The sequence below is a fragment of the Vanessa cardui genome, chromosome 21, assembly GCF_905220365.1.
Source record: "Vanessa cardui chromosome 21, ilVanCard2.1, whole genome shotgun sequence".
Taxonomy (NCBI): domain Eukaryota; kingdom Metazoa; phylum Arthropoda; class Insecta; order Lepidoptera; family Nymphalidae; genus Vanessa; species Vanessa cardui.
The window spans coordinates 5,702,388-5,824,283 of record NC_061143.1 but is presented as its reverse complement, the minus strand read 5'-3'; the positions used below and the strand labels follow the sequence as shown (position 1 = coordinate 5,824,283).

At 32.7% G+C, this 121,896-nt stretch overlaps 5 protein-coding genes and 1 non-coding gene across 9 annotated transcripts; 3 read left to right on the top strand and 3 right to left on the bottom strand.

Annotated features, from left to right (window-relative positions):
- Window positions 1–366: 366 nt before the first annotated feature.
- On the top strand, window positions 367–13,067 carry LOC124539119 (probable DNA mismatch repair protein Msh6). Its single transcript, XM_047116448.1, has 19 exons — window positions 367–684; window positions 949–1,115; window positions 1,400–1,523; window positions 1,599–1,785; window positions 2,095–2,229; window positions 2,360–2,492; window positions 3,074–3,216; window positions 3,381–3,515; window positions 4,109–4,298; window positions 5,092–5,398; window positions 6,285–6,440; window positions 6,853–7,099; window positions 7,658–7,813; window positions 9,313–9,447; window positions 10,133–10,354; window positions 10,768–10,941; window positions 11,547–11,724; window positions 12,193–12,344; window positions 12,667–13,067. Exons 1-19 carry the CDS (start codon window positions 524–526, stop codon window positions 12,955–12,957), a joined length of 3,393 nt encoding a protein of 1,130 aa, XP_046972404.1. The 5' UTR covers window positions 367–523; the 3' UTR covers window positions 12,958–13,067.
- Window positions 8,349–8,421, bottom strand: Trnar-ccu. The gene has a single exon. It is a non-coding gene; the product is annotated as a tRNA-Arg (tRNA).
- Window positions 13,068–15,680: 2,613 nt separating the features above from the next.
- LOC124539118 (palmitoyltransferase ZDHHC2) lies at window positions 15,681–28,981 on the bottom strand. 4 transcript variants are annotated; one of them, XM_047116444.1, is made up of 8 exons: window positions 28,735–28,981; window positions 28,538–28,659; window positions 27,498–27,604; window positions 26,093–26,330; window positions 23,616–23,754; window positions 20,557–20,683; window positions 19,222–19,329; window positions 15,681–16,182 (listed from the first exon to the last, which is right to left on the bottom strand). In XM_047116444.1, the coding sequence occupies exons 1-8, from the start codon at window positions 28,898–28,900 to the stop codon at window positions 16,041–16,043; spliced, it is 1,149 nt and encodes a 382-aa protein (XP_046972400.1). In that variant the 5' UTR covers window positions 28,901–28,981; the 3' UTR covers window positions 15,681–16,040. The 4 variants fall into 4 exon arrangements, with proteins under 4 accessions (XP_046972400.1, XP_046972402.1, XP_046972401.1 ...); XM_047116445.1 differs by lacking the exon at window positions 15,681–16,182 and adding an exon at window positions 16,992–17,152 and having other exon boundaries at window positions 28,735–28,980; XM_047116446.1 differs by lacking the exon at window positions 19,222–19,329 and having other exon boundaries at window positions 28,735–28,980.
- A 388-nt stretch (window positions 28,982–29,369) lies between these two features.
- Window positions 29,370–30,800, top strand: LOC124538975 (dynein light chain Tctex-type). Its single transcript, XM_047116267.1, has 3 exons — window positions 29,370–29,543; window positions 29,626–29,791; window positions 30,031–30,800. Exons 1-3 carry the CDS (start codon window positions 29,508–29,510, stop codon window positions 30,177–30,179), a joined length of 351 nt encoding a protein of 116 aa, XP_046972223.1. The 5' UTR covers window positions 29,370–29,507; the 3' UTR covers window positions 30,180–30,800.
- Window positions 30,801–32,111: 1,311 nt separating this feature from the next.
- On the top strand, window positions 32,112–64,678 carry LOC124538912 (protein capicua homolog). Its single transcript, XM_047116173.1, has 30 exons — window positions 32,112–32,545; window positions 40,006–40,150; window positions 41,254–41,964; window positions 42,461–42,622; window positions 44,296–44,467; window positions 44,920–45,019; window positions 45,782–46,012; window positions 46,882–47,021; window positions 47,787–47,925; window positions 48,425–48,521; window positions 48,601–49,266; window positions 49,351–49,440; window positions 49,559–49,646; window positions 50,140–50,349; window positions 50,698–50,831; window positions 51,546–51,725; window positions 52,251–52,352; window positions 52,613–52,735; window positions 53,215–53,375; window positions 53,505–53,614; window positions 53,891–54,214; window positions 54,862–54,993; window positions 55,209–55,323; window positions 55,736–55,833; window positions 56,289–56,466; window positions 57,111–57,250; window positions 57,720–57,875; window positions 58,141–58,319; window positions 59,361–59,481; window positions 60,653–64,678. Exons 2-30 carry the CDS (start codon window positions 40,049–40,051, stop codon window positions 60,706–60,708), a joined length of 5,217 nt encoding a protein of 1,738 aa, XP_046972129.1. The 5' UTR covers window positions 32,112–32,545; window positions 40,006–40,048; the 3' UTR covers window positions 60,709–64,678.
- Window positions 64,679–64,854: 176 nt separating this feature from the next.
- Window positions 64,855–66,334, bottom strand: LOC124538911 (distal membrane-arm assembly complex protein 2). The gene is made up of 2 exons (XM_047116172.1): window positions 65,834–66,334; window positions 64,855–65,352 (listed from the first exon to the last, which is right to left on the bottom strand). Exons 1-2 carry the CDS (start codon window positions 66,232–66,234, stop codon window positions 64,902–64,904), a joined length of 852 nt encoding a protein of 283 aa, XP_046972128.1. The 5' UTR covers window positions 66,235–66,334; the 3' UTR covers window positions 64,855–64,901.
- Window positions 66,335–121,896: the final 55,562 nt, after the last annotated feature.

The following is a 121,896-nucleotide window of genomic DNA, read 5'->3' as shown; positions in this document are numbered from 1 at the left end:
AATTCGTCGACGTTCAAAATGCCATTTTTTCGAAAACCTACAGTAAAAATAATAGATTAATCAAGCTCTCCAATGATATCGAGGTCAATTTTAATGAAATTTTGTTTATTTGACTTTTCTTCTGTTATGCTAGATTTATAAATAAATCTAACATTATAGTTATGATAGAGACTGGGGAACGTTTGGAAAATTCCTTTATATGTTTATATATTGCAACAAGGCGATGAAAAGTTTACAACCTGCTTAGTAGCTCGAAATCAAATTTATCAATCATTATTATCAATACTTATCTGTTCAAAATTTTTAAACATATCAAATCTGTCGTTACCTTAGACATTGACAAATGTCATAAAAAAATTGACATATGTCTGTTCGTATTTGCTATTGTGATTTTGCGCCAAAACCGGCAAAGTATAGGAAATTGCAAAATCTCATTTCTCGATTAGCTTTGTGTAATTAAAATCTCTGTAAATTAAATTATACGGGTATTAAAGTTTCTTCAATGACCTTTAATTGACCAAATATGTCTAAGCGGAATAGTTCTACAGCTTCGAATACATTGTTCAATTACTTTGCTAAAACACCGCCGAGTACGAAAAAACCTAAACAGATCAGCAATGAAGGCAGTATAAATAAGTTAAATTCTCCTTTGAATGGTAAAGATGATGTTAAAGTTGAAAGTAAGTATTTATAAGTTAATACCTTGAAAGGCTACATACATTGATATAATGATCTAAAGTATTAATATATGCTCTATAATCCTATGTGTACATTCGCAAGTAATAAAACCTTAATATAATTTGCAGAAAATTGTGTATATTTCCATTTATGTTAAGTCTATTACTTTAAGTAAATAAGTAATAAAAATTAATGAATTTTGATTTGCTTTGCTTTCTGACTCTCTATACACTTGTACTAATCTTAAGTATTTAGTAAATTCATTTGCAGAGTTTCTGTATTTACAGATAAGAAACGAGAGAGGATACCAACTCCATCACCAGAACCGAATAAGGAAGCCAGTGATAGTGATGAGGAAGTGGTCATTTCCAACAAAAAAAGGAAGCGGATTAGATTAAATCCTATAGATTCTGATGATTCAGATATTGAAAATAAAGGTAAAGGTTATAGAAATAATGTATAGATATTAGAATAGTTGTTGCCTCTGGAATTGTTAGTGTTTTAAGAGACAGTGAGATTAAAACATATGAAAATTTTATCAATCCAAGTTCAGTTTTTTGGCTGTAAAATTGTGACAGACTGACTTACTTTGATATTAACTATATTAGTATATATATTTTAATAACATATTTTCATTTCCGCAGTTATAGATTTCTATATTGTATTTACTTGCTAATTTGAATTAACTTATCAACTAACATTAAATATCAAAATATTTCAGCAGATAATAAAGTTATAAACCCTAAAGATGAAGTGTCTATGAAGCAAAGATTACAAGATAGTTTCAAATATGAACCTGGCGAATCCCCTAAAACTGATAAAACCAGACGAGTTATCCCAAATGTGTAAGCTTAAATATTTTTTAATTTATCGAAATAAATATTACTTATCTGTGACACTTATTTTTTTTTAATTTTCAGTTCACAATCAAAAATAGAATCACAAGAAAGTCCAATCATAGCGGACGAGGATAACTGGACTCATTGCAAGCTGGATTGGTTGAAACCAGATAAAATACTAGATGCTAAGAAGCGTAAACCAGACCATCCAGAATATGACCCTAGTACAGTCTATGTACCAATGGAATTTATTAAAAAGCAAACACCTGTGTGTATTATTGTATTTGTATAGTAATTAAGAAGGAATTTTAAATAACTGTAATACTTTATAATGAAATTTTTTAAAGTCAATAACTCATGATAAATAGTCCTTGTAGCTAAATGTATTGCATAATAATTTTAAGTGATTTACAAAAAATTAATAAAAACAGCTTTTAAAGAATATATAAAATATTTGTTTAATATGTAGTACAGTTCTCTTCTGATATTTGCATATACATACATATATATATAATATAGGTAGTTAGTGGTTTAAAGGAATCTATATCCGTTTGTTTAAAAATGTATTTCTTTACAGGCTCACAAACAGTGGTGGGAAATAAAATCAAAACACTTTGATAGTGTATTGTTTTTCAAAGTTGGTAAATTCTATGAGCTTTATCATATGGATGCAGCTGTAGGAGTGAATGAACTTGGCTTTTCCTATATGAAGGTATATTACTGAACACTCAAGTTCATCATGATTATAATTAAAAAAAAATAAAAATAATAAAACCTACTTGGAATATCTTTAATATAGTATAAATTAAAGTGAGAGAGAAATTTTGATTTTTATATTTAAGGGTGAATTCGCACATTCTGGTTTCCCCGAAAGTGCATATTCTCGAATGGCTTCCACTTTGGTCTCCAAAGGGTACAAGGTAGTGCGCGTCGAACAAACTGAAACTCCTGACATGATGCAGGAGAGATGTAAAAGTAAGTATATTAAAAGTAAGCTTGTTCATTTTGAAGGTAACATATCAGAAGATATCTTGACAATTTTTCATAATGTTCTATGTGTTATATAAATAACTAGCTGTGCCAGCGACTTTGTACGCGTTTGAATTTAACTTAAAAATATATTGTAGCTTAAGTTACTCTTTATTATATCATTTATCTGCCCGTGAAAGTCCCGTCTAAATTAGTCCACCCGTATTTTCATTTACTCATTCATATTAAATAGATAGATAAAGAGCTGAGATGGCCCAATGCTTAGAACGCGTGCATTTTATCCGATAATTGCGGGTTCAAACCCAGGCAAGCATTACTATTATATATATGTGCCTAATCTATGTTTAAATTTCATCTCGTGCTCGGCGGTGAAGGATCGTCGTGAGGAAACCTGCATGTGTCTATTTTCATCGAAATTCTGTCACATGTGCATTCCACCAACGCGCATTGGAACAGCGTGGTGGAACATGTTCCAAACCCTCTCCTTAATGGAAGAGGAGGCCCTATCTCAGCAGTGGGAAATGTACAGGCTGTAACTATACTTTACTAATATTAAATGGTTTTAGGTAGTGGTCTGTCGAGTAAGAGCGATAAAGTGGTCCGGCGTGAGGTGTGCCAAGTGAGCGTGCGCGGCGCCCGAGCGCTCGGTCTGCAGGACTCCGCCCCCGTGCATCCCACCGCTGAACACATGCTGGCCGTCGCCGAGGAGGTACTTTGGGGGGGGGGGGGGGTGCTTGCTCAATGCCCACTTCGATAACTGGATACAGTCCTCGTATAGTAGACATCTACTTAAAGAATGCATAAGAAACAAGATACGGTTGTCTTTAATTTATATGTGTAGAATTACCAATTATTATTATTGTTTTTTTTTAGGAAAACAATGGTTGCAGCACATATGGAGTCTGCTTTATAGACACGACTATAGGCCAGTTCCACATGGGACAATTCACAGACGACAAGCATTCGTCAAGGCTACTAACTACCCTCGCCCACTATCCACCAGCGTTGGTAAGATATTATCTTGGTATTTAACATGTTAATAATAGCTAACTTAGGGGATGTCATTATAACTATTGCAGTCCATTTTAAAATGCAAGTGAACCGAAAACACCAGTTTCGTTTGTTCCATCGTTTTTGCTGACATCATTTAAAATATTTAGACGACATTCTTTGCTGTCGTTACTCTTTGTCTTCTCATGCACCCAAGACGATCCTCACTACGAGTCGAGATGGCCCAGTGGTAAGAACGCGCGCATCTTAACCGATGATTGCGGGTTCAAACCCAGGCAAGCACCGCTGATTCTTGTGCTTAATTTGTCTTTATAATTCATCTCGTGCTCAGCGGTGAAGGAAAACATCGTGAGGAAACCTGCATGTGACAAATTACATAGAAATTCTGCCACATGTGTCAACCAACCCGCATTAGAACAGCGTGGTGGAATATGTTCCAGACCTTCTCCTCAAAGGGAGAGGAGGTCTTTAGCCCAGCAGTGGGAATTTACAGGCTGTTGTTGTTGTTGTTGAGTAAATAGATCTATAAATAAGTGTCAGTAATAACTTGGACAAAAGAGGTTCATCAAAAGTATGTTTGAATTTTCTAGATAATCTACGACCGAAAAACAACTACATCACGTACAACTAAACTCCTAGCCACACATTGTCATTCAGCGAGACGGGAGCCCACTGCTATGTGGCCACCGGAAAAAACGTTAAAAATACTAGCTGTGAAGTATTATAGGACCAATGTTGACGGAGACTGGCCGGAGGGAATTAAACCATTCCTACACGAAGGTAAGACTTGCTTATAGCCCTGAATGTGACCTCTTATATGGCTATACGAGATATATATATCCACATTACTCGTGGCTACATATAGTACGACACAACTTAGATGTCGCATCGGCAAAATTCGTAAAACCGATCACATCCGAATTGAGTACGCTATCCCAAATTATCAATATTTATTTCTCATGCGAATATGATCTTTGCACAATCGTAATAACTTGTAATATCATATGACCTAATATATTTGTCAATTTGACACGTCGATTTACATGCACTTGCTTTCTCTGACGCGTGAATCTATAGCGACGAATAGCGTCGAATGGCGCGATAGGGAGCTATTTCTATTGGTCGTGTAAATCGGCAGTAATCGATTTTATTTTCATTCCATTGCATTTTCCGATGCTATATCTAATTTGTGTTGTACTATACTTTGTTCAATATATACAAAAAGTATATTGTACTTATGCAAGACTGGACAGGTCGCTATTATTACTTTTAAAAAATGTACATTAGTTAAATGTTTGTATATGTATAAGGTTCCTGACATCAATAAACAGTCGACATTATTTATATGGGAAACTTATAGAGGTATTAAGTCGTATACGAGATGGAGCAATTAGGCCTTATCTTCTAAGTAGATCTTTGGAAGATCATTTGGGATCAACTGTACCAGCAGTGCCTCAATTAATTCGAGGCTATTTCTTTCTTACTGACATACTGAACTTTTTTTATCATTTAAGTATTATGTAATAAAACAACAGAAATTAATTTAAAGTTGATTTAAAATATTTTATTTTAGGTGACGCCCTCGGACTCACGCCAGCGGCTCACTGTTACTTGGCAGTCAAAGCATTAGGAGGCTGCGTAGCTTACCTTACAGATTGTCTACTTGACATACAGATCCTCGGTATGTCACAATTTGAAGAATACGCACCTCCTGATGTTCTAAATAGCACCATATTGCCAAGCGTGAAGGTCGAAAATGAATGGACAGGAGGGAATACAATGATATTGGATGCAATCACTTTGAGAAACTTGAGAATAGTCCAAGATGAAGGCTGCTTATATGATAAGCTAAACTTTTGTACCACGCCTATGGGGAAGAGGTTAGTTTTCACAAACTATTATAATTTGGAGATATACAGTAAACAGACAATTGGCAATCAATAAATGGAAATTGAAATCCAAATGATTGCTACAATTTTTAAGTAATAATTTCAATTGCTTAGAAAATGTTCTTTTACTCTGGTCTTAAATCACAAATTGATAGTATTTTGTTTAAATAAAAATTTACATTAAAAATAACGTCATAGCCATAGTCTTAATATTAGAGATGTAGATATTCGGCCGGCCATATAGCCGCATATCTAGCTATCCGGAAAGAAAAATCGAAACACTTTTTTCGGAATAAAAAAAGCCATATTTATGATGAAAAACGCAACTGCCTGCTACCTCTCAATGCAAAGAAATTATTATTAATTCACCATAATTTTCCCTTCGTGCAGTATGAGTACTATTTCATGCATTTTCTTTGAGTTACATCAATTTAGGAACTATTGTGTGATTAAAAATTTAAAACGAAAACTATTTTAGTCAAGTGATACTATAACTAACTAAATAAAGCCAATAATTACTCAAAAATATGTTTCTTTTATCCAGAATTTCCTATTTAATTCGTTTAGTAGCTATCCAGTATTCGGCCGGATAGTATTTTAGCGGCCAGATAGGCCAGATGCCGGATATCCGTTTCATCTCTAGTAAATATCCCAATGCTACTACTATTTTCATCCAATGGCTCATCCAATAAACCCATGGTTACATATGTTGAGCTTAATCTGGTAAATCCAGATTCTTCTCATGATTTCCACATAGTCTTGAGTGACGAACATTTCGTGTTAAGAACATAATTTGTTATAACTCAATGTTAGACATATGTATGTTTTAAAATAAAATATTTAGAATAATTAATTTCATAATACATTCATTTATCAGGTTACTTTACCAATGGGTTTGCTCTCCAAGCTGCAATCTGACCGTCATCAAGGAAAGGCAAGAGGCAGTCAAAGCTTTGTTCGAGAACCAGGAACTGTGCCAGGATGCAAAGAATATATTGACAACTTTGCCTGATTTAGAAAGGCTCTTAGCAAAGTTAGTATTAAATTTTATAATAGCACAAACATTTACGTAAATATTTTGATATCATAAGTATCAATTTTATTTTTATGTACAGAATCACTTAACATTCTTTGTTTTTATTGAAATGTTATCCAAATAAATATAATTTCTGTATGACTAATACATATTAAACTTAGATACTAAGTAGATAGTCTTTTAATGACTTTTCTGCAAATATTTATAAGACATGTTCTTTAGTTCAGCTTTTTTATTGATATGTCTTTACTCCGTCACATTAAAACTATAGCTTTTTATTATGAAAGAGTTTTAAATAGGAGAAATAGTACTAAACTGGATAGGAATCTGCCTATAATCATATACTATTAAAATCATTAGCTTAAAATTATTATATAACAATAATTAACAATATAAACTTCTATTACAGAATTCACGCTTTGGGTAACTTAAAGAAATCACAAGACCATCCTGACTCTCGAGCTATATTTTACGAAGAAAAAACCTATTCCAAGAGAAAAGTATTGGACTTCATATCAGTATTGAACGGTTTTACCGCCGTTCTGAAATTGACAGAACTATTCTCTGATGTCGAATCTGTACTGTTGAAGCATATAACACAATTCAGTCCACAAGGCAAATTTCCCGACTATCGAGACACATTAAAGTTTTTTAAGGTATTTTATTTTAGATAAACTTAAGCAGCTACTATTTTGTTTGAATATATAGAACATTTTAGTATTTGAAACTGCCATATGTGAAATCACCAAAAAAAAATCAAAAATCAAAATAAATTTTATTCAAGTAGGCTTTTACAAGCACTTTTGAATCGTCATTTAACAATTAAGTTAAGCTACCGCCGGTTCGGAGAGTAGATTTTACCGAGAAGAACCAGCAAGAAACTCAGTAGTTACTCTTTTTCAACATTTAAAAAAATACAGTCATGTTAGTTAATACAGTTATTTAAATAAATATATCCTGCGTGGAATTCAACATTTATTAATTGCACGCCTTTTTATCATTTACAAAATCTTGTATCGAATAATACGCCTTTTTTACCAATGTATTATAACCAATTCGCATTAGAGCAGTGTGGTGGAATATGCTCTTAACCTTCTCCTTAAAGGGAGAGAAGGCCTTAGTCCATCAGTGGCTAATTTTCAAACTGTTACTATATATAAGAATATTTTTTACAAAACATAAAATGAAGTAATTTTAATTTTGTTCACACGCAGGAAGCATTTAATCAACAAGATGCAGAGAAAGAAGGTCGTATATTACCCGGAGCGGGTGTCGATAAGGAATATGACCATATACTACAAGTTATTGAGGAATTGGAAGATGAGCTAAAGCAGTATTTAACGAAACAGGAAAAATATTTTAAATGCAGGGTAAGTACATACAGAATGATCAAAAAGAATCCAATAATAAAATTATGCAAACCCCGCAAAATAAAAATAAAATAAAAAATTCGCGATTTGATACGGTGAGTTTCGTCTGCAAAACACGGGATCGAGTGTCGAGTGTACATAAAATAAATTCAACTAATGACAATGGTTGGGGTGATAGTGACAATAGTAGTGGTGACCGGTGTTTACGTAGCAAACGTACAAGAAAGGAGGTAGTTCGATACGGACACCTCTAACATTATCAGCATCTACCCGCACACTTCAGTCTCGTGAACAAGACATTCGTAGACAATGTCGAAATATCGAGCTCCACCGAACAAAAATAAAAAACATGGTAAATATCCCGAAATTAATAACTTTAATAATAAAAATAACCATGTTAATTTAAAATCCTATATAGATCAAAAAGAAGATGAAATGTTTAATGAAAGAAGATTTTTTTCTTTTAAAATATAACTAAAAATAAAATATCCGGGTTTATCTTTGTCGAAACAAAAAACAAAATTTTGTTATGCATTACCCCTGGTGGGACTCGAACCCACAATCCCCGGCTTAGGAGGCCGATGCCTTATCCATTAGGCCACAGGGGCTGTGAGAGGATCTGTCAAATATTGTATCATATGTCGATTTACAATATATTTTAAAATTTTATATTTTTTACGAGTCGGAATTTCAAAGCAACAACATTAAAAATGTTTCGAAGACACATATGTATACATTGTGACTTATAAAAACATATATAAAGGCTTGTTGGTTCACATCATACAACCTTATATAGTAAATATAAGTTAGGCATTTCAAGATAGAGAAATCTTAGCGAAATTAATGGAACCGTGAAAGACTATTTATATATTATTTTTCGGAAATGATCAATTTCAGATTTATTGATCTGAAATGGTCAATCATCATAAATACTTGATGCGAATATATTCGATACACAGCATGCCTTCACAGTTCATCCGATTTTGAGATACTTAAACCCACTTAAGAGTTAAGAGCTATATTTAAGATTTCAACACCTAAATTGTTAGGTATTTTCTTATTTATTTTATGAAAACAACAGCATATATACAAAATAAAAACCTGGTGGTGGTGGGGGTGCTGTTACACTGTTATTTCGTGCGTTTATATATTGTTTTATGTTCTAAATAATTAAAATAATAATATTAATTATACCTTTTTCAAACCCAGGCAAGCACCACTATATACATATATGTGCTTAATTTGTGTTTATAATTCATCTCGTGCTCGGCGGTGAAGGAAAACATCGTGAGGAAACCTGCATATGTCTAATTTCATCGAAATTCTGCCACATGTGTATTCCACCAACCCACATTGGGATAACGTGGTGGAATATATCCCAAGCTCTCTTCTTAATGGTAGAAGAGGCCTTGACCCAGCCTAGGGAAATTTATAGCCTATACTTTACTTTATACCTTTTTGTTAACAGTGTTTTATAGTATGTTTGTTAATTATTTCAGGTAACATATGTAGGCACGGACAAGAAACGTTATCAGTTAGAAGTGGCCCAGGGGGCCGCAGCTAAAGCCGGACCAGAATACCATCTAGAAAGTACAAGAAAAGGGTTCAAAAAATTTTCGACTGCCGAGACTAAGGTACGTGTTATATATATATATTGTTTTTTAATAAAAAAAAAATAATATTTATTCAGAATCGTTTTGATAACACCAGAATTGTATAAGTTTAATATCTTCTTAAGTTGATTTATTTCCTATTCGAAGATTATTATTTGATCAGAAACGGGTTGTTTAGACAATATTTTATCCCGGGTTCTGTAGTATTCTTTTTTTTGGTATAAACGTTTTAATATATATATTTTTAGCTAACAGTATCGCTAATGCTATCGTATTCAATTCATCGATAAATTTGCTAATAATTTTGCTATTAAAAATGTTTTTTCATAAATTTAGTGTGTACACAAATGTGTGTGTGGGATAATTAATAAATTAATATTTTTACTACTTATCTTATTACGACAAGTGTGATTATAATCGGAATAGTTAATAAATAAAACAAAGATGATCATCCCATTGGCATGTATCCGGTCTGTTGAAAATATGACCTTAACTAATAAGAATAAATAAATCTGATTATCTCAATGAACTTGTGTTATGTTTATTATTATTATAAGTAACGATGTACCACAAACACCCAGACGCAAGACAGCATAAAAATCTAATGAAGTTTCTACATCGACTCGGCCGGGAATCGAACCCGGGATCGCGGAGTGGCGTACCCATGAATTCTCCGTGAATTAGATAAAAATAATGCTCTTTACAGGAGTTCCTCGCGAGAATGATAGCCGCAGAGGAGCAGAAAAGTAATATATTAAAAGATCTAAGTCGTCGTATCTTCGAGAAGTTTTCCTCGAGTTATAATCAATGGGAGATGGCCACTAAGTGCTTAGCAATGTTGGATATACTGCTGGCATTCGCAGAGTTTGCGAGGCAGCAGCACGGAGATATATGTTTGCCAGACATTACGTTTGATGGTAACCAAGAGGTGAGAGGCTTCATCAATTTTATTAATAACATATATGTGGTTTAACCCTGATTGATTTCATTACATAGTATGAAACAAAGTCGCTTACCACTGTCTGTCCCTATAAGCTTACGTCTTTAAAATGATATAAGATTTTGATGCGGTTTTTTTTAATAGATAGATTAATTTATATATAGTAGCGAAATACTATTTATTGTAGGTTTCTGAAGTGACGACGTAATTAAACTCATTTTTTGCTCTAATTACATTAGATAGATACAATTACAAAATATTGCTGAACCCTCTGAGATGGATCAAAATATTAGGTTATGTATTTTTTATCAGCGTTGCACCAGTGCGAAGCCGGGCGGCGTAATCGTTAGTCTAGAATAAAGATTAGTTTAGTTTAATATAACTCTATTATCTCCTTCCAGCCCTACGTCGATATAAAGGAAGGTCGGCACCCGTGCATCCCCGTCGCTCACGAGTTCATCCCCAACGACACGTCGCTGCGGACGGCCCGGCTGCTGCTGCTGACGGGGCCCAACATGGGCGGCAAGTCCACGCTCATGCGCCAGCTGGGACTCATTGCGGTGCTGGCGCATCTGGTGAGATCATATAATATTTATATACAGGCAATCCTCGACTTACGTCGTTTCGACTTGCGTCGTTTCAAGTTACGCCCAACAATGTTTTGACACTATTCCTCGATCATACGTCAATTGTTTCGATTTCCGGCATAGGAGAGATGGAGATTCACTTGTCGCGAGGTCAAAGTGTCATAGCAAGAAGAAAGAAACGAAGCAATCTAATATGTCTCGACTTACGTCGTTTCGATTTACGTCGCTTATTACTAGAACCTAACATGCCGTAAGTACGAGGACTGCCTGTACTTACAAGATTGATACAAGCTTTAGAAAAGACATTAGGATGACACAATATATTAAAAATAAGTGAGTCTCATTAAGACGTTACCTGGTTGTTTCTTCCCCGTTCGGATCATTGTAAGTCTGCATTTTCTGTACATAATAATAAATATATTAAATAGTGATTTATTATCCCATCCTTTATTTAGGCTATGAACTCTTAATCTTTGTATTAAGTAAATTTAAGTTTTTCTGTGAGCGTTACAAAAAAAAATTTGGAACATATTTTCGATCAATTCACATACGCGGTGTAAAAAATATTCACAAAAATGTTGTTTTTCTTTAAGGGTTGCTACGTGCCAGCTCAAGAATGCAGCATGAGTCTAATAGACAGAATCTTCACCCGCCTGGGCGCCTCTGATGACATCCTTTCCGGGCAGTCCACCTTCCTCGTGGAGATGAACGAAACGGCGGCCATAGTCAAGCACGCGACCATACACTCGCTCGTACTGCTGGACGAGTTAGGTGAGCAATAGTCGAGATCATCTTACAAAAACTATTGGTAGTCGTATAATGTGATATATAAGGTGTTGGAAGCCTAAAAAATTATGTCCTATTGGATTCGCGACATTTGCTGCAGTTTTTCCTATTTAAAAATGCTGTTAAACGAATAAAAAAATTGCTTTTTGGGTAGTCGAAATATTACGATATAGAGGTAAATTTAGACACATAAATATATTTTTTTATTTATTTATTTTATTTTATTTTATTTTTTTTTATGGTATAGGTTGGCGGACGAGCATATGGGCCACCTGATGGTAAGTGGTCACCATCACCCATAGAAAATGACACTGTGAGAAATATTAACTATTCCTTACATCGTCACTGCGCCACCAACCTTGGGAACTAAGATGTTATGTCCCTTGTGCCTGTAGTTACACTGGCTCACTCTTCATTCATTTCTTAGAACAGAAGGAACTTTTAACGTTCCAGGTCGCGGCACGTCGACGTACGACGGCACGGCCATCGCGTCGGCCGTGTGCGCGGAGCTGGCGGGCCGCGGCTGTCGTGCCGTGTTCTCTACGCACTACCACTCGCTCGTTCAACACCTTGCGCACCACCCGGGCTTGCAGCTGGGACACATGGTCAGTTATCGATATCACTCGTCATCGCTCGTCATCGCTCTTATTCGATGCATGGCATTCGGTATGCAACGACGCCGGCCTTCTATCTGATGTCGAAACGAAGCGAATCTTGGACAGTCGACAACAGGTCCAATTCACTAGAGCGATCGCTGCGGTGTTTACTCTTGTATTCTTAAAATGTAAATTTAAACTCGAGCTGAATGGATGATAATTCGACTTTGATTAATCTCGTAAATGGCCGTTCGTACTGACGCATAGTAATCGACGAGTGTCCAGCAAGTCGCATCTGTACCTCTGTAATTAATTTCGAATGCATCACCAGGCGTGCATGGTGGAAACGGACGAGGCAGCGGCGGAGGGCGCCGACGACATCCCGGAGGAGACGATAACGTTCCTGTACAAGCTGTCGGCGGGCGCGTGCCCCAAGTCGTACGGGTTCAACGCGGCGCGGCTGGCCGGCGTGCCGCGTGACGTCACGGCGCGTGCGCAGCGCATTGCGCGCCGACTCGAGACCGAAGCTGCGCATGCGCGCGCCGCCCGGGACGTATTGCGCGCCGCCCGCGCCGCGCACCCCGCCCCCCTGCGCGCGCTTTTGGCCGCTCTCACCGTCTGAGTACGCGCCGCTTGTCCCGCTTACCCTGTGCGTTATAGGCCAGACAACGACTAGCGCTGTTTTATGTTACGTGTTTTGTATTGTTGTAATGTTCGTCGCGATAAGTTGCTACCGGCTCCGCTTACCCTGTGCATTATAGGCCAGACAACGACTAGCGCTGTTTATGTTACGTATTTTGTATTGTTGCTATTGTAATACTCGTCGCGGTAAGTTACTACTGGCTCGATACTACTCCGATGATTATCTACCTAAGTTCTTAACATGTTATAAGATTAAAATACAAACCCCACCTGCCATTAGAATTTTGGTGAGACCGAAGCTGTGATTGTAGTCCTTAATTTTTGCATATGTTCGTACATAGGGCGTAGCTATTGCTGGAGGAATGTATAATAAACTTTGTGGACAGTCTGGCATGTGATTAAAAATATTAAATCAGCATGGTTTCTGCTAATTTCATTAGAAAAACTCATAAAATGTTTCTAATAAAATATTGATGATAAAAGTATGATTAAAATGAGGTAGGAATTAGAACCGACAGTTACCTCATATCCCTAAAAATAGAACACCTTTATAATAACTGTAATTATTTTCAACGTATATGTTATTGTTTATTTAATACAAAAACTTGTATGTACGGAAAATTTTCATTCCTATAATTTTCAATATTGCTATAAGCTGGATTTTTGATAAATTTTGATATTTCCTCCCCTCTCCCTCGACTGTGATTGTACTTTTTTAAAGAATAAAATTCATTGTTATTCTTCTCTCAGATACCTGTGATGATTATGTTATAGTTATAAACGCCCACCATTTTATTCAATAAATATTTTTTACATTATACATTTGTTTAATTTATACAAAGTTAGTAAATAATACACTTTTACGTTTTAAATTCATTTATTATTTCTAAATCACAAAATTTCATACATTTGTTCATTGAAAACCCTATTATTCATAATTATCAAAACTATTATATAAATATAGAAAATCAAATTAACGTCACCTAATTACTCATTATCATTAAGTCTCGTCGCCTTTTACACAATTCAATACAAGTAACAAAACATACTCAATTCAGATAAAAAGAACAAAAAGAAAAAAACATTTAAAATGCGTAGATATATTTTATAAAACTTATAAAAGTACTTAATTAAATTGTAAAATTTATGTATTTTGTATCAAATATTGACTAGGTTTCATATTACACCGATAGATTCTATAGATTATCATTATTTAAAGTATCAATTAAAATACTAATTAATAGAAATATTCATTGAGCTCATTGGGGAACAAACGGATCATCTTTAATTAAAAAAAAAATATTTTATTTTATTGTCTCAATGATGTAAACATTAAGAACAAACCAACTACATAGACACGAAAAAAATAAGCGTAGAATTTCTTTCAAGGAAGTTTACGTCAATTGTTTAAATTAAATGGCAAATTACTTTTTGCTATCACCGAAAATGTTTGTGATATTTAGTTAGACGCGACATCAACTCGCATCATAGAAAATAAATTAATCCTAAAACGATATTTTATTTTTTATTGCACCTACTTCATTTTAGCAAAATACAAATTTGTAAGGCACCAAATATCAATTGGACTTTTAATACCTAAAAAAAAAACAACCAAAATAAGATGAAATATTACTTTACCGTCAATTATAATTTTTATACTTGTAACATTTTTACTTGTCAATTGTTTATATCTAAGGTCATTTCAACGATTGAGGGTCACCATAGACTATAAAATATTAAATTGAATTTGAACTTATCGCATTGCATCATTACACATTCAATATAAAAAAAAAATTATGACCGATAATGATTATTTACGACTATAACTACTTATTAAAAAGTCTGTAGTCCTTAAGTCAAATTAGCTATAGCAGGCACACTTGAAAGGTACTTACTGGTACTAGTGTTTGTAATAAAATACTTCTGGTACCGACATTCAAAACATAAAATATAGATACACATATTATATAAAGGTCATAACTACTTTATAACTTTTTTCCTTTAACAAATATCGTTAGCAGTCTTATTACAAAATCGTAAGCAATTTATATTTACAAGCAAGAATAAATAAGAGTTAAATCATTATTTTTATTATGATTTCCTTATCTTTATTAAACTTTAAAAAAAAAGAATCGTCAGTTTACTTTCAAATAAAATTTATGAAACTATTAAATAATATTTTATCTGTTTTTTCTAATCTGAGGTACTTCAAATCGATTTCTTTGTCATATTACTTCTTAAAAGCTCTCTAAGTTTTTTAATTATCTACATAAAAATTAAACGAATTCAAGCAATTAATTTAGAAATACTGCTTAATCGGCATCATTATTGTAATATTATATGCTGTCAAATTTTCATATTATTACTATTTTGCCGTTTTCTTTCAGTAATCCTGTCGTCTAATTAATCTATTATCTAAACAATTATATCCTATACAAATACTACAGCACCAATTAACCTAATATTTTAATCTATGTCGTTCATCAGACGATAGGTTTCACTAATGGCCACATATTTACAATGCAGGCTTGTCACATTAATCTAGAATTACTCATCAATTGGAATGCTATTAGCGATTTTTAATATAAACACAATTAAAATCTATAGATCCGCGTAGACAAACAATTTACAAATACATATACACCTTAATAAATACACTCAAATACACAATAATCATGTACCAAAGTCCGAAACACATTTAAATAATCATCTGTTATCTCGAGTACTTATATTAACACATTCAAATTGAATGCAGCAAACAGATATTGAAGTTTAGTGTTCTATGACTGGCCAGCCATGGTAAGAATCAGGGTTTACAAATACGAAAGGGAATCAACTATAAAATGCACACATTTCTATATTGTTACCTTGACATATAAATAAACTGTTATTTCAATGTTTAAAACAATTCCCCTTTTAATCTCTGGCATGTAAGTACATTATAAAGCTATTATGTCATACAATTACAACAGACGAAAGCAAGGTGCAGTTGAAAGTCGAAATAGTCCGGTTGGCTGTAGGTCAGAGTACGCAAAGCCTGCACCAACACGTGGCCGCCTACACTCATAGCTCGTCGAACGACGAACTCTCCCGTTCGTCGAAGGGTCGAGCTCTCTCTCCCCAACGGTCCCATCTCTCCGAACTGAGTAATGACTCCGTGTCTTCGTCTTGCTGAGGTAGCGGGTACACGATGCCATCACCGAAGCTACACGTTTCATATTATTATAAAAATATATCTGTTTGTCATATCATACAACATACATATATACACAAAATACTTTCTATACAAACGATAAGTATTGAAATGAAACTTCATTTATTTATGAGAAATATACAATTAATTATCTATGAAATTATATAAAGTTTTTCTAATTATTATAATTTCGCATTCTATTAAACAAAAAATAATATATATTATAAGACTATAAATAATCACATAGTCATTGCACATTATGGAAATCGTTCTAATTTATTTTCATCTTGATCACTAAATCTGACCTTATTGAAGAAAATGTATTCGTACACAAAAATAAATATATTAAAAATGCTATGAAAAACTATTATGATAAACCGATTACTTTTATTAAATTCAATGACAAATAATATACTATGAAGTATCAGTTTGAATATGAGAATACATGAAACTACATAACTGCAATTGATATTCTTGAAATGAACAAATGAATGCAATAAGTTCTACATGTGTGAATACTTTAAGCTGGTGTCTACTTTATCTAAATTACACTATTAACAATGCGTGCAAATCCAATTATGTAATAAACTAGGCATGGTTTTTAAACGAGGAATAATTTGGTCACTTAATAATGCTTAATTTGCACGCATTCATAGTCAATTACAAGCTAACTGCTATGAACGCAACGCTAAACAAAATTAGCATGCAAAAGGACACAAATCTTAATTTTTAACAATTCTCAACTGAGTACGATAAAAGAAGTGAATGACGTCATCAAAAATTTTGTCTCGGGCTCGGTGTTGCCATGAATGAAAAGCATGTTATCGTTCGAATGGTTTTATTTTAAATATACTGTAATAAAAATATTGTGAATTAGAAGATTAATAATTATGAAATGCGTTTTCCTTATACTATTTGCGGGACGGTCCGGCCCCTTCTGGGGCAAAGTCTCCATCTCTCAGTCTCGTGTGCCATCTCCACGCTAAAATATTAAAAAGCTCATTCGATATTGGTCTTTATTGTCGATGTGCATAAGGTAATAGTTGAGTTAAAGAAATTTTGAAAATAAGTGTATCTTACGGTGCTTTAAAGGATATCACAATGGACGTGTATTAAAAAAAAACCATTTGTAAATTTAAATGATCCAAATAAAAAGCACCGTTAGACGATGATAAGGATGAGAGAAGAAAAAAGACTGAGAGAGAATGAAGAAGAGGAATACAAAATAATTTTGGTATGGTTATTAAAAATAAGTGTTCTGAATCGGCCGCCATACTAAGCAAAAAAAAAGTGTTAGCAATTTCCGATGGCTGTCGATTATAAATATTATGAAGCTTTAAAATATAACCCTAAAGCCTGTAAACAAAAAAAAATCCATAACAGTGTCTACAAAACGAAATAAAATATTATTATTGTTAACAATAACAATACAAATTTAGTTATATCATATTATACAAAATAATTATAACCATATATGTTTATTTGAAATAATTAACTCAGCAGCCAATTGAGAGCAACATATACATAAAATCATTTAACTGCCAATACATCACACAGACGTAAAAAAAAACGTATCCATTTGCTTGCTAATTCGTGTGCGTTGTCTATATTGTCATCTACGTGACCTTGGACAGTGAAAATAAAAAAAAATAATAATAAAAAATAAAAGAAACAAAATTTAACAATGGAATAAGTTTATTGTGCACAAAACATACTTAAAAATACGAACAGAATTCACTATAGCTTTATCAGTCTTGTGTGTTGTATGTAGCTCGCAAAATATAAATGCTTTAAAAACTAATTGCGTTATTATATTATATATTAATGTAAAATTTAATTATAAAATTCATCCATTATATTTTGTCGATGTCAACCCACCTCGCGCACATATCTTGAGCACTATTTTAATAGTATTTATATGTAAATAACATGTTGCTAACTCTGTCGATATACAATCTCTAAACTAGACTATATTAACAGGAAAATAGTGCCATCTCTTTTCCATGTGTGAGGTTAATAAGGACATCTACATAATATGTATATGCTTATCTACATCTATTATAATGTTATAAGTAATAAAGGCCCGCTAAATTGGTTCAATTTAGAGATTGTACACAACAGAATGACCACAACTTACTCGAAGATCCTTTAAGGCTAATACAACTGGACGTAAGTATGATTTTTTAATTTTATTACATTAGATAAGTGGAAGAATATTTGTTACAAATGTATAACAAATATTTTAAGGCACATTAATTATATCAATCTTTACTAAACATAAAATACATCTAGAAAAAATTAAATCACCTAAAATTTTATCAAAAACAATAAATTATATTCGAAGAAAATTAATTTGGCACATTTCTGGCAAGATCAGCGAAACGTCTATAGACTAGCGTTTGGCAGAAGAGGAAGTATGTTCCGAGTGATCGATTACAGCTTAAGTCACAGTAAAGAGTTTAAGTGACCATTATTTATAATGGTTGTCATGTAAAAAAAAAAAAAAATAAACATCAAAAGAAATAATAATGTAAACTTTATTAAAGCTATATCTTCGTTCAAAACTACACCATTCAATACTAATATTCGATATAAGTTTAAATTTAATTAAATACATGCACCAGAGTCGCCAGTATCGATACAAAAATTTTAGACTTCGTAAAAAATAATCTGATCTGGCAACACCAACGGACCACATTTCAATTTGAAAGCACGCACTCCCATTGGGTACACAGCGAATAAATAATAATAAATACATATGAGACATCACATACATTACTCTGATCCCAATGTAAGTAGCTGAAGCACTTGTGTTATGGAAATCAGAAGTAACGACGGTACCACAAACACCCAGACCCAAGACAACATAGAAAACTAATGGTAATCTACATCGACTCGGCCGGGAATCGAACCCGGGACCTCAGAGTGGCGTACCCATGAAAACCGGTGTACACACCACTCGACCATGGAGGTCGTCGAGCGAAGGGCTTAATGTTCGGAATGTGTCAAGGTATGTGCGCGGAGACGGGCGAGTCTCCACCGTGCTCTGACCTGGAGCGCGTGATGCCCATAGAGTCGTAGCCGAGCGCGTCTTGCGGCGCGCTGAACGTCTGCAGCTGATGCTCGCGCCGCACCGGGTACTCGCAACCGTCCCCGAGGCTGACAACACGAGTACTGGTGAGAGGGGCCGACCGCCGAGTGGCGCGGAATCTATCTCCTTTCACGACTTAACCGCCAACGAAACTATTCCATTTTCAAAAAAAATCCTTTACGAATTAATCACCGTGCTCGGTATTAGACAATTTTTTTTTAACTATTCCATTTTTAAAAATAATCCTTTTACGAATTAATCAACGTGCTCGGGATTTGACAATTTTTTTTTTTTTTTATTTATATTTTAATTCCGCGCCACCCTGTATGCGTAATTCAAAAAAAGTTGGGGAGTTCTATATTCGAAACGAGTGACGATATAAATGTTACATATATAAATATTCTTGCATATAATAATTATTATATAGTGATAATGAAGATGTATTAACAGTGATGAGGAGCGTGTGCTGTTAATCCGATACGTGACGTTATTTAATGACAAAGTGAATCATTGCGTGGTTATGAGCATGATCTAATGAAACATGAGGTAATGATGATACATTCAAATGTAACTAGCGTATTTACAATAATCAAACACGACATTTTAGACCTGATACTTAGTAACTAAACATTTAAATTTCCAAAAACACATATAGTGTTAGTACCGTCGATTTCTGAAACCGTATAAAAATCACTAAAATCTCTCTAAGACTACACACTGTTAGGATGTCATTCACTTCTTTTTTTAAAGACATTAAACATGCACATGTTAACCACACATCGAGTAACACACACAAAGTTACGGTTAAAACACATGCATGTCACGCATTCCGGTTAAATCTAGTTTATTGTTAGGTTCGATAAAAATTTCAGCGGTATGTATACATTGATAAAATATTTCGCATAATTTCTGAAGATTACCAGAACGATATGACTGGTTATTATCCAATAATCAACCAATTTAACAAAACGTGTACAATTTAATCACAGCATTTTTGACAATACTTTTCGAATGACAAATATTACTCCAACTCATTTATCCAATATTGAAGCATTACTTATTGATAGTCAAATTAAACAGTACCACCGGTTCGGAAAAGGAGACATCTGACCTGGGGAGAATCGGCGAAAGACACTCAGCGGGTCTCATTTTTGTCATACTATTAAATTAGTATTGATTTATTGAATTTGAATAGAAATAGCCAAATAAGACACGTGGCTGTCATAACGTTGGACAATTTAATAAACATTGTAGTGAATATGTGCTATGCGGTAAATATAAAGAAAAATGTTTACCTTGTAAAGACCGGCACCACCCACTTATTCGGACTGTTGCCGAAAACCTCCTTAAAGTTATTGTAAGCTCCCATTGAAAAGCCATTCTTGTCCGCACCTCCCCGGAACATCGGCGCTCGGAACGCTTCTGTTTTACCAAGAAAACAAAAGAGTAAATAAGTACAAAATTGAATTAATCTCTTGCCAGTATCGACTGGGGTTGAACTTAACAAAAATGTTTTTCAAGCCTTGGAAGAGTCAGAGAATGATTCAAAAATAAAACAAAGTCGCTTCCTGACCTCTATACCCTTAGATCTTTTAAACCACGCAACATATTATAATATGTATTTCAACAGTATAGTGATTCGAGATTTTTTGTTTTTATGTTTAACCCAAAATTTGTATATATTATTTTACCACGAGCAATCGGGTTGGGTAACTAGTATTATATGAAGTCTGATTAAATGCATCACGAAACAATACTACCCCAAATATTGTTTCTTAAATATTATTTTTTGATTTTGAAGAACAAAATATATTTATTTACTAAATAAGTGATTTAAGATGAACAATATTATAGCCCTAAAATATACCTCACTATTCGAATACACAAAAATATTGATAATCTATACTGCATAAGACATTAGGATACTTGAAAAAATATTGAAAATAAAATTCAAACATAATTGAATAAAAATTAAAACAAATGACTTCGAATAATCTAAGAACAAAACATCTGCAAATTACCGTTATGCTGAAACAATAGTGACATATATTATATAATATGTCTATAACATACATTTGATGATATCAATCAATATAAATATTCTAAGACCTCAAACGATAAATCTATTATAAAAAAATGGTAATTTGATAGGCAATTCAATAAACGAACTTTCTAAATCTTTTAATAATAATTATGCAGATCTGCTATCATAGACGAATATATATGAAGTAGATAAAACAACTAATGACCTACAATCTAGTAGTAAGACTGTGATAATATAGAAGTTTTTCAATAGTGTTTAGAATTTTGGTTGTAAGCCCTTTGAAAATTTATTTCGATTAATACGCTTCGACTGGGAGTAAAGAGATAGTCTACTGGTAAGACTTTAATTACAGAACAATACTGGTTCTGACGTAAACGTCTAAAATCCTGAAATACCTAACACTACCATAAGAATACAGAACTTTTAACTTGAATATAAAAAACACATTTGACAACGTATCTTTATGTTCTTAGAAACACAATTACAATAAATAAATAAATTACATTTTTAATTATTAATTAACTCATTAATTTGAAGATTTATTTAGAAGATATGTAGACGGAGAATTTGTGACCCCCGTATTCCCATTAAACTTAAGGGGAAGATCTATAAGACCATGATCTGACCTGCTGTTCTATATGGATCAGAGTGTTGGGCTACAAAAGGGATGACTGAAAGACAATTGCATGTTGCGAAGATGAGAATGCTGAGAGGAATGTGTGGTGTTACGTGAATGGATAGAGAAAGGAATGAGTACATAAGAGGAAGTTTGAAAGTGACACCGATAGCCGAGAAGTTATGTGGAAGGCGGCTATTAGCATAGAATGGGCATGTAATGCGGAGGAATGAGGGACATATTGTGAGGAAGGCCTTGAGCATGGATGTGGATGGATATAGAGGTAGAGGACGACCAAGGAAACGATGGATGGATTGTGTGAATGATGATATGGTTAGAAATAATGTTTCTTGTGAGATGACGTCTGACAGAGATGTATGGAAAGAGAATACATGCTGCGCCGACCCCAAATAAAATTGGGATAAGGGCAGGAGGATGATGATGTAGACGGGGAATCGGTCGCCACCTATAAACATCACTGAAAGAAATATTTACCAACCTTTTCATCGCCAAAGAACTACCAACCTTAAGAACTAAGATATAATGTCTCTTATGCCTGTAATAACACTGGCTTATTCATCCTTAAAACCAAGACACAATAATACTAAACTGTTTGGCGGCAAAATATCTGATGTAGTAACTACGGACTATGTCTAAGTATACTTTTGTCGTCCCTCAGGGAAGTTTTATTAGACCAATACTTTTCCTTGCACACCAAAATGACTTTTTGACAACAGTAACACTAATAATATTTATGAATATCGTAAAATAAATTTATGTACTTGAAACTAAACGTCATATAGCAGGAAACAACGTTGTATCGACCAATGATAGTAAATACACTTTTGGTAAACTATTGAACGATTATGATAAATTAATGAAATTAGAATAAATTATAATTAGCTAATCTAAATAAGAAACAAAACCTAGAATTGAAGGTACGATACGGTAAACCTAATCTTAAGTATACGTTTTTACTGCAAAATGATTTATTTAAAAAAAAATCAACTAATTCAAAACTATTTATAATGTTATCGATCTACATTAAAGAGACTGCAGTACCATTAAGTATGTTTTTAAGCATAGCGTTTATTATCTGACCGGTCGGACTGCCGAAGCGGCGGTACGTAACAAGCATATCTGAAAAACATTAATATATGAACTATTATTACAGTTATAACAAAAATTTTATATGCGAATGGTTATTGCAGTCACTTTAAGTATTTCAAAAATATTTATATATATCATAATAATGGGTAGAATGTCCCTATGGATAGAAATAATATAAGACAAAAAAAATATACTTAAAAAATGGGTTATTCGTTTTCTATTTCCAAGCCCAAATATACTTTATTCAAGTAGGCTTTTACAAGTACTTTTGAATCGTCATTTAACAACTATATCCAGTGAAGCTACCACCAGGTAGGAAAGTAGATTCTAACAAGAAGAACCGGCAAGAGTTCAACTGATGCATTGCGGCCCTAAATAAATATTCCCCTAGCGGTCTTACATATGAAAACTACCCACCATTTTTAAATGTGAATATAGCCCTTGGAGGCCAACTTATATAGTTTCCTACTTTATTGTCAATTTAAGTTAATTAAACTGAATGTGTCACTCTAATTGTACAGACCAAGAAGAGGGTTACAAATGGATCTGAAAAATAATATCATATAATTATAATATGTCCATACCTAAAGTAGTTCTGTTGTGGGCGACGAGATAGCAGTGGTATCCGAATAGGGACCCGAGCGAGATAGCAAACATGAGTGCAACGAAAAACGCAAACACTATATGATACCGCCCTGCGCTGCCTGACATGCCGAAATCACCCTGTATAACAAAAAAAAACATAATCGTTTTAATTATAAATACAAGGTATAAATCACATAAAACACTTTAAAATATTGACATTTATTACATACGTAGTGATGTATAATTTTCATTGCTTTGGTGTAATTTTCAAATGTTTTGATCGATTTTTAAAAAAATGTTTTGTTTTTATTTTCACGCAGAATCAAAATTAAAAATTTTAAGTTAAAAATGATTTATAAATTTTCATTTAATTAAGCAACATCAAAATAATAAATATCACATTCTAAACAATTAGTATTTCAAATGCTGTTTAATAAATACTAAAGTTCTTAATAATATGATTCGATAAATATTTTAAAAATACAATAAATTATAAAACAAAATGGACAACCAAAAATTTTTTTTATCTTACTTCTAATTACTAATAAACATAGTAGTACTACTGCCTTCTCATATATCAAACAGATATTTTGATTGATAGATTACATGTATGGAATGGTAATGAATGAAAGATTATAAAAAATATGTAAAAAAAAAAATACGTTCCACAGTGTTTGAACTTTATAACAAATTGATATATAGAAAAAAAAAAACATTCCCACTGCGATATCGACATTATTTCAAACAGTGTGGAATATATGACTGTTTAAAAACGCCAAACTATTGAATCATGTTACTACAATCCATGAGAGATCGATCCTCTGAATACACAATGTTATCAATCTATTTGACAAGTCTATATAATTAAGCAATGTTTGTATGGTAATGCTTCTTTATATCAGAATTTACACTGACACTAGTCAATCTATGAGACAAGCTTCTCAACCTTCATAATCTAAAAATATATAAAACTTTGATAAAATCGTGAAGTCTTTTTTTTATTTGGAAAGCAAAAAGGTTGAGAAACACTGAACTAGAAATTGATACTATAATTTCGTACTTTGGACTACAATAATCTAATCAATCCAACGCTTTGAAATGCGACCTATTGAACTGCATTACATACTATCGTGTGAAATGAACACTAAGCGTGAATATAAACAAATAGTTCATAAAAAAGGAGGTTACATTCAAAATATCCATGCACTGTTTAGAAAATGTGCCGTTGTCGAACAAATTATCGCAGTGGGCATGCTTGTATTCCTGATACATCTGCAAGGACAGTGTTACCATTTCAAATTAAATAATATATCAGTGTTGACAGCTTGTTAATGTCACCACGAAACAATGATTTCCACTTCGCTTTTGGAGAAAAGCAGGTCAAATGGGATTTTTTTCTATTGGATTGGATTATAGTATATGCAGAATTCCTCGCAAGGTTTTTCTTCACTGTCGAGCATGATATGAATTGTAAACATAAATTACACATCAACGCTCAGTTTACTTCTATATAAACACTTATATAATATATAAACCGTCAACACCATTGGGCAAGCTCAACTCATCTTTTAACGAAATAACTTTATGCTGATTTTTTCTAGTACATATTATTGTATCTAAAGGTATATTCGTTTGGTGATTCATTTACAACTGTGATATATTACTCTATTAAATCAATATAACGGTGTCCTATTTGATTTAAAAAAAAATCTTAATGCAAGATTATATATTAAATCAAGTTCCTTTTTATACACTAATTTAGGAAATATTTATATAGATATATTAACACATACATACATAGAGATGTAATAAATAAACACATTATATCGAAAATATCGATGTAGGTTCATAGTGTACATTGCAGTGTTTCGAAAGAGGATTTATATTAAAAAAAAGGTGGACATGCTTGTCTACTTTTTTTTTTATTGAAAATATTGACAGTTTTATTTTAATGGTGAATGACTTTAAAAATGTTTTTAAGATGCAGATTTAAAGTCGATATATCGATTAGTGCAATATTAAGATCTATTAAAACCTTATTTGTTGTTACATACACACAATCACTCAGGATCTTAAAACATGGATAAATCTATGTTAAAATGTTTGTTTTATAATGGGTAGTGGGACGGGCAAAGTACCATCTGATGATGAGTGGTCACCACCTCCCATCGTCATTGGTGTCATAAAGTATATTAACCTAAAAATACATTACTGGCATTGCCCATGCAACCTTGGTAACTTGAGGATATGGCTCTCATTCCTGTACTACATACATATATATTTACACTTGTTCAATATACAACCTTATAAGTACTTTTTGCATTAATATCATATTTTAATTATGATATTTAAACAAAGCCTACCAATTAAAATATTTAAAAAAAAAAAATTCTATTCTAACAAACTAGACAAGACCAGACATGCATGGATAAATTTAAATTACTAAGAGAGATCTAGATAAACAAAAAGAATCTACCTTCCAAAATCTAATGAAGTAAGGTAGACACGTCGACATGATGAACAGACAGTACAAGAGTGCATAGCCGAGGAAAAGCATGAAGAACTTGTAATTGTGGAAGCAGACACAATTGTTGACCCAAGGGCAGTGGTGGTCCATCTTGAGCACGCATCTCGAACAGATGCTGCAGTGGTGAGCTCGGTCTGGCTTCACTAGCACACAGCGATTGCAGTACCGGACAGAACCTGACATTGTTCTAGAAATAAAAGAAATATGCATGTTATACTCATTCATTTCTAAGAAACTAATAAAAGGTATTTTATTATACAAATCAGATGGGTCTTATCTCTTTAAGTTTTCATTAAATAGACAAAAAACTTTAAGCTGTTATATTCCTAATAATGATAGATAGCAAAACATGGATACATAATGATATAAAGATGCAGTGATTGATTAGTTATATGTGGGCTAGTTCTAAAAAGGCTTACGACAATTATCCTACTTTTTAACAGGCATTTGTGCACAAAATGCCATTTGCGAAATATTGTTGATATTAATAAGCTAATGACATTTAAGTTTTTTATTTTTCTATAAATGGCATCATGTGGCATTTTGCCTTTGTTTGTTTCAAAAATGTACTTTCGCCCTTTAAGCACTAGACTACGGAATTATATTCATTTGTATTTGTAATTATACTTTAAATAATAAGTATAAATTAATAGTGTTTTGGTTGGAAAATTTTACATATAAGAAAAAATATTTCAGTAAATATTAGTCAATAAGTTTCTCAATTCTAGCTAATTATTAAAATCATTAATACATTAGCAAACCTGGTCAAAACTGGGATAGAATTAGCAAATCGTTCTAAAATTTCTTTTTTGCTGTCCATCTTAAAGAAACGCTGACTGTACTTTCTAATTGCTAATCTGAGTCTAGGATTGAGAAATTTAAACATGAATTAAAAACGGAACGGAAAAACAAATACTAGAAAAAATAAAAATACTTATTTAAATAATTAATAAAATATATGACAGAAAATTTCAAGATGTATGTTCTAACGTAAAAATATTCATTAATACTTAAATCTTGCTATTTTTAATTTTATGCACATTACTTAGTAAACATGGTGATATGGTGTAATCAGTTTTACTTTAGATAATTTTTATTGATCGCTTGAAATTTATTTAGGTGATTGTAAATTTGATTAAAAACATATATATTGAGGCTTAATATTTCCAATCATAACGTAAATGTTTTTAACAATATCTACAATATATAGTTTAACCACTGAAAATTTACAAAATTAATAAAAAATATTCAGAACTATTATATGCCTTGCTTCTTTATAATTAATGATTGAATGTTAATAACTACAAAAAAGATTTGAATATACTTAAGATAACAAATAAATATAAAAAAATACCTGGTGACGATGGGGAGATCTTTAGCAAAGTTCTCTAAAATTGTCCTCTGTGCATCCTCCGTTTCTGCACTAAGCAATTTTTCCAATTCTGCTTCTGGTAATTTATACTGAAAAAAATAATATATAATATAAAATAATAAATAACGGTACATCTATTATCTCAATAGAGAGATTATAATCAAAAGATGAAAAATATTATATCAATATTACTATTCAACAAATTTGTGACATGCCATTCTTTTCAATTATTCCTTGGCCTTGTGCTAAAAGGGCAATAACTCTTCCATTCATAATAACAACAGAAACAATGAACAGATATTTTTTATTAGTATTATTAATAAAACTATGCCTATAATATTTATTACTATAATTAATGCTTAGTCCACATAAGTGTAATATTGATGTATCACAATCAAATTTTTGTTACGGTCAATGATTTGAGGCATTACAGAATGTAGTTTAAATTCTCTTTTAGTACTAGGTTACAAAATTATAATATTTCAAACATTTGACCTCTTTTTAGACTTAAACTTTCTCAATAGAGGTCACCAATTGTCTAAACACAATGGTGTTACTTTCTATTTCTAATATGGGAAGTACATCCTCTATTACTTAAGTCAAGTCATAGATATGTTGAAGATTTAAGCCTTAACACTGATTTGTCTATTTTTTTTAGGGCAATCAAAAAAATGTAACCAAAACATACTTTTAGGTAAAGACATATATATAATGCTTAGCCCAGTGTACATAAAAGTGTATTTCAAATATTATTAATTTATAAATTATAGTGTATCTTAAAAGTTAGAATTTCCTTAATAATAAATATTTTCTCTGTAAATGTTGATACATTGACAATAAACAATTATAATAATTAGAAAGACAAATATAATCAGTTTTACTGTGCTTATATTCTTCTTATAATGTTACCAATAAGACTATAATAAGAAAAACAGTTATTTCGAGCTGAAGTAATTGGTACTAGTATTTACATAATGTTAACTTCACCGCATTATACAAAGTTCTCAACAGTTTTTGCATACCTTTTCAGGAATTGGTTTGATATCAGCAAAAATTGTCCGCCAATAGGACCACGCAAACATTATCAGCAAAATATGATAAAGTACGAGGTATATACATTGTTGCACTGTACTCTCAATAGTAACTGAAAAATTAGGGGATTAATTTATTTTAAGATGTAATTAACATCACTGAGTTAAGTCCATGGTTAGTTACTTACAAATGCACAACTGTATAACGTAGGCATAATAAGACCATGTCACGATCGACACTATTAACAACACTGGAAGCCATTTAAAAGCTCTCCAGCACCACATGTTGCACGTTCTGCAACATACGCAGTAACCCGGAGGCGAAACTCTATTATTTTGCATTGACGAAGCCATTAATGACAATATAATAAGAAAATATCCATCCTCAACTTGAAATAAAATGACAGCCCAAAATGAAAGTTTAAATTCGATTTGCTATATCAAAAAATTACTTTAAAGTGTTGCTAAAATCAAATTATAATCTTTATTCTTATTTATTATATTGTATTCTGGATTGTTACTTTATATTATTGAAAATTATAAAGAAAAATAATATTATTACAGCCTTTTTTCATAGGATGTCACTGTTTGCAAAAGAATATTCAATTAAGGTATGGGTCTTTTTTTATAAAAGGTCTTCAATAGTAGGTAGGTATAAAATTCAAAAAATACTCATGTATTTTATTTGGCTCTACCTAATGAAATTAATTGATGAAAAATTACATTTAAATGCAATATTATTACAATACGATTTCATAAAATATTTTTATTTTTCATCCAAATACAGGTAATAAATTATATTTTATACCCATTCGCGAAGGGATTGTACTATGACTAACTATTGACTTTTGTAACTGTCATTTAATTTGCGAGTTTCAGATCTTACCGTAGCGTCAAATTTTATTGTTTTGATATTTTCTGTAATCCTAAAAAAAACTGTAAGGCTGCTTTATTTTTAATCATGGAAGTTAAAGAATGCAACGATCTCACTGAAGAAGTAAGATTTAACTAACAGGGATATGTTTAATAAGAAGTTGTTATTGATTGTTATTTCGTTTAACTGACATGACGTGTTTCAGAATCAATTTATTGTAGACGATGTGAGTAAAATTATAAAAGAAGCAATTGAAAACTCTATCGGAGGTACGGCTTATCAACATAACAAAGTTAACCAGTGGACCTCTGCTGTTGTGGAGTCTTGCTTAAGTCAACTAACAAAACTACAAAAACCTTATAAATATATAGGTAAGTTGTCAAATTCATTTATTTGAAATAAAAAACAAAACGATACTTAAACTATCGTAAACTATCCACAATTATTTAGTTTAAAGTATTTTTTTGCATAAATAACATAAAAGATGACCTTTCTAGAAGTGTAAAGTTACAATTTGTGTGCTTGTTTTTCAATTTAACATGTGAATAAAAAAAGAAAGTTCTATGTGCTACTTGTATTTTATTGAAATAAAAATATTATTTTTTTACAGTAACTTGCACAATCATGCAGAAGAATGGAGCTGGCTTACATACAGCATCATCATGCTTTTGGGATAACAATACTGATGGCTCATGCACAGTGCGTTGGGAGAACAAGACTATGTATTGTATTGTTTCAGTTTTCGGCCTCGGAATATAATATTAATAAAAAATAACAAATGTTGATCTATTAACACACTGTCTAAGCACATATATTATGCAAATTACTAAAGTTGAAAATGAAAGTCCTGCTTCAGAATAGAGTATTATGTTACTTCTTTACTAAATAATAGGTATATTATTTTTTGCACCCAAGTAAAGAACCTATATAGATTATATAAGGTTTTCTCACTGTGGCTCGATTGTACTTTAAATTCTTCTTGAAAAAACTTGGATAAAAATTGAGAAATCATACAAATATTGCTCTACTGCTTATTCTTAAATAAAATTAGAATCTTGCTTCAACAATGGAAATTAAGTATAATAGTCATTACTTAATTTTAAGTAAGTAGGATATATTTTCTTACATAATAAATATTATTGGAAAAATGGGTTAGTTTCATTAAAATCAAAAAACAATTAACTCTTCTTTAATTTCTCGAAATAGATAAACATAAAAATGTATCTTTGTTTAATTTAGTGCAACAATGTATTATCGATAGATTAGTACTTAGTACTTAAAGGTAATATGTTCCTGCACCTAGAAAAATAATGCTTACAATATGTTTTGTGATTATCATTAACTTCTCTTTGACATATTAAAATAAAATAATTAACCACACTTACCCTTGTTTTATTTCAATTGGAACTATAAAAATGTTAAAAGTTGTTCCTTAAAACTTAATACTTTTTTTTGGTGTAGGTCAATAGTGGTTAAATTTAGAAAATATATACTTGCGCTAGGTATAGTAGCATTTTACCATAACAACTAGCAGCAAGTGTAGATCCTACCTTAAAAACCTCAACCTTCAAATATGCCTCTGCAGTCTTAATGGATTATTGAGATTGATGTGAGAGTGCAATATTTAAACAATATTTCATACAACAAGCAACGTGGCACGCTCTGGGGGAGGTCTATGTCCAGCAGTGGACAGCAGTAGGCTGATGAATTTTCATACAAATATGGCTTATTTGAAAGTGGTTATCTATAACCAAGGAAGTCAGTTATATTTGTATAACTTATAATTATAACTATCTGGAACTAAACAGACTGTTATGCTTTAACTACAGATATTTGTAAAAAGTTCAGGAGCAGTAGGCATTAATGACAATGAATGTGCTTAATATAATTAAATGTTATGAAGTAAAATATTGTGAATCTAAGGGCATCCAGCAAACAAGGATTATTTAGAACACTGTGGTAGAGGAAGCTTCAAACCTCAAAACTGAATGTCTGTTGAGTTTTGAGGTTTGAAGCTTACTCTACCGCTGGACAAATACAGAGGCCTTTGTCTAGCCGTGGGATGTTACGTACGTTTTTTTTGTTTTGATGCTTAACAGCATATACATCAGCATATGACTAAATATAAAGATAAAATTATACATTTGGTAATTTAATTTCCCTAACATTAAAATTCAGTTACAGCAAAATATACACTATTAACAAATAAAATGAAAACTTAATAAGGTCTTCTTACTTATTATAGTCTCCATACCTACACTTTTATTATAGCAATTTACTTACAACATTTAATATCTTAGCAGCTATAATTATATTCAGAACCAAAATAATGCAATACATTGTTAAATACTGTATAAATAAGAAGTGATTAAATATTTATAGCTCGCATAAAATTTTTTAGACAACTCTTCTTTTTCAAACAAGTACCTAAAATCCAGACATAACATTATTCGTTCCTTTCTTATACATAAGAGGCTATTTTCAAAGTTTCGCGGGCGTACAAGTGCCGCGAGATATATTTATATCACGTGATCGTCATCGATCCAATGGTTGAGCGCGTCTCGGGTCCATTCAACTCGGTTTCGGGCAGAGCCGGGGAGGGACACTTCACAACACCGATTCTATTCATACATAGGAAATATTTATATATTTCTATCCCTCTCACTCGTATTGAGAAATAATTAAATGAATGGTGAACGAGCGAAATGGGAATACGTTCGAGTGGAAATTATTATGGGCCAGGCCAGGCCAGTCGTCATGTAGAATTTTTTGGTGTGGGTGTTTTGTCTCGGTTTGTCAAACGCTTCAATGATTATTATTTTCAAGTGGACTTAAAAATTTGTGCAAATCTCTATTTATCTATCTAAAACGTGGTGTTTGCGTGTATAGGTGAACATATTTCTTTGTGATTGTGAACAATATTTGTGCAGTGAAGGCAGATAATAAATTGGTGGGGGGCTGCTAAAATACTACGATAGGATAGTAACAACGTTTTACAACTGGTGTCGTTCGGGCGCTCATAAAATTTCTCATCTCAGTGCGGACGAGTCGGACATCCATTTTGTTTTATTATGTGGTTTGGTTGTTTACACTGTGCGTCGTGCTCTCGACAATGGAAAGCGACGGTGAGTTGAGCAGTCGGTGGGAGCGTAGCACATAACGAAACGTTGTCTGCGCATGTAGGCCGCACACGACAATAATCTTGCATCAGTGAATAAGTAATGGTATTCGATTTTGTGCATCGTGTGGCGCAGCCGTGGTGGCGGTTCCGTATACACGACACGTTCATCATTAGTCATAATAGCCAAAGCGAGTTCCACGCGCCGTGTAATATAAGTGCGGGCTAATTGATTTCGGTTCGAATCTAAGCATGCGCCTGCCGTATGCAACCTGCCTACGTACGTCGCTCGCGTCTATATCGCGCTTATCAGCTGATTACACTATTTAAATGCACTAGCAGCCTTGCACCATGAATGTTTATAAATAATCATAAACTACCATGGAGTAGACTGACACTCCTATAGCAAATTCAGTAAGTTGTGCACATTTTATTACTTTAGTGTTGTCCTATCATTGCATTTTATAGCAATGATTACTGTTGTTTAAAAATTGTTAATTTTGCAAATAATACCTTAATATATTTTGAAAAGAGCTAATTAAAACCTCAATACCAATTAAAAATTATGATTTGAAATAAAATGCTACACCCAAACTTGCCATTTACTTTAATGAGTGATAAATCTAAATTGTTTACAAAGATAGGTTAGTATGATGATATTCATTTTATTAAAATACCAACCATATACCCCAACTACTTGTTTTATCATTAATATTACATATAATAAGTATTTGATATAAGACATTCTTAAGTGAACTCCGATAATAATTGATATAAAAACTATTTTGTTCTTTTAATTGCTCCCTCGTGGTAAAGGCAAAGGTATTGCATTCTTTATTAAAACTTGTGTCAGTAATATAAAATATAATCAATACCATGAACTATAAAAAGGAATCTAATTGTAACTAATTTGACTATATTATTTAGAATATTCATAGTCCTACACCATTATTGAGACTATATGTCTAGAATTACTTTTCTAAACGTGTTAGGACATGTTATGATACACATGGTGGCTTATGATGGCTGAGTATGTAATGAATTTTGATATGGTTTTTTTTCATTAATAACTATGGTTAGCACATAAAAAATATCAATACATATTAAGACGGCAAAAAAATACAAGATTTTAGGTTTTCACTAAAATATGTAGTTTCAATGGACATCCTTTTCGGTTATACTATAAATAAGATTAAACAATATAAGACAACTCATATTAGCAATTTTTTGGCATCATCATAATTTTGATTGGAATTTTTATTATAGTTTTTGTTTGTTGTGGTTTGCAAGCTCTGTGGTAAATTATGGTCACTGTAATGACAAAATTAAAGTTTGAAAAATTTAATTATAATTTCTGAATAAAAATATAAATATAAAAATTAAAAATGTATCACATTGTATATAAGTACATGATAGAGTATTGATCAATTTTTTTTTCATATTGTCCACTGTGCTGTAATACCTCCTTTATTGTGAATCTGATAAGAGAATTTTAGATAAGTCTTTTATCTTTAAATTAATATAAATTTTACTAAAGGTTAATTGTTTAGTAACAAAACAGAGTATTTCATTGTTTTTACTACACTGTTGAGTGTAGAGTTACGACTGACGGCAGTTTTAAACTAAGACTAGAATTTACGACCTGCGTTCACAACGGTGCAACGAAATTGGCATTATGTCACCTTATGCATGTTTAATGAGGATTTATGACGGTAACCGATGTTACTATTAAAAAATAACGGCTTTACATACAAATTTTGTATTATTGTTTTGTTGGATTGGTTAAACAATACTGTGTTCATTCTTTCGAATGACAAAACGGTAGAAGTGTTAAGATTCAATAATTAACGCTTACAAACAAGGTTGTTACTTGTTCAACTTTAATTATCTAGATTGTAACGGTAAATCATTTTACCAACCTGTAAATGAGCATCACTTAATGCGAAGTGTGATCAGTGAATCGGCGTAGGGATGCCAACTGGCCGCGGTTCATATTTCCCGGATTTCTGCTTAATTTTAAGTCACCTGCAGCCGTTTTTGTTCACATTCAATTTTTTTTGATAACGATATCGACAAAATTTTTGATTAATTTCCCAGGTTATACTTGCGTGACTAATAAGATATATTTTAGATTAAATGTACGTATATACTACGATTAGAATAATAACATATATTCCATATTAAGCTAATAATCTGTTCATAATTAAACTATTAATTATTAAAGTATTATTGAATGATCTTCGTATGTTGATATTTAATTAGTTACAATAATGAAGTCATGATTTGTAATAGCAAATCAGTAGGGTCGTCAATTTAGGAAAACAGTATATCGATTTTTAATAAATTTTTAGTTTTCGCTTAAATAATAATAAAACAAAATAAATGTGATCGTGTCACGAATTTATATTACGATATTTTCATCGTATCTATATAATTATCATAATTATATTCCGATTAAAATCAAGTCAAAATGAAATGCCTACCAAATTCAGAGAGTATTTATTTAGTTAATTTTGTGTTATTTATAGAAAAAGTTTTTATCGCTTGGTTGTGGTGTTTATTTTTATAATAATATAAAACGGATATTCCGACAGCCCTAAACTGTATGTCCATGGTTTAGTTATCTTTCAAATTATAATATGTTCAATTATTCAATAAAGCTTAGTCAGAAGTCATAACTATAATACGCTTCCACATTACCAAGGTCGTTCTAACGTTATAATGGACATGTCGCAACTTGCTTTAGACCATTTTGTGAATAAAAAATATTTATATCAGGTAGGTTACTAAGATAGGTTAATTTTTACATACAAAAATATAATCGTTTTAGTTTTTGTTTTAATGCAACACAAGCAAAAAGTTGACTGACTCATAACAAAGGAATTGCAAGATTTTCCGTTTGTTTTTTTTTTTCAGTTCAGGTCTAAGAATAAGAAAAACAAATATCGATTTTGTATAAATATTCCACATATATTTTTGTCAATAGCAACACCGGAGCCGTTGTCTTCACGGACTAATCTTTGTTCAATTGCTGTGTTTATCCTTTAGACAAAGTAAAAAAAAATAATGAGAATGTTTTTCGGTATTGAAATAAAAAAAAAAGTGATAGCATCCGTATTATCATACATAATTGATATATGATAATACGGATGCTATCACTTCCGGTACTTCCGTACAATGTATATGTTGGATTTGAGATTCAGAATAGCTTTCGTCTAAGCGTTCGTACGGGAGTCAAAATAAGCGTTGCGTAAAAAGCGTTCGGAGCCTTTTTTACCGCTACAATCCCACGCTGTTTAAACAAGCGCTTAAATAACCACTTTGTGCCATTACATTGCTTGATGCGGACTATGCATTCAGCTAAACTTGCAGAAGTAGTATTTCAATTTTAAGAATAATAAAATAGAAAGCCATCATTAGGCTCATTATTTTGAGACAGGCTAATTTTCCAAAATTGTTTGGAGCATTCTTAAATTCTAAGTTTTTCAAGGATATCAATAAAAATTAGATGAATTACCAGATTTTTGTCGCCAACGTCGCTACGTCTGTTGCCTAAACTGTTGTTGAAACTGATTCGGACGGATTCGGAGCTTTAAACGGCCCTTTAAACAGCTCTTCTAAAACCTAAATGTCTATGCATATGTATCCCTATGATGCACATTTTTGGGTTCATTTCACTAGATGTTTAAATAGAGCGTGGACTGATACCAAAACTCGGACTGTAAAAACTCTTCCATTAGAAGATACACAAGACAAATCATAAGATCGATTTAAATAGTTTAAAAACAATAAGTTTTCAAACTGCGAAGTAGTACTCGTCTCGAGATCAGTCTGTTTATATATTAATATTGCTTTTCTTTATCAAATGTTTAGTGTAGCCCCAATCATATCCAGTCATGGAGTTAAAATATTGCAATAGCAGTGTAATACTGTCTGTCAAACTGTACTGTACTGACCCAACTAAGTGTGGACGGTTGAAGTAAATATTTGCCATTATCTGCCATCTTCTTTGGTATTCGTTGTAAACCTGTCAAGTAAATTGAAATTGGAAAAACAATATACATATTTGCCAAATTTGTGCAAATCAAACAAGTATACCTTAATAATTTTTACTCTTATCGAGATTGGAAAATTAAATGCGCAAATACGATACCCCGTATGACATGCCATTACTTTATTACTCAATATAATATTTTATTATAAGAAAGGAGGTTACAAACATAATATTATTTTTTTGTTGATTTTGCTGATGTTTTAAGCATATTTAAATGGTACCCATTAGGATCACTAAGTAATTAATGTAGTAATATGCCCAAAAAATATTTCTATTTCTACTCTTAAAAGCATTGGTTCTTATGATTTTTAACAGGATTTTCAATATTAATAAATCAGAACTACAAAAAGTGTAAAAGCGTTGTTAGCCACACATCCCGTCTCTCAAAAAAAGAGTTGTTTTTTGTATGAGGTTTTTTTAATGCATCAAAAAACTTGAACTTTCAAACTTAACTCGTAAGCATATCGTTTTTTACGTTAAGACACCATTGCTTACATGTATTATATTAGAACTATTATTCGATTCATTTAGATGTTCTGTATTTATTAAGTCACATGTTTATAGTTTGTATCCTTAAAAAGTTTATTGCAAATAAATCTAAAGGCACAAGACAGTAACATTAAAATAATCTTTCCCACATAAAAATGCCTTTCATTTTTAATACGTTTAATAGATTGTTAGTTAAAGTTAGTTCATGGTTATATTAGTAATGTTGTAAGATATTACAGAATAGTTTAAAGATATTAGTGTTAGAGACGCTGGGGTACCCAACGCCTACTAATATAGCTTTTGGTCATAAAAGTTGAAACCAAGCTCTGATGGATGGTGTGGACAAAAATATTAAAACATATTATTTTAATATTTTTATGTTTAAGATTTAATTTTGATTAAGCATTAATTTTAAATACGTAAACACTTATACTCTTAACTTGAGTTTCTTGCCGGTTCTTCTCGGTAGAATCTACATTCCTCACCGGTAGCATTTTTAAAGATAGTTTTGTAAAATGACAAATTTTCTTTTGAAAAGAGAAAGCCAAAGAGAAGTCCAGCTAGAGGACACCACTGGACCAGTCTTAAACCCATTACGTAACACCGCATTAGATGATAAAGAAGTCTTCTACTTATTACAAAATCTCAAACAGATACATCTATTTAAATCAAGAATACATCAGTAATAATGAATCTATTCAAAAATATGTAGTGCACATTTTCGTCGTGCTCGTTACAGTTTATCGCCGTATGAATAAATCTGCAAGGAATTTATTATGTATACAATCTATTGTAAGTGACTTAGAATGAGATCCTGCTGTAAAAGGGACATCCGCTTAAACCCAGGTTATTGATCCAAGCTAAATCTATTTCGAATTTAACTGAAATAGCGAACAGTTACTGTGACTATATTTACCATCTATTACAAGAGAATTTAAATTTAGAATTTGTAGATTAAAAAGAAACAATTAATGGACTATGAACGAATACGCTAAACCATATTTAGATTTTTTTTAATTGTTTCAAAAACAGTTTTAATTAGATATAATATCTTGTACAGATTTTTTTTATTAAAAAAAAAATGTATGTTTTTTCTAAAGTTTTAATTTTTTCCAGTTTCTGTTTATATTGTTGGCTTCAGATTTAAATAGAGCCACTCCTCAAACCATATATATAGTGTCGTAAGAGCCGATTAAGATAAATAATAAAGATTTTGTCGAATGTTGGTGCAGGAAAATCCGAAGAATTCTTCCCTGGGCACCATCACTAATAGATGGTCTAAGGCCATGCGATATAAGAGTTATGATGATGTTCAAATACTTCACTGATCTTATTATACTTGTTAGTCTTGGATACATAAAAATGCATTGCCCGAGTATCTTCTATTAGTTGCATTCCTGAGTTTGGGAATTGGCAGTTTATTCTGTGTACCTGAACTCTTCAGATTATTTGAGTGAGGAAATAAAGAGTGCACCTGTGCTATAGTGCACTGTGATATTTCTGGTGTATTTTATTTATTTGGCTCGTCATCTTTATGGCCATCGTGCCCATAAACTGTTCTACACGACGTCATACTGTAATTAGATTTAATTAACTATACCCGTTACATAATGTGTACATAAATAAATAAAATGTTACTTATCAAAGAATAAATGTAACATGGACTTATTATTAATAATATTCTCTCTTTTTTGTCGAACATTGTCAGAATTATTGCAAATCAAGTCAACCTGTGACGCACACAGCAGGCTTAGAAGAACTGCGTCAGTTGGCATTTAATACGTGTTTAATAGAGGTGTAACTTACACGATTGTTATTTTTTTTTCCTAGAATTGAGTCATATCTATCTATATTTTAATGTAAGTTGTCGAAATAATATTACTCATTGGTTTTTTTCATTGACTAGGACGTACAGTGCGTAAATTTATCGTGATTAATGTGTGTTAGTGTGAAAGAGACAGTCTATATGTGAGAGAGAAATCTTCTATCTATACTTAAGTAATGCATATATAGGTAATATCTTTTTTCCTTGTGCGTCAATAACCTGAAAATTACTGAACGTATCGGTACGGGGCTATGGCCTATGACCAATCGACGCGTTCGTAGTTATAGGCTGTTAAATTTTTTGAATTCGTTTTATCCTTTCTTCCTTTTTATTCAATGTCCAGCGAAGCGGTCGGGAACATCTACGATTTTTTTCTAAGAATAATATGCTTTTTTTTTTATAATTGGCTTAATGTTAAAAATCGATATACTGTGATATTAACTTATTTTATGTGATGAGTTTGAAATGTAATAAAATTTGTATAAAATTTGAGCTTCAGATATAATTTTTGTGTTGGCATTTATTTGAATCCATCTAATCATAACGTGTCTTATACGATCAAATGTTGAACTACGTTTTTAGGTTATTTAAGTATAAAGAATTTATGAACGATATAATTGTTGAGAATAATAGCGAAGAATTTGTTTTTTCTTTTTTTTTAATTAGACTTATTTATACCAAAGTATAGACTGTAGACAGAAAAGAAGTACTCGTACTATATATTTATTAGTTCTACTGATTTTGCCTGTTATTGAAATATGTGTTACATATACAATAATGTTGTTCGCCAGTAAGAATACGCGATCGCGCTAAAAATGTTTAATGATTCAATTTATCTATCTATACAAGTTATCTATATCAGCATAGATACGGTCTAGCGTGTCAAGCGAGGCAGGAGTGAGTCGCAAAAAGGGCAAAAAAACTAGGATTTATTACACCGTCGAAAATGATCAAACTTGTTTTAAACATTTTATTACTTTGTCATATTAATTATAAGATATTATTTCTATTATGAGTATGCGTTCGATTGAATTTAAATATAAAAGTTTTGAATTTTATATTTAGTTTGGAAACTTTGATTTTTTTTGTTATTTTACAGGCGTACGGTGGCAATGAGTGATCCGTGGTAGCGGCAGGCGGTGATGCAGCGGGCCCACGCGGGCGGCGCCTCGCAGCCGCAGCCCTACGCCCCGCGGCCGCACTACCGCACGCAGTCCCACGCCTACCCAGACATTGATGACCAGGTGACCTATCATCATTTAACAGCTTAAACCTTTTATATTATCCACTGTTCCAGACTTAGTTTTTCCCCGATATAGTATAAGTAGTATTATCAGAAAATTAAGCGTCTGAATAACTGCTGTTTGCTCGGATTTGAGCAAACAGTAATCTTCTAAGGTTCGCATGTTCTGACCATCGTGTAATATCGGCTATAACGCACTATATTACGTAAGGAGATAAATATCACTCGAATTGTAACTGTAGTAGTTTAACGTAATTAGCAATGACTAAGTAAATTATTAAAGGAGATAGTACATAATAAATGATACGTTTTATTATATAATATTTGTTGTACAATTTGATTAGGTATTATAATGTATTGGTAAGCGAAAAAACCGCATTCAGCTATATTTAACATGCTCCATGATATTGAATGAGGTAAATAGCTGCGGCTATTTCGCTTTTCCTTTAAATATTTGACAAAATTGTCCCATATAAAACTATACGTTAGTATTGCTAGGTATTGCGGCAACATCAATGCTAAGTAGTGCATCGATTTTGATTAATTATTAATGATAAACCTTGCCGAGGACTCTTTTCTTATCGATTTCGCGGACGAACAAGTGTTCTCGATACGATTGTGTTGCATTTATTAGTCGTTTGGCAGAGCTCGAATAGCGTCGCGTGTATATTTAATAGCTCATCAGTTTAAAAATGTTGCTAGAGTATTCCATTTTTAAAATTTGATTTATTGTTTTATAAATATTAACGTTTTTAGTTTTTGATTAAGGATGCCTGTGCTCATTGTTAGTTATTTCGTAACAGTGATCACAAGCCGATTTCATAAAACGAGGCAATTGTATAATGAACAGTAGCGGCCCAAAACAAAGACCCAGTCGATTTCGTATCGAAGAGAAACATAATGTATGTTAAATATTTATCACATGGTCAACAATTAAATAATTTAAAGGAAAGCTTGAAATCGATTCGTCATTTTTTTGTATTCATTATATATATCCATCTTGATTAAATTTTTTACTTAATTTATGTCATTATTATTCTAAACCGCGCTCAGACCTCTTTCTATATTATGTTGTTAATGAGTTGAAAATGTTTGTGTCACCAGATACCAGCATCTGTGATCAGCAGTGTCGGGACTGTGAGTTTGTCTCAATCAACGACAAATCCAACACCGAATATAACAATGGCAAATCCAACGAATCTAGGAACCGCAAGCAGCAATACCCAAACGCCGGCTCAACAAACGCCCACTCAGGCACCCGTAAGGAATCTGCCTAAGAAACGTAAGTTCGATCCTTCCGAGTTGGAGGAAATAGAGCGGAACTGTATGAATAGTATGCAGGAGAGGAACTGTATCAACGTTTCGGTCGCCGCTCCTCTACCGGTCGAATACACGCCGCCAACTTACCAGCCCCCAGTGCTGCAGCCATCTCCGATCGTCCAACGTTCGTCGCCGCACGATCTGAAGCCGTTCAATATTCACTACCCGAATATCGATTTGTCGGAGTGGCGCGGTCATAGAGTGTTGGCCAAACAGCGCGGCCTCTACATACCAGGGGTGATACGCCAAGCGGATGGGTGCAAAGTGATTGTGGAATTAGATGGACAGGAAAATGAACCGATCGAGTACAGTGATATATTTGGTGTTAACAAGTACGATGTGATCAGTGACGCGAGTCCTCAACTCAGCCATTTGTTGATTGAGTCGGCGTGCGTTGTCAGGACTACTGACCCGAGCCGGGAGAGTGTGCAAAATGTGTTCGTTGAGGGGCTCGTGTTCGAAGTGCTAAATTCGCCAATTAGGATTCGCGTCAAGGTAAGGATATATTCAAATATGGCATTTATTCGGACAATTTAGTTAAAGTAAAATATGATATAGAATCATTTAAATATCATAGTAAGTTGTTACTAATTATAGTACTGAAATAATTTTTTCGAAGGCTTTTTGATTGTCAATGTAATTTTTGAACCTGAAGTGAAAGTGAACTGAAGTGTGTCCTAGCACTTAAGCATCTATAATATATAGTGTAATACAACGCACTCGCCTTGTGTACGTTTAAATGTTTAAAACTATGGATTTTAACGCAGCTTTCATCAATAAACAAAGTGATTCAAGATTAAGCTAATGTATATAATTTATGCATATTATAGTAGATAAAAACCGAGAATTTCAACTTATCTAGCTTGAAAAACCAAGAATTTTCTTTTTATGTTTGATCATAATTCTAAGAGTTGTATATATTGTAGTATTTGCGTCGTAAAATCGTATATATCGTAATACAAGCTAATTGACATAATGTTTCTCCGCTAAGGTGACTGACGGCGAGAATATCTGCAAGGAGATGGTGGAGGTGAAGCGGGCAGACATCCGGCTGCTGCAGCCGCCCTGGGCGGACGAGCTGGAGGACGCCGGATCGCACGCGTCGCCCGCGCTGCTGCCGCAACACATGCGCGTGCACCACGTCTCCGTGCCCGTGAGTATATATGCACCTCGCGAATTACTCTCACAAGCTAATACTATTCAAATCAATTTTTTTTTTATGATAAGGTTGGCGGACGAGCCTGTGAGCCACCTGATGTTAAGTGGTAATCATCACATAATCAGAAATATTAACTTTACATCGTCAATTCGCCACCAACTTTGGGAACTAAGATGCTATGTCTCTTGTGCCTGTAGTTACACTATCTCACTCACCCTTCAAACCGGAACACAACAATACTGTTATTAGGCGGTAGAATATCTGATGAGTGAGTGGTACCTATCCAGGCGGGCTTGCACAAAGCCCTACCACCAAGAATCAATTTTATTCAAGTTAACTTTACAATGAAGCGTTCTTGAATCATCGATTTCGGAAAGCAGCCTCTAGCAACAAACTCGCGTAGTTGCTCTTTTCAAATAACCAGATTTACAATGCTTATCTATACGATAAGTAGAGTCCTGTGGTGACCGAGCCTATCCAGGCGATTTTTTAAAAAGTACTCTTATATAGAATAATCGGATTTGTTTATTAATTTAGTCTTAGAAATTCGATACTTAATCTCACCGTTCGTTTGTCACCTCACTAAGATTAAAACTTAGAACTCAATAGGAAATAAGCATATATAGTTAGTCTGCATCAAGACGCAGACGTATAATATGCAGGAAAAACGCAGGGAATAACAATTTCTATATTAATGTATAACTAGATTGAACTTCTTTATAATCATAACTTTAAAACTTAGTAGGGATTAATAATAATAATGTCTTCCACGCAGACGAAAATTAAATACAGACTATAGTTAGTAAAATAAAATAAAGTATTCGAGTGTGGTCGTTTACTGTTTTTATTATCTTATCAATACACAATATTATTAAACTCTCGACAGTGTTGTTTTTGTACATGACTGTGCGTTAGTTTTGAGAAGATTTAAGTAGGTTATGTTATCGATACAGATCCCAAATATGTTTTTTTGGCATTTGTCTTCAATTTCAATTTATTTTAATGAAACAGGCATTATTTTGGTATATAGAAACTCAAAAGTTCAATTTTCACGAAAGCTCTCATTTCTCACTAATAGTACATAAACGAAAGCGCCAAATATAACGATTGTTATATTCAAAATTAATTATCATTATACAATTTAATATAACCAAACATCAATAACTTGAATCTTTAAATATGCTGAACTTATGGTAACATAAGTCTTTCGATCTTACCTGTTAAAATTAATTCAGGAATACGAGAAGCAAATATAAGCTTATGTAACTTCAAGTTTTCGGCCGTTTAAAGTCAATAAATATTTCTTGCAATAAAATTCCTCAGATATTTCTAATTGCCAATCAATAAATTTAATTATTTAAGAAAAAAAAAATACATCAATATATATGTATTTAAGCATATATTAATCTATGTAAGATATATATAATAATATGATTAAAAATCGTGTAGTTAGTAATTGTTGATTTTCAGGCAGGATATATATTTCATTTAATATGATAAAATTTATAGTTTTGTTATGTAATTGTTGTAAACGTGTATGTACTGAGTTAATATTTAATATATCCTGTTAAATGACGATTCATGAGTGCTTGCAAAATCCATAAAACTCGAAAATTAATAACTATAATAAATATAATTCTAAATCGAATCTGACATATTGTTTGCAGTACTCAATGGGCAACGACCACTTTGTGACATCGTCCCCGATGCCCGGAGCTGGTCAGGTGGTGACCGTCGGCGCGCTGTCCAACGGCTCGCGACCGTTCGACGACTACGGCGAGAGCGATGACGATCTCCCCAGTGAAAACATTATGTTTCCGACGGACGCGTCTCATATGGGTTAGAGAATAACGCATTTATTTATATTATTAATAAGGATGTGACGCTGTTTAACAATAAATAAAAAGTTCTACTCAAATTGAGTATACAAGAATATGTACACAAGAAAAACTAGAATCATATTTTATCTATAAATAAATAAATATATGAATATGAGACAACATCACATACATTACTCTGATCCCAATGTAAGTATCTAAAGCACTTGTGTTATGGAATCTGCTATGAAACGCATCCTGTATAGCGTCATTGCAGCAAAAATCTTGGGGACAAATATGTTTACTACTTCCCTTGTGTATGTAGTTACACTAAACTACTACACAAACACGCAATAATAATTTATATTGTATTTTGCTGACCCATACATACAATAAATCCATTAGATTTTGATTCAGGTGATATTTTGGTTGGTAGTTATATAAAATAAATTAATTAATGTCTTCGTTATTCAGATTGCAACAATAGTAAACGTAGCAGCCTCCAGAGCCGAGGCAGTACGTCCAGTCTCATCGAAGGCAGTCTCACACCAAGATCTCAAGCCCCTACTCCCAGGTTCGTAACAGCCTGTAAATTTCCCACTGCTGAGATAAGACCTCCTCTTCCATTAAGGAGAGAGATTGGAACATATTCCACCACGCTGTTCCAATGCGGGTTGGTGGAATGCACATGTGTCAGAATTTCGATGAAATTAGACACATGCAGGTTTCCTCACGATGTTTTCCTTCACCGCCGAGCACGAGATGAATTATAAACACAATTAAGCACATATATATTATATAGTGGTGCTTACCTGGGTTTGAACCCGCAATCATCGGTTAAGATGCACGCGTTCTAACCACTGGGCCATCTCAGCTCAACTCTACTACTCCCAGGTTCGTAACTAGTTGAAAATAAGCCTCTACTCCCACCTGGGAGTAATGGCTTATTTTATATACTATAGGAATGTTTAAATTAGAGTAAATTTTTCTGAATTTGTTTTAATCAATTACTTCAATTGGCTTTAAAATATCTGTTTTATATGGGAATAGACTGCGTAACTATTCCCTTGCTTGATTAATCACAAAATCTTTATGGCGTATGGTCGACGCAGTTTATCATAAACGCACTCATTATGAGACAGATAAGGGTTATTGGGTTGGTTAACGGCGACCAAACTGTCTTTGAGGTCGTTTCAGTACGTTTCACAAAAAGCTCTATGCTACATAACCATTTTAGACCTGGTATTGCAATTTCCAAGCCTGATATATTTATAATAATTTTATGTCATAGAAGAGTTATATCAATTTATTTTCTTAAACGCTGTCAACTTTGTAGATCTCAAGCGGCAACACCGCACAAATACAAGAAAGGCGACGTCGTGTCGACGCCTACCGGTATAAGGAAGAAGTTCAACGGTAAACAGTGGAGACGACTTTGCTCCAAGGACGGCTGTACCAAAGAGAGCCAGAGGCGCGGCTTTTGTTCGAGGCACCTCTCGTTGAGAGGAGTCACGAGGTCGTCCAACACGCCTCTCGCTCAAGGCTCTGCCCATACACCTCAGCAGAGGTGAGACATATTCATATAGTTTTATAAATCAACTATGATACATTAAACATATGCAGGGCCGGATTTAGGGGAGGGCAACCGGGGCAACTGCCCTGGGGCCTCCACATGAGAGGGGGCCACAGTTTTCAGCAAGTTAACAAATACTGAGATATAGTCAAATTATAATAATGTTACTATTTAATATTTTAAAAGTTATCGATACAAATACGAAACAATTCATAGCTTACTGATTGAAATAATAAAAAAAAAACTAATTAATTCATAATAATATAATTATTAGGGTGTTCACGCTTCTGTTTGTCTAGGGCCCTCACTGCTTTGTGGCCCCGGGGCCTCCACACCTTTAAATCCGACTCTGAACATATGTACCTATATACATATGTGTTGTCATTGATATAAAATGTTATTCTTATTATCTGCGTAATAGAAATTTAAATAATTAATGTTTTTTAATTCAATAGTATCTAGAATATATGATTTAAATATTATATAGAGTAAATAAGGTGGTTGTAGTCTTTCCCGCATCATTTTTTAAATGACATTTATTACATACATCTATATAATATAATATAATATATATATATATATATATATATATATAATATATATAAAATAATAGGCTATTTGACAATGCGAAAAATAAATTGTGAATTATTGTAATCAGTGTATATTATGAGTTTAAAAATGGTTATTTTCTAACGAAACTTGAAAATAATACTTAATTTATTCAAAAAACAATAAATAAAAATGCATTTTTTCAAAAGTTTGTCACGTGACACAAAATAATAATAATATAATAATTTGCATTTACGTGGCTCGTGACACGTGTACCGTTGATCTTGAGACTTAACGATACCGGTTCGTTCCAGAAGCAGCAGCAAGTCTCTGTCGTCGAGCGGTACGGGCGTGGAGGGAGATGAGACCTCGCGCGAGTCGGACACCACGCCGCCCAACTACCGCGTCACGGGCCGCTTCGACCCCGATGAGACAGAGGCCGCCAATATGCTGGGTAGGACTTGAGACTTACGGCTTTTCATCAATGCATTCAATCTTTAAGATATCATGGTTACCCCGTTACCTATTGGATCTAGGATGTTCGCTCTTGAACATCAAACGGGAATACGACAATACAAAGTACTGCTATTAGGCTTTCTTTTAATACAAAGGATTGTTATAATTGTTTGTGAAATCTTCATGACTATGGGAAGATCTTAGATAGTATTTGAAAATAATCCACTCTGACTTTGTATACACTTATTATTCTTTTGTTTGTAAGTCTGCAATAGATAATATGACTATGTTTTTAAATTTTAATCTCATAACACTATATACATTAATAGGCAAAGACGAAACACTTCAGTACATTCGCCGCATATCAACCGATTTTCTTTATTTTTGTTTGTCAACTAACTAAGCTTTGGTTATTAGTAATAAACGTTCAAAACGTGCATATACGTAAATTTAGGTTTTCCTCAAATTAACAAATATATGGTCACCATAATGTCCGAAAGTTACTGTAACGCTTGGTCACCACATTCAAAACGTGCATATACATAAATTTATGTTTTCCTCGAATTAACAAATATATGGTCACCATAATGTCCGAAAGTTACTGTAACGCTTGGTCACCACATTCAAAACGTGCATATACATAAATTGACGTTTTCCTCGAATTAACAAATATATGGTCACCATAATGTCCGAAAGTTACTGTAACGCTTGGTCACCAAGTGGCATAAGGGCGTGTCCCCCATAACGCGTGCGCGGTCCGCAGTGTCGCTGGGCAGTTCGCGCTCGGGCAGCCCGGGGGCGTCCCCGGTCGGCGGCTCGCCCGTGCTGCGTGGTAACGTGTTCGTGCCCATCTCGTCGCCGCAGCCTCCACACGCGCCCGTCTACCACCACCACCTCATCAGGTACCACACCCCTCTTAGACATCATACAACTAATTTAACCTTATTGTTTTATATATATGTTACTGCTGGGAGAGTCGAGATGGCCCAGTTAGAACGCGTGCATCTTAACCGATGATTTCAGGTTCAAACCGAGGCAAGCACCGCAGATTCATGTGCTTAATTTGTCTTTATAATTCATCTCGTGCTCAGCGCTGAAGGAAAACATCGTGAGGAAACCTGCATGTGACAAATTTCATCGAAATTCTGCCACATGTGTATTCCACCAACCCGCATTGGAACAGCGTGGTGGAATATGTTCCAAACCTTCTCCTCAAAGGGAGAGGAGGCCTTTAGCCCAGCAGTGGGAATTTACAGGCTGTTGTTGTTGTTGTTGTATATACGTTACAGTAGTATTCAGACAAACCTTATTTATTTTCGGCTATACTTTGGTTTGTGCATTAATAACTTTAATTTTAATGCATTCCTCCTTTTAATAACATTGTTAAAACTATTCCCATAGACCCGAGTTAGTACGACCGGGTAGAGTCAGCTCACCAGTGGGTGGAGTCGCCACCAGCGTTATAAGAGTATCTCCAGCGCCTACTTATCATTACCAGGTATTTATTTAAACAAAGCATTGTCGAATTATAAAGTATAAAGTACAGAGTAAATAAGAAGTAAACTTTTAATTTTCAGGTAGACAATCGCAACGGTCAATCTAGCCTTCAATCGAGTCAATCCAACGTCATTGGACTCCAATCCTCGAGCCTCAACATACAGAGCAACATCCAGTCAAATATGAACACGGCTACAACGATGCAATCGTCACTCAACTTGCCTTCAAGCATTTCCATAATAAACAACATGAATAGCCAAGGCTTACAAACGAGTATCGCCAATTCCATCCGTAGCACTAAGGCCGATGAAGTGCCGCACAATTTGGTCGTACACCGCATGCCGCCCAACGGCAATGACCTCGACCACATCTACAGAACGCAACCATTACGCAGGAATGGTATACAAGAGCAGTACAGACGAGAGAATGAAGTATCCCCGCCATTGAATAACCATGAAAATTTTGGCAATAGAAGGGTCTCGGAGTATGAGGACGAGGACCATTCGGTGCCTCAAACTGACCACATGAGTCGCGGTAACATCGACCCACGACCTTTAGAGCTCTCCGAGGCTCGCTTAATGGAAGACAACAAGAGGATTGTGAAACCCGCTCCTTTGCAAGCTCGTTTGGTTTCGTTAGTTGACACGGATATGAAGGAGGCTGTGAAACGATTCTACGTCATACCGCAGAATTCGTTGGAGAAGAAAATCGTTTTGATAAAAAACGAACCGTCTGATGCTGTTCAAGTAAGTTAACATTATTAAAAGCAATAGAGGTATATTCAAGAGAACTATTATTAGATTTTAATTTTTTCCTTTCTTATGTTGCAGTTAGAGCATAAACAGCATCAGATGGCGCAACAGATAAATAATAATAATGAACTGGAATCTGAACATCGTATGATGGATAATGGTGACCATGTGAGTTATGCCCCATTTTATTTAGGCATTTTTAAAGCAAGTTTAGTTTAGGTAGCTTAATAATGTACCTCTTCATATTTATATGTTTGAAATAACTAAAAATGATGTTTCATTTTAGATAAATAACATAAACAACAGCGCAGTGATCGTACATCCTAATCAATTGCTGCCGGTGCTACCGCCGCCGACATCGCATACTATAATAGGTGAGATTATTAATTTTTCTATCCCATATAAAGCAAAATATTTAAAGCATGTAATACATATGTAAATTAATTTACACATTAACCAATGATATTCTAATAAACAGATATGTTATATCCGTACCAAACAACAGAAAAAAGTGTGCCGCGCCGTGGAACGTTTATTTTAGTTTATTTTTACATTTCGTTAAAAGTAAAATTGATAGCTTGATAAAAAACAATAAGTAAAAGGGATAACTAGATGTTTTAATTACGCAAAACGTATTACTACGTAATTATGATTTATTATAACGTATTACTACGTAAAACAACTAAAGGAAAATGTCCCAATTAGGACGTTTTCTATTCATTTTTTGCGCGTTAATAACATATCTGTTTACTACAACATCATTGACATTAACATAGTATACTAAGTAAGTTCGTGTTTTGTGTAAGTTTACTACAACATCATTGACATTAACATAGTGTACTAAGTAAGTTCGTGTTTTGTGTTAAGTGTCGACAAGCGGCGGGCCCAACGCTGTGTTCCCGTGGCAGTCGCTGGTGCCGCTGCTGCGCGCCGCGTCGCCGCCCGCCGCCGCGCCGCCCGCGCCGCCCTCCCCGCGCACACCGCGCACGCCGCACACGCCGCACACTCCGCACACTCCGCACACGCCGCACACGCCGCACATCAAGACCGAGGAGCAAATCAAGACTGAGGGCAGCGGTGAGTAGAGTAGAGAGAAGTAATGATAAGGGTAGAAGATATTTGGTATATCAAGTATAATTTATTTTTTGAACATGAATACGTTAAATTTAACCTAAAGGTAGTAAAATTGGCTACTTTTGTGTAAAAATCTGATCTTGAGTTTTCGTTGTATCAAGGATTGTACGTTGCCTAAAACAAAGTATATTTTGTTTTTTTGGAAATGGGTATATGTTGAATGATTTGCACTTCAAAAGCAAATTTTAAATTGTTTACTTACAATATCAAATTTGATTCTAATAATCATATTTCGAACGAGACTCTTATGATCCATGTATAAAATGATGAGTTATTTATAATGTTGTGTAGATGGAGTTACATCAATGTGTACGGACGAAGATGACGAGGTGTTCGAATGTGAGGACAGCGGCACCGGGGACGGCAACAATCGACGGTCGCAGAGCCTTTCGTCACTAAACCAGCCTTTCACAGGGCAGGAGAAAGTATGTTATTCATGTTATAATGCGACTTAATCAAATCAATTCAAATTACTCTTTATTATACACCAGTAAATAAATCACATATACACGGTTAGATGAAAGATGTACAAGAGGCGGCCTTATCGCTAACACAGCGATCTCTTCCAGGCAACCTTAAGGTAGAGGAAAACAGATATAGAAAGAGGTAGGGGTGTACAGAGCAGATATAAACATAATAAATAAATACAGTGTAATATTAATATATTAAAAAAAATATATAAAATAATGTACAGTACCTGATATCTAAAATGCATACATATATGTATCTATCTAATTAAATTCAAATTATAATGTACAAAAATTAAATTAATGTCTCGCGAAAAAATAAAACAAGAAAATAAGTAAATAATTCTATTAAGTACAGCAGTTAAAGTGCAAGATAGTATTGTCTCAAGGAATTTTTAAATGAAGCAAGTGATTGTGCACATCTTACTTCAACAGGAAGAGAGTTCCACAGACGAATAGCCTGAACAGTAAAGGAGTTTGTATAGAATGAGGTCGAATGAGGAGGGATCTTTAAAAGTAAATTACAAATATAGACTTAATACATTAATTTATAATAATCGTCATTTCAATTATTGCAATATGGACATCATCATCGCCTTGAAATCTTATATATGGCATCTTATATTGAAATGAATTGAGAAAAACTTAATATTGGTTTTATATATTTTTCAGAAGGAACGTCGCATAAGACGTCCAATGAACGCCTTCATGATATTCTCGAAGCGTCACCGACAGATGGTACATCAGCTCCATCCGAACCAAGACAACCGTACCGTCAGCAAGATTTTGGGAGAGTGGTGGTATTCTCTTAAACCCGAACAGAAACAAAAGTACAACGAGCTAGCCAGTGAGGTGAGATTATATCATTATGAACAATTATTAGGTTTAGTATTACATGGAGGTTCAAAACTCCGTCATTATATTATTATTATTAGAAAACAAAATTATTTGAACATACTCCGACCTCCGTGATCGAGTGGTGGGTACGCCACTCTGAGGTCCCGGGTTCGATTCCCGGCCGAGTCGATGTAGATTATCATTAGTTTTCTATGTTGTCTTGGGCCTGGGTGTTTGTGGTACCGTCGTTACTTCTGATTTTCCATAACACAAGTGCTTCAGCTACTTACATTGGCATCAGAGTAATGTATGTGATGTTGTCTCATATTTATACATATTATACATACTGATACCATTTATAATAAGGCTCAGCTCAGGCAAGTGAGTATGAGGTTTTTACTTTTCTGATAATATTTATAGTAGTAGGGTAATACTTAAATTTTTATATATTTTGTATAAGAATCTGGATACATGTTTATCAATTCCCGGCCTTGGTATGTTCTTCGATTATTTAATAAAAAATATTATAATTATTTAAAGGTTAAGGAAGCACACTTCAAAGCTCACCCGGAATGGAAATGGTGTAATAAAGACCGACGCAAGTCATCCAGTAGTCGGGATCCAACAGGCTCTATGCCACAGGTAAAATATATTTTTTAGTATACTTGACTGTTATTTGTACCTACAAAAATTGAAAAAAACATACTCTTTATAAATTTATTTATTTATTTATTCAATTTATTGCACAACTATTTAACAAAAAATAAATTGAGCAAAAGGCGGGCTTAAAGCTATATAGCCTTATCTACCAGCCAACCTTAGCACGTGCAAGAAAGACCGTACAGTAGATGCATAAATATCTTTGTAATTTTCTGTGTACATTCATTTCCTGTGTATTTCAGAGCCCTCGAACTCCCTCTGAAGGGCCTAATCCCGGCGTTCCTACTAGTGGAACGGAAATGTCAATTAATGCTCAACCTTACAACCACGTTGGATCTCCTCAGCTCAGCGATGATGAACCTATGGTATTTATTATTAAAATGAATTATATACAGCTTAATTTTGAATAAAAAAATTCAAGTGGGCTTTTTCAAGCACTTTTGAATCGTGATATAACAATTAAGTGAAGCTACCACCGGTTCGGAAAGTAGATTCTACCGAGAAGAACCGGCAAGAAACTGAGTAGTTACTCTTTTTCAACATTTAAAAAAAAAGTACAGTCATGTTAGTTAATGCAATTATTTAAATTAACATATTCTGCCTGGAAGTCAACAGGTATTAATTCCACGCTGATCTTTATGCAATTATTTTTTTCGCGGTTGTATACTTTTAAATTCAGAATCAGTAGTTCTACATTTAATTTAATCCTTTAACATGACGATTCAAAAGAGCTATATATATATATATATATTTAAATTTAATTAATATAAAATACTTTCCTCATGAATTATGTTGCGATTATTGAATTGACTAAATAATAATATAAAATATAATAAATCAGCAGATTAGTCAGACAATCGAAGAACCGCCGGTACCGCCGCAGAGCATCGAGATAGATCTGAAGTGTGGCGAGAAAGTGACTGATTCGGATTCGGAGGGCATCGACACACGAGACTACTTGCCTCATCACGACCACACTAGGCGACCCAAAGCTATCAAAGCAAGGTAAAATAGAGTTCATAGAATCATTCTTCCTAACCTTTAAAGACAATAAAAAGTGCTTTATAAGGCATTAGAGACTATAATTTTCATTTATATATATATATATATATATATATTCTTTTTTTATTACAGAGCTGGGTCGTCCGATAACCTGTTGGGTGGTATAACTGCCTCGAGCCCTGGTGGGTCTAAAGTTTTCCAACCTACTGGCGGAGCTTTCAAATCAACGCACGCAGACACCGGTAAGAGAAAATATAAATAATAAAACAATTATGTTTTGGATGTCGTCTGTTGTAACTCTGCTGTTACATTCAAGTATTAAGTTTTTATACCGAAAGTTTAAACACAGAAATAATAAGCGTTCTAGCACTCGTTCTACCACAGTGCATAGAAACGTTATTGTCGGAAACATATTTTTCAAAAATGACACAGAAATATTGTAATGAAATCTGTACTTTTTATCTCTTATCTACCCTGAGGATGTTTCACATTAAAAACTATTTCTTTTTTAATTTCAGGTGAAAACCACAGACAATGGACGGCGTTCACGTCAGTAAACAAACCCATGAACACTCCGTCGTCCAGTCCGCACCCGTCGCTCACGAACACGCAGAGCCTTACGAGCAGTGTGCAGGGCATCTCGCTGAGCGCTCCCAACCTGACCACGCAGGCGGCCCTGGACAACGCCATCGCCTCCATCATCAGCCCCACTCCAGCCGCTGGCGTGCAGGTCATCTCCAGCGGGATCGCCATGCCCCAGGTGCAGCAGCAGCCGACGACTACATCCTCCTTGCTAAAGAGCGTGACGCTGGTGAAGAGGAATATTGGGGATACTGCTACAGGTGAATTTTTATATTACACTACAAATCAATTTTATTCAAGTAAACTTCACAATGAAGCGTTTTTGAATCGTAAATAATCAAATACTACCACCGTTTCGGAAAGCAGCTTCTAGCGAGAAAAAACGGCAAGAAACTCGCATCAAACTCTTTTCAAATAAACACATTTGCAATGCTGTTATTGACAGTAATTAGCGTCCTATGATGGAACCCGAGCCTAACTCCAGGCGTTTCTCTACCATATAAACAATGAAGTATAGTACGACACAACTTAGATGTCGCATCGGCAAAATTCGTAAAACCGATCACATCCGAATTTAATACGCTATCCCAAATTATCAATATTTATTTCTCACGCTAATATGATCTTTACACCAACGTAATAACTTGTAATATCATATGACCTAATATATTCGTCAATTTGACACGTCGATTTACATGCACTTGCTTTCTCTGACGCGTGAATCTATAGCGACGAATAGCGTCGAATGGCGCGATAGGGAGCTATTTCTATTGGTTGTGTAAATCGGTAGTAATCGGTTTTATTTTCATTCCATTGCATTTTCCGATGCTACATCTAATTTGTGTCTTACTATAAAATGAAATGTAACAGTTTATGTTCAGTACATTAATATTTTTTTTGTCCTTAGGTCCCATTACTCTTTCCCTGGACGCGTCAGGAAATCTAGTGATAAAGGCGAGCCAGGCGAACGACAATCCTGCTAATGATGCCTCACTCCACTATGTGCAGTTGCAGAGACTTTACGTTCCTTTCAGTGCCGGTGAGTTTTACAAATGTTCTGCTTATCGATAATAGTTTTAAATTACCTATGTGTATTCATAGCACAGCACAATCATAGTGCGTTTGATATAAACCTTAGATTATAGTTAATCTTCGCTTCTCCTCCATAATGTGTTTTGCTACTATTATGATTTTTTATTGAATTATTGATTGAAAATACATGTCAATAATCTTGTCATTATACTTTATTTTCAGAGACAGATGTAAACAAGAACCAAAATCAAAACCAAAATCAAGGCCAGAACGTACAAAGCGGTCAATCGGTGATTGTGTCTCAAAGTAACACCAACACTGTGCCTAAACCTAGCCCGTAAGTCATTTTGTCACATATGGATATATACTAAAGAATAAAATGAGATATTAAAAATAGTAATAGTTACTTGGTGGTAGCGCTTTGTGCAAGCCCGTCTGGGTAGGTACCACCCACTCATCAGTTATTATACCGCCAAATAGCAGTACTCAGTATTGTTGTGTTATTAGGTTTGAAGGGTGAGTGAGCCAGTGTAACTACAGGCACATGGGACATAACATCTTAGTTTCCAAGGTTGGTGGCACATTGACGATGTAAGGAATAGTTAATATTTCTTACAGCGTCATTGTCTATGGGTGATGGTGACCACTTACCATCAGGTGGCCCATATGCTCGCCATTATGCCATACTATAACATAAAAAAAAATAGTTGCTTGGCTATCAATGTTTTACATTAACATGTTCTATTCAGGCAATGGGAGGCCCCGATAGAAGAGACTCGCCCTTTCCCACTCGCTCCTACACCCGCCCAGCTCGGTAGAGCGCCTTTACAGAAGAGATTGAGTCGAGGTATCGTATTAAATATACTTTAAAACTTATTAATGTTATTAAAATTTTAATAATTTGTAGTATAAACATAGTCACACCTATTACATTTCATATTTCATTACATTAAAGTAAGTAAAGTAAAGTAACAGCCTGTAAATTTCCCACTGCTGAGATAAGGCCACCTCTTCCATTAAGGAGAGGGTTTGGAACGTATTCCACCACGCTGTTCCAATGCGGGTTGGTGGAATGCACATGTGGCAGAATTTCGATGAAATTCGACACATGCAGGTTTCCTCACGATGTTTTCCTTCACCGCTGAGCACGAGATGAATTATAGACAAATTATAAGACAAATTAAGCACATGAATCAGCGGTGCTTGCCTGGGTTTGAACCCGCAATCATCGGTTAAGATGCATGCGTTTTTTTTATTACATTTCATATTTCATTACGTTTAATAAAGTTAATTTAATTTCAGGTACCTCCACGGGCTCTACTGGTAGTAATGAGCCCGCCGTGCCTCGCTCGGAGAGCGGGCCAACCACACCGCACGAGAACACCGATGCTCTCCATTCGCCCAAGAAAATGGAAAACTTACCCAGTCCATCGCTGAAAAAAAGCCTTTTCAAAAAGGGTAACGAGGATGGAAGGGACAAGTAAGAAATTATACTTAAACACAACCTTCCCAAATGAAATCAAATGGTGTAGGAAATTATACCAAGTTTTGTTTTAACACTATAGTTTGTTCGCGTTAAGAATGCAGTGAGTTGTCATTGTTTACCGGCTTTACTCCGCCCGCTGACCAATCAAATCTTTTTTAACAGCAGGGTGAAGGTGTATGCATATTTGTGTTAAAATTCCAACAAATTATATTTGTTTCAAAGACTTAGTATAATGAATTTAAAAAATACACATTAAAATAAAAAATCGAATCGGGGTCAATAATCAACAAAATTCTTAACACTATATACAATCGCTTGCGAATCTTGCCATCGCGATGTAGAAATTTACATATTTTGACATAACGTCATCTAGTAGCTATAGGTTACATTTATTATTACGTGTACAGCTTGAATAAATTAAATATAAATATATAAATAAACAAAATTTATATTATAAAAATGAAAATATCAGTTAATAATTAATTAAATGTGAACTTGACTTTGTAATTTGAAAATATTTGATTGGTCAAAGGGGGCGGAGTCAGACCGGTAAAGAATGACAACTCACTGCATTCTTAACGCGAACAGACTATAATCAAATGTCTCCGAATTTAATTGTAATAAACAATGTGTTTCAGGGTGTTGGAGACGGTGAACTTTGAGCAGAAGTTCAGCACGTTGCCGAAGTTCAAGCCGGAGGCGTGCAGTCCCGGCGCCATGGTGGTCCCGCGCAGTCCGCAGCTCTACCTGCGCAAGAAGCAGCACAAAATGCCCATGGGTCCGTACTGTTTATGATTGATACGGTTACTATATACATATATGTGTTAATGCTGGTAATTTTATACGGTTATTCGTTATGCTTTATAAGGCTTAATATATATGTTATGATATGATATATGAGATGGTATAATTCTAATTCACTTTGAGGATAAAATACATGGCTTTACATTCCATTTCGTTAACAATTTAACATTAGTTTTTAAAGATTAAGGTTTTTATTTTAAGGATACAAATAGATGATTCTAATATATTTTTTGGTCGTCTAGCGATGCCGGTTGCTGATTCGACCTTGTCTTATTCGTTCGTAGTATTACCAATTAAGGATAGAATTTATTGGGACCTAAAATACTCTATAACATTATTTGTATATATTATAATAAGTTGTCTTTTAATATATATATATATATATATATATATATATATATATATATATATATATATATATATATATTTTTACATGTCAACAGATGAAGAACCAACAGTAGTAACGCCGCAGCTCGAAGCTGAAGTTATAAACGGAAACGGAATGCCGACACCACACTCGTATGGCACGCCACACACAACCACCAAGCTCGTGGGGAACACTTTCTTCGGACCCGATTTTAATATTGACAGCTTTAGAGGTAAATATTTCATATTAATCGTATATTATAATTATTTGAATTTTTAATTTATTTCTTACCGCATGATGATACAAGATACTCATTTTAATAAATGGAAAAAAAGATTGTAACTATTTCTGAGATACGTTTGTACGCCGTACGACTCGGTCTAATACAATTTTAAATAATTTCTTAAATACAAGACTTACTAATTTTAATAAATATTGAATAATAAATATGGTAACCATGACTGAGACATGTTTGACTAACGTCCCCGTGTCCACAGCGAGCGAGAGTGCGGAGGACATGTCGCCTCGCACGCCGTGCTCGGTGGGCGTGGCGGGTGCGGGGGCGCGCGGCGAGGCGGGTCACCGTCGCGTGCTCGAGCAGCGGCGCCATCTTGTCATGAAGCTGTTCCATGACCACGGCATGTTCCCCACCACGCAGGCCACCACGCACTTTCAGGTACATCGATGACCCACTCACTGATACGACGTTTTTTAAATTTAGAATAAGTTAATTTGGTTCATATGATAGTTAGTTGTTAATAATAATAATTCATTTATTTGCCAGAATATGGTACATATATGGTATAGTAGGACACAAATTACATGTAGCATCGGAAAATGCAATGGAATGAAATTAAAACCGATTGCGGCCGATTTACACAACCAATAGAAATAGCTCCCTATCGCGCCATCCGACGCTATTCGTCGCTATAGATTCTCGCTTCAGAGAAAGCAAGTGCATGTAAAGCGACGTGTCAAATTGACGAATATATCAGGTCATATGATATTACAAGTTATTACGTTCGTGCAAAGATCATATTCGCATGAGAAATAAATATTGATAATTTGGTATAGGGTACTCAATTCGGATGTGATCGGTTTTACGAACTTTGCCGATGCTACATCTGAGTTGTGTCGTACTATACATATATAGATGGTCATTTATAATGATTCTCATATTCTATAGATTTATCGGTGTGCAAATATTAAATATGCGTTTATGATATTGAATTAAATACAATTAATTAAATCAAATTACAATTAATAAAAATGCCATTCAATAATAAATTAAACCTTGAATATTATGTAATTGTTCATACAGGGAAGGCCGATAAGAAAATATAAATTCAATGAATTGTTGTCATGAAGTGAACATGATTTTTCATCAAGATATGAACATGATATCAGTAGTATTTTTTTTTAATTAGAAATTCACAACAAAATAGTATCTAAGGTAGGAATATTGTCTGGCTTCGAATGTGTTATAATACTTCCCCAAGTTATTTGTTCATAATGAAAGAGGTATTATTGGTAACAAATTGGTAGAATCGATACTTACTGAACCAAACCAAACAAGCAAAGAATATGAAGCAAAAATAAATAGAATAATTAAATATTTGCATAGTAAACTATCCTATAATTTTCATATTATGTTGTTTATTTTAATGACACTAATAATATTGTATGACTCTATTTACGTTTTTTTTTATTTCCTCAGGCGGCCCACACAGATATATTCCCGACGAAGATGTCGTTGCAGTTGAAAATTCGCGAAGTGCGCCAGAAGCTAATGGCTCAGTCCAACCTCACGCCGTATTCGGAGGTCAACACGCCTACTAGTAAGTTTTACTAAAAGTATAAATAAGTAATAGGCTATTTGACAATGCGAAAAATAAATTGTGAATTATTGTAATCAGTGTATGTTATGAGTTTAAAAATGGTAATTTACTAACGAAAGTTGAAAATAATACTTAATTTATTCAAAAATCCATAAATAAAAATGCATTTTTCAAACGTTTGTCACGTGACTAACCTTATGATGAAGTCACTTTTTTGCAAACTTTGCTTTTCTACTATATATACCACAGATTAAAATACAGCAAAGTGACGTTACCGACCCCTATTGCGACGCTATATTGTCCAAGTAGCGTTTTTGCGCGCTATTTAAATATGGAATTTTTAATATGAGATTTTTCGGCAACTATGTACTAGAAATGAAAAACACAACTTTTACTGGGTTCCTTAACTTCTACTAAATAATATTAAATGGATTTTAAAAACCAGTCAAATAGCCTATTCCTCATATGTTTTGTTCCAGTTCTATGATAATATTTTAAATTTTGATTCAATCAACAGTTTTATAAATTTCAATTTTAATGCTAAAGACTCTTCAGAAAATAATAGATATCTTTCATAAGATGATATAATTTATCCATTGATTATTATATTTAATATTCAATTGTTACAATAAACATAGTTCCTAAATTGATGTAAAATCTACTTACGATATTTACTCATCATGTTTTTAATTATTAAATTGTTACTGACATGTTTGGCAAGCCAAGACTGTGGGGAGTATGAATTTAATATAATCTTCATACAACAGTCCTGTAACAAATATTCAAACAATTAATACCACTAACTGACTGAGTAGAACTACTGTAATACATTTTTATTCATATGTATTTAGAGGAATAATACTGTTTTTATTATATATTTAGTAATAATTATTTATATCTTAACACCACTAATTGAATATGACTAAAAAGTTTAGTGATGTGTTCTATCGTGTGTTTATCTGTTATAAGTTTTCAAACTTTCCGCTGAATAAATTAAATTGAATATGAATAAATAAAACTAGTAACGCTGTAAAGTGCTCGAAACGTTGGGATGTCCAAAATAATTAATATACGCGATTAAAATCCGTTATAACTATTTTATTTTATTTAAATGTGTAATAATCGCGAAAATTTAAGACAACATTATGAATATGAATAAATTGGTTTTCAGATGTGAACTCCCCCATAGCGTCAGCGGCCTTGCAGCCCACTTCGACGGCCAGTTAGCGATGCGGGTACACAATCTCCATTGTGGTACGCGAGTAGACAGCGCACCTATATACACAGAAGTGAAAACTGAAATTGTGATATATTGAACTTAATTATGTTACTGTACTCATTTGAAAATAGTTTTCCAAAGAGTTTGTAACACAATTAAGGCCAGTACTACACGAGGTCACATTTTGATATTTTGACCGATATAACAATTAACAATAAAACTCATTAATGAATATTGTCAATGACAATTCCATAGAATAAGGTTTTGTATTTTCACACAAATACTGCCAATTGTTGTCTACTCAATAATTACGCAATGAAGTTGAATGTACGAATTATAAACGTCTAATGTACCTAAGTTGATATCGTTATTGTTATTATGTGATGGAGATTGTTAGAAATGCCTCGTTGCATTTATACATAGTGTTTGATTACACGACGAATTGGTTAAAATATTAACAAAAAAAAATACTTTAAGGATATAAAAACGAGAAAAAAAAAACAAATAAAAATTGTTTCGATTGTGGACGAATGTATCGGTGCGAGTTAGTCGAGTATGACTATTAATAATATGCACTTTACGTATCTTCTAATTACAGACACAGTTTTTTTAATTATCCTCGTTATACTCTGAAGATTTAAATAATGCTTCGGAAATGTCATTTTATAGATCGTAGTATAATCAATAGATTTTTTTAAATTGATTGTAATAGTCATGATTAAAAAATAGTGTTTTAATCAGGCCCTGAAAATTAGGTCTCTATTAATGACTATATACGGCGTATAGATTTTTTTTTTAAATATTTACTCGTCCAACTTTCAAACAAATAATAGTAAGTTGTCAATATCAGCTGTTTATCATGTATTTGTTTATTGTCATAATTAATCATAGAAAATTATCCGATAACACAATGTTAGATGTTACTCAAAGCTGTATTCAATTTTAACAACTGTTTTATATTCCCTAAAACAAATATATAGAGTTAAACATATACATATGTATGCTACATATAGTTGATTTCACATTCGAAATATGTCCAAAATACCGTTATTAATAAAATGAAGTAGTACTCGTATAAATCGTAAAATGTAGTAATTCAATGTTACTTCAGTATAGCTAGCACATTACTCATATGAGCACGATCTCAGTACATTTAAATGTATGTAATTTTATAGTCGAATTATAAGATTTTCTGTTTAGTATTTATGGGTATGAACGTTTCTAAAAGTATGAAATTATTTGTTTCAATAGATCACGGAACATTTTGATTTTATCAAAACATCTAGTTTGAAAATATATATATAATCTTCTGTAGATGGATCAAGCTTAAATATTTGCATTTACAGTTTGATACTGTTATATTTTTTAAGACGGGGATTGCAATAAAACTTTTCTTAAAACTTATTGTGAAGCAATACGACGTCGAGATTCGAGGGGAAAATTATGGGGTTTAAACAAAATTTTTTGGTGCGAACATATTAATTATTCTTTAAGTCATTAAATTGTATCGTTTTCTATTTATGTTGTGATGTTGGTCTTCCACGTGTTTTAAATTTTTTTCATTTTATAAAAGGATATCTACTTATTTAAATATGTAATTATGTACACTGTACAGTGATTTAAGTTAAGTGAAGGAGTGGTTTGATTTTTATTTTGGATGCCATGTTTGTTCGGTTAATGTAACACAACACGAACCGTAGAAGGATATACGTTGTACTAGTTTGTTAGAAAATTCAATGCCTTAAAACGTCTTTCTAACTGTTGTGTAGGGACTTTCGTATTTTGAATATATCGATCGATGTGGTTCACATAAATCAGCTCAAATCATTAACAACACTAGATAAATAAATCAATATTTATACATTAAAAATCTCAATGTAAATATTAGAGTTATTTCAATTTAGATTTAAGAATTCCTGGCTCTCAAAGTAATTAGAGTTTTTATTTAGAGAATGCTAAGTAATTATTTTAGACGAAAATAATGTAATTTATTCTTGAAAAATTTTCGGCCAACGCAAATGTTTATATATCAAAATTTTATATTTTTTAATGATCTCTTTGGAAGTATCGTGTTAGGTAATTGCTTTAGGAGTCCGGAAGTAAAGAGAATTTATTAAAAATTTATAATGTAAGAGATATTTTCGCACTGTTAACACTATCTTCGATAGCGTAGTTTGGTATTAATGAAACGATAGTGTCATGAATAATTCAGATTACAGTTTTATAGTCTGACTTTTTTACGTTACAACTCATTAGTCATCAGTGTAGTGAATTGGTCGTTGTTGTCACTCATTAAATAAATTCATACCGTTGTTACCAGTTAGACATTACAAATGCACTATAACTTTCGAATTAAGAACTACCGTACATTATAGATGAAACGAACACTTCAGTTGTTTAAATAAAATGTAGTGTGTACGTTTCCATTGTTTCTCTTAGAGAATGCGATCCGTTGACCGACCTTACGATCGAACTTAATATTGTACATCGAACGAATTTCGTAGTGAGAGCAGAATCCATAGTAATTTCATAATAATAGTTTACTAAAATGTTGTGTTGCAGCCTCACATTAACAATACCTTTGTGAATAGTTTTATATGTCCGTTATTAAGATTTTGAACATTCGGATAAATGATAATATTGTTGATATAATATGATCGATACGATGTCAGTTATGGTAAAATGAAACAGACTAAAAAAAAACATTATTTTAAATGTCACGTGACTCTTCACATTTAAATTAATAAAAACGCTCTTACAATTATTAAATACAGTTATGAAACTTGCTTTCAAGATATAAAATTGTTTTTTGAAACAATTTCATCTCATCTCTCATCATAAAGTTTCAGAATATGTTTTTTGGGGGTTTGATACATTTTTCTATAACTCGGTCAAATTATATCTGCAATTTTTTTACTATGTTCTTTTTTCATGTCTATATAGGAACTATTAAATTGTAACAATAATAAAACCTAATTTTTGTTTATATTCAGAACCATTTTAACCCACGTTCACAGTAATTTCCCATTTTATTCATTTAAAGAAAACTACACATAAATAAATACATATTTTAGCTCAAATAAATTATATAACAATAGATTTTATCATGCAATATATATGTAACAGACATAACAAAATAATTTCCATATTATTTTTTTATACATATTTACTTCGTTTTTGTTGCAATATTTCACAATATAATATAACATTAAAATGTTTATTTCGCTTTTGGTTGTTTGTAGATATGTTTCAATTTGCTTTAATATTGTCCATATTTTTAAGTTATCCTTCAATGGGATGTTCTAGCGTTGATGGTGTTGAATGAATGTCTGTCAGTGTGTTAGTATAATAACAAATATGAAAATCTTAATGCTGCATATTACTTGTGCCTTATTGACTCACAGGACATAGTGTGAAGCTAATAAGTATACACTCCGTAGCAACAGTAACGTAACATACCCTGGCCTTGTTTGTCAATAAACATTTCGTAATAAGCAGATTTTAGACTGAATTAACTTTGTTGCATATAACGACTTATAATGTTATATTTTTAAGAATATTAGCAATTATTTCAAAAGGACATTTTAAATGAAGCATTTCATATTCGTTATTTATTTCTTTTAAATAAGGCATTAGTCTAATTGTTTAGTCAAAATGGCATACATGTAAATATCTTGTTTAGACGTTTTATTTAGATTTAAGTGTTCAATTTTAATGTATACTAGATTGAATTAGACAAAATGACCTTAAGAGAAATATCTGAAGCAGTAATCACTTGACATAAGGTGTTTTTTTAAATGTTTATGAATCCAACTAAAGGACCAATAAATAGCAATTTAGTAATTGTAATCAAAACTAAAATTGACGAAATTAATTGTGTGCAGGTAGAGAATCAAACCCATAACAATGTGGACAGATTGTTCAAGCATATTGGATCATTGTACGAACTTATGTTAAAACATAAAAACCACGGAAACATTTGCGTCTTTTATTTCTTGCTAAGAGAATCGACCCAGACTCCACCAACCATGATTAATTAGGATTTTTTTAAACCATTCTCATTCAACCAAAATCAAATTTGTATGACCCAAAAGAAATATAGAATTAAATATATTTTATGTTATTGAGGTTATTAAAGGAAATGAAATGTATAATTGCATAATTTTTACTAATTCACAGAATAAATTATAATCTACTATTTTTACAATTTGTTATCTACATTACTTTCTGTGTCGTCCTGTATACTGATTAATAGATCTGGTCTTTCTTCTTCAAGCATAGAGAGAGCAGCTTGAAGTTCGATATTTTCTCCGGGATCATTAATAACAAGGAACTTAAGTGCTGGCATACGTGCTAGTGCATATACACAACCAGTGCATAGCTTGCAACCCATCAAGTTTAAGAATTCTAGTGTTTCACCATTCTGCCCAGCTATTCTATCGATACACCATACATCAACATACTTGTTATTTCTTAATGATAACCACTTGAGATAATTCAGACCATTCAAATTTTGGAGCCCTTCATATCTGATGCCATTGTGGTGGAAGTTTGAGCAATCAATTGCTTCAACAAAATAACCATCTTTATATGTGTCTGGTAGCTTTAATGTTACTACATCACCAGCTAGCCATTCTTTTCTATCCTTCAACCTGAAATTATAATATATATGATTATTAACTGGTCACTTGGCGTTAGGTATAACACTGGGTATAGAGCATTCTTAGTCTTTAATTTTTTTTAAATGGGTTGAGGAAAATCAAATCATCCACTTGATGGTGAGTGGTATATGATAGTGGTTTTGACAATAATACTGACACAGTTGATGTGCAATCAACCTTGAGAATTAAGATGTTTGTTCTGTGTGCCTGTTATTACACTGCTTTATTCACCCTTTTAACCATAACACTAGTAATAAGCAATACTGAGTACCTAATTAGATTGGATTGTACAGAGAACCACCAAGTATAGTAGTTTTTTGCCAATATTAGATAATGGACTATTTAATTTCTAATAAAATGTTTCACTTGCTTTAAATCAGTCTTATTTAGTATTAAAAGGTTGCTGTGTATATCATGTCACAAAAAATAAGAATAAAACATATTTAATATATTATATATTGGGTCAATATACCTCACAGCTGATTGGCGATACACAAAAAAGTGTAATGCTGCTAAATTAGCACCAAGGGCGACTACTCGTTCTGGTAAGTATTTTTGATTTTGTATTTCTTGTATTACTTTCATTTCAGCCCACCATTCTTTTATATCTTGAAAAGTTAAATTAGGAAGTTTCTGCATAGCATTTAGAACATTCATGCTAGGGCTTTTTTCAACAAAAATGGATAATTTGCTTGTCCATTCTCCATCACGTTGTGACCAGGGTCTCCTCCATTCGGGATATTCTTTACCATGTACTTTACGCGGTTGGCGACCAGCTTCATCTCGTTCATAGATGGATTTGTATTCGCTATAATTTCGAGAGGTTATACACAAAGTGCGTAGGATACTGCTATGTTTAAGCGTTTGTGCCATAATTTATATCTGAAAATATTTAGTTTTTATACGTTTAATTATATTTTACATACGATAGTGTCAAAAAATAAAAACACCTTATTGACTTTGACAAATGCCAAGTGATTTTGACAGTGACATCACAATGATGAGCGAAAACAATTAAATTATTGTCACAAAGTCACAAAAAAACCAACGTAATTAAAAGATGAAAACTAACAATACTATACTTATTATTTTGAAAAAAATTAATCCCTGTTATGGAATATTAAATATGTATTTTAATAGAGTGCTCTTATATATATTTAGTAAATAATAATGAATATTAGCGAGAGATAATTTGTTAGTTTATATTTATTCTAAATTTATATTATAAAAGAGAGGATATTTTTCGTTTTCCATTTCTCTTTAAGTTAAGGCCTTTTGTGAGACTTTATAAAAAACGTAACTCATTTTTAAGTTTTAAGCTGAGTAATACTAAAGTATTGCTCAGGGTATTATAAGTTTGTACTGAAAAGGTTTTTGATGTACCGTAAGTAACACTACCGTAATGAACAAGTAGTAAAGTAGCAAAATCACCATCTAATCCTGACACTAACCGCAATACCGTTGGACAGTTTCTCGTTAATCTTGTTCTTAAAACGAGCTAGGAATAGCATTACAGGCGACGGACGCGATCCAAACAACGTTAAATCAAGATTGGATTGTGAATGTGGGAGCTTAATTGAGATGTTAATTTGATTGAGCCCGGGAGAACAAGGGGACTCCTATCGTTTAGAGTAATATCTTAAGCAGTCTTAACGTATTTGCTTTATCCCATGTGAGAATGGGGTAAATTTAATTGTACCGATTGCATTGTCGAATTATAATTATATATGTGTTTAGTTACGAAAGTTAAAAATTGTTACAGCACACACCATGGTATGGTTGAGTTGATTATTCATAATATTTTATGAATAACATTTATCCCATGTTCCTCCTTTTTAATGAAGCACAAGACTCGTAATATATTATTTATCAGTCACAAATTTAGGATTTTTACATACAATCCCTCTTGATGTTCATTTGTTCTAGCTTTTATCTACTGGATCAAGATGGAATTAATTTTATCCATACGAAATTGGGACAGGCACCAAGTCCTGTAATAAAAGAATTTTTCGGTAGTGTTTACAAATCTTTTTATTAATTTAAATCAGTTATCATTATACTAGTAACGAAGAAAATATAAGAATAATATCATCTTGGAAAACGATCATAATTTTTTTGGGTGGCGGCCAGCTCCATGATCCATTTTGGCGCTTTCTTCTGACCGATTAATCTTAATTCAGTGTCTGTGCCTTTTTTAGCCTATCGATTTGATTTGAGTTATGTATATTGAATGGTAAAGTTAAGTTTAAAAAAAGTTTACTTCGTACAGTTTTTAGTGCTTTTTCAGTACAAAACTTTGTAATATTAAATTAATATTTTTTTTAGTTAATGCTTTTTTGAAGTTGATTATATATTTTAAGGCATACGTGTTAAGTTTTATTCTTTATTTTAATGCAGATACGAACAAATACATATACATACGAAAAATATATGTCTTTTAAAAGTATAGATAATCTACATAATATACATATCCAAAAGTTTGTACGTGTGACGAATCACTTTTATTCAATCTTCTGCAAAACCCGAGACTTAATAATCTAACCTATATAAAATAAGCTTATAAAATCAACTTAGAAAATTAAAATTAATTTTCTTCTGGTATATAATAATGTCTCTATGCTTAATAAATTATTAATAATAATGTCGATACATACATGTCGCCGATAGGATAGGATAGAATATATTATAGTCGCTGCCTTTGCACCTACTAATACTATCTTGTATAATATACATATGTATATAATCTATACCTAAGTATGTTAAAATTGTAAATGTAACAATATTAACAAATAAATATGTAACAAATTATAGATGCATTTGAATAAAAATAGCATATGAAGTGACTTTGAACCTTAGAATAAACATTGGCTAGATTTTTATACTTAAAAGCTAAGACCTGCCGATTGCTCCTCTTAAACACGCTGGCGGAAACTAACTACTTATTAGATTTCAAATTAAGTAATTTAATTTTGAAAACGAAAAGTCCGATATCGTAATGAAATAAGTTAAAACGACGCCCTGCATTAGCACATAGTTGCTTTGCAGTTCCACTATAGTGTTGTAGTTGATTAATTCTTGTTGTAGCGTTAATTCAGAAGTTTTGCTCCACGCCAGGCCGCGGCCGGGTAAATGTACGGTGACATCAACTTTGTCGTTTTCTGCCTCCCGACTCACAAAATTTGGTAACTTCATAGTTCACTAGGTTTTATATTCAACTTCGTCAGCTTGGAAATGAATTATATTTAGTGTTATATATTGATAATGAAATTTTATTTATTAGTTACTAACGACCTGTACCGTCTTCGCATGGGTAAAGTACTGATAATAAATATACTACAAAAGATGTTACGACATCACATTAGACATTTCTAAAATTATTAGAGTTTCTGTACATATTATATATTGAGCTGAGATGGCCCAGTGGTTAGAACGCGTGCATCTTAACCGATGCTTGCGGGTTCAAGCCCAGGCAAGCACCACTATAAGTATGTGCTTAATTTGTATTATTTATAATGATTTGATATTTAAAATCAAAAGGTACTAAGAGCTTAAGACTTGATAAAGGAATGAATTTTAAATCTGACGAATTTTATCTTACTCTCATGGCCGTAGGCAGGCGGGGGTTTTGGGGGTTCAAACCCTCCCGAAATTTTTTCACTAACCGCTATCGTATTATCAAAAAAATATTTTACGCTAATTAAACAAACAAAACGTAAGTATTTATTGATTTCTTCAGAAAATTTTGTCTAGGTACGACAATAAACGTAAACAAAATGAATCATTTTACGCAAAGACTAGAGGCAATATAATCATACCCTTATTCACATTTTATTAAGATATTAATTTTTGAAGTCATAATGTCACGTTCGTAATTTTAGGTACTAAAGAAGATAAACCTTTTACAGAGTGCCATTACAGTTTGAAATGTGTAAGACAGATTGTAAAATTTCTGATACATTCTATGTACAGGGTTATTGGTAATTCGACGTATATCCGTTAGGAGGTGATAGGGGTGACTATTTGCAATAATTTTAACCCCCATATGCATAATCCAAAAGTGAACCATTTTTGACTTATCATGTTTTTGAGCTTTTTTCAATTTATTTAAAAAAAGCATCATCAAAATCAATTTTTTTTCTTTTGTTTTATAAACACTGGATAATTGTTAATATTTACACAATATTTATATTTATATATTTAATTTAAAAATGCGAGACAGAAAACGAAAGTATTTCAATATTTTTTTTCCTCAAAAATGCCTTAAAAACTAAAAAAATCGTTATAATAAATCTTGGCCTGCAGATTATTTTAAAAACATTACCGTTTTTTTAGCGTTCCAAAAATTTATAAAAAAAGGAAGTTATTTGTAATCAATCGAAATAAAATAATCAGAAAGGACGCTGTTGGAAATTCGTAGCCGAACATGAATGAATTCGTACTAAAGGTCGCTCTTTAAAATACCCTCAAAATTAACTAAAAATAAAAACCAATGAAAAAAAACATAATAAAAATTTAAAATAAAATTTAGGAACAGAAACAGTTCAATAGCTAAGTTATAAATAAGACATTTTGTTATATAGCTTAAATAAAGTATTAATAATCGAATCCGAGAAACTCTCTATAAAAGAGCACAGCACACACAGCATGTTCTACAGTGTATAATGCAGAATTCTATCCTTACTATTCTCACGAAGAAGTCCCTGACGAAAAGTCGCCGCCTACGAAAGCAGCCGAACTCCTGGAAGACTTCTTTGGTGCATCCTATCCCTAAAAAGAGCAACCGCCCAGACCCGTCCAATTATAGGCCAATAGCCATCACCTCCTTGTTTCGTTTCCGTCGGGGTCCTTCAGCCAGTGATCTTCTAGATTACCTTAGTCATAGATGGGCGGAAGCAGTTGAGAGCAAGTGGGAGGCATGGCGGCTAGTCTGGAAATAGCGAAGGCCTTCGATAGCGTATGGCACAAAGCGCTTCTTTCGAAGCTCCCTTCCTACGGGCTTACCGGGAAATTATGCAATTGGGTCATCAGCTTTTTGGTAGATCGGAACATTAAAGTCGTTATATGGTGCATGCTCTGATTTCAAATTCGTTATCGCCTGTGTTGCACAAGGCTGCGTTCTATCACCCACTCTGTTTCTTCTGCATATCAGTGACTTGTTGCAAATCTGTAACATTCATTGCTATGCAGATGACATTACTGTAGACACCTTATACACCAGCCGGGCTAATATTTCTCGGGAAAACTTCGGAGAAAACCGGAACAAACTTGTGTCTGAAATCGAGTTTTCATTAAACAAAGTCTCAAACTGGGGCCGGCTAAACTTAGGCCATATATGATTGCTATTTTGCTATTAAAATATCTGATGGCGGGGAAGTACTCTCCCTTAGTAGTCCCTTAGGCTCACTTAGTAGTTTCGGACCCCCTGGCTGAAATTAGTCCACTTCAACCCCAAAAAGAGGCAAATTTGCGCGTTAGCTGTTAAAAATTACCATTTATGGTATCTCCACGATTTCAGAAGATTCCAATACCCGCCACAGCTAGTATTGGAATACTTGACGTGGATATTTCGAGCCTCGTTCAGTTCCGCGATCAATTGGATCGCAAAGCCAAATTGGCATCAAAAAAGCTTGGTGAGCTCAGCAAGCATCTTATTTATTTCACGCCGGCCCATCGCCTAAAACTATACAAGGCGCAAATTGAACCCCACATGGAATAATGCTCACAACTCTGGGCGGGTGCTCCCCAATACCAGCTTCTTCCATTTGTCCGTATCCAACGCAGAGCGGCTCGAATTATTGACGATCACCTTTTCGACCTGCTTGATCCTTTAGCTTTGCGTAGAGATGTTAGATCACACTGCATCTTCTGGTTTCGAATATTTCACGGAAAATGTTCGGACGCATTGTTTGGATTAATCCCAGCTGCGGAAATTCACCTTCGGAAATCTCGTCAAAATTCTAAGTTTCACCCGCACCACCTTAATGTTCGAAAATTCACAACATCACGATTTTTAAGACATTTTCTACCTTGCACAACCATTCTGTTGCACCAGCATTCGCCGACGCTTTTTCCGAACCGATACGACTTCGGAACCTTAAAAAAAAGAGCGTACTCTTTCCTGAAAGGCCGTTAACGCACCTGCAAGCCCCACAGATGTCCATGGGCGATGGTAATCATTTTCCATCAGGTGAGCCTCATGCTCGTTTGCCCCCTATAACATAAAATAAACCATTGGTTGTCTTTTAAATACATGTGTATAAATTATGTCTAATTTTAATATACCTACTTATACTTATTTAAAAAAAACCTGTTGTATTTTTTCCTGGAGCACGAACCCCCCCCCGAAATGAAATCCTGGCTACGGCCCTGCTTACTCTGACTGTACATAGAGACAGACAGCGGTAAGCGACTTTGTTATATACTATGCAATGATCATATTTTGGCATTTAGAAAATTAGTAGAGTTAGATAAGTGGCAAGTGCCCCACTAGAGACAGGTTTCTATCACTAGTGTTAATAGGTAATAAATAGTAGGTACTATTAATAATTAAATTTGATGATTAATTCAACGTTTATGATTTATTATGAAGCTACTTCATTTCTATAAAATCATTTGTTCAATTTTAGCGATAGTATTATAATTGTATTGTTACCTTTCGGGGTGGTTGGTATAAAGAAACAATATTAGGTTATAACATTTTTAATGCACAGTAACATAGTATTATAAACAACCAATTACTTAATTTATTAGTTACTTATGTTACTTCTTATAATGACTATTATATAAAATTATGCCAGCTAGACTCAGCGTGGGTCACTTGGGATAAAAGGCAAGCTTGAAAATTCAATGTTTACTAATCCAAAATTTATGGTTGAAAATTAGGCGCCACTGACGAATAAATTAGTTGATGTGGTTTGAAAGAATACACCGTTCGCCAGACCGGTGTAAACGAAATTTATAATATAACTCAAAGGGGTACATCACCAAAGTTTCCAGCTACACGAGGATACCGTCAACGGCTTAGGGAACAGGCCTGCCGTCCTTGGAGTTGCACCAGCCGCTATCTGGGCACACTCAACCAGGAACCTGGAGCCGTTCACTCTTAATATTTCCATTCAAGAAGTCCACGTGGTGGGTAAATCCGATTAAAAAAAAAAAAAACCTCCTTCTGGAGGTTCAAAGTCCTGCTTACACAAATTGACGATCTCAACTCCGGAGAACCATTTCAAAGGGTCAATTTTTTTACGAGTCGGTAAACATGATATAAAGTTCTGTCAAACTTCAAAACTTCATCGTTAATATAAATTCGATATGTTCAGTATATCGAATTGGAAGTTTGGATTCGGTGTGAAGCCGATAGTTCCAAAATTCAAAAAGAACGAAATCAAAAGTTCACGAACCTTTTAAAGGTAAGCGTGTGTGACCAGTATCACTACCAAAATACTCTTAATGAAAAAGGAATTATATATCCATAATTAAATCAGGGAAATAATTTTGGAATAATTATTAAAATTAAGAAAAGCCAAATATGAGGCAAAGTAAATTTATCATAACTAGTCTCCGACACCTACATCAAGGAACTAACCTTTAAACTGGAAGACAGCTATTAAATTAATCTGAAACGATGTGAAATGACCTCTAATAAAATTCAACAAACGAATTAGATGATTAAAATCTTATTTTAATAATTGTTTTAATGCACCTTTAAAATAAATGTAATTAATTTTATTAATTAAAATTTTAGAAAATGCCAAGTCGAAGCGTTATACTAGCAACACCGACATAAATTAAGTGGGAAATGGGTCAATGGCACGAAATTTAGCAAATTGACACTTTTTTGACGTTTTATATAATTATAAAAAAAAGGTAAAATTATGAAAATAATTTTTAATGTAACAGTATATTATTAGGTATGTTTAAAGATATAAGAGTTGATAGTTTAGTTTCAAAAATAGTTAGTAAATAATTTCGGAAGTTTTCCAGTAGGTCAGGTAACAGCCTGTCTGCGGTTCTGGGAAATAGAATTTGCAGGCTTGGAGTTTATTCTATATAGGTATTGGAAACTGTTTCATTTTCCAATATATTAAAATGTAGTGAAGTTTTACCATTCGTTAAAATTGGAAACAATAGCGATCACTGTAATTACATACATGCCTATTTGTACCTTCGATTTTGAGTAGAATATTTGATTTATTTAAATTTTTAAGCAAATTCTGATTCGTTTCTATGTAACTATTGATTTACGGGTATTTTCATATCCGGTTCAATAGTACCATCATAATAATGAATCATTTGGTACCTCAACCTGCTTCTAAAATCGTATTTCTAACACATGTAAATCTTCAATTTAAATAGATTTTATACGAAAAAACTAGCATGACATAGGTACAATCGTATTATTTAAATATAGATAAGTTATTTAAAATGATTTGTAGATTTTAGTTTCGAATCGAATAGCCAAACAATAACAGTATAATATATTACAATAAATCGTCAAAGGTCTGTTTGAGCATTACATTAATCCTTTCTCTAGAGGACAGTCAAGTTCGAGCGGGCAATTTCAAAACAATTTCTGTTAAAGATTTCCCAGCAGACACACAAAGCCGTTCACGAAAATAGCTCATATAACGTATGAAAATTCAATTCCGAAAGTATTGTATGTAGTTTTAAAATGCTACATTCATAAGGTCAAAGTTTGAAACAAAAATTTTCAAGAGGTATAAATTAAACGCATTTTCAAGTTAACAAAAATGTTTCAGATTTGGTTAGTTGTTGATAAATTTTACACCAGATTACAAATGCAATTCTACATTTATGGTCTACGTCTATGCCAATTGTATCCTTAGTTGAAGTTTGCCGATAAATTAAGGAACGCTTTTATTTTCGGACAAAAAACAATGGTAAAATAAGTAAAATGTAAAAGCATTGTATTCATGAGTTATTTCAGGAATACAATAGGAAAAGCTATATAGCCTATGATATTCCTAGTAAATATAGTCTGAAAATAGTCTCAGACTATATTTACTAGGAAATTTTATTTTCTATTAAAACCAAAATTTTTAGAGACGTTGATTTTATTTAGAGTTCCCAATTGAGGTAAAAACGGGATATCCTGTTTCCATTGATTTTCGCAATAAATTTAATTTAGCTTTTTGGGATTTCATTCAAACATTATTTTAGTAAAGTCTATCTATTATTAAAAAAAATGCAAAACGTGCGATCAGACTTTTGAATAAACGAAATGTCGCGAAAGACACTACTTCATATAATAAAAGTAGCTCATCTCATTCTTCGTAATGGTAAATAAGAATTCCATTTGTTAAAATAATTAATACTAATAAAATTATGGGTCGAACTAAGAACCTCCTTTTTTCGAGTCAGTTAAAGCACTAAAACCTTCTCCTGAATATAACAAATACTTTGCTGAAAACCGCATCCAAATAGCTTTAGCCAAACGCGAGATAATCGCGGACAAACATACATACATACTTACATACAAACATTCGAACTGAGAACCTCCTTTTTTGAAGTCGGTTAAAAATTATAAAATTGTTTTTTTTTTTCTTCAATATAATACACACAAATATGAATATTTGGTGAAATTTCAACCTAACAGATTTGTAGTTGAAGTATGTAACTAGTACACCATACATATATTTGTCCTAACGTTATTATCCCTTCGAAATTAATGTTTGCGTAACGAACCTTGTTTAGGTAATACCCCTAGCGGGTTGGAAACCAATTGCCTGAAATTTTAATTAGGATAGTATCTCAAAAGACTAATTAAATGTGTTAATATCAAGACTATTGTATAAGATTAATGTACCTATAAACCCTTTTTGAATAGTCCATTCTATTTAATTCTTGACCTTTGAAAAGACAGAAATTTTCGTACTTCACGATATCAGTATTTAAAATCGATAAAAAGTATTTTTTGTTTTTATACATTTTTATAAAAGTAACAATATTTTTTTTAAGAATACAATATTAATTTCATTTTTCAAATGTACAATTTTAGAAGTTTTATAATATGTATATTATGTATAGTATAAAATATTATTTGTTATATAACAAAACAATATGGCACAAAATAAAGTACTTTTATTAGTACTATAGACTGATACACTTTCTTATAACATACAAAACGATTTTTTTTACTCAAAACAGTATACACAAACAATATCTATGCATATATAAAAAAAACTTAGCTTCATCAAACTCACACGACATTACTAACAAAAATATTATACGCAGCTTAAGAAATGAACATAAAATAAATCTTTATAATCCTAGAACTAAATACGGTAATAGCGTTCTATAAAACGGGGTAAAATTATACAATAGTTTACCGAATAGTACAAGTATAGCTACTTTTAAAAAGGAACTTAATTTTTTGTAATGGAAAATGTATATGAATAAAATTAGTTAATATTATTCTATATTATGAATCCAAATTTTATTTGGTGAAATTCAAGTTTAAATATTCAATATTTTTTAAGTTTTTTGCTTCATTGAATACGTGCCTCAGATTCTATCACTGAAACCAACTTAGTATATGATTTATATGTATTGCTCATTGTAAAAGCAAACTGTAAGGTTCTTTATGATTAAAAAAGATTTTTAACCTAAAACTGATATGATCAGGAACGATTATTATAATTATTTATGTTTATACAAAGCATGCATCTTTTACAAGGTGGCATTGTTGCCAGTTGCTATCATTTGAGAAATAGCAATCGCATGGACATTTTAGAAAACAGGACCAGCTGCTATAATAAGGAGAACGGTAAATAATCGTCGCTTTCCGCTGACAGGAGGAATTAGAACAATGTAACGTCACGTAACAAACAATGTTACTGACTTTGATTTTTATCTTCTAGTTGTAAGTTTTTTATGTTTTTGAATCATTGTATAAAACAAAGTCGCTTTCTCTGTACCATATCGCTATGTATGCTTAAATCTTTAAAACTACGCAACGAATTTTGATGCGGTTTTTTTTAATAGACAGAATTATTCGAGAGGAAGGTTTTTGTATATAATACATGGACAATATAGTAAAGAAACACTGATAATTTTAAAGGTTTGTAATGTGATGTTGTAAATAAATAAATTTTGTAGTAAGTATATTTTTAGTATTAGTTTTGCATCCATGCGAAAACGGGGCGGGACGCTAGTTGTTATATATGCTAATATTCATCATCATCATTCTCCTGCCCTTATCCCAATTTTATTTGGGGTCGGCACAGCAAGTCTTCTCCTTCCATACTTCTCTGTCAGACGTCATCTCACAAGTAACATTCTTTCTAGCCATATCGTGTTTCACACAATCCATCCATCGTTTCCTTGGTCGTCCTCGACCTCTATATCCATCCACATCCATGCTCAAGGCCTTCCTCACAATGTGTTCCTCATTCCTCCGCATTACATGCCCATACCATGATAGCCGCCTTCCACATAACTTCTCGCCTATCGGTGTCACTTTCAATATATACTAATATTATAAATGTAAAAATAACTTAGTCTATCTCTTTCACAGTCAAACCACTGAACAGCTGGAATTACAAAAAACTTTACTACTCCCCCCCTCTCTCTCTCTCTAACTCTACTTCTTAAGTCTCACGCCTGACGATCATAACATAACATGTGAGCAGAGCCGCGGGTAGCATCTAGTTATTTTATAACATTATTTTAACTAATTAATTCGATTATTCAAACGAGCTACGGTGGTCCTGTATTTAGAACAAGTGAATTTTTACAAGTTAAAAGGAGAAATTTCATGTACTTAATTTGTGTTTATAATCCGGATAATCTATTAGGATTCATTATGCGTGTTGGCAACTGCTTGCCCTTAGCAGACAAAAATTGTGATTACGATTTAAAAAAAAATTAATGAACAAATACATCGTGACATTGTAATAATGTTTAAAAATAACGCTAAAGATCCCAATATTGTTAATTCAGCATTAAGATCATCGTGAGGAAACCTGCGTTGCTGAAAATCTGCGAAATTTTTGTCACCAATCGGCATCGGAGAAGCGTGTAAAAGCACAAAACTTTCTCCTTAAAAAACAGAAACGAGTCCTTAGTCCAGTCGTGGAAAATATACAATTTGTTTCTCTAATTTTAGAACAAGTATTTTACTTGTATTCATTACAATATGGTAGAACCTAATTATTGTAAAAAATACGTTTCGATTTGTATAAATATTTTCGTCCGACAATAATCGGTTAAGGCCAGTATTCGTCGTCGGTAGCTACGTAGATCGGAAGGGTCATTATTTTCATTGCAATTGTTGCAATAACGTTCAATGGGTGCCAATAAACCTGTTTAAGCGTGCATTCCCTATTACGAGCGCCATTTTATTGAAAAAGTTCGCGTGCGACCGTCTATAATGCTGTATTCACACCGGGGAAGATGTCGGACTAAAGAAATACGTTCGGAGTTTCTTTTGTAACGATTTTAAGGGAAATTTGGCATGTCGATAAATATTGGAAAAATCTATAAATGTTTATTTATAGGCACTGCTTAACCGGCGTAATATAATAAATCATTTAAACGATCAGCTTTTTTTCTATCTTTAGATACAGTTGTTAAATATTTTCTTATTAAATATATATAATCGTTATTATAGACCACAAATCTTGTATATAGGCTATCTCTGTTTGTATTCCCACCTTTATTTTAATGTAACAACATCGAGTAAGTGGATAAATAAAGACATTTGCTTTAAACTTTATGTGCATAGTGCAGGTTGAATTGCTGAAACTTTTTCAACTGATAATAAAGCCGTGTTTATAGCTGGCCTAAAGCGGAAAGCGTAGCTAATCGCCTGAGGCTTATTTATTCGTTAGCGCTGTAAGCAATTTTTTTATACTGAATCGTGAAAGTAAATTTTTAATTGGTATCCTAGGAAATAAAAATATATTAAATAATCAAGATGTAACTTACTTTATGGTGTTTATACGTAATTGTCTTAAGTCTAAGTATTGGATTTATTATTTTCATACACTGCTTGTGTTATATTAACAATATTTTAGATTACATCTCCATTTTAAATACAGCTAATTCTTTTGTAACTTGATGGGACGATTTCACGACACTAACGAAGACTGTTTACCTTAGGTCCAGGATTAATGGTTTCTCTAGATTTCCACGGCAATTAACAAGTTCTAACTTCGGGCCTCTACTGAGAATAACTGAAGAAAGACGCAATAACTTTTTACAGACTTGAAATTTACATCTAATTCGATATTTGCTGCGTTATAGCCTAACAACTGGACCAACAAGGCACCAACAGACAAAGCAATTCCGATGACCGTAATATCCACATTCGGTGACAAACATAATCGTTTGTTATTGTTAATTATTAATCCCCAAATGAATAATAGTCAAATCGTGCCGTTTGTAATTGGCGAATTATTCAGATGATTTATGGACGGGTCCCGGCTTGTTGTAAATCTGAATGATATTACGACTGTCAAATAAATAACCTGTGATGGTTCTTATTCATAACCGACCTCGTGTAGACCCGCGCTAAGCACATGAACCGTTCACCTGCGATATATGAAATGTTTCTTGTTTCATATTTAATATCTAATATTCAAAAGGTTCCGAACTTTCAAAGTTAGAGCAGTTATGGAGAATTTCTTGAGAGGAAAAACTAAAAGTATGATGCTTTGCCACTACACTGAGGAGGCAGTCCACTTACCTATACATAACGAAAAAGAAGTAGTTACTATGATGAATAATAATTCATAAAAAATACATTCATTTATGTAAGTTATGCTTTTTGAGTTTAAATGTTTTCATAGAAAAAATTTTTGGGCGCGTATAACAGTGTCCCTCAGTCGGGTGGACAGAGGACCAGAAGAAGGTAGCGGTACTCGATTGTGGTGGAGTACTGGTAGCTTTGGCTTATCTACGAGAAGCCTATATCTAATAGTGCATTGTGATTGGCTAGTAATGATATCGACGAGAGTACAAGCAATACTATATTTGCTACAATGAATATTTTATCAGTTCGTCACTATTTGACCGACCGACCGACGTCATTTTTTAACCGACCTCCATGTTTGAGTGGTGTGTACACCGGTTTTCATGGGTACGCCACTCTGAGGTCCCGGGTTCGATTCCCGGCCGAGTCGATGTAGATTACCATTAGTTTTCTATGTTGTTACTTCTGATTTCGTTACTTCTGTTTCCGTCGTTACTTCTGATTTCCATAACACAAGTGCTTCAGCTACTTACATTGGGATCAGAGTAATGTATGTGATGTTGTCTCATATTTATTTATTCATATTTACTATTAAAGTTTAAAATCATAGTACTTAGTGCAAGTTCGGAAAAGTAATTACCAGTTATTCAAGATTGAACGGTGATCGAGCTAGTACACCTAATAGGAACAAGGGACATAACATCACAGCTCCTATGACTGTTGGCGCATTATCGATGTATGGAATGGTTATTATGTTTTACAGTGGCAATGTATATGTGCCTTATCAAGTGTTTCGTTCGTATGCCTATCAGAGAAAAAAAGAGTTGATCTGACAGTTTCAATTAGATAAAATTTATTGCATTGAACGTGCACAGTTACGTAAACTGTGCACGTTCATCGTAGATTTCCAGTGTTTCACGAATAATTGATTCAGATTTGCAGAATTTTAAGATTTAATTATTGTATTTAAAGTTTGTTTACAGTATTCAATTTTCACTATATATTTTAAGGTGACTTTTGAAATTTATTTCTTTATTAATCCGGACTACATCTCGAAGTATCAATAATACATTTACATTTGACTTGAAAGCGTATTCATTTTTATTTTTTTAAGTGAATCGTGAATTTATAGACGTCTTAAGAGTGAAAAGTTGTGAAAAGTTAAGAAGGTTAAGGGTAAAGGTAGAGGTTTTCAATAAAATATTGAAGGGATTGAAATAAAACGCGTCTCTTTAAGTGCTAATAATAATAAATTACACAACACACAAGTCAACGCGCGTTTTGAGTTTGGGTTCTGTAGGTTGATTTTTGATCGCTTATGATGGAATTGATGAATTGTAATAAGCTTTTGTTGTGTGCTTTATAGGTTATTAAAAATTGAACAGTTCAATTTTAATTTAAAAAAAATTAAAATATTTCAAGTAATTTTTTTTCATCAAATAAAGTTTTCTTGTGTAGATACTAGAACAGAATATCAAATCTAAAGAAAATCCTCAATTTTTATAAATTAAGTTAGACATAAAAAGAAAAAGATCATTAATTTAAATATTTAAATAGGTTCTTTTAAAAAATACACTTACTTATTTCTAATAAAATTGTAATAAAAAAAGATTTAAATTGAATGAATAATTTTGGTAATCCTTTAGACAAGGAGGAAAATTCTCGAATTAATCGAATGTTATATGTCATCTGGGAATTTGTGCAAGTAGAATGGTATTCCTATTTTTCACTGGCTTTTTTTGTGGACTATCGCTAATATCGCCTCTTACCTTCTGAAGAGCTTTGACAATACATAGGAAATAAGGTGTGTATATTTTAAATTGGATCCGAATGAAAAGTTTTAGGCTTCTTAGCTTTTATATTTGTTGAATAACATTTTTTTTTACTCTTATTCTAATGTAGTGTCAGAAATTTAAAGTTAACGTCATTTTACATTTTTAGACCTCATTGGATAAGACGTCATACTACGCAATGTGATAGCAGCGTAGATTTCTTTTGTTGCAGCCTGTATATGCATAATAATTGCTATTTGGAATATATCCTATACATAACACAGATAATCACATTTTAAATATTATTATATAACGTTCTGTAATATTGTATTGGGATAACGTCCTGTAATGATGAGTATACAGTTTGCATTAAATAATAAATAAAATAAAACGTTTTTTAGTCTAGAAAATACGTGTGAACCCTAACGCTGAATCACGTGACTACTATGTCTGTGGCAATCCCCTCTCGTCTTTTCCTTAAATATTTAAAATCTTTAATATTTAGTTATTATTTTATAAGATTTTTTAAAATATAAATACAGTTTTTAATATGCTTTTCAATATAGACAGATAATAAACACCAAATAATGGATTAAAAATATATGAAAATAAATGGCAAATAAAAACTCATTATACAAATAAGTGTCGGGCTGTATACAGGGTTATTGGTAACTCGACGTATATCCGTTAGGGGTGACTATTTGCAATAATTTTAACCCCCATATGAATACGAATGTCCGCCAGCGTCCTTTCTGGTGATTTTATTTCCATTGATTTTAAATAATTTCCTTCTTTTTATACATTTTTAAAAAGCTAAGAAAACGGTTACGTTTTTAAAATAATCTGCAGGCCAAGTTCCATAATGATTTTTTTAATTTTGAAGGCATTTTTGAGGAAAAAAATATTGAAATAATTTCGTTTTCCGTCTCGCACTTTTAAATAGGACCGATGATTATTGTTTAAACATTGACAAATATCAATTGTTTAATCGGTCTTATAAAACAAAAAAAAATAGATTTTAATTTATACTTTTTTTTAAATAAATTTTTGAAGTTACATTTTTGACAATTTTTGGAAAAGCTAAAAAACGTGATAACTCAAAAATGGTTCACTTTTGGATGATGCTTATGGAGGTTAAAATTATTGCAAATAGTCACCCCTATCACCTCCTAACGGATATACGTCGAGTTACCAATAACCCTGTATATATATTTTACTTATGTATATTTCAGAAAAACTAACGACACGCAGCTGCGTAAAGTCCGCCTCGACCTTTAAAGTATTGGAACTTAATTCACCACGTTATTCCACTGTGACATGTGATAGAACTTGATACGATACATACATTTTTGATAAAATTCATCTAGCTAAGTTCAGGCTAGATTTGAATCAATTATCTTCAGTTACAGTTACTGGTTACATGTTGTAGCCCTTGAGTCATCCAGATTTATGTCAATAGTTGTTTCGATAGAATACTGTAATGAACTCGATAAAATACGTTATTGTAGCCACAGGTTTGAATGCGGTTATTATGACTGGGATTGACATTAAATCCTATTTATATATGGGAAAGTAAGCTTGTTTGATTGTTACTTTTTCCAGATCTACCTCTATTTAATGTATCATGTTGAATTTTACCTACAAAGACTATGCCATAGGGTATCTCACACCTGCCTCACACACGGCCGAAACTGCGGATAGAAACTACTATAGCAATAAAGTTAGCACAGATAGAGCAATAACATAAAATCTAGGACATTCCATCCGCCATGTATTTCTGATTTTATTATGTGTGTAATAATAAGTTAAACTTTCTCAGCTCGGCTCAAAGTTCTAATACACGTCGAGCATGGAATTCGAAAGCGTTGAAGTTAGATAGAGTTGTAATATCTTGTGTATAAGTGTTAAAAGAAATAAAATAGACACACAGGCTTTTAGTTCGCGTCAGCACTTTGCTACAAGCAACTCGTCTAACTTTCGTAGCGCGATAGATATGGAAATGTTGTAGCAATTAGAGATGTATATTGAATTTCTTCAACTTACTTCTTGAAAATCTATTTTGACTATAATATATCTGAACACACTTTGATGTCTACTTAAAAACTAAATGAAGTTGTTGCGATTTTCAGATGTTTTTGTATGTAATACTAGTATAAAATAGCTACATTTCGCTCAATTTCATGTGGTTGTTAATTGAGTCTGCAAACAGGCAATATGTTACAATTTTTTGTCAGTGCTAGACTACATTTTGTCTTTTGAGTGAGAATGAGTCGCAAAGTATTTGTCAAGTACTGTTTAGGACAATTTTAATCTATATTACCTAATAATTATCTGAATAACACCTCGCCTAATTGCCTCCACTGGTGACAGGAGGGCTGGTTCGTTTTTTGCCCAGAGGATCGGAATTGCGATTCAATGGGAAAATGCTGCTAGCATTCTTGCCACCATTCCACGCGGTCAACATTTATACAATAACTAGTTTTAGTTCATATGTGTATATATTTACGCATTTAGTGTTATTAATTCTTATGTTAATAAAAGTTTCTGAATAAGCATTAATAATGAACTGTAAAAATCCCTTCGCAAATAACCTTTAGGCTTTATTTGTTTTTAATAATAGATAAAAATGGTTATTTTTAGTTAGCTTCAAAAGACAGATTCTTGTTATTTCGGAATTTTGTTTGAGACTATTGTATTATATGTATGTTATTTCGAGGTTTAACCAGGCAGGTATGTATTCTTACAATAGTTTTGATAAATTCAAGAGCATGTTAAGTTATTTTGAACAAATTATATACATATAGAAACCTTCCAGTTTTATCGCTATTTCTGTGAGTGACAATTTTATAAAATCCATTGAGTGGTTTATAAGAAGTAGAAAGACACAGAACTGGAAAGCGAGGTTCTTTATGTTAATTATTTATATAGATGAACATTATATTTGGCACGCAAATGGCAGTTGACTGGTTTGAATTTTGAATAAGGCTAGTCTTTAAGATTGTGTTTGTAAAAAACTTTTATTAAAATTACTGTTTGTCTTGTAATACCTTCATTCTTATGGTAGAGCTGAGATGGTATTTGTCTGGTAATAGCTTCATTCTTATAGTAGAGCTGAGATGGCCCAGTGGTTAGAACGTGTGCATCTTAACCGATGATTGCGGGTTCAAACTCAGGCAAATACCACTATATATATGTGCTTAATTTGTGTTTATAATTCATCTAGAAAACATCGCGAGAAAACCTGCATGTGTCTAATCTCATCGAAATTTGGCCACATGTGCATTCAACCAACCCGCATTGGAACAGCGTGGAATATGTTCCAAAATCTCTCCTTAATGGTAGAGGAGGCCTTATCTCACCAGTGGGAAATGTATAGGCTGTTTACTTTACTTTTATAGTAAAGACATTTTATTTGTATTTATTTTGGATACTTCCCTTTAATGGACCGTTTTGGTCTAATATTCTAAATAGTATGGAAATGTCTGTCCATTGAAATAGGTGGTTACTTATTTCGCGTTTTAATTTTTTTAAACTGATTATATATAATACTAGCGACCCGACCCGGTTTCGCACGGGTGCAATGCTAATACTAAATATAGTAGAAATTGTCTAAATTATCATTGATTCGTTACAATATTGTCAACGTATTATATACAAAAACCTTCCTCAAAAGATCTTAGCATACACAGGGACAGATAGCGATAAGCGACTTTGTTTTATATCTTGTAATCATAAATATAGTTTAACAAAACGAAAATATACTTACATCACTAGTTTTTTGGTGTCGTGAAAAGAATGTCATAGTTCGTTGAATCCGTATTTTGTGGTAACACCAAAAATCTAATACGGTTTTGTTCGTTACAATGGCCGTGTAGATTACACTGCGTGACACGGATTGCAGCGGGAATTGCGGACTGCGGGTCACCTAGCGCGACTATTCGGTTTTTTGATCTGACAGCTGACGCCCTGTGATGTTATATTCACGTGTAATAACGACTAATCCAACACTGACCTCAGGCAGGGTGCGGTGTTACTTCAAGCGGGTTTATTATGAACACCAATTTGACAACCTTCATGGTCGAGTAGTGTGTACACCGGTTTTCAAGGGCACGCCACGGTACAGGGTCGATTCCCGGCCGAGTTGGTGTAGAAAAAAGTTTATTAGTTTTCTATGTTGTCTTGGGTCGGGGTGTTTGTTATTTATTTGTTTAATTCTGATTTTCCGTAAGGCAATTGCTTTGGGATTACAGTAATGTATGTGATGTTGTCCATTATTGATTATTATTTACATATTGTGAGAAAGATGATATGGCTGGAAAGAATGTTACTTGTGAGATGACGTCAGAGAGAAGAAGACATGCTGCGCCGACCCCAAGTAAATTGGGATAAGGGCAGGAGGGAGAAGAGACTTATCGGAGTCATATGAAGTACCAACACAAATTCGACTGTATGTCCAATTTTACTTTTAAGATTGGATATGTTTTGCTCGTAAATTTGACTGCTGAGTACGATTATAAAGTGACTTCGCGATTACATTGGGATTTCATTTTAGACGTCAATCAAGTGTATAATATACGGAAAATATTTGCGAAGAAGTTCACGAATTCTCACATTTTTTACAAATTCAGTAATTGTTGAATCCTATGCAAAAAAACTATTTTACTTGATATCATTTAATTATAATTAATAAAAAATAAATAAACCTGTATAGTGCACTTGTAATTACACTATACAGTGTACGTATAATTTTCTCGATATGGAATTTTTGTTTACATACTTAATCATTGATTTTATTTCTATTTATTTATTTAATAATTTCCCCTATTTCTACTTGGATAAAAAAAAATATTTAGGAGTATAATAGTACTAATAAATTTCCAAAGTGAGACGTTTTTATAAAAAATCACTAAAGAAACCAGAATAATGGTGCAATGTTGGTCTTATTGCTGAATTAGGGTTAGGGTTAACTGCATTATGTAAGATATTTGAAGATTGGATATTTAAAATGAATGATTAATAATTAAATTAATAAAAACAATAATGTGTGTGTGTGATTTACTATCTTATTATAATATCATTCGCTAGAAGTGAGGCCATACCTTTAGGGAATTACTCGCTTTTGTCGGTGACGAGAGATTTCAGAGCGATGTCTATGAATGTATTATAAGCTTTATGCATAATGCATCGTTACGTAAAGAGTAATAATACATTTAGTACGTAATTACCTGCTGGGTCAATGACCGGATGATCAGTTATGAGTGTTAAAAAAATACTGTCAGACGAGATGACCCAGCGGTTAGGTTACCCATACTAAACTTTTACTTACATATTGTAGCAAGTAAAACCTTATTAGAGATATATGGCTATAGTATACTATAGTCATTATACATGTATCGTTAAATATTTTGAGTTTTATGTAAAACTATTAGTTCTAACTTAGTTTTTGTAAACAGTGGAAGGGTTCCAGTAATGATGTTAAGGACAGTGCTATGTTGTATGTTACACTGGATCACTTACCAATCAAATCGGATCAAAAGAGAATTGCTATTTGACGGTAGAGTATGTAATAAAATGGTTACACCCACCCACACCTACCCAAACAGGAGGACAGGCAAAAAATTCCTACCGCCAAGTAAGTAGCTCCATACTTGAGTTTGGAAGTTGACATGGAAGTTAAGTGTTGTTACTGAGTAATATTTGACAACCTAACTCATTTATTTTTGGACTAAGAAGATTCTTAGCATTACAATTCATGGACATATATGTATGTGCATTGTAAAACGTGGCTGTTAACTTTGAAGTTATATTATACGAGAAAATATTAACAGAACTATGAATTAAAACGCTCGCAACATATGTATAACTGAGGAAATTATTTGTAAGTTTCAGCCGTTTCCTCATACTCGTGGATTTAAACAATTACTGTTCGTTAGAGCGCGCCGAGCGCTGCTTTTGTAAAGGAAATCCATTGTTTTTGTGCTACCATGCACTTGTTACATAATGATTGTGTGTTTATTCAAATTGTGTTCAGGTCCTAACGTATTTTATACATTCAAATTAAAACATTTCAAAAACGGATATCAATTCGAAAATGGAATAATTTAAAAAATATAAAAACATAATGAAACTTATGCAATTTGGCTTGAGATTAGGCCCAAAATAATTTCGTAATATGTGAGTTATATTTTAATTTCATAGAGCATATTACGCAGAAGAGTTTTAAAACCGCTATAAAGCTTATTGGACCGTATAAAATTATATTCCCCGAAAAGAACCTCTCAAGTAAAATGTATAACGTAAAATTTTATCCGTCTAAAACTTTGCAGCGGATCCACGAGCGTCCTTGTAGTCAAGTGTAATTTGCGAAGTCTAGTCAAAATCACAAATGAAAAGCAATATCGTAAATGGAACGTGGCGGAAGTCATACTAATGTCCCTCCAACTTTATATAAAATTCAATATTTTGTGACCGAAGTCAAACAGTCCTGAGATCAGAGTGCGGAATTTAAAGAAATCCGCGGTAAAATAGTAAACACGATTTCTGGATGTGAAAAGATGAATCTCGGTCTTGCAAACACGGCTCTATCTCGAGGGGCGGAATTTCCGCGGAAGTTTGATTCGATTCGGAATTTGGCGCCGGCATAGAAAATATTGCAAATTCAGTTTCGCGGGAATAGTGCGGACTCGACGCCCGTGGAACACCGCGATGTAACAATATTGAGACTATAGGGATATCGCAGAGCGCGATTCGTATTGAGAGTAATATATACCGCATTAGAATGCGATATATCGTTGACGTTGTCTCTAGTTTCATTCGCATTGTCTTTATATTTTAAATTCATTTATCAATGGTATGCTGATTTTTTACTTCAACTACTTTATTTGATATCGAAGCATTAGACGGTAATCTAACATTAAATTAATTAATTTGAACATTTAGAACGATAATTTTCAGCCGTTTGCGTGTTTTTTTATGATCTATTTAGTAAGTGGTCACTGGGGATGATTTATCAATATTGGTGGTAAAAAATCTTAATCATTCCTCCCTAACGTGCCATCAAGCTCAAAAACTAAGCTGTTATATCCTTTGTTCCTGTAGTTACACTTGTTCAAACCTAAACACAACAATACCTACACAGGAAAGCTTGCAAACAAACACTACCAAGTTAAAAATTAAAGATTGAGAGGGAGCATTTATTAGACGGTCTTCGTGATACATCGAGGTATAATCTATTTAAATTTCATCCAAATCCGTCCAGCCATTTATGTACGAATGAATAACAAACGAATATAATACAATCATTCACATTTATTTAACATAAGATGACTTTCAAAATTGAGACATTCAAAATGTATGTAACGTATCTCTATTTATTTAAACTAAGAGAAAGAAGAAACATAAACGGACCAGATTAGACAGCAGAAACAGATTAGTGGTAAATGTGGTGTTTTCTTCGAATGCACTCTGTCTATTGAGTAGAATAAACTTTTGTTGAATGGGTTTACTCATCTTTCATACCTAAAAATATACAAATATTTTTACTTTACCGATTACTTTCGTACTAGAATAACTTTAAACTAAAAAAGTAAGTTTACACTTGATTTATATCATTAGTAAAATATGCCGAGACGAGATGGCCCAGTTGAGCCGATATAGGGGAGTGGTTAGAACATGTACAATGTACATATTAATCGAAGATTGCCGGTTAAATCCAGATAAGCACCACTGAATTTTCTGTGTGCTGTGCTTATGCTTAATTTGTATTTATCATTTCGAGTTCGCCGGTGAAGGAAAACATCGTGAGATTATCTCTCATGACGTCATCTGCATGCGTCTTATTTCAATGAAATTGTGCTTTATATGAATCCAGCCACCATTGAACCCGTGTGGTTAAAATTTTTTGTATATAAATAAATTTAATTAGAAGCTTCGATGTAATATTATCCGAATAAATATATTTACATTTAAAACGAACCTTCATGCAGTATACTTAATCAACAGAATCGCGCAACATTGTTATACGATAACGCAACTAACGTAAACCAATACGAAATAATTTTACTCAAATGTTTCGTATCAAAGGGCCAATGAAAAGCAAATTAAATTTGCAATCAAAATTCAATACGCGCAAACATAGCGAATAGATGCAGCCGACAATCGCAGTTTATCGAACTTACAATTCAGTGGAATTGGCCGATATAATAACAGAGAGCACTGGACTGAATTAACTCGATCATGTTGGAGATATTATTGACGCTTTAATATCTATTTCATAGCCCGTATCCTTTTTGTATAGACGATTATTTATGCTCTGTCTCTTTCTAGTTTTCCGCTGTGGTTTCTCTCGTGTTTAAAAGGTTGATTTTCAGGTGTTAGATAGACGAATATCCTTTTTCATTTATAACATTAGTATAAATATTTCACATAACTACACACATAACATTATGATTTCACTATGCATTAATAAGTTGAGTTTTACACTTGAGTTGTATTATTGCGTTTTTGTTATTAGAAGGTATTGTAAACATTATTCAATATTTAACCTCGTATTTAAGCCTGTGTCTCAAAGTAATCCTAATTTGTACACCAGTTTCTGAAAATATGTGTAACAAACATAAAAACGTTCACATTAATATTTCCGTTACGTTAACAATTTCACATTGTTTAAACTAAAATGAATGTTGGTATAAAGTTCTTATTGTAATACGCCTGGTTGTTTTATTTGCAAAGTCATTGAAACGAAAGAAATACTTAATATTTACAATTTTATATTGATAACTTCAATATATGTCATAGTTTTTCCGTGATACTGCTTCGTGTAAAGGATATAAAAGTTTGCTACCAGTATAATATAATTTCTTCAAAAACTCTTTACAGCACTGTTTATAATATTTAGTATCCACTAAAGGTAATTTCTTTATGTGATCTCTTGCAAGAAATCCATTGTATCCATCCTTTCATCATTACATAGGATAAAACAATGTCGTTTACCGCTGTCTTTTCTGATGTATGCTTAGATCTTTAAAATTTTGCAACGGATTTTGATGCGGTTTTTTTAATAGATGGCATGATTCCACAGGAGGGTTTATATGTATAATACACGCACAACATAGTAGAGAAACGCTGACAGTCTTAGACGTGTGAAGCCGGGGCGGGTTAATAGTTTGGCATTTAATACACAGATTTGATAATTTAGCTTAACGAGATTTATATAAGGTCCAATAGTTAAAGCACGTGACTCTTAACTGAGGATTTCGAGTTATGAGCCGTGTAAGCATCACTGAGTATTCATTTGATTAACTTTTGTTTATCTCGTATTCGACAATGAAGGAAAACATTGCTAAGAAACCCCACGTGTGTCCTTTATCTTCGAACGTATATTGGAAAACCTTTCTTGAATAACCTTTACCTTCAAAATATTTATTTTCTTTAATTTAAGAAAATTATTTTTCTAAAAAAATATTAAAAGAGCATTGGATTTCGAAATTTCTTAATATAGATCTGGAACTAGGATTCAAGGCCAAGGACATTTTTTTTATTATGGTATAGGTCGGCGGACATGCCTATCGGCCACCTGATGGTAAGTGGTCAGTATCACCTATAGACAATGACGCTGTAAGAAATATTAACTATTCCTTACATCGTCAATGTGCCACCAACCAACCAACTAAGATGTTATGTCCCTTGTGCCTGTAATTACACTGGCTCACTCAAACTTCAAACCGGAAGACAACAATTCTGAGTACTGTTATTTGGCGGTAGAATAACTGATGAGTGGGTGGTACCAACCTAGACGGGTTTGCACAAAGCCCTACCACCAAGAAAATTTATTTGTGGGTATTTTAGAAGTCGTTTGATATAGTAATAAAATTGAGTTGCTTCGCACAAGCCGGTTCGTTTCATCACACTCAATATTTATACAAGTATTTTATTTTATTAATATAAGATAATATTTTATATAAAGAAATAGATAAAATGAAAAGAAACTTGCAGTTCATATTGGTTTTTGTATTAAATTTACATTGTATTGATACAGTTCTACTCGGTAGAATCTATATTCCTAATCTAGTTAAACAATTATTCAAAAATGTTACTAAATATTAAAAGATAAAATATTATAAGTTGTATAAAGCTATGTCGACAAAAATAGTTTGATTTCAAATAAAAAAAAAACTCATTAAACCTTTTTCATATAAAAAAAAATGTTGTAATGTTACTACATATAACTTAAATCATTTTAGTTAGTTTTATCGCTCATGTGTAAATAACAGATTATCATTCATAAATATCTTTTACTTAAACAATTTATTTAAAATATTCTGTCCAGATTATTCTAATATATTCTTAGCTTACTTTATTAAGAGTTCCTTTACAGTTTATATTATTCCATCTCATGAATTTTAAAATGCAAAGAATCCAGCACTAAATTCGGAGTCTGACAAACAGTGCTTTCTTGTTATACGAGGTAGGTAACCGGAAAAAGCGGTGTATTATAGACTAAGTTTTATAAATTTAATTAAACCGTTCTTTGGTATAGAACGTTTCCAAACGAGTAACTGAAATGCAATTTAGATTAACGCTTGGAACTTTTTAGCGATTCGAATATTATTTTTTTCGATGATATCCAAACGAACCAAACGAAATGAGAGATCATTTGTATTGCGTATATATCTTTTATGAAACTGTGAAACTATGAGCCTTTTAAGTAATTATTTTGAGTGTATTTTATAGATCTTAGGGTATTTTTTGTCTACTAGTTGACGCCTGCGGCTTGGCTTGCGTTTAGCGTTAGGGGGTTGTTACATATTAGGCAAAAAATGCCCTTGGATTTCTAATTTGTTAAATAGTTTAACTTTTTATTAAATTCGATTTATTGGTTTGGTCGTGAAAGAGCTACGAACAGACAGACAGACGGACTATACTATACTTTCACATTTATTATATTAGTAGAGTAAAGAAGTATAGATTGCCAGTTAACTATTTCCATATTATCTTAATAAAAATATTTTACATAATAAAAATATTTCCGCTTTAATAATCTTAACATTTAATATTTTCATGTAAAAAGTAATAATATGACTGTGATTAAAGTTAAAATATTTTATGTGATACGAACTCAGATCTCCCGATCGATCGATCAGTAAGTTTTCCTTTTCTACATCTTTTTTCATCTCGTTCCAAGAAAACGTCGTCGGATGCTTACGTTAATGTCAACTGGAATTTCTGCTATTAGTGAAACTCTTATACTGATTAAATGTTACCCCCCCTCCGACACTGAAGAACAAAACGTTTACTAGAATAGTGGACGTCATTAATTAAAATTAATTAATAAACTAAATCTATATTCATAGTAAAGTGCCCAGGGGTTAGAACGCGTGTATCTTAACCGATGGTTGCGACTTCAAACCCAGGCAAGCACCACTATATATATGTGCTTAATTTGTGTTTATAACTCATCTAGTGCTCGGCGGTGAAGAAAAACATCGTGTGGAAACCTGCATGTGACAAATTTCATATATTTCACATATTCGTAATTCTGCCACATGTGCATTCCAAAAACCCGCACTGGAACAGCGTAGTGGAATATGTTCCAAACCCTCTCCTAAATGGAAGAGGAGGCCTTAGTCCAGCAGTGGGAAATTTACAGACTGTTACATTTACATATATTAATATTGTAAAAGTGAAAGTAACTCAACCTGCCTGTCTGTTTCTCTCTTTGACGAACACACCGCTGAACCAAATTTGATGAAATTTGGTATGAAGAAAATTTAAACACCAATAAAGGACATGGACAACCAACATCTTAAAACCTGAGTGAATCCGCGTGCGACTACTAGTAATATATAATTAAAAAAAAACCATTTTTTTTCTTAAATTGAATTTTTACTGTTATTGCTTGTAACTAAATGAATGACTGAGCTATTTTATAATTTAATAAAATAAGAGCCTGCGAGAATTTACCTACTAATAGTATTAAAGCTAAATTTAACAAAATGTTACTTGTACGTTACTCAATTAGAAATTCTCAATCAGTCTTAAATTATTTAGGTTACAAGTTATGTCAAAAAAACATAAGTAAAATTTAAACATAATATATATATACATATAATTATTTTATCCTATTTGCTAACATGTAGTAAAAATATTTTCAAGAATACTTGTTGTTAAGTACATCTCCGATAGAAATACAGATTAAGAATTATTTGTATATGTAGTTTTTATTTTATAAAACCTTCTTTGAGATTTTGTTTTAATTCATCGTCGTCACCCGATGTTAAGCAAAGTAGAAAAATACCGCTTTTTTAAAAGTTCACAGATTATCAAAGCAATATATTTAAAGAAGAAACAACACTCAACAGTTAACATCAGCTATTACTGAGATTGGACCCAAAACCGTCATCTCAGACAATTTAGTGTAATGGGTCTCTTCTACGATTTTAAATGGATTAAACCCCTGGTAACGCTTACGTTGAATGTTGCCATACATAAAATTATACTCCTATTTATTTTGTTTATTTATGGATATGCTTTACTGATTTTATGATGAACACTAGCGACCCGCCCCGTCTTCGCACTTTTGCAATGCTGATACTAAATACACTACCGAATTTGATTATTTACGACATTAGAAACTTTACTATATTGTCCGTTTATTGTATATAAAAACCTTCCTCTCGAATCACTACATCTTTAAAAAAAAGCATCAAAATCCGTTGCGTAATTTTAAAGATTTAGCATACAGACAGCGATAATCTACTTTGTTTTAATATAAATCAAATTAAGGCATTGCTCAAAATGTTTTCATTCGATCACATATGAACAGAGAATAATACTAACATACACACACACAACTGAATTGATTCTCATTTCTTATAAATGCACATAAAATTATTTTTTTAAAAAATACTGATATATTTTATAAACCTGAAACGAAAATATAGGAATTTTATTATTCAATATTATATTCTTAATAAAATTATATATCCAAATGTTTTCACGATAAAATCTTGATTGACTGATATATTATTTATAGCATTTATGGATATAAAAATATTAAAAAGCATAACATTTACAAAGATGTTTAATGTTTCAAATGAACATCAAAATCAAGGCTGCCCGAGGGAAATCAGATCGTTGAGATAAAACATTGTCGCATTTATCTGAAACCAACTTATATTTATTAAAAAAAAAAACTTTTAAATATTATTTCATCGTATTCACTCTGTTGTTTTATTTTTTATTATAAAGCAATGAAACCTTTTTTGTTTATGTTGCAGATAAACAAAAACTTTTTTGAAAGTGTTTTTTATATACTTAATATTACTAACGAGGGTTGGTCTGATAAGAATTTTGAATTTTATATATTTTTTAAGTGTTGACTTTATGAATACATTAAAAGAACACAACAATAAATGTATATATATTTGAAATTGTGATTGTAATATATAACATCTGATCATCATATGAATATGTCGAGGTGGTCCAGTGTGTAAAAAACGTAAATCTGAACCGAACTGCGTTCGAAATATAGAAATCATATTTGCGTTTTTGGTTGTAGTGAAAAACTTAAAGAAAGCCTATATATATCGAATACATAAACAGCAGTAAGGATTTAATTTAATAAAGTATTTTTTCGTATTCAATAAAATAAGTTAACAAACACTGTTTCCTGTTATACTAATTCGAGTCATTTAAATAAGTAGGAAGCGTTAGAAACTTAATAGTGTAGCAATTGATAGAGTGTAAATCTGCATATAGATTGCACCGAGTGTCACAGAGAGGACTAGACAGGTTCAAATTGAGAGTGGATTGGCAGCAGATGTGGAGCAATTCATTGATGGCCGTCGACCGACCGAGCGGTCTTGATAGATGCAAATCACTTATTAAGGTGCTATGTGTTTGCTACGTTCCGACTCGTGACTATTGCCTTGAAATACGTAATATAAGTGTTGGATTATCAAATGATTTTATAAGCGAAACTTAATCTCTTGTAAAAAGTATTTTGTCTTTTTTTACTACATACAAAAGAATGCCTGCTACTGGCCAGTAATACTTATTTCAGAGAATTGTCAATTTAAACATTTTCTTTAAACAGTCTCTTAAAATATTGATTCATATGGTGATTATTAAATGTTAAAAAAGAGTAACTAATGAGTTTCTTGCCGGTTCTTCTTGGTAGAATCTACTTTCCGAACCGGTGGTAGCTTCACTTAATTGTAAAATGACGATTCAAAAGTGCTTGTAAACGCCTACTTGAATAAAGTTTATTTTGATTTGATTTGATTTGATATAAATTCAATTCGCAACGAGCTCTATCTATTTTTCCTAACCTCCAATAATGAGAATAAGATTTAATGCATTAGTAAACACATTTGACTTACAAATTAATGGGGATTAATACATTTAAAAATGGAAATATCATTCTTCTTTAAATGCTTTTAAATAAAAAAAAATGCACACGTTGCAATTATCGCAATTTTTTTTAAATTAAGTTAAAAGGTTTAGGTGAAATGATGTTCGTAGTAATAATAAAACGTAAGCGCAAAAGACGTTCGGACATTTCAATCGTGTTTGTATGTACGTATGGAAAGTGTCCAAGCATTTGTCATGGCGACACAACATACAAAGCTATCACTTTGAACTAATGATTAAATATATTACGTAATCCTCTTCTATTAGAGTAAGTAAAATTAAACATAAGAAAAAAATATATGTGATTCCAGGGACGCCCAGACATAAGTGATAACTTAAACTAATCGAAATCGAACTTTTTAATATTGAAATTGTTTAACTTGGGAAAAGAGTAGGTTATTATTTAAGTTATATTATAATGTAAGGAAAGCTTATTCATTATTAAAATATTTTATTGAATATATATTTCATTTTTAGTTACAATTCTTCTAGAGAGAGAGACATGGAGGCTACCTATTGCTGCCGCATGCGAACGAGAAACCAGCCAAACTGGCGCTGTAACGCGTTACGTAACGAATAGGCTATTTGACTGTTTTTTAAAATCCATTTAATATTATTTAGTAGAGGTTACGGAACCCAGTAAATGTTGATTTTTTTTATTTCTAGTACATATTTGCCGAAAAATATCATATTAAAAATTCGCTGGCGCTGCAAAGGGGTCGGTGACGTCACTTTGCTGTATTTTAATCTGTGGTACATATAGTAGAACAGCAAGGTTTACAAGAAAGTGACTTCATCATAAGCCCGGCCAATCAGGAGCGTTTATGTGTCACGTGACAAACGTTTGAAATTTTTTTTATATCATTTTTATTTATTGATTTTTGAATAAATTAAGTATTATTTTCAACTTTCGTTAGTAAATAACCATTTTTAAACTCATAATATACACTGATTACAATAATTCACAATTTATTCTTCGCATAGTCAAATAGCCTATTGTTTTTCTCTCTCATAATAAAGTATACATTCAAAAAAATTACACTACTCCAGTCTTAGTTCAGTTCTATTTTGACAGAGCGCTTGAAGTCAGTTGTGTATCGCGTTCGACGATAGTCAAAAGTATATTAGTGATCTTAATATTTAGGAAAAACTACATTTGACTATATTTTAGCATATTTTTAAGTGTAAATCGTTTTGAAAATTCACTTGATGTGTTGTTAATTTAACCGAGTTTAAGATATAATTAGTTGAAAGTTTATTAATTTAAAGGGTCTTCAGCTTCATTATTTTCTCAGAGAGGAAAGTTAAATATTATAAGTTTACTCCGATGAGCTGTTTCAATGTTCTAAGAACGCAAGTAAAATATTAACATTATCGGATACTAAGTGCTGACGTTGAAACTTATTGCCTACTTAGAGGCTAGCTCTAAGTCTAGGAACAAGCACTTTTGACTGTTTGTCTTTAAGCCTCGATTGGTTCAACGATTCAGACCGTAATGATTTCAGCTAACAATTCCGTTGCAACTTATAATGCTGTAATATTTTTTTGTTACAATCTATGTAATCAGCCAGTGATAATTATTGAAATTCCAGATTATTTGAGATAAGAATATTTCGATTTTCAACTATAACCTGCTTTTATAATAATTACTCTTGGAATCTGGAGATTCTAAATTTAAATTATTATATGCGAACGATATAACAAACTGGTCTTAGTTTATTATATATCACATGTAAACACTTTAACTTCACATTATTCGTCGTCATTTTTGAACAAATTATTATATTTTTAAATTGATATATAGCGCTGACCACGCTCTGGCTTCGCTCCGGCGGAATTCTGATTGAGATAGAAATACTTCAAGGACTTGCACACGACCATTGGTTGCGGAAAGCTCTTGGGAGGTCCTTGGGGTAGAAATTTGCTTCGTACCGAATTTCATCATAATCGGTTCAGCGGTTTAACCGCGAAAGTGTAACAGACGGACAGACTGACAGAGCTACTTTCTCCTTAATAATATTAGCAAAGATATCATAATATGCAAAGTTTTAGCTCAATTGGCCGGTGAACCCACAAATAATGAAAGTTGAAAGTTAAATAAAAGCATGTAAATACAATAATATTTATATTCCGAGCCTGATTACAATCGAATTTATATTTTTCAGTATTTGCATGATTGTAACAATTCCGCTTGTATTTTTATATATTTTGAAAGCAGTTCATCAAGCACGTACCATGATTTCCCTCTGGTATGTGTAACATTGTTTTAATGATTCTCGTATTTTAGCCGAATGGCTGGCTATTTTTCCACATGTGTTTAAACGACTTTATAAGATCCAAAGTTATATGCTATGCTTTGTATACTCTAGCTAATACTTCCGTCCTGGCTTCACACGGGTAAAATGTTTTTATGTTTGTAGCTATATCAGCATTTTAGACTAAGTAATTTTGACTATCGCCAATTCTGAAATAACTGGCCAGTTTGATAGTCAGTCAGAAAAAAGATTTTATTAGCATATTGTATAACACAATTAATATTTTGCATGATTTATTATAAAAATAGTACATGAAGATTGTCTTGTGATTGTATTTGATTTCATGACCATCATCCTCCTGCCCTTTTCCCAATTTTATTTGGAGTCGGCGCAGCATGTCTTCTCCTTCCATACTTCTCTGTAGGACGTCATCTCACAAGTAATATTCTTTCTAACCATATCATAATTCACACAATCCATCCATCGTTTCCTCGGTCGTCCTCTACCTCTATATCCATCCACATCCATGCTCAAGGCCTTCCTCACAATATGTTCATCATTACATGCCCATACCATGATAGCCACCTTCCACATAACTTTTCGGCTATCGGTATCACTTTCAAACTTCCTCTTATGTACTCATTCCTTACTCTATCCATTCGCGTAACACCACACATTCCTCTCATCATTCTCATCTCCGCAACATGCAATTGTCTTTCATTCAACCCTTTTGTTGCCCAACACTCAGATCCATATAGGACAGCAGGTCTGATCATGGTCTTATAGAACTTCCCCTTAAGTTTAAGGGGAATACGGGGGTCATAAATTGTTCCCGTAACCTGCCGCCATTTCATCCATCCTGTGTTAATCCTGTGCTTCACCGTTCGATCTATTTCGCCATCGCTTTGAATGAGTGAATCGAGATACCGGAAGTAGGAGCAGACTGGAAGAGCTGCGCCATCGAGCGATATGGCTTCAGGACTGGAGAGACCGCCGAAATCGCAGAACATGTATTCAGTCTTCGTTCTACTGATTTTCAGGCCAACATTCTCCAGTTTCCGTTGCCAATCCTCCAGTCTACTCTGGATCTCAGGTCCATCTTCACCAATCAGTACAATGTCGTTGGCGAAAAGCATACACCAGGGTGCCTCCTCCTGTATGTCCGCCGTTAGAGCGTCCATAACCAGCAAGAAGAGGTAGGGACTTAGAGCCGACTCTTGGTGCAAACCCACAGCCACATTGAACCAGTCCGTGTTACCGGTAGACGATCGGACGTAGGTACAAGATCCCTTGTACATATCACGGACTAACTCCACATACTTCCCAGGCAAACCTTTCTCTTTCAATGCCCACCATAACACCTCACGAGGCACCCGATCAATGAACACCATGTGCAGGTTCTTGTGAGCACGTCAGTACATCTCGCACAATTGGCGGAGTGCAAAGATAGCGTCCATTGTCCCTCGACCTGGCATAAACCCAAACTGATTTTCGGTAATTTCACTCTCTTCTCGCAATCTTCTCTCTATTACCTTTTCCCATACTTTCATAGTATGTGATTTGAGCTTAATCCCTCTATAGTTGTTACAATCCTGTACATCCCTTTTATTTTTGAAGATGGGCACTAGTGAACTACTTGCACCATTCTTGTGGGATGGTTTCTTCGTGCAACAACTTATTCAAGAATAAAGTCAACCACATACATCCACTCTTTGATATCTTCCATACTTCAACTGGTATATCATCTGGACCCAAAGCCTTCCCATTTTTTATGCTTTTGACTGCTGTCATTACCTCATCCATGCTTATTTCTCTTACTAATCCCTTATTTACTTGCGCCTCTCGAAGAACACCATTCCAGTCATTTTCTTCATTCATAAGCTTTGATTTCATTTGATTTCATGACCATACATTTTTATTGTTTTATTTTAGGTTTGATTAAACGTAATCAGATTCATGTTTATACACTAATTATTGTATACATTTTCCTGTTTGCCTTTACGTAATTAGACCCCTGAAGAACCGCCTTACACATGGTACAAATGACCTAATATTTTGTGTCATCATCTCCTGGTCTATCATGAATATAGTCTAGTATAAAATCCTCCATCCTCCCCTTAGTGGTGCAGTCACCATGAAAAGCATTCTCAATGAGTTTTAAGTTTAGTATCTACGGTAGTCCGTAAAAGTTAGCTAAATTATAAAGAAAAAAACACTTAACTAATAAGATACACTTATATTTTTTTTAACAATCTCGTAAATTATTTAACTTGTAAAAAATATATTTTTAAGTATAAAAATCGATTCAAGTAATATGTATTTTTATTATACATATATTAAATTAAAAATAACACATTAATATTTTTACCAGTTAGAATAGAACGTACATTAGTTAGCGAGTGCATACATTTATTAAAACACAATTCAAACATGTTATGTGAGTATAAAACTGAAATTTGTTTGTGAGACAAAGGCTGTTTATGGAGCGAGTGTACACTTGGGAACATAATTGCTTACGCGCTTGGCAAGGCCTGTAGGCGAGCCGCATCCCTGTGGGTTTACCACGCTTTACCAGCAAAACTATTGTATTTTAATTTATTTATAATAACTAGTTTTATTAACTTTTTCGACGATTTAAGTTCAGTTAAAAATATTTTTAGCATTTCAAAAATAGAACGGCAATGTTTTATTTTTGAAATATGTAATAGATGTTTTAAATTATTGTTTGAAATATTTCTTACCAGTCTTATCAAGACTGGCTAGTCTTTGTGTCAAAATGGGTTTGTTTTAATATAGTTGGTCTAAATCAACTGATAACCATGACATCAAATGGCATGACGCTTTCTATGCCATCATGCCCCCATTGAAAAAAAAAATGCTCAATGAAAAAAAAATTACAAACACAGCCATTATCATCATTATTTTATTTATTTGAACGCAGTTCGAGTTTAGAGTGGAGTGGACTCGTATAAATAGTCACATAAGGGCAACGTCTTCCACGATTTTTCTTTATTCTAGTTTCAGTTAATTCACACGAAAGTTCAAAGTTTATTTCTTGTCATTTAGTTAATCTTAAATATTGTTGATTTATTTAATTGTGTCTATTTGACACGTAAGATACAATAGAAACGATGTTTTACTCCATACATATTTCTACTTTAAATATAACGTGACAGTCATATCGTTTATAGTACACCTACTAGTTTTTGCCCGCGATAGGCAATAAAGTAGTTTATATTCTTTCTTGGAGTTCAAGTTTGCTTTGTAGCAAATTTCATCAAATTCGGTTCATTGGTTTGGTCATGAAAGAGCGACAGACAGACAGAGTTACTTTCACATTTATAATATTAATAATACAGACTATTTAGTTAATTTTAAACATTGTTAATTTATTTCATTATGTCTATTGTTTAATACGTTACATACAGTGAAAGCGTTGTTTTATGCTGTATATATTTCTACTTTAAATATGACGTGACGTCACGATATGTGATAATCTTTAGTTTGCAAGTGAATCATGGCCACCCTACTCAGTAGACCGCGCATCCACATGCGACAATAGTGAACACGCATGGTGTTTTCAAACAAGCTGTCCCGTCCGAATGGTCTGCTTTAGATGACAAAGATGTCATTCGGACAAGACCTATACTTTAGTTTATTTATATTTATGTTTAGATAAATAATTGCAGATATACAATTTAAGATGGCTAGTAAAACATAATGTTCATAAATTAATAAATTGTTATAAAGCCATATTTATTTATTTATTTCTTATTACACCTAATCTTTAAACAAAAGATAAGCAGCAATCTCTTCTAGGCAACCTTTGGGTAGAGGATCATAATATTGACATAAATTTGAAGGGTACAGCAACTTTAAGTCATTTTATTTATATGTAGTATAAATCTATACTTATAATAAATCTGTAGGGAAGTCAATTCTGTACATGAAATATTTTTACAAAATAACTATCAGGGGGTGATCAGGGATCGATACTGATGCCAAAAATGCAATCAGTAAAATTTTTGTCTGTCTGTCTGTCTGTCCATATAACCGTTATAGAAACAAAAACTACTCGACGGATTTTAACGAAACTTGGTACAATTATTTTTCATGCTCTTGAGCTGGTTATAGTATACTTTTCATCACGCTAAAGTCCATAGGAGCAGAGCAGTGAAGGGAAATGTCTGAAAAACGGGAAATTTACCCCATATTTTGAGCTTCCGTCGCGTGTTTAGCCTTAATGGTTAAAGCTACACAGAAATCATGTATTACGGAAATGTTCTCCTTAAAATTATACAAAAAAAAATATCCCATGACAGCCTATGTCTATCTTTTATGGTTGACTCACAATAACACGTGTCACTCCCAATAGCTTAGTAGTTCGAAACTTTCTGATTATATTTGTCTATTCCTACGTTTATAACACTCTCAATCATCCCAAATTACAAAAGTTAACAGTATTAACTATTCCATTAAAAATCATAGAAATCGGTATAGAAACACCAAAGTTATACATAAAATACTCTAATAATAAAGCTATGGCACGTGAGTACTACATCTATACTATTATATAAATCTCTAGAATCTGTCTGCACACTTATTTTTATCGTAATTCGTCATGTGTTCTTTGACTGACTTAATTTTTATCATTTTTGAAATTTTTGTGTGTCTGTATCATTACAAAAATTGGCATACAGGAAAAAAAATGTACTTGCGCAAATCATTGGCTATCTATACATACAAAAGTATATATAGATAGCCAAGTCAAGCCAAGCCAAAAGAATGTGTTCGCATGTGTGTCATCGATAAACTCAGAAACTATTTGATCGATCATTATGAAAATTGATATGTTTATCTATTGTTTTATGGAGAAAGTAATTATTTTATTTTCCGATCAACCGATAATTATAAAATATGAAATAAAAAATGAAAATCTATTCAAAAAGCATAAAAAGTAACTTAATTTCCGTCATATGCCAATAAACATAAAATAATCACAACAATAATAATTGTCATTTTAAAATGAGGTAATTATTATAAATTACATACATGGGAAGAAGTGATTAGCTGTTTTTATTATAAGAAAGTAAACAATAATCATAATTGGTAAGAATACTCATAACTCCAATAACAATGAATCTTTAGTATAAAATGTAAACGTAAGACACATAACCAAAAAAATATAACTTATTTATATAAATAGAAACAAACATGCCATTGAAGAAACAAAAGATCGGAATATCAACAATATATGCGTAGCGTCATCCAAAAGAGCTACGGAAACAACACACCAACAAGAAATACGTTTAGAAACAAATAGAATCCGAATTTACTTTAAGAGCTGCCAAAACGGTTAGTCAACGAAATGATCAAGTTCCAGATCTTCGAACAAGCATCTTTATCAAGAGATACTGATAAACCTGACAAGCCCAATTACTGGAAGATGATTAAAAATGAATAAGTCAAGAACTAGAACCAATATCAATAACTCAGCCTTCAATTACTATATAGGTTATTTATAACAAGATGAATCCCGATGTGATCATTGGTTCAATGAATATAGTATGCCCATATTGTCACACTAAATAAACTGCTGGTATATGCTACTCCACTGGTAAAATGTATTTACCACAACTGGTTGAACCACCAGAACCTCTTCTTACCTACGTAACGGGAACTATTAAGGAGTCTAAATATTTCCTTCAGTATATTAGAAATTACAATTCATGCTTTTAAATGACATCTTTTGGAGTAACAAATATTGTACAATACAAAAATTTCGCGTCTACGTTTAAAGTGTATCATATGATTGGTTCACTTCTTCCAGTATCTAAATAAAATCCCCAATTTCTGGACATTTATTTCACGGACAACGTAGAAAAAGATTGATCTTTGATGCATGTTCAGTACCACAACTAATCGAGAAATCATCGCTAAATTTAGGATTATGCTTAAAACTGCTCTAGATAGTGAAACAACAAATGATTCAAAGTAATTATCAATGCAGATAGAACGCAGAGCATAAAAGCTTCCATAGCTCCTGAAGTCACAGCTGTAATTGTCGGTACAGAAATTACAAAACGAACGGTTTTGTTATCACTAAGCGACACAAAAACAATCAAGGTGTCGCTGAAAAATATCAATCGTATGACAATTATTACGATTATCCGATTATGATTATGCGAGCAGAAGATGGATATCATCTCGGACTGTATCAAAATAATCTCACGACTGGCTGTGTGACATCGAAGAGTTTGATTTTTATGCATATCATATAATTAGAGATAATCAATCTAACCATATTCTGAAGTATCGTCAACTGTTTTAACAATTTATTGTTGACATGTACGCTATGGTCGAGAACGAAGGATTAAGCTACATTCGATGCAACCATTCAAAACTTCAAGCCAAAGGGTACATTTATTTACGAGATACATACAGATGACAAGTTTTTAAATGTTATATCATCGATATTTGATAGAACCGGTTAATAGAGGACGTTTTTGGTGTGATACAATCTTTTCTAGACTATAGAAATTTAATTAAAATTTTCATCGTACCAACTTTACATCGAGATTACACCAACAAAAACATTCTCATAAATCATATCTGTTTCCGGATTCAAAAAAAAAATATGATCTTGATAAATAAGTTTATGGGTGTTATGACCAATCTGCAGCCTATCGAAAACATCATTGACGAATATTAAATGAAATAATTTGAAGTATTTGATTAGATCTCGCATATGTCTTGATTATTTGTACATTGTATCGGTAATTAATTACAAAATTAAAAATAAAAAAAATATTTTTCTACGACTAATGCTCAGCGAAGCGAGCAGGTAGCTAGTACATAATATAATAGTACACAATACACAAATAACATTAAATATATATAATTAAATAGGAGATATTAACTAAACAAGAAATTAACAACAACAACGACTGCTTAGAATAACTAATGCCATAAGTAAAAGTAATTATTTGTGTATGTTACATTTTTAATGTTATAATATGTTTCAGAACTATGATACTCAGATTATAAATGCGAACGTTCCCATAGATGTATGTTTGTTAATGAATCACGATAGAATGAATGAATAAATGAATGATCAATGCATACGAATGAAATTTGGTGGTGATTGGTTATAATCTGGAATAGATATTTTTTCCATGGAAACCTGTAACTGATTCCTCCTTCCATTTAACGGGAGGAAAGTAGAAATTAGTGTTCATTTATACTAATGATAATACTTGTATATTAGCATAATTGTAAGTTGTAGAGGTGTCTTCAGTATTTTGTGATAGTATAAGTTGTAGAGAAGGTTTTTAAAACACTGCTGGGCTTTCCCCTTTAGGATTTCTTGCAATCGATAGCCAGCTTAAACTTCAGTCCGCTCTGGTCCGTGAAAGAAAATTATTAAACGTATATAAATAAAAAATATATAATAATTTATATATTTTTTTTATATTGACTAAAAAGTTTTTATGAAAATAATGTAACACTATATAAAATGTTTGTTTTTTAAATTGTATTAAGTTTATATTTTGTCGATTGTGAGGGTCTAGACTTGTGTCAATATTAGCAGAATATTAACCCTTGCTCGTAGACGAAGGAAATGAGAAAAACAACTAAAGTTAAATAAAAATGTTTATTTGATTCATATCCCGATACATTTGCAATGTATTATATAGCAGACTTTAAAGGAATGTATTTTATCGTGAGGTTTTGTCTACGATACGTTATTTTGTTTAAATTAAATAATAAGTTGTGATCAGTATAAATTTGTCCACACGATTTATAAATGACATAATTTTCAATTATATCATACATATATATAAATTTGGACCGATAATTATTGTTTAAATATTGACAAATATCCAGTGTTTAAGCGTTTTTATTAAACAGAAAAGAAATAGATTTTGTTTGATGCTTTTTTTTAAATAAATTTTTGAAGTTGCATTTTTGACAAATTTTGAAATAAGCTAAAAAGCGTGATAACTCAAAAATGGTTCACTTTTGGATTATGCATATGGGTATAATATAAATTATTGCAAATAATCACCCCTGTCACCTCCTAACGGATATACGTCGAGTTAGTTAGTGTATATATATACAGGGTTATTGGTATATATGTATATATATGAGTGATACTTAAAAATAAATAATGATAAGAAATTGATTAAACTTTTAACAAAGTTAAACTTACATTATAGCTACTCTACTGTCTGTCTAAACAGAAAATCTTCTGGTTTTTCAAATGTTTGCTGTTTAATAAGCAACCTATACCTATGGATATACCTATAACTATATATAACCTACGACAGGTTAGTGGTGGGGTTTACTATCAGAAACTTTAAAGATTTTTGCATAAAATATACATGATTTTTTAAATGATTTATACCAATTGTCATGTCGATCTAAGGCAAAGCATGCCTTGCAAATTTCTAAAGCGCCCCCTATTCTATAAACTGAATAGAAGTGATGCAGTGCCATCTAGCGACGAATAGCGATAAAGCTGAGAGTTTAAAAACGAATGAAAAACTAATATATACCAACTGTCATGATAATCGGTAAATCGGAAACGTAATTACAGTATCTCTAATAAATACACGTACATGTGCTTTTTATTTTATTTAATAGTGCATAATATCGATGCAACACCTGTAATTAATATTCAATACAGCTCGTTATTGCGGAAACCGCATTGTTAATATTATTCTAAAACTGTGGTAAGTCTGTGTCACTTGTATTATATGCGGTAAATGAGTATTCAACGATAATATATTTTTTTAATTGAGATTTCCTGACTCGTTTGCAAAATAGAATTTATTAGAGTTGTGTCCGGTTTTGTTGAATTTTGAGTGAGCCAGTGTAAATTTTTATGGTACAAACCTGATGGTATGCTAATCTGATGGTAAGTGGCTACTACCGTGAATACTTGCATCGTCGAAAACCTTGCAGGTGCACTTCCCGCCTTAATATAATAATACTTAGCTTATTAACTATGGGAGTGAAATGGTAAAAGTTATTGGTTACCATTTATTCTCAGTTTACCAAATTACTAATTTATTTGAAATTAAAAATTTAGGTACAGGTAGGTAGTAATGTACAAACTTAATTGAGTAGGCACTTAAATTTAATTTAGCAAGGACGTTGGTTAACTACTAAATAAGTTTATTATCAGTGGTCAGTCCAGGATAGTCAGTCGAGTTTACCAAACGGTTTCTTATATATTAAACAATAAAAGAATATTTATACTTTAAACTCACTCCATAATCTCAGTCCAAAAACACTATGTATTGCTTTCAGGTTGTGATGTAACAGCTTGTAAATATCCCACGGCTGGGCTCTTGGAGTTTTAGTGTTTAATACTAGCAAGCAGTTCTTTGCTAGTTGGTGTTTATATATTTGGCAAAGCGAGACATCCAGATTTCCTCACGATGATCTCTTCGGGCTCGTGATTAATTATAAACACAAATGAAGTACAACGAAGGCACAGCGGTGTTTTCTCGGGTTTCAACCAGCTATTCGGTTAATATTCACGTGCTACTCAGCCATTTCGGCTCTATAGTTGTAGTGCTAATTACATCTACGAGATACGTAATCTACTCATCATGCCATCAAAAGCATCTTGCATTCACTTGCCTTAAACCACCGTCTGGGTAGGTACCACCCACTTATCAGTTATTCTACCGCCAAATAACAGTACTCAGTTTTGTTATGTTCCGGTTTGAAGGGTGAGTGAGCCAGTGTAGCAGTCACAAGGGACATAACATCTTAGCTCCCAAGGTTGGTGGCACGTTGACGATGTAAGTAATAGTTGATATTTCTTACAGCGTCATTGCCTATGGGTGATGGTGACCACTTACGATCAGGTCAAAATCACACGATTGAAATGCTAACGTAAGTTTTTTGATTTGTATAATTTTAAAATACTAATACATCACTCTTGTCTTAGATCTACTGGTTGACACATGAATTAATATTTTTTGCGATGAAATAAAGTGCCATATTGATCATAATTAAATGCACAGTGTATTTAAGGTACTTAATTAGATAAGAATTATTCCTGTATTGCTTTAACTTATTTCGGAAATAACATATTATTTCTTGTAAAAAGTAAAGGCTAAAAAATGATTATTGTGTGATATCCTTACATATGTATATCATTGCAAACTTTTTTGAAGAACTTTTTGAGGTGTTTATTTATATTGTAATATATTATTTTGATATATGTCATAGGAACTTTATCCCACTACGTTTACAACATAAGCGAAACAAAAAATAAATTATTTGCGACATTACTTTTAAACATTTAAGTTTGTTAATGTTTCTATACTATATTGCGGATGTATAATATGTATAAACCTTCTCTTAAATCAAACTATCTATTGAGTAAATGTGAAGATCTAAGAATACACAAGGACAGATGTATGCGACTTTTTTTTGTACTATGCAATGAAGATTTATTTCAGTTTCTTATAAAGCCGGTACTCAGATACATATGTATAAGTGTTGGAGTAATATATGGTTTACTAAAACTACATCAAAACTGAACTAAAATATGTTTAAGCATTATTGAGTTTCGAATGGACGTTTGCAATATAATATCGAATGAGATAATAGTATGTTAATGTATGCGAATGACCTGCAAACTGCATTTGTTTAGTTTAAATTGTTTCGGTATTATGTACTTAGTTTATTGTGTCGTGGAAAACGATTATTTACATTCAAATACATTTGTCGTTGATAATTATGAGAGGGATAATAATTTAGTTTTCTTTTTAATATTCTCGAGTACTATTTACTTGGTGGTAGGGCTATGTGCAAGCCCGTCTGGGTAGGTACCATCCACTCATCAGTTATTCTATCGCCAAATAACAGTACTTAGTATTGTTGTGTTCCGGTTTGAAGGGTGAGCGAGCCAGTGTAACTACAGGCACCAGGGACATAACATCTTAGTTCCCAAGGTTGGTGGCACATTGACGATGTAATGAATAGTTAATATTTCTTACAGCTTCATTGTCTATGGGTGATGGTGACCACTTACCACTAGGTGGCCCATATGCTCGTCCGCCAATCTATAACATAAAAAAAAAACTATGATGATTTTTCTATATATATATGTATAAATATCCGGTCCTTGATGGATAGCTAGATATATATAATTGAAGAAGCCTTCAAAATTCTCTCTCAAGTCTCTTCTTCTTTGTGTCTGTGAGTGGCACTCTATATTCATTGAGTGTCACGAAATATAATCACTCATTGTGATGGTATTTCGTTAAGGGCAATGAATTAATAAATACTACTACTAATCAGTTAACTCATACTGATTCCACGAGAAAGAAGAATCATCTTCATCAAAGAAGAATCGATCGAAGAGAAAGAAGAATCATATTAAAATAATCACTAACTAAACAAAGTCTTTGAAATTATAAATAATTTATTTGAAATTATCCTTTCATTTACAAAGCGGATATATTCATAGATCATACATTCTCAAATGGAGAGGCTAACCAAACACTAGGCAATACGGAACTAGGTATAGAATGACACAACTTAGATGTAGCATCGGCTAAATTCGTAAAACCGATCACATCCGAATTAAGTACGCTATCCCAAATTATCAATATTTATTTCTTACGTGAATATGATCTTTACACAAACGTAATAACTTGTAAGATCATATGACCTAATATATTCGTCAATTTGACACATCCATTTATACGCTCTTGCTTTCTCAGGTTGAACTGACGCGAGAATCTATAGCGACGAATAGCGTCGAATGGCGCGAAAGGGAGCTATTTATATTGGTCGTATAATTCGGTTTTATTAAATTTGCCGATGCTACATCTAAGTTGTGTCGTACTATACAGAACTATGAAATTATTCGACGAAGCAAAATCGTTATATGCGGGATTGTTAGTTAAAATTATCATATTCGGAAAACGTTTTATTAGCCGTTCGCTCCGCTTTGATGAAAATTTAATGTGCGTTTTGGGAACGGACTGAATTGAAATTGTGGTTAAATTAAGACAGAATTTTAATTAAACTCGGTCTTAGTGAAGTGTAATGAATTTTTATTTTAGTTTATCGTTATTTATTGAGTAGAAATTTTATCGATACTTAGATTTAAATTAAATGTAGAACATACGTCACTTAATTATATTTATTATGTATGAATATTTTATGACATGTAATTATAAACCAAAAATTAAAGCACAAGAGCCACAATCAATAATGATGATAAAATAATGCAAATAACATTCGAATTAAGTTTATTTAAATATATGACAGTGCTAAAGTTAATTTTATTATGATAAAATATGCACGGCGACTGAACGCGACTGAACACATCTCAATTCCGTATGACAATCATCCACGCATATTATTATGATTAAAAAAGTAAACCAATTCAAATCAAATTTAAATTATTCGATTTTTAAAATATAGAATACAATCAGGTAAGTTTAAAAATATTTCCATATCATTTTTTCCTCTTTTTGTTTTTAAACTTGACAATAGAAGAACAAAATACTTTTTGAAAGATACATATATATTTTTAGAACCAGAAGTAGGAAGTAGGTTAACCTCTAAAAGAATTATCTTTAATTTAAAATAACAATCAATCTACCACAATAGAATAACATTTAGTCTACAACACAAATAACCATCAATAATCACATTACACCGTAATAATTCGCGATCTCAATCTGTCAACTACGAATCTCCCGCTTTTTTTTTTTTTAAAGGTAAGTTGTGTGACTTGACGCAGATGTTGCTTGTTTATTCCAACAATATATATTATAAACAAAAACAATATGTTTTCTTCATATTTTAATACTTTTAGTGATGTTTGAATATTGTATCCATTGAGCGAATATTAATTTTAAAGCCGGTTAATTGGAAATGTTTATTTTTTTATTGACGTATGTAAGGCTTCGTGTACACTGCGTTGTAACTAAAACGGCACACAAGAGCCACGTGTGGACCGCAAATTTTTCGCATTGAATAGTAAAGCAGAAAGTGAAATCAGCTCTCAAGTATAGTGAGGCGATAATATATTGCCTTTTTTTAATAAAAAAACTGCGTAAATAAATACATTGACGTTAATTATTTTATGATGATGATAAAAAAGTTGTATTCTTGGGAAGCACGGCAGACGTGAACCATCGAAATTGTTGGCTATTGAAAGAATTAAAGTTATAGAAAATCAATAAATATCCACAAATGTTCATACATTATATAAAAACGAAGTTGCGTTAGTATAATAAATATACGATGTTTATTATTATAAAATATATAGCAACTAAGTAAAAAGTATACGAGAAATGCAAATACAAGTGAGTATATTGTGGCGAGGAAGAGTGGCGGCATAAAATAAGGTGGAGTTTGCTTTTACGGAATACGACTCAGTCTTACCCCAGAGTCTACTCAATTGATATTTTACAACAAAAATATTAAAGATTATATGACATCACGCTACGAGTCATAGGGATCAGCAACATATTTCGATCAGAATGATTATTTATCAGTCCGATTTAGATTTCCTGTTTCTATAAACAGGAAATCTAAATGTTTCCAAATTCCTCTATAGGAATGTTATCGGTTCCAGAACGTACTATAATCAGTAAATACTAAACCACTACAAATATCAATTAATGTAGCGAGCCACTAACACTAGTGTACAGTTAATAGTATGTATGAATATAATTAAATGTATATGTATAATGTATATATATGAAATTTTGGTTTGGATCACATCTGTTGCTAGAAATAGGCTTCTGCACAAAATTCCCAATTCTTTTCCTGTCTTCTGCAGTGCCTAACGTCTTTCCACGTGCTGGAGGGTGCTCAACGCTGAGTGTATCAATCTGCGGTTTCCACTCAAGGACTGTTCCAGTACTGTCACTTCAGTTTGCTAATTTTGCAAGCTATGTCGGTAGAAGGCTTGTACATTGGCAAATAAATCTATACATACATACATATGTACTGCATTCAATCATATAGCCTACTAAAAGTTTACGTAATATTTGATGTATTTCTTTTTTTTTAAATAAGGTTTTTTTTCAGGTCTAAATTATACAAAGTCGGTGATGAAATTTGTGTGTTCTACCGTGAAGCAAATCCTTTCGACCCGTCAATCAAGCGCGCTGTGACAGCGGCGGCGCCCTGGGAAATACACTAAGTGCTTTCACAGTTTGTACATACAGCTTCAGGGAGCATTCGAACGGGATATCGCACTTGACTGATCAAAACGAGGCATAATATTTGAATGGTTAAGTGCTGAAGTTACTTCCTTGAGCACTATGAGATTATTTCAAGGTCGAATGGGAGGTCAACGTTTTTATATAAATATCAATGAAGCTTAGCTCACACAAATACGTTTTGTTTCTATCAAGTGACGTCATATTATAATTACATACTAACAAATGTGCATTATCTTGACTTTGAAAGAGTAAAATTAAGTTTATAACATTTTAAATATGAGGTTATATTTTAGAAATACACAATACATAACTCGACGTATTACATACTCTTACTTCAGACAGTCATATAAACAATAAAATCACCGCACAGTTTAACAATAACTTTCATATTCCCGTTACTACGTTGCAATGAGGCAAGTGATCGGATAGATCGCAAAGCACGTATCACAATGAACTCGACTACTGTGCTAAACGTATAAAGTGTATCAGAACGTCCACCTAGGCGTATCATTTTGTCTTCTGCGTTTTTTAAAACTATACATGATATATTTTTTTTACAGAAAACATTATGCTATGCTCTACATTAATAAATTATTTGCTGGTTAGGAATACTACTCTATGTGATATATAAATTAACAGTTTTTCGTAATATTTTTGTACGTAATTTAATATTTAAAAATCTCAGTTATAAATAATATACCAATGTTAATAATTTTTTTGTACACTTCATAAGAAACTTATTCGTTAATTCTTTATACGAAGTCCTGCATATCCTGGGTAGATATGGATAGAAAGAGGTAGAGTCTGGGTAGTTTGGGTGGTACCTATCTCATCAGATTTGATATTGCCAAACACTGAATATTGTTGTGTAGTTTGTAATACTAGTGAACCTATGTTACTACTGGTACAAGGGAAACATCATAGCTTCCAAGATTGGTGGCGTATTGGCGATATTATGTGTGTAGGGAAGAATATATCGAAGAGTCAGTCTTTTACAGAGCCCCACTATTAAGTGAATTATTAAGACTACATAAATCAAGAAAAGAGCGTACTCCTTCCTCAAAGGACGGTAACGCACCTGCTAGCCCCCTGGTGCTGCTGTCCATGGGCGGTGGTAGTCACTTTCCATCAGGTGAGTCAACTGCTCGTTTGCCACCTATCACATAAAAACAAATTACGACACACTAGACTGTTATTGTATTGATCTTTATAAAAATCAACTACAATGCATACATTACGTATTTTACTATTATTAAACAAAATATATATCAGTTGGTCAGAAAAAAATATACCTAGTACACAAGAATGCTATTACCATAGATAAATATTTATATTTTTGTGTCTATGGTTTGCCCAATTAATTCTATTGGTAGTTGAATTATATAATAATTGAATGCAAAGGAAGCTTCGCAGTATCAGTCTCATCATTGGCTGAAATGTTATCGCACACAAGAGTGTCAGTTGACACGCGCAATAGATGTCAGCATTTCCTGGTTGTGATTGCATATTACTTCATAGAATCTATTAAATAGCATCAGCAATTAACTGTATAAATCCATCTATTTATACATTTTTAATAAGTGCATTTACTAACGAATAAAAATAATTTGAAAAAGAAACTCGAAAGTACCTAAATAGCGTCAAAAGCGCTTCACAGGAACACAAAAAGTCCTTTGAATTAAACTTCTAGTTTTATTGCATTATTAAATCAATTTTCTATCAGCAATATCTGAATAAATAAAATTTTAACATAAAGAAAAACCGACTTTAATCAAAACACTATTTTAAAACAAATAAAAATGCACTTAAAAGTAATAAAAATAATTGCATATTTAACATATTTTTGAGAGTCCTCCTCGGTAAAATGAAATAAAAAAGTCGACTTACGATTATATAACGTAGTTATAGTTATTGGTATATTTGGAGCCGGTGTCAGCCAAGAAAACCCTATAGTATATCTATCAAAAACAATACGAGAATACTATAATAAATTAGTTAGTTTATTAGTTATTAATAAAGTTTTACAGGGTCCAGAAATATTTATTGTAAAGAAATCTTTTTTAATATTTGGATATTCTGAGATAAATACCAAGTTAGTTTCGAGTAGATGATATGACTTCGTACGGTGGAGAGTATGCTCGTAACGCTAGGGTTTTAGAGAGGAAGTTTTCTAAGAGGTATTTCGTGCCTTAAGAGTAATCAAGGAGTAGATAATCCTCAATAATTAATTAATAGTAATTTGAATTTTAAAATTGTTACTAATTGTACATAACATTAATTTTGCTTAGCTTTATTGACATTTTTAATGAAATCGATTTTACGTTTTTTTAAGTTTATGACTACAATGGCAAAGTTACGTTTTTGTAATAACTATAAAAAGTAAGGTAAGCTAAGAAAACACAAATGGATTCCAGAGTCCCTCTGATATATGACATGTATTTTAAGAGCCGTGTACTAACAGGGTCTAATATATCCCGTCAACTTGTAAACAGGCGTATTTTACGTTGAAAAGGTGACCCGGAGTGATAAAATGATGCTATTGCGGCCTGAAATATGACGTCATATGTTAAGGATTGCCTTCGACATTTGTATTTAGAAGTCAAAACCGTTTTATCGTTGTACGTTCGAGTTCTTATATAAATAAAAAAAAAAGTCTTTTATACATTGTATTATTTAAAAAAGTATTGTTTATCGTCATATATGTAATGTAGTTTTAAGACAATACAATATTAAATATGAAGACCTAAATTAAAGCTCGTCAAAAATTCAGAGTAAATAAATTTGGATTGAATATTAAATTGATTTCTCAATGAACCTCTAATAATCTTAATAATTTTAGAAGTCTGACGATGATTTTTATTATTATATTGACAGATTTAGACAATGGCAGTCATTTATGATGGCCTTATATACTTACCAATTCCACAGATTATGAAAGTAAAGACGCACTCTAAATTTCCTCACTCTCTTGGCGCAATTAAAGGCCACCCGACACGGTCTGATCTGAAGGACAACGTTTTTTTAACATTTTAATTAAGAAATAGGTATAATAACTTAATTTTTTCATCAACATTAATTTCCGTGATATTATTATTTTTTAGCTTTCTAGTAGGCATTTGTTATACTGCACCTGATTAAAAAATATATATGATAATGTTTTGAGGTCCCTAGAGTTAAATGCTTAGAAGAGCATTTACGTGCGTTTAATTTCCACTAATGACAGGAGTAAAGATATACAAACCTTACATTTACATTTTCCATATTATTTGGTAACAGCCTCCACTCCTAATTATTTGAGTGCTGAGATGGCCTAGTGGTTAGAACGCGTGCATCTTAACCGATGATGGCGGGCTCCAACCCAGGTAAGCATATATAAGCTGAATTTGTGTTTATAATCCATCGCGTGCTCGGCGGTGAAGGAAAACATCGTGAGGAAACCTGCATTTGTCTAATTTCATCAAAATGCTGACGCATGTGCTGCCCACCAACCCGCATTGCAACAGCGTGGTGGAATATGTTCCAAACCCTCTCCTTAATAAAAGAGGAGGCCTTATCTCAGGAGTACAGGCTGTTAATTTCCTAATTATTTTTGCAGTATAGTCAATTCTTAATTAATTAATCTTTATTTATAATAAATAATTATTCTTTTTTCATGTGATAGATGGCAAACAATTAAACCTGCTCGCAAGTAACTACCACCGCCCATGGAAATCTGCAACACCTGAGGGCTTGTATGTGCGTTACCGGCCTTTGACTAAAGTGTAGGCTCTTTTTTCGAAGGTTCCCAAGTCGTATCTAAAGATGGTTCCATAGAGTGGTTGTGCGAGGTAGGAAATGTTTTAAAAATTGGTTAAGTTCAAGTTAACTAACTTCACTGACATTCGATAAAATCAACCAAGCCATAAATATATTTATGATGTTACTATTCTGACTTCTACAACGTATGTACAAATCAATGTAATATTTATACCAACAATTTATTCTATTCCACTGGTGTAGCTACTTAGGATGCCGATCTAGCAATTAAAAATCTTTTTTTTTTTATCTTTAGGATGAGTCTTAGCGATAAATAAAAATCTGAGGGTACAAAATAATAAAGAGAACTACTAGAAAAACGTGGAAGATGAAAATTCAAATTGAATATAAGTTTCCTGTCATACTCGTATTTCAGATTTCGGAAAGTTTGTACCGGAGGTGTGGGGTTGCACTTATTCATTTTAGACTGAATTTTTTCTGAGATAAAATGTAAACAATAAACTGTCTATGCATACAATCGTATCGTATTTTCCGTCGCGATCAAAAAACACAAGACACAGACAAAAAGACTTTTACTCCCTGTGGGGAGTCTATATATATCGTATTATCAGATTTAATATTAACAATCATAAACGATAGGTGACGTTAATGGTAACAGAACCATATGTTTCCCCTTTTTCCATACACATTGTTACATTTTTTCCTCGTGAATAAAGGAAGGTTTCCAAATAAGCATGCGTCCGAATCCTTTATGTTCCTACGAATAATTTAATTATTCATGGAACAAAAATGTTTACGGTAATTGGCAAATTATAGCACAGATGTGGGCCTCACCGCATCGAACTTACATTTGTAATTTTGAAATGTTGAATTTTATTTAAATGGAAAGTTTGTGGTTGTTACAGTTTCATGATTAATTGCTTCCTTGTTAACGTGTGGCCATTGTGCATTAATTTATCAGTTTGATGCGAAAAACTGGATCGTTAAATATATCATTGTTCTGAGTTTATATATCTTTATGAGCTCTGTTTATCGTTTTAACTTATCATATTAAATATTCACGATTTTCTGTTAAGTTTTTTTTCATTAATTAATACAAATATTTATTTTATCGAATGTTACGTGAGGATTTATGTTTTTTAATTTTCGTTACATTTTGACGATACTAGGGAAGATCTTTATAAATAAAGTCTGATTTTTGGATCTCTAAATTAGCATTTTTTTCCTTTTACACACCTCGTGAACAAGACTGTTCTTCGGACTGAATTTCTCCTACAGCGACCGAAAAACTGACCAACAACGTACAAGATAATATTTACATTTTCTCATAATTCGGTGGGATAACATTTCAGCACGACCGAAAAGTGATGGCTTTACGTGCTTCTGAGGCACGAGAGTGTTACGCTGACACAAAAATATTTCGAGAAGAAAAAATATACGTTATTAATCCGGATTTTTAATTTAGAACATCCAGAAATCCAGCAGAAAAAGGTAACTGTTAAGGGCAGGTAATAGCTTAACAATAATTCAACTAAGAACTTTTTATTAGGTAATTATATAATTATTTTTAACGAAACAAAAAAAAATTATTGTAACGAATCAAGTATATAGTCTGTGAAAATAAGTATAATATAATAAATTTAATAATAAATCTACCACAATGCCACGAATCACGTACAGATTTTGTGAAATTCTTTTTTGGCACATGGCCAAAAAATATTGGTTAATATAAGGCATTTTGGTCCATAAATATAGATTTCGTTTATAACTTGATTACAAAGACCTATCGGATGCTGGATAGCATTAAGCTATGAACTATCTTCTCGACTAAACAAATATATTTTGTGAATGTGACCTCAATCGATTATATCGTATAAAATATATTATACGATCATTATCAGAAGTACCGACAATTATATAGGATGTCTAAGAAGATAGTATTATATTCCAATTTAATTTGGTTTTATTTTATACAAATAAAGGTGACGAATAAGCCCATAAAGTTGTATAAATATTATAGAAGGCTTAAACGCCGGCTCAGACCTCTTACAATTACCTTAGCTGTTATATCTTTACACCGATATCAACAAGCGGTATCAGCCGGTTGTAGGCTAAGCGGGAAGATCGATGGCCTTCTCGGGAGCCGACGCTTAAACTTGCAAATTAAAACGCTCGAGTTATTTGTTAAGGTACGATTTGTTGCTTGCTCGCTAAATATTTCATTGGACTGTTCGAGTTCGAGGGTTAAATGGATATATATTTTTTAAACGTTTTATTGGCTGCGAAATTTCGTTAGTGTTTATTTCCCGTAATGAGTGTACGAGACGTGATCACACATTTATATACGGATTTTAAGAACGGAATTGATGACGTCACGTTAAATGTTATTTTCTTTGTTTATCGTATTTAATTACTCACATTGGTATATGTGAAGTGGACTTTTATACAATTACTAAAAACGGAAAAATTTGAAGTCATCCGTAGATCATGCATTTAAGAAATTTAAAGCATTTTAAAGTCCAGCTGACTTTGGAATAAAAATGACTTTACGTCCTTCCTTGGAATTCAAGTAGGTATGCGTAGTACCAAATTTCATCAAATCAGTTTATAGGTTTGGCCGCAAAAGAGGAACAAACCTACTTGTCAGAGGTAAAATAAAATATATACTTTTTCATTGATGATATTAGTACATAAATGTACAGATATAATTATCTTTGCATAGTATAAAACAAAGTCGCTTTTTCTGTCCCTATGTCCCTTTGTACGCTTAAATTTTAAAAATTACGAAATGGATTTTGATGCGGTTTTATTTAACAGATAGTGTGATTCAAGAGGAAGGTTTGTGTATATAATACATGAACAATATAGTAAAGAAAAACTGATAATTTTAGAAGTTTGCAATGTAATGTCGTTAATAAACAAATTCTGTAGTATATTAGTATCACACTATTGCACCTGTGCGAAGCCGGGACTGGTCGCTAGTATCTTAATAAAGCAAAGTCAAGAAAATTTAATCAGTATGTATCTTTATTTAAAAAAAGAGCCTACACTTTTCTTTTTTCATAATTCATAATTCATTTATTTATTTGCAAGAATATGGTACACAATACAGGTGTTCATTAATATAAATTCTCATATTCTACCGATTTATCGGTGTGCAAAATATTAAACATGCCATAAATAATAATTTATATAACATTAACAAAAGCAAGACTACCATAAATTCAATCACATTAAAATAAAATAATAAAATAAAATTAAGGAATAAATAATTTAGATTTAAAAAAATAAGGATTACATAATAATACAAATAGTTTCAATATTTTCATCAATTTTTGTCACATAAATATTCATTAACGTTATAGTACAATTTATTCAAAAGCAAATCAAATACCTTTTTTTTAAACATAGTAAATGGTAAATCCTTTAAGTGGTCGGGAATATTGTTATATATGCGTATCGCCATACAGTATACATTTTTTTTATATAAAACTAACTTTTGTACAGGAGCATAGAGCTTATGTTTGTGTCTAGAATTTGTACCCAATACATCACCATTTGTCTTAAATAAATGTCGATGTTTTTGGACAAACACACTTACTTCGTATATATACAGACAAGGAAAAGGAAGAATTCTTAATGATTTAAAGAGCAGTTTGCAACTGTCTAAACATCCTACACCACATAGCGATCTTAAACATTTTTTTTGAACTTTAAAAACTCTATCTGAATCTACGGAATTTCCCCATATTATAACTCCATATCGAAGATTGGAAGATACATATCCGTGATATGCTAACATTGCGGCTTCTTTAGTGGCTACTTTTTTGAGACGTTTTAAAACGTATACAAATTTCTCAATTTTATCACATATTGCATTCACATGTTCTTTCCAATTACAGTATTTGTCTACATGGACCCCTAAAAATAACGTTGAATTAACGTTTTCAAGTTTCGTATTGTTCCCTGATACATTTATATCTAAAAAATTACTATTCGATGTTTGAAATTGTATAATTTTAGTTTTAGATAGATTGATTTGTAGATTATTATTGTCTAGCCAGTTTATTACTTTTGTCGAAACGGTTTTGGCTTCCCGTTCAATATCCTGTCTATTGTTACATTTTATATTAATTGTTGTATCATCAGCAAATAAGATACATTCGTGATTTAACGCATCTGGCATGTCGTTTATATAAATAAGAAATAGTAAAGGTCCTAGAACACTCCCTTGTGGAACTCCGTAGCGATTTACCAGATAATTAGAGAAAAAAAATTGTCTTTTAGACTTGCAAACTTTTGTTATCAGCACACATTGTTCTCTGTTATATAGGTAACTTTTAAACCATTCGAGCTGTTGACCTCTAACACCATACCTATACATTTTTTGTAATAGTAAATTGTGAGATACGAAATCGAAAGCCTTTGTCATATCTAAGAAAATTGATAAAGGGTATATTTTTCGATTTAAACTTTCAGTTATACTTTTTATGAGTGTAAAGCAGGCTAATGTTGTGGAACTTTTTTTCCGAAACCCATATTGACAATTCTTTAATATCTTGAATGTTGTTAAAAAGTTATATAATTTATCACTCATTACCTTCTCGAAGATTTTTGAAATTATTGGTACTAAGGTAATGGGTCTATAACTACCGGTATTAAGCGGATCACCTCTTTTATATAATGGTTTTACTATAGATTTTTTTAGTCGTGATGGAAATATACCTTCTTCTAAGGATTTGTTTATTAGATGAGGTCTTAAGGGCAAGCAATATATCTGCAAGCACTCCGGTGTTGAAACCGTCCATGAGCGGTGTGGTAGTCACTTCCCGTCAGATTCCGGCAAGTTTGTCACTTAAACTTGCCATTTTATTCAAAATTTCAATAACATTTGGTTGATTTTCGTATACTTGTTTAATGAAATACTCAATATATTAAGTAGATTATCTAGACCATTCCCCTTTCATATTTAACACTTTAATACTATTAAGAATACGTACAATGGGGTAATTGGATATTCTTCTATAATGTTTGACGAAAACTGTTTAATTAATAACATTATTACAGATAAATTACGACTTAGTAACGTTCGTTTATACAATATAAATTTAATTATGGAAGAGATAATGCTGGCTTATTTATACCATTTGTTTCGATGTGTCGCTTTTATTTTTTTTAATGGATTTGCAAAGGCCAATTGGTCGTTACTTCTTAACAACGGTTCTGCTTTAAGAAACATCACTGACCATCCAGCTACCCATTGGTGACAATTGGTTGTGCTTATTGTATCTGAAGTTACATTGGCTCATCTTAACGACCATGAGCCATTCAGAATATTGAAGTTTAGTAGAGATGTGACTGGTTCACTAGCCTTGCAATACAATAATAATACTAAGTATGATATGATGATGACGACTTCCTGACCGATTACCGTCTCTAACCGACTAGCCAACGACGCAGGATGAGCAATTACATGCATTAACACAGGTGTACATTGTATACCCGTATTCTCATAATCCGATGGGATGGTTAAACCAAAAAAGAGTACCAGAGAGAGACTAACAAGGAGTGGGAGTACACACACAGGGAAGTAAATACGAGGATTTTTTTTCAGAAAATCTCATTATGTATCGGCCCGACTTTGGATTTGATCCCAGACTTTGCAGCCTTATATCTAGCCGAAAGAGGAACGCGAAAGACTACATTACTTAGTCGGATTATCACAAATCCATACATACTGATATGATGATGATGATGATACACCTAACCAGAAAAAAGTTATAGTTATAACATATTATTTTATGTTTAGTATTTGAAGATGTAGTATTAAAAAAAAAATAAACGACTTCGTTTATACAAATGAACCACTGTAGTCATGTAACTCGTTACACTTTTATCATTTATCAAGATAAGAACATCACACACGTGATCCATTCATTTAAGTCGAGGCAACTTGAGGCAAAGAACTGAGTGCAAAACTGCAGGAACTTGGAGCATTAATATTGTTGATTGTAAGCACGTAACTGCGATTACTATGCGTCATGTATAATTGCAATTTTGTAGTGTAGTCGATGTTATTGGTTAACTTATTCGTATGTTATTGTATTTCGTACTTAACTCTTGAATAACTCATGCGATTGTTACGCAATTTATAGCTTATTTGGTTCATTGGTATGCGAGTGATGTATTGAGTTCTTGGCTTATTTTTTGTTTTACGAAGCGGAAATACGAAGTCAATAATTACTAAAAAGTAAAAGGTAAGGTGGTACCGTCTTTTCTTTGTAGGGTTTTATGTTTATCCCACGATGTCCCGAATGAAAAGTACATGTGACGAATCCACACACCAAAGTTTCCACCCATCTCTTTTAGGTTTTTTCATAATGTTTTTGTTCATCATCGTCAAAAGAATG

Bases quoted from the DNA above. Each gene is read 5' to 3' on its own strand.
- LOC124539119 (XM_047116448.1), top strand. From the start codon at position 524: ATGTCTAAGCGGAATAGTTCTACAGCTTCGAATACATTGTTCAATTAC. The intron at 7,100-7,657 runs GTATTTTATTTT...GTTCACACGCAG, and splicing joins ACACATTAAAGTTTTTTAAG to GAAGCATTTAATCAACAAGA. The intron at 7,814-9,312 runs GTAAGTACATAC...TAATTATTTCAG, and splicing joins AAAAATATTTTAAATGCAGG to GTAACATATGTAGGCACGGA.
- LOC124539118 (XM_047116444.1), bottom strand. From the start codon at position 28,900: ATGGCTTCGTCAATGCAAAATAATAGAGTTTCGCCTCCGGGTTACTGC. The intron at 19,330-20,556 runs GTAAACATTTTT...TCGTGTTGTCAG, and splicing joins GTGGTGCCGGTCTTTACAAG to CCTCGGGGACGGTTGCGAGT. The intron at 16,183-19,221 runs GTCAGAGCACGG...TGAAACGTGTAG, and splicing joins ATGGGCATCACGCGCTCCAG to CTTCGGTGATGGCATCGTGT.
- LOC124538975 (XM_047116267.1), top strand. From the start codon at position 29,508: ATGGAAGTTAAAGAATGCAACGATCTCACTGAAGAA. The intron at 29,544-29,625 runs GTAAGATTTAAC...GACGTGTTTCAG, and splicing joins GCAACGATCTCACTGAAGAA to AATCAATTTATTGTAGACGA. The intron at 29,792-30,030 runs GTAAGTTGTCAA...ATTTTTTTACAG, and splicing joins AAAACCTTATAAATATATAG to TAACTTGCACAATCATGCAG.
- LOC124538912 (XM_047116173.1), top strand. From the start codon at position 40,049: ATGCAGCGGGCCCACGCGGGCGGCGCCTCGCAGCCGCAGCCCTACGCC. The intron at 40,151-41,253 runs GTGACCTATCAT...TTGTGTCACCAG, and splicing joins ACCCAGACATTGATGACCAG to ATACCAGCATCTGTGATCAG. The intron at 56,467-57,110 runs GTAAGAAATTAT...AATGTGTTTCAG, and splicing joins AACGAGGATGGAAGGGACAA to GGTGTTGGAGACGGTGAACT.
- LOC124538911 (XM_047116172.1), bottom strand. From the start codon at position 66,234: ATGGCACAAACGCTTAAACATAGCAGTATCCTACGCACTTTGTGTATA. The intron at 65,353-65,833 runs GTATATTGACCC...TTATAATTTCAG, and splicing joins TATCGCCAATCAGCTGTGAG to GTTGAAGGATAGAAAAGAAT.